Source organism: Lytechinus variegatus, chromosome 10 (assembly GCF_018143015.1).
Source record: "Lytechinus variegatus isolate NC3 chromosome 10, Lvar_3.0, whole genome shotgun sequence".
Taxonomy (NCBI): Eukaryota; Metazoa; Echinodermata; class Echinoidea; order Temnopleuroida; family Toxopneustidae; genus Lytechinus; species Lytechinus variegatus.
The window spans coordinates 29,066,638-29,210,816 of record NC_054749.1 but is presented as its reverse complement, the minus strand read 5'-3'; the positions used below and the strand labels follow the sequence as shown (position 1 = coordinate 29,210,816).

Here is a 144,179-nt window from a genome sequence, read left to right as displayed (position 1 = left end):
AAATGGACAATATAGCTTCTAAATGTCATGCCTGGGTCCCGTCTTACAAAGACTTATGGTTAATCCGTTCAACCTCAACTATATGGAAATCCATCAATGTCATCATTTTTCTATAGGAAATTTGCATGTCTTTTGTAAACAAAGAGAACACTAAATTTTCAAGAAAACAATGAATGTATGAATATATACAGGATATCTAGAAAACATGTTGAACTAACATGCATTTTAGACGTTGAAGTTGCTGGCCTTCCATAGTTGTGGTTGATCGGATCAATCGCAACTCTTTGTAAGACGGGGCCTAGGAGGATTTAGCCAGTATTTGCCGAGGTACATTAATGACAAGCCACATTCTATAATCCTATTTCTTGTTATCAACAATTGCCATTTGTTAACAATACATTTTAAGAACTAATGTCATTCTATTTCTTGTTTTACTCATTTAGCTAGTTTTATTTCAGCAGGATAGCCCCATCAGTAATGGAAATACTGTTTTACATGGGGGCCTACATAACACAAAAACACATAGAATTACATTATTGATACAAAATAAACAGAAGATATTTAAGAGTAAATAAAGTCTATTGCAATCTCAGAGAGTCAAGTCAAACTTATTTTTCAAATCCTAGTGAACAAAATTTTGTAAAACAAATCATTGAATCTACTAAAAGGATGTGTTTGACATAAAATTTGCAATGTTTAGGATCCATAATGAATGATGATAGCAAGTATTGACAACATAATTGACAACACATATCAAGAACTTAATTCTTCATTTCAAGAAATAGATTGCATTAGAAAATGGCTTGTCTTGCAAACACCAGCATACCCTGACTAAATTAACCATCTGTTAACTCCCTTAACTGATAATACAGAAAAGTTCTTTGTGTATTTATACTACATACAAGTTGTTTTTGTACTGCTATTAATATTCAAAATCTTTCATTAAAAGACAACATACAGGTCCCACAAGAAATTATTGTGACATTGTTTCATAATTTCTTTGGAAAAGATTCACAACATGTATACTCAACCAAAATTTCATGAAGCATATCCGCTTTTAGTGTGCTCTAACAAATGCTGTAAAATGAAGACTACACACTTATTCCAACTTATTATTTTCACAAATTACCACATAATTTTCACCATATCTACATAATTTCAGGAACCTTTTGAAGAGTTGGAGCAATATCTTCCACACAGGAATCCTGCAAGCTCCTTTTCATTACAAATAATCAGAGTGCAGGAAAGCTGCAATGGAAAGACACATAGCATCCTAAAGCAGGATGTGGAACAGTTTTTTGACAAGTACATTGTAGCCTTAAATCTATTCATTAAAAAAATGGTTTCCCATTCTACAATTCATTCATTCCTGCTTGTTAATGCTATCAGTTGGTGTTATCAATACAAAATCGTCCAAAAATATAGTTCTATGAAAATTAAGGCCTACATGATGTGTGACAAAATGAGGTATAATGCCAGATTTGAAAATATCTGTGACTACAAAAAGAGTGACAATGATAGCCACATTTATTGCTCTATCTAGATGCTGGTCCATTTCCTGTTTAATGCACTATGAAATCCTAAAGAGAAAGTAGATAAGTCTGTGGTACATGTATTTCATCAATCCTTGTCCAGTATAAGAATCAAGGAACTTAATTGATATCAGACCTTTCACTAGTTTCTAACTCAGCCTCTCTGTTATGGCTATAAACTACATTTAACTAATCGATCAGATAAACAACTGTCTGACTTTACCAGTGGTAATTTGGAGTTGGAATACAAAAGACTTGTTACAGACATTGAGAACATTCAACAAACATGTCAAACATTAAACTTATACACAATGTACAGTTGACTTTATTCATAGCAAATTTGATCTAATTTGAATGGATTCCCTGAAATAAGTGAAATGTTGCTGTTCTTTGATGAAACCTATTATAGAGATTGTGACATCATAGCAAATTGTCAACCTTCCATATTTGGCACATGATATATATCTTTTTTGGAAAGAGCATGAATAGTTTTAATCTTAACCTCTGACACCTGACAAGTAGAATGTATACAGTACATAAAAAGAATGTTCCCCGAATCAGAATTCAGAGCGTCAATTTGTTGCTAAGTTGCACAATCACAAAACAAAGTTGACTGAAATGGCCGGGTATTGGTTGAAGATGGGTGGAAATACCATAAATGCAAAATTATGCACGCTTTTCTAAACAGGGAAGCATCAATCTATCTCTCTAAACTCATGGTAGATCTAGTAATATCCACTCGTACAGAAATACAAACTCTGTGTAGAATGGTGTAGTGGTACCGCTTGTACGCACGCAGGCTGGCTGAAAAAAAAAACCTTCTCTCATAGTGCTGTCATTCTTTGGAATGAGCTGGATAGTGGTACCCGTAGTGCGGTTTCAAGGCATTCCTTCGGTGCATCCTATTGGAGAGCGAGAAACCGCTAAATTGAAGCAACCAACCCTATTTGGCTGGTTCCAGAGTGGAATCAAGCAAGTAAATACAAAATAATTTAATAAGTATATGATCATAGCAAATGTATACTTGCATGTATATATGCATACACACAATATATATGTGAACATTAATGTTCTACATACAATATATTTAGGTATGTCTGCATGTATGTATAATCCCTGCAGGTCGGTTGTTTATTTGTTCATTGTTTGTAACTCTTATATGTTTTTTTTTTACTTGCAGGGTCCCCAAGAAAAACAGAAATTAGTCCACTGACAGGGTTACCCTGGGTAAACAAAACCAAATAAATAAATCAAAATAGATAAAGTGGTTAGTCAAAAGTAAAAAATTGTCCCAACAGCAAAATTTGCCATTTTCACTACTAAGACTGCGATATATTTGCAACACAGCTTCTGTGAGGGGGCCATGGCAAAATGTTGCTGATTACTGTACAGATGGATGTAAGAAACCAGGAATGCCAGCAGAGCCTAGGAAGCATGGTTTTGCCTGCTCAACAATGAAATTCTGAACTAAATGCCTTTTTTACACTCCACAAAAACTTGCATGAACAAGAGCAGGATTAGATACTGCCTCTCTTAACAGTGGCAAGAATACCTACTGCACTGATACATTGAGACAAGTTAAAATCACTGAATGACATCACATGGGTAGACCAATGTATAAGGAGAAAACTAATAGTGTTGCAAGAAACTTGCAATCAATTGAAAGTCAAAATAAATCATAAGTCTGGTCAATAATTGTTTATTAAACACATTAATAATGGTCTGTTTCTTGCAACAAGAAGTACAAATCATTTTTTATAAAATTCTCGTTGATCTTTCAGTTACAAATTAGCGACGGAAATATTGCAAATATTTTCTTGCAACACCTCCTAAGAATGGAAGTACAGCCTGTAAAAAGTATGGTTATCCAAGTTCACTGATGAAATTCTGCAACTGATGATTCTTCAGAAAAAAAAGCATGAGCGGGGAGAGATCCCTTGCACCAATCAGTCAATATGTGTGAGGATCTGTACACGAAGAAGTCAAGGCTCGGCATCAGGTATGGATTACATCATCATTCCAAGACCACAAAATTTAACAAGTCAGACAAGTTTCATCATTGTCTAGGAACCTACAAAGCAATGATGTGTAAGTTGAAAAAGACGAGGGGAAAGGGGTATGTCGAATATAAAGAGGGTAATCAGTAAGAAAGATATGGCCAAAATCATTATGATCTATTTTGCCAAAAGAGGAGGTGAAAATCTGCATGACAAGAAAGGAGATGACGTATTACTGCAAACAGATGACCAAAATGTTCACTACATCACACACCGTGACATGCTTACCAAGATCAGAAGAGAAAACAAGGATGAAGGATAAAGTTGCTACTTGTAGGAGATTCCAGGTGCCCAGTCTAAATATTTCTGGCTTACAAATCAGCATTCCATCCTGCAATGGATGGCTGCGTCCTAAACATACAGTTCCAGCAGAAGGCCAAAGCTGCTGTAACTGTCCACTAGTCATGAACGAAGGAAATCACCGTGGTAGCTGGTTGTGCATAGAATTACACAAGCAACAGTCTTCATGCCGCGACAGTTACTGTCCTGGATCACTCCTGTTTCACTTACCACAATGTCAATACCGTTACTAGTCACAAATCGGAAACATCACTTAATCACTATGCCTCTACAAGAAGATGACAGGAAGAAAGAAAAGTGTGGTAGAATCGCTTGAAACAATTATGCAAGAAAATGTAAAAACATCATCTAATGCTGATAATGGCTATAATTTGGAAGGTTTTAACATTACAAATGGCCAAAAGATACTACTCTTCTGAGGAGGCTTGTGTGTTAATGCCCAATGAATTATCTGCTGAATATGATGAAGATATTAAAAGTCTCACTACAGTCAATGCAGTGATTTTGATGAAACAGACACTGAAGATGAAATATCACCTACACAAAAAACTGAACATCAGTATAGCCAGGTTCCAAAAACAAAAAAATGCTGCTGAGACTTCAATCAACAAGTGACCCATATTCTTCAGAAGGATATTGATGAAATGGTCAAATGGTCAAATGGTCACAAACCTGGGGAATGAATTTCAACCCCCTGAAATGTGAATCAATGCATGTTGCAAGAAAGAAGAAACCAGGTGAAGCTTCATATGATATCCTCGGTGTCACCTTGGATAAATGCAAGCAGACCAAATACCTCAGAGTTGTAATCCACCATGATCTCCAATAGAAGAGCCAAATTCACCTTGCAACAACAAAAGCAATAGGAGTCTTGAGCTTCCTTAAACGAAATTTCCATCATTGCTCAAATTCTGTCAAAGAGAGACTCTAGAGTCTATCTTACCCTTGTTCGACCACACCTGGATTATGCAGTCGCTGCACCCTTACACATCAAAAAATATCTCTTCCCTTGAACGAGTCCACAGACAAGCAGCCCGATTTGTAACAAATACATATGAAAGAGAATCAAGTGTTACCCAACTTCTAAATTCACTCGAATGGAATTCTCTCCAAGAGAGACGCGAAGCACACTGTTTAAGCTGTTTCTCCAAAATGTTACATGGCAAACTGGATATAGATGCCGAGCAAACACTAAACCTAAGCCAAACAGTAACAGGGACATTCCTTCCAGTTTGAGGTACCATCTTCCAGGCTCAATGGAAAAAAACTCTTTCTTTCTTTCCCCGCACAATTGCATTGTGGAATGATCTCCACCCTACCCTGGTATGTCAAACCGACCCAGATAAATTCAAAGCTGCTATTCTAAAAACTCCCTAAATCCACCCTCAACCACCACAACCTCCAGTTAAAATTCCATCAGGAGTATTTTGGAGGAACTACAACCAAGTACCATGGAAATAGAAGATCATGCATAAATTTCAAATTTATTACTTCATTCTACCAATATACTTGATATGTGTAAATAACGCAAGGAGTCACAACTATCCCATATAAAGCAGGGTTCAAAGGGTTATGGGATATGAGAACCTCCGTGAAAAAGCATGTGGTTTCTATAAAAGCTTGCAGATTGATCAAAAGAAGATTAACCCATTGAGCTTGATAGCCAAGCTATCTAAAGTTAGGGTCTATGGAAAATGTCACCTATGCAAAAGTTAATCTTTTAACAACATACACTCTCTTTCCAAAAAACTGGGTGTTATTTTCAAAACAAAATACATATGGGGGCTTAAATATGCATAAGAAATTAAGAACATGTAACAATGTAAAAAGATGTAGAAATTGTTCATTTTAGAATTCCTTCAATTGGCCACTCTGGTGATGAATGAAGTACAAATAAAACAAAAATATCCAAAGCCTTCTGCAAGGTTATACAGACATTGAATCCTGATTTGATATACCGGTACTACACAAGAAAGGCTTCTTATTATTGAAATATATTCTTCACTACTAAAAAAAAACTGGCAGCAGATAAATTTATTATGTAACCTGAGAATATTCCTTGTTCTGTTGATGACTGATTTCACAAATGTTGCTCAGGACCAAGGGACAATCAACTCCCTAGCTCGACACTGGATACTCTTGATCGCCTTCTCCTCTTGCCAACCTTCCTAACCACCTTCTTCCTGCATCCTTTGCCGAACCAGCCTGGCATACTGCCCTCGACTTGAACGTTGCCCTCTGGTGATGGCATAGGAAAATTCTGTCCCTCCATCTCTTTCTCCTCCTCTGTATCTTCATTGTCCTCATGTTTTTCTAAACCATGTTCGGATTCAACATTTTCTGAGAGTGTGCTTGATGCATGTGTGCTCCTAAGGCTGTCTTGTTCAGTCTTGATTACACTGTCTACACTGTGGTTTGAAGTTTCAGAGTCCAATGTTCTAGTCACATCCATAAGGGATTTTGTCACATAGCTGCCCTCTTCATGGGGCTTCAGAGGAGTTGCCATTTTGAAGATCGGATCACTGTCCCTGTAAAGAGAATCACCAGACTTCTATGAGACTAAAGTTTAAGTAGTGAAAGCTACTACAAATTATCCTTCTTTACACACTATAGATGCTGAAATTCCCCGTCCACTTACAATTGGAATATCCAAGCCCATCTGACAAAAAAAAGTGATAGGAAGTTCCAAAATTGAAATTTTTACAGGCAGACTCCAGTGTCCTGAAATCCACAACTCATGGTTACAATGATGGATACTTGAATATTGAAAAAATGAAGACCCAGATTTAGGTATGATTTGGCAGGAAAAACTGTTCAGAAATGCCACAGGTACGGCATAGGATGTTAACACTCTTGATTTGATGCTTGTTTTTATGTGAGTATAAGTACAGACCCCTACAAATATATAATTAATTGTAAAATCAATTGTTACACTAATCAATGGCAAATAAATTCAAAATCAATTGTAAAAACAGATTTTATATGTTTACGTCACAGGGCCCTGGTTTCATAATAAACATACCCAATGATTTTTCAATGATTTTTTTATGCAATCGGTGAAGTCCTTACCTTGTATAAAGAGGTATTGAAAGATCTAGGTGTTTCATGAGTAGTAACATCACATCATCACATCGTCCATGGATCTTTAGGGATGCCTGGCTATCTTTGGGTGTCCACTGAAATGCAGGAAAATGTTGAAAAATGATTAGGCTGTCATGTGTTTTTTGTATGCCTGTATGCCTATGGTAGAGAGCTAATTGCACATTTTTGAGCCATTGTTACAATTAATATTATTAAGAAAAAAGTCATAAAATTTTGGGGTGCTATATTTTTGCATTCAGGAAATATTACGCAAAGCGTTGAGGAGGCCATAATGAACCCCATCAGGGTTAAAACCAACTTGAAATTATGGTTAACTTCAACACGCTTAGGAATGTTTCTGGCCCTCTCACCTGCAAATTGACAATGAATAACTTTGGTCTCTGACTCTTTGGTCTGTCTGTGTTCCAAAGGCACTGGTATCTTCTTAGAACCTGGAAAGACAATAATATACCTCAGGTTAAATAACGAACTAACTGAGCTGCACAAATTTCTGAAAATCATTGACAGAGAAGCATGCTCCCATTCTATTCACTGCAACACTAGAGTGATTGATCAAATAATCTCATTCACTTAATCTATGTATGCCATTGTAGTACAGTAATGACCTGACAATTGAACAACACCTTTATCTCAGGGTGTGTTTATGCTTCCACATTGCGGGACAGAATCAGCGTTTTCAAACCTAGATTCAAAACGCCGATCGTAAACGTGGTATTGGGAGTGCTGTTTATGCTTAACTTTTCAGAGGCGAAATCACGATCTCCAGCTGGCTTCGCGTCGTAATTTTCGTTGAGCAGGAAAGCGAGGTCAAATTGTTCGCGACTTTTTTCGAAAGTTTTTTTCCGAGTGTTGTTATTACGTGGAGATAACATGGGGCAATGGAACTGTATTTGCCGCGGATTTTCATCTCACCGGAAGCATGTACCAACTGACGTCATTTAAACACGTTTGCGATCGTGGTTCTGTATATACTTCCCTAGAAAGCCTGATTCTGGTCAAACAACGTTTACCAACGTACCCTTTTGTGAGTTTACCACTTACCACTTACTTTCATTTAAACAGCGTTTAAATGAAAGTAAGCATGGACGCAACCGTGTTTTGGACTAATCACGTTTGGAAACGCTGATTCTGTGGAAGCATAAACACGGCCTTAATAAATCAAGAGTTGCAACTCAGTCATATGAAGGTTATTAAGTAAAATCAAATGCATATAGTAAATGGTCAGTGAAATGGTCAGTGATTACAGTTCAGATTTTATAGTCGGGACATGCACATCAGAGGAATCATCATCAACTCGTGTGGTAAACCAATGACATTTGTGAAGTTAGGCGATGAAATTGCACTAGCTTGAGGTTTGTGAAGGAGCTCTCTACAAACACTTTATACTTGACACATGACACTAATACCTACAGACTGGTTCCCAAACACAATATAGAATCAGTTCTCTCGGTAGCATCCATCGCACCAGGCCAGTTTGAGGGATTTTCTACCACTCCCTTCTCACCAAAGTGCATTTACCTACAGACTGGATCAGGGCGTCAAATTATTTTTTCTTCCTCAGGAGCAAGTTTTGAAGCTCAAAGTTTCCTCAATCAGCTGGTAAAAAACAACCACTTGTGGTTGATTTTTCATAATCAACATTATTCTCAAATGTCTACATTTTTGCGTATTGTGAAGAAAGATACAACATGAGTTTCATATTCACATGGCTGTACTGTTACAAAGTCACCCCAATAATACTTGATAACTTATGTATAGACTTTCAGTACTCACTTTGGCTTTCTACTGTTACAGGTAGTGCATATAATTGAGCATCTAAATGGATGAAAGATCCATTCCCAATTAGAAACTATTAGTTTAATGATGGAGTTGGGTCGTTTAGACCTAGAGGTACAATACACCTTTCCAGCCTGGACGTTAGGACTTCTTACTGATACAAACTTACAGTATTTATTCTGTACTGCTTTATGCTTAAATAGACCTTGCAATTTTGTACAGTTGTAATCGTACATATTGTGTACTGCTTGCTAATGCTTATCTCTAACATCATACAACTTCTGTGTTGTTACAACTTACAGACTAAGAATACTTATTTTGCACTGGTAGAGTTTACATGGTCCTTAGGAACTTACAGTGCGTGTTATATCATGTAGGCGGTAACTAGCACATCAAAATGAACTATATCACGACAAACGTTTATCGTAGTAAAACTATTCTTATTCTCCTTGTGTACACTCTCAATACAACAATCTTAAGTAAGGGATATAATATCGGATATATATATCAGAATCTCAAGTATCAATTAATAGATAAATAACATTGTTTTGCGCCTATACTCAATTTCCTCACTCAGACCTGTCCTCACCTCACTGGCACTGTGCAAGTGCAAGGTAAAATATGTATAAAAAAATCCAGAATAAGTGTGCTCAGTATTACTGAATTACTCTGCTACGTTTTGCAAGCTAGTCTAGACGTAACTAAATGAATGAAAATATGGCACTTTTTTCTAAGTCTCACTGGCACTGTGCAAGTGCAAGGTAAAATATGTATAAAAAAATCCAGATTAAGTGTGCTCAGTATTACTGAATTACTCTGCTACGTTTTGCAAGCTAGTCTAGATGTAACTAAATGAATGAAAATATGGCACTTTTTTCTAAGTTTTCTCTTTTCTTCTTTTTTCCTCCTCCTCCTCTTCCCCTTTCTTGCCTTCCTCTTTTCTTTCTTTTCCTCTTCCTCTCCTTTTTCCTCTTCTTTTTTTCTTCTCCTTTTTCCCATTTTTATTTTTTCTCATGAAGGCACAATTTCCTCAATTTCTTCTGTTGCTTCCTGGGAGCGGTGCTCCCCGCTCCTGCACAATTTGACATCCTGGACTGGATCCCAAACACAATATAGAATCAGTTTCATCAGTAGCATCCATAGCACTAGACCAGTTTAAGGGTTTGTCTACCACTCCCTTATGACCAAAGTGCATTTACCTTTAGACTGGATCCCAAACACAGTATAGCATCAGCATCCTCAGCAGCATCCATGGCACCAGACCAGTTTAAGGGTTTGTCTACCACTCCCTTCTCCCCAAAGTGAACTATGGTGTCTCTTAGAGGTTCCTTGCACTTGTGGCAGTCCCGACTTGTCTTATGCCTCCGGAGCGATGTCTGTTCTGTAACATCGAACAGTCGCACGTATTGCCTCTCTGGCTCACATTCTGTGCAAACCTACAAATGAAAAGATGGAACATTCTTCTAAGGACTTCAAATTACTTCATAAGCACATAGTTGACAGGAATATCAAATTTGCCTCAGGATGTTAAAGAAAAAAAATTGAAACTAATCAATTCATGAAACAAATGCAATAAGAAATTCATATTTGATGATATATTTGCGTATATAAATATAACAAATGAAATATAAACATTTTCAAATGCTTCCCACTGATTGATAAAAACTAGACATTATGCTTACTTCAATTAATCAAAGAAGTAACTCCCAATCAAATCAAGCATAGCTACGAATGTTGAGCAAGACACAATTTCTTTTTGTAAAATATTATGCCTTAAGATGGTATAATGTTGACTGTGATAATATTTCATAACCCAGGGTACACTATGCTGCATTATTATAGAGTGCTTTGGGGACTTCTGGGGGGCATTTCATCAACATTTTTGTCCGACAAGTTGTCAGATCTGACATCTTTCCTTGATTTTAATTGGCTGAGAAGCACTGTCGGAAAAAATGGGACTTGTCGGATAAAATGTCTGACATGTCCTTTCATGAAATGCTCCCCTGATATAGCAAGTATGTGAGTGCTATGTACACTGTATGATGTAATGCTGGTATAATGATCAAAAGCATACCTCAATGTACATATTACCATGGAGCTCAGATAACCTATCCGGAGGAACCCCACTCCTCAAGTGAAGGCCATCACAGTTCTGGGATACAATGTGCTTCACCTGTAATAGGATTAACACAAAAATAAATCGATGATCAGCATTCACCAATGATATGAATGTTGATTGTTAGGACCGTATTCTAAAGTCAGGTTTAACTTGGGCCATGATTTATCTCTGTGTTAAAATTATGGAAAGCCATAAGTGTCAAAATTTTGTTCACATTATTTATTTCCAATATTAAATGTGTTCATTTGTTATCTTTTAATGATAAATAAAACTGTTTTAGGACTGTTATTTTGACATTTGGTTTCCTTTAATAGTTTAGTTAATATAGTTCAAGCTTTGGTATTTAGTTCAGCTTTGTTTACATTCTTGATGCTTCTGTTGTCATTCATTTACATTTGACTTTCAACCTACTTCTCCTGTCAATCCTTTCCTATTCAGATGTGTTCATTCACTACATTCCCACATCTGATTCTTTTGTTCAACATTCTTATTATGTAATCATCCCACCATCTTATTCATCTCCATCCTCTATCTCTTATTGGTTATTTTTATGAATTAGACTTTTCCACTTTCAGTTGGCTCCTCCATTCTCTTTATTTTCATTGGTTGATTTGGTGTAATTTAAATGCTAGTTTTGTAATGCACTCGTGAGTTTTACTGAGGCAAGGAAGCCCAGCAAATAAAGCAGTGCACTACCAGACTTCATCGAGTTAAGTTCAATTTTGTTCCTGTGTCTTCATACTTAAGTGCCATCTTCTCCCCCCGTTTGCTTCTGTTTGATGTTATAATAGTTCAGGTCTCGTAACATGATTTGGGGCTTTTATGATAAACTGTCTGAAATTTTTTACTACTGGTAAAATGATAGGGGGGGCTTTTATAAGATACCCCTCTGAATTTTTTTACTACTGGTAACATGATAAACGGCTTTTAAAAGATAACCTGAAATTTTTTTTTTTGACAACTGGAAACATGAATTGGGACTTTTATGAGATACCCTTCTAATTTTTTTTTGAACTGGTAACATGATAACAATGGGGTTTTTACCACATACCACTCTGAAATTGTTGACAAATGGACAACTTTGCATTTGGATGCCTTTTTTACTACAGGAATTTAAATCTGAAAGTTTTAATATTGGATTTAAACTTTATCAAATGAAAATTAAAACTGTTGAGAATCTGTTTTGGCACCAAACAACAGGTCATCGGGCATGTGTAAAGTTGTGTGTGACGCTCCCAATTATGCCGAACCCTTGGATAGTCATGAAGTCATTAATCCACTTATTAAAAGAATCGATATGAGAAGAAATACTAATCAAACAAAGTGAACGCATGGATGAATAAATCATTATTGTTCAGTCATATAAGATTGGTATAAAGAGCTTACCATGCCTTCTTCCACAAGTTTGGCTAGAGCCATGTGAGTAAGGGTTGGATCTGCATCCACCAAAGAGCTGTTCCTGACAAACAAAACAAAAATTAAGAAAGCTTTCTCAGTTACAAATTCAACACGTGACACAATAACAATTAAAAAATAATGTTGAATTTCAATGTATATTCCAATGAAAATATCCTGAGGATCACATTCTGCAAACTGTTCAGATGTGTGTGTGCATAATAATGACAACAATCAACACAAACATTATTCCTTAATTGGGCAATGTTGAAAAGCCATATACAATCCCAATCTATGATAATTAGAGCTTGATTCGAATATAAAGACCAGAATTTTACATGAAATACATGGCCTTAATTGGCCTTGGATGTTTTTATGCCCTTTCTTCTCTTCCCCATTTAGTGTAAACAATTTTTTTGGACATGTTTGGCATCACATAACTTAAGCACAGTTTTAAACCACGATTTAGATTATTAGAATTCTGAAAATGACCTGGAAAAAATCATTTGGTGTCAAACTTATATCAAGTCAGATGTTTAGTATTTGGTGTTAATTAGTGTAGTAAATTATATGTATGCAGTGTAAAAACTGATGAGGTGTATCTTATGGTGTCAATTTGCGAAATTTATAAGGTGCTAATTTGTGAAGTGTATGGTGTAAATAGGGAAGTGTGTAATATGGTGTTAATTTGTGAAGTGTATGGTGTAATCAGTGTGTGAAGAGTATTATATGGGGTTCATTTGTATATTGCCTTATATGAAATTGGTGAAGTATATCATATGGTGTTTCAAGTGTGTCAATTTGTGAAGGTGTAATTAGTGAAGAGTATTACATGGGAATGTTTTGTAAAGTGCATCATATTGATGAAGTATATTATATGGTGTTTTCAGTGTAATGTATGGAGTCAATGTATAGTACTATGATGTTTGGTGCAGTTCACAGAGTAAAAATATGAAACAAAATATTGTTGACTTACTGAAGTGAGCTCCCTTTCCCTTGTTGAAGTAATGTCCATACTCCATTTGGTCCTCTGTAGTCGGGGATCGAGGCTGCCTGCCAAGATCACAATAAATTAGACAACAGGTTCAACGGATATGAGAAATTTGCCAAGAAAAGATATAAATGCTACACAAAAACACTACAAAATGAAAAGAGAATGAATATCACTCCTACATGGATAACATGCTTTTCCACATTAATAGAGGAAACTTCTTGAAAACCTACCACCGCACAGAGCTATAGCCCACTCCCTAGACAAAAAAAAAGTTGTCAGTAAGCCACAATGTAACTCACATGGGTGGGCTATACATGTGTGTTTAATAGCCCCTACCTTCTCTGATTTTCAGGAAAACAGCCTGCTTAGAATGTACAACTTGGTTCTGATATATGGTCGATTTTGCCACCTATCTTGCCCACCTCTTGTTGGATATCAAAACTGCTATCATCATTACTCACTGTACTAATTCCAGCTCCTGTGTAGATGACCAGGTTCTCTGCATGCTTTACTGCTTCTGCAAGCTCTGAAACCTTGATTTCTAGTTCTTCAGCAGAATCTTGAACCTTTGTAGAAAAAATATATTAACTATTTCAAAGGGTCTCTTAAAAAAAAAGATCAGAAAGGGAATGCTATATATATCTGAAAATTCAAAATTTGAATCTTCATGCCTAAAATTGGAATGTTACATACTCAAATATAATCATCAACCCTTTACAAATTCTCTATAGAGGCTTTAATCATTACCCATACCAGTCCCTACACCCTAATTCCATCCATGTAGATTTTCAAAAGTCTGCTGTACCTGATGATATAGGTCAAATTGCGTTCTAGGGACTTTGGGTTAAAAAGTTCATCATGACCTACAGCTGTATACCAAGAGTAAAACCAGTAGTTTAAAAATGTAAACCAGACAATGCCATGTGTTGACATTGGGATCTATTTCCGTTATTTAAGTCATTTCAGTATTTCAACCAGGGTTGATCATTAATGTCTCCATACCTCTTGCGATTTCTGACGATTGAGCTCCCTCAGTTGCGCCCTCTTCTCGAGAACCTTGACAACCTTTTTGTTTTGTTTGATGATGCGTTCCTCCTCTGAACTCCTATCAGCCTGGTTCTTCTTCAGGATTGCCCTTACCTGGGATGATAAAAAATTATTTCAATATGAATTTTAAGCTGATTAACCCATTCAGGACAAACTGACCTAATTTGTGAACTGCCTCGATAAGGAGATCAGTGAAAAGCCATTTCTATAATTTCTGCAACCATGTATCCTAGACCTAGTAGCTTTAAAAAGCCATGGAGGGAAAAAACTCATAATAAAAGAACAATATCATGAGCAACTTAGAAGTTTTCTGAATGAAATGGTGTATAAATCAGGGCATACCTTGGCACACATTAGAGCAGCACATTGAACTTTTTAAAATTATATATATACTTCATAGTCCCAGGCATTGCATTGTGTGTGTGATTCTGCTTTTGTTACAGAACAAATTCTGCACATTATTCCCTATAAATTTGAATATTTCTGTCAATATTTGACACCATGAGTTGATTAATTAAAGCACCAATCTTTTATTACTTTACAAGCATGACAAGCTTTCCGATTGTATCAAATTTGTTTGGATTCCTTAAAAATGTCATAAAGACAATAATCTCCCTAAATAAAACAAACCTTCAATCCTTTTTTTACAGAACAAAGTCTGCACATTTTCCCCTGTAAATTGGAATATCTCCATCAATATTTCAAACAATAAGTTGATTTAAACACCATTACTCTTCTTATTTCACAAGCTCTCCAATGCCAATGGTACCAAAATTGTTGGGATTCCTTAGCTCTTCATGCGTTACGTTCGCATTATTGCACATCCGTAGGCGTGTTTCATTCACATTTTTGCACAACCACACATTTCCCATAGACGTACCCTGTCCCATTGTTTTTCGAACAATAGCATGCCCCGGAGCGTGCCTAGCTACAATGTATAGCCTGGCGTTTGTGTATACCGTACATGTGTACCGATCGATTGATCGATCGTGCGTGCGACATTAGTTTAGCGTTCGACGGATTATCGAAGTTTACAAATTACAGAATCGTTGAGTTTTCCTTGAAAATTAGTATAGAGATCAGCGGTAACCCCCCAAAAAATTAATACATCCTGATCACAGCCAGGAAGTTCATTGAAAAAGGAGAGGAGAAATTCAATAAAACCCTCCTCACAAACAATACCATGGCCAGGTTTATTGTTAGGAGTCTGTGACTCATGGCACGAATGTGAATGAGACCCTTTCAATGGAGTACAGTACCTTGACCAGGCAAAAATTTACTCTTTTATTTTCCACTATATATATGGGCTATTTTTATCAGATTATCATGATTTTGGTATCAATACAAAGCTTATGTAATGAACAGTCCAAGTGGATAAATAAAAATCATGCCACTAACACAAGAACCAAAGTAAAAGGGGGGCTAAATTTTGTTGGAAGTATTAGGAGAAAGCATTTAGAAAATGTAATTTACTATACATTTTTCCATAATTTATCCAATAAATTTATATACGATAAGAAAGCCCAGGAAACACTCTACAAGTTTGCTACACAACATTTTCTTTCAAAATGATCAGATAAAAAGTTATGGCACTCTAAATAACAGAGTGTATTATACTGCATAGAGGGGATCACTGCTAAAATAATGCAACACACAGGGGGTTTACAGGTGAACGCATGAAGAGTTAAGATTTCAAGAAGTCTCTCATCTCCCTGACAAAGACACTTCACAACTACAGGGGACGGACTTGGCACTCAAACTGCTTTACATAAGAATCGATGTAAAGCCAAAGTAAAGGGGGATAGTTTTGCACCTTTTTTTGTGTTTACACACAAACAACATTTTAGAGCAACAGGCCTTTTGGCTGTTAAACATGTTTATCATAAAAAAATAACATAAAAAATTTGCACAATTATACATGTAGGCCTCGGCCTAATAAAATGATTTTAAATCATTCAGCGATTTTATCTGTTTTGGTCCAATTATCCAAATTAAAGCTTCCGATACTTTCAATCATATCAAACACAATGTTCTTATGAAATTCATTAAACTCCTACCATAAATACACAAATACATACAGAATACAAATATTTTCATTTTAATTGCCAAATAGATTAGACAATCATCAGCTTTTAATGATCTAACTGTGCATGCACCCATGCATGACCATGACCATATTGATATTCGTATGTGATCGTGAAATATTTTGGGTCACTTGAAAATTGTACTGTATTACTGAATGTGTGTTTTCTGTGGGGTAAATTGAGAAAACAACAAAATTACTTTAGGATGGTTATTTTGTCATTTTTCTATTTTGTTTATTTCCTTTGAATTGTGTTTTCTTCAGGTGTTTTACATTTCTGTTCTGTCTAGACTTTAGTTCATTTGCATTATTTTTCAGCACTGCCCTTGCAGTCTGAACTTAGGTTATTGAGTTTATATTTAGTTGTCATTCATTCATTCTTCTCTGAATGCCTTTCCTCCTATTCTATTTGTCATCTTCATTCCTTCTCTATTATCTCTTCAGATGTTCCACTCATTCCATCCCTCACCTGACTCCTTCTACATGTACTTCCATAATTACATAATCACCAGACATCTTTGTCATCTCATCTCATTCCTTATTGGTTATCTTATGAATTGGGTTCTTACATTTTAGTTCGATCCTTCCATTTTCTTTAGTTTGATTGGTTATTTCTAATTTAAATATTTATGTAAATTATAGGATGATTTGATTTTTACCTGAGGCAAAGCAGCCCAGATATTAAACAGTGCACTACCAGACTTCTTCGGTTTAAGTTCTCTTCATTTTGCGTCCACTTCACTATTTCCCTCTTCAGTTTGATAATTGAGTTTGAATTAGAACTTAGAATATTTTCTACCTCCAAACATAATTTTCTCAACCTTACACTACTTTTCATAAATACTTCTATTTTGAGGCCCGGGGGTCTGCTTTTGACCATTTTTCATCATGTTTGATGTTTTTATTCAATCAAAAATCCCTTTTTGAGCTTTGGACATGTTGGAAGGATGTTACAAAATTTTAATTTAAAGGGGAATCCAGCCTTGGCCATAGAATGTTGTGTTGGGAAGGAGAAAAATGAAATAAACAGAATGGTGAAAGTTTGAAATAAATCAGACAAGCAATAAGAAAGTTATAGCTGCTTTAAAATTGAGATCACTAATACCATGTAGATGTCAAATTGGCAACTGGGTAAGTAATATGACAAGGGGCAAGGACAACTTCCCCATAGGCTATGTACTTTATTATCTGGGATTTGTGGTTTTCTCCTATAACTACCCATTCCCCTGGGGCAGTAATCTAAATATAACTCAGGTAGTAGTTGTTTAATGTCCTCATGAAAGAAAAATATAATACGAAATAAAACTTTTGGGGAAAATGACACTTAAGCCAGAATATGTATTGGAGTACATGGAAGAGTAGTCCTTGCATGACATCACATAAGTGGCCAATATGATACAAGGCCATTCGATAAGACAATCACCCATTTTGTCTCGAGACTCGAATCCGAGACGGAGCTAATGCAGTCTCGCACCGGCCGATTACCAGCACACCTAATCACCAATACTTGTTCCCAAATGTCATGACAAGTCTCTCAGTCACATTTGACGTCATATCCACCACTTTTCAAAATATCGTGATCAGGAATGGCTGTATTTCGGCTTCGATCTCAACGTCGTTGATCGACACGGCGTAGACATCACTTTACAGATCGCTTGGATTCACCGTGCACCGTAATGTTGATATGAACTGAAGTTAGCAACCAAATCATGCGAACATGTGGCGAACAAACTGCCAGCATGCCGCATGCGAATCTATGTTCACATGATTTGGTTGCTAACTTCAGTTCAACATTTCGGTGCACGGTGAATCCTAACCCAGGGAGCGGGCAGGCGGGAGCTCCCCGGGTTAGGTGAATCCAAGTGATCCGCGAAGCGATGTCTACCCCATGTAGATCTACTAGTGCAACGACGTTGAGTTTGTAGCCGAAATACAGCCATTCCCGATCACAATATTTTGAAAAGTGGTGGATATATTGACATCGAAATGTGACTGAGAGACTTGTCATGACATTTGCCAATTGGGAACAAATATTGGTAATGAGGTATGCTGGTAACCGGCCGGTGCGAAACTGCATTAGTGCCTCCGAGACTTGACAAGTGCGAGACCCTACACAGATCTTAACGAATGGGACATGTGTCATTGGGGAAAATTAGCTTTGCATCACTCATATTGACATTCTTTTCTGTTTCACTCCCTTACCTGACTTTCCTTTTCTTTCGCTTTATGTTTTTTGTAAAGGGCGGTTGTATAAGAAGCTTTCCGACATTTTCTTGCTGGTCTATCTATTGCTAAAGACGATTTTCCAGACATTCCTCCTCTCAATTTGACCAGCAACGGCGCGCAACTGAAATTTTCGATTGTTTCAAAATGCGGAGTCAACGGACAACGAGACAAATTACACACGAAAAGTAATCGGGCCTAGGCTAGAGGTAGTGTATGATTGCATGTAAAATCTGAGACCTGTCGCACTATGTCTGCAACCACTAATTTCTTCAAGACGGCTTCTGCTGAGGAATGGACAAAAGTTCTTAAACTCTACAACCATGTCCTGAATCTCAAGGCTTCTAAGATCCAGAAACCTGGTGGGAGCAAGAATTTGCTGGACCTTGACAAGTGGTAAAAAAAACGGGGTCGGGCATTGAGGACTGAATCATCATCGACATCATCATGATTGACTGAGTGACAACACACAAATCAGATATCTGCTGATGATGATTTCCAGTCGGTCATAGCCAGGATCGAGGCTCCTAGAGAGTAAAAATATTTACTAACGTGAACGTAGAGTAAGCATACGTTAGTAAATGATTTTTACTCTCTAGGCCAGGGGCCACGATCCTGGCTCATGTGGCTAGTCAGACATCATCTGTCATGTCAAGGGACATGGCATGATGAATACGACGATTAGATATCAAAGTTAGTGGTTGGAATGGGATCATATAAATCTAATCATACATGAAATAGACTCAATAGTTAGATATATATCAAAGTACAATTTATAATCATGATAATCACTCACCTCTAATAAAAAATTTGAATTAATGACTTACCTTTAGAATCCAATGTCATGTCTCATGAATCAATTGTGTGAAATAGTGTGTGTGATGCCTCGTTCGAACACTAAATTTAGTATCCTTGCTCTCATAATCGATTAAAAGTTACTCTGTATTTATCCTCTGACAAATGTGTGAAAATGTACTATTACTGTATGAGAGCCAAGAAAGAATTTTGGAAGTTGAGCAAAAAAAAAGCCTACCAGCGTGAGGCTGAGGCAGGCCTGATGTCAGCTAAACTCGCATGCATGTGTGAGTGGCCTGATCCACTCATTCAATGAACAAGGTTATGATATAACCTTGTTCTCAGTTATATCTCCATGTGTGGCAAAAGAAGGGTGGCAATGTTTGGCTTATTTTCTCTTTTTATATGGGGCAATTGCCTGATTTTTTTACACTGACAGTTTCCAATACACTTATTATTCATACAACTTGACTCTTTAATATTTAAATTTGATTCTTTAAATCATTTTTTTCTTGATTAAAAACAGAGATCAAAAAATGAACATTTTTTGCCATATTTCCACCAATAGAGGGTGTACACAAAAATATGCCAAAAATTCAAGTTTTTGAGCGCTCTGGTGAATACCAAAATTATTCCTAAGTTACTAATGAAAAATGAATTGCAACTGTATGGAAATTAGTAATTTTGGTCACAAAAGTGATATTTCAATGATTTTTTTAAAGTGTGTAAAGTGTGTGCTCTGTACAACACTGGATCCGCCAGTGGTGATAATCTAACAGTATTGATTATCAAAGGGGAATCCAACCCAAATAAAAAAAACTTTTCCTTAGAAGAGAAAGAAAAGCAGTTAAATTTCAAAATTCAAGTGATATTTTCTTAAATGATGAAATTTTTAATGTGCTACCTTGGTTATATTTCTTTTTTACTGTGGTTATATATTTTTATTACTGCCCCACAGGAATAGGTACTTGGATTAACTTACAAATCCCTGATAATGAAGTGCATGGCCTATGGGAGGTTGTCCCTGCCACTTGTTATAATTTACTTATTCAGTTAATTTGAAATGTACATAGTCTTAGGGATATTGGTTTTAAGCAGTTATAACTTATTACTTGTTCAATTCTTTACAAACTTTTACCAGTTAGTAGGGGAAGGCGGGGTAAGTTGAGCATAGGGGCAAGTTGAGCCACCAGCTCCAGGCCAATAATGAATGACTCAGACATTGTGGTGGTGTCATGTATTGATGACCCATTGCATAACCCCTAACCCCACCATATTGTTTTCAACTTTGAAACAAAAAGTAGTTTTTTAGAGGGAAAAATATGAATTTCAGCCAAAAAAGTAAAAAAGAGTGTGAAATAGATAAGTGCCTTATAAACACACACGTCTTTAAATATAATAAAGACATGATAACAACATTATTAGTCCAGGTATGGATCTTCATTCTTGTCATAGTCTTTTAATGATGGATGCATAATAAATATGTGGATACAAAATTATCGCACTAAGTTCGGACTGGGGTAAGTTGAGCCAAACAGCATGGGGCAAGTTGAGCCATGGTAATTCCTATGGTAATGTATCTTAAAAAACAAACAAACCATAAAAATCGATTGAAATGCTGGCTGAAAGGAGCAAATTTACATGACTGCTCTTTTCCTTTGAAAGGATGTTAGTATTTATAGAGAATTAGCAAGTGAAAAGACTTTAAACAAAAACTTGACATGCTGGTTCTCCCCTCATACATTTTGTACATAGTTTTTGTGGCTCAACTTACCCCAGAAGGTGGCTCAAACTTACCCCATATATGGGGCAAGTTGAGCCATTTGACATTGTTTTTTTCAAAGGTCACGATGACTTTCAGTGTGGGAATAAAGAGTTATATATAGGTGGAAAATATTTCAGAAGAATTAAATTTCAAGGCAAGGTACTTATTTCGACAAGATTATGAATCATATCAATTCTACCATGCAAAAAGCAAAAACTGTCACAACTTACCCCGCCTTCCCCTACTCTTATTATTTTCCCCTCTCTTGCACACTTACATGTATAAGCCCAAGGTAAGAATTTCCCTTTAGTGATAATGATAATTATAATGAATAAAGCTATAGCTAACATCAATGATGATGATATTGATGTTGATAATGGTAACATCAAATTTATAGTAGGAAAATAATTTATGTACAGTGTAGACATTGTAATCATACAATTCTAGGTCTTACAGATTATACTCTGGCATTCTTTTTTAACTGACAATTCTAGGTCTTACATATTATACTCTGGCATTCTTTTTAACTGACAAGTGAGTTATTTTTGTTGTTGTTGTATACACAGGTTTCAAACAGAACTTTCACAGTCGATACAAGGAAGGAAAGAAAGATACATCACACATGGGGAGTTAACAAAGCTTATGAAGTGGAAATTGAGTGTAAGTAAATTCTGTTACATTTACCAGGGATTGGAGACTTAGTGGCCTGTATTCTGAACTCTGGTTTAAATTAAACCCTGGTTTAAAGTTGTGGTTTAACTATGGAGAGCCAATTGGGGGGACAATTCCCTAACAGTACGGTACATATTCCATTTATCAATCATATGACATCCACATTGTTCATGATTGTCTGGGAATGATAACTGAAGTATTTTTATTCATTATGAAAGCAAAAGAAAATAAAATAGTAAACATGAGAAATATACATTATAAACAGAATTTTTTATTTTGGCTTTCCATAATTTTAGCACGGATTACACCGAAGACTAATTTGAACCTGACTTCAGAATATGGGCCATTGGTTGGAAGGCACTTCTTCACTTTGGGTTATAGGATAACTCCCCAGCCCAAGGCAAACTCTCCCAGAAGAACACTTAGCTATGCTATATACTAGGCTGATGACTATTGGGTCCCAATTAGGACAATCCCGTCTAAACTTTGAGGAATTATAGATATTGTTTTCCTTGTTTTGACATATCTTAATTGTTTCTGCTTTCGTGATATGAATTACCAATACATTTGGATTTAGTGTGGCAAATATCAGTTGACGCCTTGTAGTTATTTATATCCAGGGCCTTAGGTACAGAAAGGGACTTGTTCATGGGACCTCAAGTTATGCTGTATGCTTCTTAAGGATTCACATATTAGGAATTATATTGTTGTTTGTGGGTTTGTGTTTCTTTTTGCTGCTTTTGTTGCAATAACTAAAGAACCGCTTTGATATTTAAAGTGCAGTGAATCATTACATTTCAGGTTATCCTTTATAGTAGCATCAAAACATTCTAATCAAACAAAGTACCAGTATTCAAAGCTGAGGGACTAGCTAGAAACACCTATTGCTTGCTCCTCTATTTTGTTTTTAATCAGAATTTTCTGTTATCACTAATATTCTCAATTATCTCTCATTTTACCAGAGAGGAAAGTTCCGACCCAGATTGACTGAAATGGTCCAGACCAATAGCCCTGACCTTGTTGAGAAGTCTAGCCGACAAGCCTTCAAGAAGCTACCCAATGTAGGTGCTGCCATCAAAGAATTGATTGTGCTGAAGGCAGTTGGTCCAGCAACAGCATCAGGTATATTTGAATTTGATCTCTAGTCCCTAGGATACTGTAAGTTACAGTTCAAGGTAGAATTCTTGCTTGATTGGGGGATGGGTCTGCTCAAGGATGAGTGATGTTTGCACCTTTGCTCATCCAAACATTTCAAAATTAGTCCTTATAGGTAGTTTTATCAAAATCATGTTGATTTTATTTTTATTGCTTTTATCATTTTCACAATGTAGAGGGTTCATGATACAAAAAGTACAAGCTGTTGATTTTTATGTTCAGAGTAGAAATGCTTGCCTTTGTTGTGACACCATTTAAAGTTTCAAAGCGTAGATCTTGTCATTCAAGTTGCATTTTAGAGACATGAAGCATCAACCAAGGGTTTACTTGAGTCTATTGTGTTGCAATCGATATAAATGTTGAGCAATTTTACTTGTTCCGATCTAAATGATCTAGCAGCTATAGCAATCATTAACTTATGGAATATTAATTCATTTCAATTCTTTATTTTCTTTTCTTCTTTTTTTTGGCAGCCGTGTTAGCAGCAGGAGCTCCTGAACATGCCCCATTCATGGCAGATGAAAGTATGTTGGCTATTCCAGGCCTGTCCCCACTGGCTTACACAGAAGCTGCTTATAAAAGATATGCAGTAGAGGTTCAAGACTGTGTGAAGAGACTCAAAAAGGAAGGTAGTATAAATGGGAAGGAGATTGTGGGATGGTATTATAGAAGGAGAATAAATTTGAACCTGTGTTGAAATCCCATGTGCATAGGGTTGAAAGTCGAACAGTGGTATAAATGGTGCAGTGGGCTGAGATTTAATGTGGTGCACTATTCTGGACAAAAATTAAGTGGGTGAAGTGAGTGAGCTGAAAATTCATATTTTTTTAAATTTTTTTTTTTACAAATTTTATTACTTACAATGTACTCCCAAGTAAAACATCGCTCTTAATCTAAATTTTGCCATTTCCTTATTTTTCATCTGGAATTTTGTATTCAAGCTTTTCTGACTTGGCTCACTGTACATTTCCTATATTATGCTATCCAATGTCATGTTCACTGCCCATTCAAAATGGAATTATGTAATGTACCAGCAAACAGTATATTCTATCTTCTTTTAGAAATACTTTTTTTTGTAGACTTCTGATTTGTTTATGAACTTGAAAGCACTGCATGTCTTACTGATTGAAGGAACTTTATCCTGTTGTCTTCAATGAAGCCTCACCAATAATTTCAGATTTTTCATTTTAACATTCTTGCTGTCCAGATCCCTCCGGAGAGTGGACCCCGCATAAAGTGGAACTGGCCCTATGGACCCATTACATGGCTTGTAAGCTAGACCCATCTGTACTAGAAACGAAAAATGGACCATCTAACAAGAGGAAGAGCACTGGAGATGGAGATGAAGAAAAACCTAGAAAGAAATGAAAATGATTGATCCCATGGTCCTACTTCAAATCATTCCCACCCAGAGTGTCTAATCATGGTTACAATGCTGCTACAGGGGGAGAACTAAACTGTTACTTGCTTGTGATAAAGCACTTTAACAGTACTTTTTGTACCTCATATCTTAGTACGAACCCCACTCCGCGTGTTTCAGTTGCCTTCTGCATTATTTTCCCATTGTTTTGTAGTACAATAAATAGTAGATGGGAGGAATTAGCAAAGAAATAATGCTGAGTGACGTTCCCATAGAAAGACCTGGGCCCCTTTTCATAAAAGTTGTTACAATTCAAAGCTACTGAAATCCATCAATTTGATTGGCTGATAGTAAACTTGTTGTAGAAAATTGTCTATTTGTTATTGTAACAAATCTTTATAAAATGGGACCCTGGTCCTGGCTTCTGTTATGATGGCTTAAACCATCTGGGCCTGTTAACAGAAAGGTTTACAATTAAACACAAGTATGAAAGAATTACTCTAATTGGTTCCTGGTCAGTGATTTGAATAAATGAACATGATTAGCCAATAGCCATTAAGTAATTGATTGTAAACCTTTATTTACATAGCCCTAGAATCATGATAGTGATGAAACTTACCACAAAAATCAGTCTTTGTAAAAGCATTAGATTTGTTAGGGTTCAAAGTTTATTTATGATCAGAGGATTTTTCATCCTCCAAATTTCTTACCGGTACTTCTTTTCTGTCAGTATTGAGTGCATCAGACAAAGATCAATAATTCAGTATGTTGCCAAATAATGAACATTTGATGTGCCATGTGATTCAACTTTTTCTCTTGTCGGGTCTTTATACTAAAAGTCCTAATGGTCGTTTCGTGATAGATGATCGCATGTGACTCACATGTGATCCTCTATCACAAAACGACCATTAGGACTACGAGTGGGCACATATGACACTTCAGTACTATGAGCTCCATGGAACAAAATTACTATGTATTCAGTGAGCCTTGTTGAAGTTTTAGAAATAATGATGACAGTGTGAACATGTCACAACAGGGAATTGCACCTGTTATATTTTATAAGATCTTATGTATACCAAGCTTCAAATGTACATGTTTGTATTTGCCTTAATTGCTCGGGGGGGGTTTTCACAAGAGATAATAGTTCTTTTGAATATTTTTTCTCACGTTTATAGCAAATTCCAAATATACGAAAAAATTATGCAAAATTTGATCTTCATTTGAAAATGTATTTACTACATGTATTTACTTTGGGTGTGATTTCAAGTCAGTATTATTTTCAGAGAAATTATTTTGCTGCTGTTAAAATGTCTTTCCTAATATGTTTGTCTTCCAATTTGTTCTGAAATACTTTAAGTTGCATTAAAGTGGGAGGAAGAATTTTTAGAGTGGACACTATACCTAGAAACGGTACACAATTTGCTTGTCAAACGCATGTTGATATAGTATTTAAATAATGTGAATATTTCCAATGTTAACACTTTGCACTGTTTTGCCCACAAACAGAACATCTTCTTTTACTCAGTTATCCAGGGGGCCGTTTCATAAAGCTGTTCGTAAGATAAGAGTGACTTTAAGAACGACTGGTGAACCTTTATATGTGCTTAACCATCGCCAATGTATATACCATTTACCACAAGAAAGGATCACCAGTCATTCTTAAAGTCGCTCTTAACTTACGAACAGCTTTATGAAACACCCACCAGGTAATGCCTGGTAAATAAAAAAAAAAAATTATTCATGTGAAATGCTTCTCGTGAAGCAGAACAAATATGTAATATTCAATCATGCCTTAATAAATGATTGTAACATGGTACAAAGAAGAATATATTGATTTTATTCATGCCTAACAAAGTTGATGTATGGGTATCAGGGGCGGATCCAGCTTTTTATAAAGGGGGGGGTTGGGGTGGTATGCGAGGGAGCGTATCGACCGAGTCCGTGCGAGGGGGGAGGGTGTGGGAGGGGGGTGTCCCCCCTCCCACAGTAGGGAAAATTTTTGAAAATCTGTGTGTGAAAATGGCGTTTTCTTGCATCTAAAACAATAATAATAATAAATGAAGTAAATACATAGAAATAGAATAAAATAAAATTACAAGTTTAAAAAAAAGATAAGATTTAAAAAAATGGTCCCCGGATTTTTTTGGGGAAGTTGCACCCCCCCCCCCCTCTAGATCCGCTTCTGGATAATTAGTATCTGAATGTGGTTCTGTTTTGCTCAATTTGTGTTGTAGGAAATTGTTTAATAGTGAAAGAACAAAAATCACAAGGAGAACAAGAGAAAGAGAGAGAGATAGATAGATAATTGCATGATTTACCAATTCTTTTTTATTTGGGGGGTGCTTAAATTTCCATGTGGAGACAGATTATGCTGATTTAATCAATATGCTGGGATATTATTTTGAAATTTTCAGGTCAATTACCAAGCCAATGGCAATAGTTTTTAACTTAAAATTGCCCATATAATGTGTGGATTCTTTAAACTTCAAGAGGAGTTCCAAAAACTTTCCTTCAATGGTATAATATGTAGATAAGATAGAAATCATTTATTTTCTAGCTAATGTATTTAGACCTGGTATCTCTAAATCATTATTTTTCTTTGATTTGCTTTCTTGTGTGTGTGTCCAGCCATGGTCCGGGAAGGTTATCGCTAAAAAATAAGCCATTTGCACGGTCTCGGGTAAAAATTTGCAAGCAAGAAAAAAAAAGCATAACTGTTTAAATTCTTTCTCTTTTATTTCATTCCAACTAAATGCATGTACTGTATGTATTCTGTTGATTTTTTTATAATTGCTCCATTTTTTGTTGTTCCTTTTCAGTCATAGATTCACAATGATCTGATCATGCTAATCCCTCAAAAATTAAAACAGGTATTTTAATAGGCCGATGGTAGATTGCACCAAAACTGGGTAATCATATGGGTTGGCGAATGGGAGGGGCAGAGAGTGCATGGGCGTCAGCGCAGAGGATTATCATTTCATTCATGGTGGGACATCTATTGTTGTGTCCCCCCAACACAAATGATGATCCTTTGCGCAGACTCCCATAAAAGAGTGAATACCTCCCACCCCCCCCAAAAAAAAAAATGTGAAGAACAGTCACAGATACCGTGCTTCTAGCTAGCTCTGTGCAATCATCGACTATCTTCACTCGGAACGTAGTCGTAGCGGTTAATTTGAGAATTTCCAGCGGGTGAGTTTACAGTTTTCGATATTATCAATTTAACAGTGTTGACATTGTCTTTTTTAGCCTGGCTTTAGGCGTGTTCTTGTTTCTTACTGTCTGGCTGATATTTAAGCTGAGCTGACCAACCGTCGTCGCGCTGCCGCGACAGCTCGGCCTCAATCAAGATTCTAGCCAGGCCTTGCTACTGCTAGCGCCCCGGCCAAGCCTGGCGCTCGCAGGCCGGCTCTGCACACCTAATCCCACAGCCTAGCCTTAACTAAGCCTAGGCCTATATACGGCCGGGGCGCGTATTTTTTATTTACACCACTGCTCCGCCAAAATATTGAAAAACCCCACAGAAACGGCTCGCGCAAGAGTCTAACACATTGACCACACACGTTTCGAATCGTCGTGCACTGTGACAGCTTGATTTCGTTCACAATAACTTAGTCAATAAAAAAAAAACCTTTTCTGATTTCAATATAATGTATAGCTTTTTTTAAAGCGTTTAGTTTGTTAGGACAATTGTGTAGGAATCGTATGAACATTTTGTTCGTAGTTATTGCACCTCCAGATCATTCAGATGCATGAAACGATAGGGTTCTTAGCTGCAGCTAGACTATAGATTTCTTTTCTTCGTCTAAAATTTTCACTTCTCTGATCTTCAGCACTCACCTGGCTCTCTCTCCATCTCCCTCTAGGTGATTCTCCTTTCTGTTTTGGGGAGAGAGTGGTCTCCGCATTAAGGCTCTCTTGCCTTTTGCTTAACTCAAAATACCTTTATTTTGTCAAGTTGTCATTAAATGAGGCACATTTTGTCTATGAATTTTGTCTGTATAAGCCTATTTATTGCACTCTAGGCGACACCGTAATACTTACCCGTGTTAAGAAACTGGGACTCCACTCACGCGCATTTGGGCCGCCCTAGCTTAGAACTAAGCTTTCTTTCCGTAAAAAAAAATTATTCTTATGATTAAATAAATATTAATTAATACATGAATACTGTTAAATCGGTACTCACCGGTTCTCTTCTTGAATTTTCTGCCAATTTCCCACGCTGCTGGCTGCAATTCCGCGGTAAATTTCGTCGCCATAGAGAGCTGTTCATGCAACGTTATTTATAAATGGAGCGCCCTTTACGAGAGTTGTTAATGCCGCGGAGAAATCGTTCGGCATTTTGGCCTGTGTTCAAGGCGTAGCTGTTCTATTTTTTTTAATAAAATTATGTGTGAGATCGAAATCTCAGCGAGTAAACACTCTTCCAATATGGAAGAGTGTATACTCGCTGTGATATGATCCCGATAGGGAGGCGCAACACCCCCACCCACATGGGCGCAAACCCCAGGGCCGGGGGACATGTCCCCTCACCCAAAATAGTAGGGGGCACATTATGAAATGTCCCCCTACTATTTTTGGTCATGTCGTTCAAATTCGAAATGTATTTTGGAAGAGACGATCTTACTTTTGGCATGCCCCCTTTTTTTTGCTTGTTTGCTTGTCAAATTTCTTTTGGTCAAGATGACCTTCTTTAGAGGGTGATAAACCTTTTTTTGTTTGTTTTTTGCTTGTCAAATTTTCCAGCCCCTGGTCCCCCTACCTTTGGGGAGAGATTTCCGCCCTTGCAAGTAGACATATACTCTTGATATTGTTTGCGAATCTGCACGGGCGTCGATCGAGGGCTGGGGATGAGGAAAAGCGGTGAGACGAGAAAAAAAATAGAACTTAGAAGGGGAAAGGCGACAGAAAAAAAGTGAACGAAAGAAAAATTAATGGAAAATAAAAGGGAAGAGTAAATAGGGAGAAATGTGATGGGTAAAATAAATTATGGGAAAAGAGGACAGAAAAAAAGTGAACGAAAGAAAAATTAATGGAAAATAAAAGGGAGGAGAAAATAGGAGAAATGTGATGGGTAAACAAAATTATGGGGAAAGATTCTGGACGCACTATTCATGTTTTATCATGAAAAGGATAAGTTATTTATCCGCGAGCAGACACTTTTTGATATTGTGATCTGAAACTGGATAATGATTTAAATAGAGAACAATCTGCGTATCTGAATTAACGTGTGTTTTAGATTTCGACCTAGAATTTGGGTATTCTAAGTAACTTTCTTATCATGAAAATCAATAAAGAGAGCGCAAAGCGCGAGCTAAAAATATATGATATAACAAAGGGTGAATTTAAGCTCTGTAATGCAAACACTTTGTGGGAAAATTGTGAATTGTGATGGATCACAGTTAAAAAAGAGCTGATGTATTTTATTTTTATTACTTTGAGTTTTTACATAGGACCGGAACATGCTATGAGGGCATTATGTCATCATATGAAATTGATGACCATCTTCCTATTTCTCTCGCATGGGAGCGCGAAATGTGTTAATTTTATGGCCTGAAAACTGGACATTTAAAGCACTTTGTAATTATGCATAAGAGGCATTATATATCTATCAATGCGAGCAGAAATCGCGAGTCGAAGTTTTTGATAAACTGTCATCAAATTAGTTTGATTTAGAATTAATATTGGGATATACATAACCGACTAATCCAAATGCTATAGCGTGCGGCGCTAGCTGATACGTTTTAACAATCTGACCTGAATAGGGAACTTTTTGAGAACTTTATGGAATACAGGAAAATAATACGTACCTGAAAATTCAAATTTTGCGAGCGCGCAGCGCAAGCAGAAAATGATAATGTTCAGATGATATCACAGACATTTTTACAGAGCACTTTTTAAAAATCAATTTGTAAATGAAACAAAATAATGAAAGTTCAATTTCCCAGCTGAAATATGTTTTGTATAATGACTTCAAAGTTTGATTTTTCAAGCTCCATATTGAGCAAGATATGCAAATACCCTAAAAGACAATAAGGCGCGAAGCGCGAGCGAAAATTTTTTATCCTAACAAATAGATTTAAAAAAAAATTATTTTCAGAGTCTTCCCCTAATGTTATTTCATTTAATCATGTTCCTCCTCTTATGTTTGCCTTTCTTCTTTTTTCCTCTCTTTTCCCTTCCTTTTCTTTTTTCCTTTCTTTTTTTTTCTTTTTTTGCTCCGCCAATAGGGGGGCCCGGGCCCCTCGGCCCCCTGGATCCGCCTATGTTAGCGGTTGTAGGTATAAATCGCGCTCTAACGCTCTAAAACTGTGTTCTTTATCAAAAAGCTGTCTTTCATATTCATTTTGTTCGCAAAAGAATATAAAGTTAATTTCAATCATTGTATATAGTTATCCTGTTTATGATAAAAATACTTAGAAATTGGGTTAGGTTAGGGTTATCAAATTATCAGGGCAGAAAATATATATTTTTTTTCTCATTTTGCGCGTCGAGCTGGCACTATTTGATCTGTGTTATTATGTTTTTGATGACATTCATTGTATTCACAACAATAATTATTAAACATTGCGCACGCGCCGTGCGCCGCATGAATTATGTAGATCAGGTGAATAACTTACCGCTACACACGAGCAGTTGCTCTATATATTCTATGTAATATAATATATAGAGCAACTGCCCATTTTTAATGGTCCATAATATACCCACTTTCTTCTTTTTTTGGAACGAGTATGAATTTATCTACTGATATACTGAATGTACAATAAAAGTCATTATCATGTATTTCTTGGCATTTCATTTACTTTTTTTACCATAATTATATCACACAGCTGTTCGCATAGGCCTACGCCGTCACAAATAACAAAACAAAATCTCACTTTTTTTCTTTTTTGGTGGGGGATAGATTTTCCATACGCATACGTACAATTTTTCAAATTATTTTTTTCTGCTATTTTCATAATAAACTTTAAATGATTTCGCCTTTGCACTATTATTTTTTTAAAGACAAAATTACATCATCATCATATCATCGTCACCAACTTCATTCTCATCTTTATCACCACTACCACCATCATTATTATCATCATCATCATCATCATCACCGCCACCATCACCACCACTATCATCTTCACCAAGATAAATCCTGCTTTTTTTCCTTCCTATTTTCCTCTTTTTAGAGGGCACACCACCACGCCCCCTTACTGGATATCCGCCTCTAACGTTTGTTGTTGTATATAAGTTGGCGGATGCCTCATGAAATGAAATAATATAAAATAAGGAAAGGGAAACTAATTAGAAAAAGGACTGAGGAGAAGAAAAAAGAAAGCCAAACAAACAAGAAAAAACAATATCAAAATTTTGTTGTAAAGTCTTCTACGTCAGTTTAATAATTATGTTTTCAATGAAATGAGAACATAAAAAAATGAAACAAGTAAGATGGGCTATACATCGTAGCAAAGAAATAGAGGGAAGCTCCGAGACAATAAAAAGGGTGAGAAAAAGAAAAGACTTTGAAATACTCACAACACGAGCATAATAAAAAAATTGGAATAAGCAAGGACAAGTAGCTGAGGGACACCCCCCCCCCCCCTCTCTCTAGTTATTTATGTATCAAACTCGCATACACAAGAATTTCTTACTAATCAAAATATTGCGAGCAAAAAGCACGAGCTGACATTTTTTTAAATATTCAAAACTGATAGAGAGACACATTTTAAACAATTCATGAATCATAATAATTATACAACTAGCTTACCAATCGAATCATTCGATTGCGACAAATGATCTGAGAATTAATGCTTTTAGGAATTCATTAAATTAAAGCAAAGTATCTCAACATTAAAATAATTAAGGCGGGCGCAAGGTATCAGCTACTACACCGATAATTTTTTTTTTGACATTTGAAGTATTTTCGGTAATCATGAAAAAGATCGGATATTTCATGAAAGCTCAAATCCCGAAGAGCGGAATATTTTTATTAATTGACTTTTTAAAAAAATGTTCTAAGCCCCATTTAATATTTGATTATAAGTCGATGCATTAAAAGCTGAAAAAATAAAGTATTTTGTGTTCCTCTATCATAATTGTCTTTCTCTTTAACCCTGGTTCTTTTTTTCTGGGGGAAGCATTTTGGTTAAAAAAAGAGAAAAAAGATAATTGCTGGCTTGTGGACGCCCGGTGTGGACGGTGGTAGGGACACCCCCCCCCCCCCCCCGTAGTTACGCCAATATGGGACCAAATGATCCTAAATGTCCGAGGCGAAACTTGTGCAATCAAACGTTATTTCTGAATAAATTAAAGCTTGCGCTGTTCAACTTCAATCTCTTTCAGCTAAATTTGCGATGAACGCTGCGTTATGAAATATATAATTATCAACATCTGGCGAAAAGAATAACCGACCGATCACCTGACGAGAACGCGTATACGTGATCTGCATATCAGGTCCGATCGAGAGTCAGAAGTGAAGGACAACTGCCAAGAAAATCAGGAAAAAGTCGTCAAAATGTAAGTTCCCCTTCATTTCTTTCAATTTTTTGTTAATTATTGAAGCATTAATGTATCATTAAAGCAAAATTTCAACAAAAGCCTCAAATTTAGCTAGTACTTTTGTTGAAATTACAATAAATTTAGATCCACATAAATCTCTAACCCAATTTTAGCACTGATGTCGCCTATGAGGTCCATACATGTAATGTTTGGACCTCATTGGTACTAGGAGTGATTTATTGATATGCACACCTTGATACTTTTGTTTTTCTCTAGCTATTTATTATTAATATCATTATTACTATTATCATTATTATTGATACTATCATTATATCATCATCATTATTAGGCATATACTATTACTATCATTATTATTATCATCATCATTATTTTTATTTGGCAGTTAAGAACTTCTCTCTATATCTCTCTTTTCTTTCTTTCTTTCTTACTTTTTTTCTGTCTCAATTCTTTTTTAAAAGGAAAGTCTATAGGGCCTACCCCAAAATAATTTTTTTTTTCAACAGGACAAGAAAAATCAGATTGACAGAATGAGTCACTGTGAGGGAAATCGGACAATAAGAATGTAATGAATTTTTAATGAACTTAATATCACTATATAGGCAATTGCCAACTTGCCGACATCATATAGGTGCACGACTATCTATTTTATACTACAAAATTTATCTTTTTCCGAAATTTTGATTTCCTCAAAACTTTTTCCAGCTAGGATATCTAGATAATAGATATTTTTCATGTTTCCTTTATTACAGACTTTATAGTTCTAGGTCCTATTTCAAAACCTTGAAAATATGAATTTATGATTCAATATTTATAATGATTATTGAGTGATTAAAGGTATAAAAATATATTAAAGCTCAATATTTTGAGTTCATTCGATAGTTAAAGAAGGCCTATAACAAAGCAATGAAACTTGATTCGAGTCATGTTTGCAAAAGTGATTTATGAATTTTTGCAGTATAACTTATACATTTGTAAACAAAATAAATGGTTAGTGGTGCATCCATCTCGGACTTCATAAAATTGGCAATTTATCTTGTGATTTCCCCATTTTTTCATAATTTTTATTATGATTAAAATTTCACAAATTTCTTTTCTGAGCCGTCCAATTAACTTTCCTCAAATGTTTTTTTAAAGTTTGTTAATCTGATTTTTCTGCTTGGCATGGGTAGACGGCTCGATCTTCTTTTATTCTCCCTCTTGCTTAAGGACCATTTTTTATTTATTTTTTCTTCACAATATAATGTTTTGTTTCCAAATCAATCAATCTCATCTCACCCTTTCTCTATATTCCTTCAAACTCTCCATGCCCTTCCCCTCTCTTTTCGGGCTCTTTTCATTTTTCTCGGTCATTTATCACAGCTACTACTGAACTTTGTCTAAAAGGTGCACTGCCAAGCGTTGCTGCAAATGTATACTTTGAACGTATTTCAAGTTGGGAAAACCTCAGAACAAGACAATACTAGAAGGCTTATACTGTAGGCAAAACTTACCCGCACACTTTCTCTCAGCACTTGGCTCAACATCAATTCACATAGACGATATCTTTTACATATTCATTTTCAATACAAAATCACTTATCAGCTTTGTAACAAACTCATGTGGTTTTATAACCCTTTTCCGTAATATCAACAATAACCCTAAAAAAATAATGTGGTAACGAGATGACTTCAGGTGGTTTTGGATCGGGTTTGGATATCATTCAACTTCATCATACAATATTCTAACCCGAGAATTCCGAGAGCTTTGCTTGAGCGCACAGATTAGACTTGCCCGCGAGCCGTTTCTTTCGTATTTCTCGGAACTTTGGCGGAGCAGTGGTGTAAATAAAAAATACGCGGCCGGGGCGGGGGACCTGGGCCGGGGCCGATTGCACGAAATGTTCTTTCCAAGGACCGTCTTTCGTGTCGCCCATCTTTTATGATACGCTATAAGCGGGGTGTCTGAAATTTATGATAAAGAATAAGATTCGTAAGCTTGCTTTTAAATCAAATTTTGTACAATTTCATGATATATCACATCATTTAACCTTTTTTTTTGTCTCTGGATTACACTAAGAATATGAATTCAATATTTGTAGTCATCTTGTAAGTTCTATTTTGTTCTCAATAATATTTCCTTACATTTTGTACTAGTGTTGTTATCTAGAAAAAAAATCCTGGTCCGAAACCGTCCCGGCAACTTCAAAATTTCCTTATCGGGATCCCGGCTCGTCCCGAATCCCGAAACATATCTCCACGCACAAATGCAATCCAAAGTGTATACCTACATTTCCAGCCTTAAACCATAAACACTGCGTACTGGCGGTGCACCAGACAGTCAAAGCGTAGAACTATTAACTGTTAGCTCCATGGTCAAATGTGCATGCCACCACCGCAAATTGTAAACATTCACTCAAAACGTGGGGAAAATGATGAGACAGTCAAAGCGTGCCACCACCGCAAACTGTAAACATTAATGACCACTGGCATGACCCGAATTATGTTGAGTCGACCCAGCTGCTGATCTGACAGTCCAATAACACACGTGTCGGTGCCACTGATCTGTGGTCGGTGCGCACGTGGTTGACAGTTATAAGCAAATTGCGTAATGTCTTGTCAGTGCGCCTGTGGCCCTAGCTAGCCCGGAATTTTAACTTTCAGTTTCACTCTCTCTCCCTCTCTCGTAACTCTGAACAGTATGATATCACCAAGGAGATATCTCCTTGATATCACTACTACTGAGAAAAGTGAATACTATCTTATCAGAGAAGCTTATTTGGAAATTTACACAAGATTAGTCCCGGCGGCCGGCACTTCGCATCAAAACAACAAACTCGTTTTTTCTTTAATCATGAATTACTTTCGATCGAGAAAACATTATTTGAAGATACTCAGACTATTCACAGTAAAAAAAAATATTTTGAACAACTATTTAAATATTAAGAAACATTGTTTAAGCCAGTCAATATACAACTGTTTTTAAACTATTAAACCAATAGAATTTTTTTAAAACTTTAAACAGTTTGTTTTTAAATATTTTTTGCAATTTCCAACGATATCATTTAAAACTGTTAATATCATTGATAATTTGTTTGATGCATTTAACAACATATTTTTACAACATATAGGGTATGATATGACTTTCAAAACAATGTTGTTTCAAAGTTTAAACAACGCCACTTTAAACATCGCCAATTCTAACAGCGTTTTGGTACAATTTTATAATTTAAGTCGAAATATATCTAGGAGAAATGATTTGACCATAGAGCTATTAACAGCTCCATGATTTGACCGACTGGTTTGCAATTGTAAACATCAAGTCAACAGATGACAGATGGTCCCCAGTCGTGAACGACCAAGCACTTCCCGTAACCCCCCCCCCCTTCTCTCTCTCCCGGCTCTAACCAGCTGAAACATGATGCGCATTCGTCTACATGTAGTTGTTATTTGCAAACCCTTTCGCAAAAAAATACCCCAACAAATACAATCATCACAAAATTAATGGCGACTTTTTTTAAATGACTAAATTTGCAAATACTCATAGATCATCATCGTCAATTGTTAGTAAATTATTTCATGATAAATTCACTAGTCCATACATATCGTAGCAGATTCAACTCGAAAGTATGGGGTAAATGAATGACTCAGTAAAACGAACTGAGGTGAAAGAGGTCTGCACATGAGACTATACAGTAGACGATTGTTGTCTGCGTAGATCTCTCGGAGCCGTGTGCAAAGCTAGATTGCGTGCATGCTCATATGCGATCGACGAGTACAGATTGCGTAATATTTCGAGGTGCATGTGCACACAGCCAGTTGAAACTAAATTGTTCTCTCGTATTTCGTAAGTACAATTACTAATTAGGGAAATATTACAACATGAATTTGGCCATTATTGATTTTATTTTCCTGCCGGGATACGGTCTAAGTTGATTGATCCCGGAACCGTCTCGGAGCCTCAGACCGCCGGGAATTCATCCCGATCCCGGACCGACTGACAACACTATTTTGTACTAAAAATTGCTCAAACTTTGGGGGTTCGGGTCTTCGCTTGTAAATTTTTCCAAATGACTTTCTATTATAATTCCAAAAACAAAATTGATCGTTCGGACACACAACAACTGGGTATACAGAGTCGAGTACTAATCTAGCTCAGACGGTTATATAATATAGTGAGTGATTGTATTACCGACCGGCCTTGTATTACCGAACGCGCGCATCATATGCGTCAGAAAATAATCAAATACACTCAAACCTTTGCAACTTCCTTCCAAAGGGAACTTAAATAGAAAAATGATGACAAATTATCAAAAACACAATTTCGAAGTCTTTATATCCTCAAAACAATAAAATATGGTCAAAATAGCTCATGAGTGACTTTGTTGTTTTCCCAACTTTTCCCATAGAAAACACACGTTCGGTAATACGATACCTTTTCAAGTGACCAAAATATTTCACTTGCGAAGAGGGGTCCAATTGGAAGCTGATGTCGTAAAAATGAAAAAAAAATCGGCAAAATTTCTGCGTATTTATATTTTGTAGGTATTTGTGTATTTATGGTGAAAGTTTGGTGAATTTTATTGGAATAATGTGTTTGATATGATCAAATTCATGAAAAGTGTTCGGTAATACGATCCACTACCATACGGTTAATGTTGTAAGTTAGAGCAATTACGGGATCGGAGTTCGGTTCGGAAGTTTTGCTCCTAAAATCGGAATCGGTTCGGATATCGGATCGGAAGATATTCAAAAACAAAAAAAATCATAAAAATTTGTATGTGGCCGGCGCGTGGACAAATGCGGCACCCTACACTGATGGCAGAATTTGTTTTGATCTCCGACAAAAGCGGAGGAAGAAGATGATGAGTTGTTTTGATCTCCGACATAATCGGGGAAGGAAAATAAGATAATGACGTTCCAGCGCGCGACACTACCGCCGATCAACGATAGGCATCTCCTCTAAAGCATCGTGGTGATGGCGGAGGTAATCGTAAACTCTTAAAGGTCGCATGACCTCCCAAAAAGGACGCATTATTATCCAGAGTTGTTTACCATGATATTCACCTTCTCTACAACATCGTAGTGATGGCGGAGGTAATCGTAAACTCTTAAGCCCGGCTCACACCTTTGCGTTTTTAGCTGCGTATTGCTGCGATAGCCGAACGCAGCCTAAACGCAGCCTTAAGCAGCACGACGCAGCAAAACATTCGGCAGCCCTCACACTGTTGCGTATGGAGCTCGTTATAGCTCGTACATTTTTTCGAAAAATGACCGCTTACGGTCGCTTTAGGTTGCGTTTTACCTCGCTCTAGCTCGCTTTTGCTCGTAGCAGTACGATGCAATACGAAGTTTGCTCGCCACGTTGCGTGTTTATCTCGTTAGCCACTCGTTTGTTGCTCGCTAACCGCTCGCCCTACCTCGTCTCGCCTCGACTCACTGCTCATTCACTCGCTTTATCTCGACTGCTGCTCGTTCCGCGGCGTAACAGTTCGCTCTGCTGCGTACACGTGTGGTCGTATATTGCAGCGGTGATGATCATTTTGTGGTACTAGTCATAATCTTTGACGAATCTACAGGCAAACATCGCTTTGTGAACTATGACTTCTCTGCAAAGCTCTTCTATACAAAAAATTAAGCTTTTGCTTCAGCTGGAAGAGGAAGAGGCCACTGACGATTATGCGCAAGGGGAATTGCTGCTTGAGTTGCATCGACGAAGTCGTATCCGGCCTCGAAGTTGTTGGATTCGGTCTTGGATCTGCAGGAGGAATGAGCAGGGCCATTTCAACCAGCTGATGAGGGAACTAGAAGCTGAAGACCAAGAAGCATTCGCAAACTATTTGAGAATAAGTCCTGCAATGTTCAGTGAGTTAGAACAAAGACTCCATGGGAGACTGGAGAAGCAGGACACCTTCTTCAGGGAAGCTCTTTCACCTGCACTAAAGCTAGCCGTCACCCTTAGACACTTGGCCACTGGGGACAGTTACAAAACGCTCATGTATAGTTTCAGGGTTGCCGATAACACAATTTCACTCATAGTCCGTGAAGTGTGCTCTGCCATCATCGAGGAGTTCTCAGACGAGCTTGTTAGGTGCCCCACCAGTCCTCAAGAATGGAAAACGGTTGCACAGGGCTTCGAAGATCGGTGGAACGCTCCTCACACCATTGGAGCCTTGGACGGCAAACATATTGCCATCCGATGTCCCGCTGATAGTGGCTCCATCTTTTACAACTACAAGGGCTTTTATTCGCTAGTTATGATGGCCTTAGTTGATGCCCAGTACAGGTTCCTGTGGATCGATGTGGGAGCTGAGGGATCTACGTCAGATGCGCAGCTTTTTAACTCTTGCGAACTAAGGCAACGCCTAGAATCGGACACCCTTGGAGTACCCCCTCCAGAGCCCCTGCCAAATGACGACGAGAACACCCCTTACTACATCGTGGCAGACGAGGCATTCCCGTTGAGAACATGGCTGATGAAGCCATATGCTAGAACAGCTATGGCTAGAGAAGAGAGAGTTTTTTAACTACAGGCTCTCTCGGGCTAGGAGAGTGGTCGAGAACGCTTTCGGAATTCTCGCCAATCGATTCCAGTGCCTGCTTTCCACTCTCCGCCAAACCCCTGCGACTGTCAGATTAATCGTTCAAGCATGTGTATGCCTCCACAACCTGATGAGATCTCGATACCCATCCATTCAAAATCCAGCCCTTGACATGGAGGATGCCGAGCACAACCTAGTGCCCGGTTCATGGAGAGGAGAGCAAACACTGGCTGACATAAGACAACCAACTAGAGGTCGCCCGATCACCCAGGCAGCTCAGGCCCAAAGGAATTACATCAAGGCCTACTACAACAGCCCTGCTGGTTCTGTTCCCTGGCAGGAGTCAAAGATTTGAATGAGTCATGCAAATATATGCTCAGGATTTTACCAATGCAATACCTAAAGACGTGTTTAACTAGCTTGAAGACCCAAACATTACCTTGTTAGTTCTTTCGGTGTTGCATATTTAAGAAAAACAGAGAGATAACAATGGAATAACTTTTTACTCCTGGACAGTGATGCAGCAGTGCAGTATCACGAAATCTGTTCTATTGCTACCGACATCTGGACCAACATATGGAAATTTTGGAAATCTCTAGGACTTGTATTCCACAGAAAAGATAAATTCCCTACCGATGTAATATTTTTTTCAATGCTATGTTAGATATTACGATGGTTTATTTTTTTTAAGATTTAGATTAAAGCCAGAGTATAGTCTTGGTAAACCGTGAAAAAATCATACATTTTATAATTGGGCAATTCAATCGGGCTTTACGATCTCTAACAGATCTCTAAAATGTTTTCTTCAAACCCATCAATTTTGGTAATATTAGCCAAAATTATAAAAACTCGGGATGTCCCTGAGATTTTCAGCATAGCGTTATGTACAGAGCTCCCTCTAGCGGCCATTTTGCTGATAATTTGTCATTTACAGCAATCATTTTATCTGTATTAAATTTTGATCTTATTTCCCGGTGTCCGGAGAGAGAATGCTGCATTTTTTCAAAAGATTGATGAGAACATCTTCAATCATACCGAAACTATACTGGGGCTTTAATTAATTTATTCCATTTCTTTTTCAATTTAAAACATACATATCAGTATAATAATAATAACAACAACAACAACAACAATAATGATAATAACAATAATAATATAATAATAATTATTATTATTATATTAATAATAATAAGAAGAAGAAGACAGAAGAAGAAGAAGAAGTAGTAGTAGTAGTAGTAGTAGTAGAGGAAGAAGAAGAAGAAGAAGAAAAAGAAGAAGAAGAAGAAGAAGAAGAAGTAGTAGTAGTAGTAGTAGTAGTAGTAGTAGAAGAAAAAGAAGAAGAAATGCAAATAAATAGGATGTCATATACAAACAGTCTGGACTGAGCTGTAAAGAATATCTGTCAACGATCTCACAAATAGTTTCTTAAGTACTTATAGCATGGTTGGAGAGGCAGCTCTTGCGTGATTTATATGTTTATACGAGATCGAATATACATGTTCTGTTATCATATTCCTCCTATTGCTTTTTGTGTAACAAGTTTGTTCTTTTGGAAACATAACTGATTGCCGGTTGCACAGTTGGATACGATCATTAGCCTATAATTGAGTTTGATGATAAAAATAAAATCGACATTCCTAAACGGCTATATTTTTATTCAAGAGTCATGCTGTCGTGCCGTTGAAGTGCATTTCATATATTATGCAATAAAGAATGAATGAGAGTATGATGAAGATGAATACGAATAATGTTATGATGATGATGATGATGAGCACAGATGTACTCCGCAAAAAGGGGGGGGGAAGCTTTTTCCGAACAACAATACTTCCCCCATCTTTTGCCTCCACGGAGAGAATCGACGCCAATGTGATAATGATGATGATGAAGGTGGTGGTGGTAGTGATGATAATGATGATGATTATGATACTCATGATTATGTTGAATGGAATTATCACTGGATGAAAGGATGTGAATTATTTTATTTCCCCTTTTCGACCTTTGCTAATGACTTTTTGCTCTTAAATGCTAGCAAACTTTTGCTTGTAGGAATTTGTTTTATTTTTTTTTAATACGGCCTTTTCTTAAAGTTGGGTCATGACGTTAATATCAAACTTTGTCCAGAACAGAAATTGTGATTAATTTGTTTTGAGCCATGGTCTGTGATATTATTCTATATTTAATATTCATTGATTAAGTTTAGAGGGTCCAAACAAACAAACATTCTATCAACAATAAGCCACACACACACACCATCATGATGACATAGGTAAACACTCTATAAAATCAAAGCAAGCAGAAAACACTATAAAATGAATTATTGTTCATCTGAACACGTTTTATTCAGAGCAAGTTTGCTTAAAGAAAACTCTTTTGACATCAAATGTGCATGGTCAACATGCTCAACAGTTAAAAACTACAAGGAAAAAAAACAAACACCAACATTAAAACAACCATTTACCTCGAAATGTGGATCAACTTGATATTCTATATAAGTTGTGCCTAGACCACACAGACGTTGATATGTGTAACTTTTGTAATCAAACTCTTCAAATATAATTATTTATCTGAACACACTTATTCAGAGCAAGTCTGATTTAAGAAAACCCATTTGAGATCATACATGCATAGTCAACATGGTCAACACGCAAGCTTATCATGATAATGACTAAAGTGCAAGAAATTCGACCTTCAAATTGGATCAACATGATATTTTGTATGAGCTTTGTCATAACCAGGGAGATGTAGAAATATGTAATAACATGTGGAATTAAACTCTTCAAACATCATTCATAATATATCCGAAAAACACCCTTTCAGATTTTGTTTAAAAAAACTCAGATCTTTCATCATATACATGCGTTGTCAACATGCTTTCTGTCATATATATCACGTATATAAATATATATATATATATGACACAAAACTACAGCGCAGGTATCCGAGTACCAATTCATAGAATCAATCATTGACCTTCCAATTCGAATCAATATAATTGTTGTATGGATTGTGCCAAGACAACAGAGATGTAGAAATATAACAAAATATCAATTATCATCTATGCTCATCTTCCCAAGTGTCACTTCCTATGAACAAATGCAAAATGATTTATATTTTGGTTTTTCAATTCTTTATTTTCAAACAAGTTGTACAAGAAGTAAAACGAAACATATCATTATTCTGAACATCAACTAAATCACGTTGTTATACAACGTGAGAGAAGCATTGAAAGTCTAAAACTGTGACAAAGGAGTGCAACAAAATGAATGGGAAATCTGTGAAGGACATATTCGTGATCTACCACTAAGAAGTAATAGGTGTCAAAGGATCTTGCATAGGGGTGTTTGCCAGGTGACGGAGCAACGATGATTCGTTGCCCAATACAGGAACGTCCGAAAGACGATCCCAGGAAGCTCCTCCGCTGTTAGAAGGACCACTCGCGGAACGACCCACTTCAGCAGAAGATGTGACAACTGGTTGGAGGTTTGCGTAGCTCCGCCCCCTGTCATGCTGAATGAGTGGAGGTTGCATGGAACTGGCTACAACTTGTTGGGATGGTAGTGGTTGAGAAGCTCTTACGACCTTGGATGTTGCGACGTAGTACATTAGGGTGTCGAATTGCCTGCGCACATATTCTTCCCAGAAGTCCGGGTGAATGAAAGGATGCATACTTCCAAGAAAGTTTGCGAAAGCTGTATGGTGGTTCTCAGCGGCCTTGATCAAATCTTCGACCTGTTTGCGGAGCCCTGCTTCCCTCTCTGCTCTTTGAGCCAACCTTTCTACTAGGTGTTCAATATCTGTAGTTGTCGCTTTTCTCTTCTGTTTACTTTTAATTACAAAAGGTGTGCTTGTTGCAGCTGGCTGTTGCCCCTCTCCTTCATGCTCTTCTAGGTCCATGAATTCCTCAGGCATCTCTTCATCCGAATCTTCTGAGACCTGGTCAGTGTTACTTGATTTCTTCTGTTGGTCGGCATCCGTTTGAGATTTTGGCTTCAGCTGAAAATGTAATAAAATAGATGTTAAAGTTAATGTCAGGGTTAAATAGTATAGGCCTGAAGCTCCGTTTACCAGTCAGTTTTAAAACATAAAGTATGAAGGCAGTTGAGATTAGTTACTTTCCTCAAATAACAGAATTCTGGGTATCAAAATTTGATTACAAGAAATACGAGAAGAATACTCACGCCAAGTTGACGGGATTCATGCCGAACGATGTGTGCCTTGAAGAAGGAGAACGTGCTGATGATCCACTTTTCACGAGTCGTCAACTCTTTTGCTCCTGACCCGGATGCCTTCCTCGTGAGTTTCCCGTAGGCACTCCTCATGGAGTGATACCATGTCTTGTAGTCATTCGGGTCTATGCCCATCTCTAGACATTTGTCATGGATCGCCGCTTGTTTCTTTCTGGTGTCTTTGTACAATTTGCACCCTTTATCATAAAACATGGGATTTGCACAGAGCCATTCCCCGAGTTCTTGTTCTTGCTCGTCAGTAAAGTTTACTGCAGCTTTCTTTGACTTCTTCTTGATTTCTTGCTGAACTTCCACGAGTTCGTCATCCCCGGCATCTTCAGCTATTGCCACTCCTGGTGACTCCGGAGCAGGAATGGGGGACAGGCCTCGGGTTGCTGAAGCCTTTGTCATGGATTTTCTAATTTTCGGCATCTTTCTCTCCCGGCCTACGAACTAACTGAATAATAATTCATGAGTGAGGGTTCTCTGTCTAAGGCAGATATCCGCAGTACTGGTTAGCCAAAGCGAGCAGGAACGAGCTAAAATGAGCAGGAACGAGGTAAAACGAGCGAAAGACGAGCTAGACTCGCAGTTAAGATCCAAGACGAACGCAGTGCACCGAGCTACATCCGTAACGGTCCTTGTTGTTGCGAACAGCGTGCGAGGTATAGCGCAACGAGATACGCGTTTATGCGAGCTAAAGCGAGGTAAGTCGAGGTAAATCGAGCCGGTAACGCAGCTTTAGGCAGTGAAACGCAGCTCAAAGTAGCGCTGCGTTGGCCTGCGTTAAGCTGCTCGCTGTTGCTCGTCCTTGCTCGCATCAGCTGGTTGCCACTCGTCTTTGCTCGTATGGATTTTTCTCTTGCGTTCAGTTGCGGAAGTTTGAAAAAAATTCAAACTAGCGAGCTAGAACGCAATGCCTCTACGTTGGTCTGCGTATTGACCTCGTATTAGCTCGTTTAATCGCGTTGTGTTGCGTTTATCTGCGTTCGGGCAATACGCAGCTGAACGCAAGCTAAAAACGCAAAGGTGTGAGCCGGGCTTAAAAGGTCGCATGACCTCCCAAAAAGGACGCATTATTATCCAGAGTTGTTTACCATGATATTCACCTTCTCTACAACATCGTGAGGTAATATTTTATTGTAATCTCATAAAGGTCGCATGACCTCCCGAAAAACACGCATTATTATCAAGAGTTGTTTACGGTGATATTCACCTTCTCTACAACATCGTAGTGATGGCGGAGGTAATCGTAAACTCTTAAAGGTCGCATGACCTCCCGAAAAAGACGCATTTTTATCCAGATTGGTTAACCATGATATTCACCTTCTCTACAACATTCTGAGGTAATTGTAATCTCATAAAGGTCGCATTACCTCCCGAAAAAGACGCATTATTATCAAGAGTTGTTCACCATGATATTTACCTTCTCTACAACATCGTAGTGATAGCGGAGGTAATCGAAAACTCTTAGAGGACGTATAGTCAGATAGTCGTAAATATTACCGCGCATGTCAGCGTGTTCAACTAAATCTTATTTGCCTCCGCTTAAGATCAAAACATAGCGTCTTTTCGTTGTTTTTCTTCCTCCATTTTTGTCGGAGATCAAAACATATTATCACCAATTATCATCATCATCATTTTGTTCTTCCCCGATTATGTCGGAGATCAAAACAAATCATAATCTTCTTCTCCACCTGCCTTTCCGCTAATATCGGAGATAAAAACAAATCATAATTTTCTTCCCCTTTATCTTTTCCTTCCACCGCTTTTGTCTGAGATGTAAACAAATCACCAGCGCATTTTGACGGCAAACATGTCGCCACGTGTTTTTTTTTTGTCTTGTTATGTTTTGGTTTTTCCGATCCGATTTTTTCCCCACTGGTCAAAAATCGGAGTTCGGAAAAATGTAGAAAAAAGGGGAAAATCGGATCGGATCGGGAATTGGAATAAAAATCGGTTACAGCATTACATACGGTTCTAGGGCTAGGCTGCCCGGTTCTACAATATTGATTTCATTTTTAAACAAGAATTCATTAAAAACACGAAAAATATGAAAAGACAGAAAACTTGCCACGATGTTTACGTTGCCATGACGGGGAAAACTTGCCACGATGTTTAAGTCACCATAAACATAGTGGCAAGTTTTCCCAGTCTTTTCATAATATTTTACTTGTTTTCTAAATGAATTCTTGTTTGAAAATGAAATATCACAGAAATTAAGTTGTGTCCCAGGCATTTACATGATTTAGGGCTAGGCCTAGATCTTTTAGAAGGAAAGTAGAAATCTTAGGACGAAAGTTTCCGTTTTTCCGTGGGACGCAATCCCTGGCTCCGTGGAGAGTAAGCATGCGTTATTAAATGATTTTTACTCTCTAGGAGCCTCCTGGCTAAACTAATGCGAGGACGAGGTGCGCTGCCACTAGCCACTTTCTCTCAAACTCACTGTTAATTAAAGTTAAACTAACTTTACGTTAGAAGATAGATCTGTGCATTGACATTGTTGTAGACTATTGTAGGTCTTTTGATTTTTTTTTCGAATCTCAGACTGGGGCCTGTTATAACAGAAAGATCTAACGTTAGATCTCCATGTAGTAGACCCTGTCTAAAGTTCGAATCTTCTGCCAAAATTTGGAAAATATGCACACAAAAAAGTAGATCTATCTTTTAACGTGACATGGTCTATATATAGATATACTACAATTCAAATAGTCTACATGTAGTTCTACCTAAACTGTCTGCCATGTCAGGCAAATATTAATCCTGTCTAGGTGTAGATTAATATCTGGTTAGATTTTTTTCTACATGATCATTAACAGATTGACAGAAATCTACTTGAGTTACATGTACCACCAGATCCATGGCACAGGAACATGAAGATAATGTAACCAGTCTTGAGAATGCCTCCTTTGCACGACTGGCAGCCGAAAAGGAGCAGGAATGGCGCCATCTTCAGGCCTTGCATGCCCAAAGTCTTGAAGATTGTTTAAGAGAAAAGGACAAGACCTTGAAAGAGCAAAAAGAGAAGTTTCAAATGCTCAAAGAAGATTTCAAATTCAATCTGAAGCTCCTTGCAGACAGGGATCAGGAATTAGATCAGTAAGAACTTAAATATCTTTCTTTTTTTCTGTATGAAATTTCAAATCATAATCTCTTTGTAATTTAATTTCTTTTCTTTTTTCATATGCTACAGGGCATATTATTTGTGATATCGCATTGCAATAAACTAGGCAACATGTCTTTTACATTTTACATGTGTCTAGACTCTGAACAAACATCAAAATTGTCTGTAAGTTTGAGAAATGAAATCATGACTTGATGCTTGACCTTTATGCATTGCCTAATTGCATTCCATTGTACTCAGCAGATGACTAAAACGAAAAGAAACATGTGCTATGAGTCCTGAGAATTATCAAACAGTGCTGTAGTTGATAAAGATGGTGCATTTGTAGCTTGATGTTTCCAAATACATTTCGTGTCAGATACTAGTGTTAATACATGTAGTAGATTTTGGGAGAATGGGAGTATTGGCAACTACTGGTAATATTTTTTTCTTTAACGTTTGTTGAAAAGTAAAAAATTATTAGCATGGACATTAATTGGTCAGCATTTGCTACACTGTATAGCCTCGAATCCTTCATTCTAAAGAGTAGCTAGAGATACATATTCTGACTTCAATCAGAACATTTTCAGATGTAAGTTTATTTAGTGAGATTGGTGTGATACTAGCAATTGTTGTGTGATATGATCCTAATTTTGAAGGCTTGAAGTAATGCAAGAGCAGCTTAGAGCCAGGCTGCAATCCAGAGAGGCCGCAGTCAGTGAGTTGAAGATTCAAATCGATGAGCTAAAGACAAGAAGGAGTCAGGACGAAAGGTCAATGGAGGATCTTCAAAGACACTATCAACAGAGGATAAGGGAAAAACAGGCTGAGGTGGAACAATACAAGATGTTAGTATCAAATGATGATTTTTCAGTCACAGATATCTTGAAAATGTCTGCACATATTTGATTTTTTTCTCTTTCTTGGTTGTTTTTCATGTATTGAACAATATCAAATGAAAACATGAATCAAAGTTTAGTATTTCTAAAAGATCTTTCTTTTTATTCAAGGAATGATTTTCTTGGTATCGCATCGCAATTTGCTCCACTTTTTTGAAAGACTGCTGTGCATAGGTCTTTTGTATAGCATATTTTTACATAGGACTTTACAAAATGCTTTTCAAATTTGTAAAGCAATATTATTCACTGTTAATGTTAGCCTATGCCTTTAATTGAATGCCCTCATGTTTCCAATTGCAACCTTCAACATAGTACAAGCTATCAAGTAATAAAATGTTATTTATGCTCAGTTGTAAAGACGCTGAACTGCAGAAAGAGCGGGATGAGGTGGAGGCACTGAGGCGTGATATGAAGAGGAGGATCAGTGAGGTCGAAGAAGAGCTTGATATTCAGCGCAGGGAGATGTCAGCTGGCTTTGATGATGCTTCCAGGAAGAGAGAGAAGGAGTATAGGACCAAGATAGATGAGCTCAGCTCAACAGTGCTATCACATGAAATGAAGGTAAGAAGGTACCAAACTATATCATGGCATGGCTGATGAAGGCTATCAAAGGTTAAGTCCACCCGAATAAGTTCATGTTATCCTTTTGAAGGAAGAATGATCTTAATAGATAGTAAGGGTCACAATTTCAAGGGATTATGGTCCCTGGTCATATTCATGAAAATATTTCCTTCGTATGATAACAGAAGAAACTTTGAAGGATCAATTTCAAACTTGAGTTATCCGTACAGTATGTGAGTGAGAATGATCTGATTACATTTTGGAGACAGAAGGTCAAAGGACAGAAAGGTTATTATTTCAAAATGTTAGAATTTGGGTGCATAGTACATTCATGATCAGGCAATGACAGTGGCAATGATGTTGACTGTGCAGTCAAGAATCAATCTACTTTGAAAATTGCAATTTAGTTAAGTGTGTTTTCTCTGGCAATCACATTTTGAAGGTGCATTCAATGATCTATTATTTTATATTTGTTCTTTTGTCTTCAGGCCAAACTGTTGAGCAAGGAATTGGAGCTGGTGAGAGGGGCGAGTCAACAGACCTCTACAGAACTCAAGAACAGTGATACCAAGATGGATGACCTGAAAAAGAAACTCAAACAGACAGAATGGGAGCTGAGTGACCTCAGAGGTATCAAGGATGCGAGGTAAATTATTTGTTAAACAATGTTGAAGAGCATCAAAGTGTAGAGACATTTATTTATAAATTAGGCTTGCACCCAGTAAGTTAGATTGCCTGTGTGGTCTGACAATATTGGAACCTGTCATTTACTGCTTACCAAGCTTAGTCTCTACCATTAGGTACTTTACAGGTCCACTTACAAAGAAAATACATCAATAACTCTGATTTTATTTGATACATAAGGATTGCATAGGAAGTTTTATTGATTTGGTTTTTGTCTCACCTGCGAAGCAAAGTGAGACTATAGGCGCCGCTTTTCCGACGACGGCGGCGGCGTCAACATCAAATCTTAACCTGAAGTTAAGTTTTTGAAATGACATCATAACTTAGAAAGTATATGGACCTAGTTCATGAAACTTGGCCATAAGGTTAATCAAGTATTACTGAATATCCAAGTAGAGATTCATGTCACATGACCAAGGTCAAAGGTCATTTAGGGTCAATGAACTTAGACCATGTTGGAGGAATCAACATCGAAATCTTAACCTGTGGTTAAGTTTTTAAAATGTCATCATAACTTAGAAAATATATGGACCTAGTTCATGAAACTTGAACATAAGGTTAATCAAGTATCACTGAACATCCTGCATGAGTTTCACATCACATGACCAAGGTCAAAGGTCATTTAGGGTCAATGAACTTTGGCCGAATTGGGGATATCTGTTGAATTCCCATAATAACTTTGAAAGTTTATGGATCTGATTCATGAAACTTGGACATAATAGTAATCAAGCATCACTCAAAATTTTGTGCAAGTTTCAGGTCTCATGATTAAGGTCAAAGGTCATTTAGGGTCAATGAACTTTGGCCGAATCGGGGGTATCTGTTGAATTACCATCATAACTTTGAAAGTTTATTGGTCTAGTTCATTAAACTTGGACATTAGAGTAATCAGGTATCACTGAACATCCTGTGCACGTTTCAGGTCACATGACCAAGGTCAAAGGTCAATGAACTTTGACCGAATTGGGTGTATCTGTTGAATTACCATCATAACTTTGAAAGTTTATGGATCTGATTCATGAAACTTGTACATAAGAGTAATCAAGTATCACTGAACATCCTGTTCGAGTTTCAGGTCACATGATCAAGGTCAAAGGTCATGTAAGGTCAATGAAATTTGGCCATGTTGGGGTTTTTTGTTGAATAACCATCATATCTCTGTAAGTTTATTGGTCTAGTTCATAAAAAGTGGACATAAGAGTAACCATGTATCACTGAACATCTTGTGCGAGTTAGAGTAGTATTCATAGTCAGCACTGCTGCTACGTTGAACCGCGTGATGCAGGTGAGACGGCCAGAGGCATTCCACTTGTTATTGATATGAAATAGACGTTACAGCGGAATATGAAAGGACCATATTGGAAGTAACTTTACTCTAAAATGGTTCCTACCACCCATTGGGTGTTTCATAAAGCTGTTTGTAAAGTTACACAAAACTTTACGTACGACTGGAACAAGATCTTAGGTGCTAAATCAGCTACATGGAGATATATAGTCTGGCACAGAAAGGGTCACCAGTCATGCCTAAAGTCTTAGAACAGCTTAATGAAACTGCCCCCAGGAATCATTCTTTAAATGTATCAAGCACTAAAAACTCGTATCAGAGGTAAGTGTGGGGGATGTGCCTTTGAATGACTAAAGAGTTGCAGTTTCATACAATTTGGTGTACACTATTAAAAAATTATTTATTATTGCTTGTAATATCATGACAAAACGTTACTTATTATTGCTATGTTGCTTTTTTCATCTTGTCAAAAACACTGCCTAGCTTCTTTTGCCAGGCCCAATTTTACAAATTATGTTAATATCAGTTATTAGTTGAGGTTAGCATTATTTCTATTTAATGTTTCTTTCATTGTACTTTGATTGAAGTTGTGCATTTTTGATGTAATGTTTACTGAATTGTGGAAAACAAAAATGAATTGAATTGATAATGCGTCCCAGTCAATTCAAGTCAAGGATTTTACTTTAATTGTCAATAAATGTATTATTCCTTCTATTCTGTTTGTTTGTTGTTGTTTTTGTGGAGTGCATTTGTTTGGAATTTTCTCATCATGTGGTGAAAAGAACTTCATATAAATACTCCTCACAAACTGTAAACTCAACTGAAAAATCAGTTTAAAATCTATTTACAGAATTACTGAGCTTGAGTCACAATTGCTACATGCAAAGCAAGCAGTAGAGAGGGCCGAGGAGGAATTCAACAGAAAGTAAGTCAACAATTCATCATCGTCATCATGGTAATATATGATAATAATAGTAATAACAATGATAATGATGATGATGGTGGCAGTGGTGATGATGATGGTGGCAGTGGTGATGATGATGAGGAGGAGGAGGATGGTGGTGGTGTTGGTGGTGATGATGATGATGATGATGATGATGATAGTAATATTAATAATAAAAATTATATTGATAATAATAATATTTCTTTAGTATTTATTCCATGAAACATACAAGATTCAAATTCAAGATTCATATGATGGGTCCATGAATACAGGCATACAAAGAAATTTAGAAAATACAATAGAAAATGACACTTTCTGCCTATTTTAATACCCCTTCAAATTCAGAATTATTAGTAAAATTTCTGTGCCTTGTTAATCCCCACCCCACCCATTCTTTACTTTGTACTTAATGTGGATTCAGGTTTCTTCATAAGACTTGATTTAAAATGTTTTGTGGAATTCAAATTTTTAATATCTGATGGGGATATTGTTCCAATATCTACTTGTGTTTGGCCCAAAGCTTTTCAAATAAGCCTTCATTCTACAATGTACTGGTACTTAACAATTTGCATTATCTCTCACTTAATTTATCAACTCATATAAGTGTATGTGTATGATTTCAATTTAAATAGCAACATTAAACTCTGGTGAACTTTCCCACCTGATATAAACCACTAAGATGTCTTTATGCAAAATATTACTGCTGTAGTAACCAAACTTTGTATTTCAAAAAGTTTTTAAAAAGAGAGTGAAAAATCATAGCTGACTTAACTCTGTGTCCAGTTAGATAGTTTGACCTGTGATGTAGAGTAGGGGCGTATTAATTTTTAGATGGAGAATTAGGAGATGGAGAGAATATTGTTTGATCGTTTTGGTCATTTTCTCATAGAAACATAAAAGTGACTTATTGATATGTTATTTTATCCCCTCTATGTCAGACATAAGGAGCTGGACAGATATGCCAGGGAGAAGGAGACTGCCATGCTTGGGATGAAGGAGTCCCAGATGGAGACAGAGAGAAAGCTCCAGGAGGAGATCAGGAGGCTAGAAGGAGCCCTAGAGGCCAAAGAGGTGGAGATGAGGAGGGAGACATGGGAGCATCAGGATGCACTGAAAGATAAAGAGATGCTTATTGAAAAGTGAGTTTAAAAAATCATGTCTGAGGTGGCTAAATTTGCTCAACCTAACCTGTATTTGATCACCTAAATACTTTCATTCCGACACCTAGGGATGTAGTCAAGACTGGTACTGCTGAGTCAGCGAGACCATTGGAGATTTACTTTTCCCCCAAGGCCAATAAAATGAGAACTCATGGTCGGCCTAGACTACGTCCTTGCCAAGAGCTTTCTGCTCACATTCATGTTATCATCATATTCAACCATGGTAACACATTAACCAGCAAAGTTGGCCATTTTGACAGAAAAAAAAATATCTTGCATACTAATTTAACATGTATTTTTCAAGTACTGACTATCATGGCAAGATTCCTTTGTTTATACATGTACAAGTATAAAAGCTTTGTTTAATTCAAGCATTTCAGTATCCATCAATTTGACCATTTCTACCATAAATATTAAGTGAGGTGATTTTTTTTCTATTAAAGTGCCCTATTGTAGATGACATTTATTGATATTGTCATCAGCATTGTTTGAGGTATTTAAGGTCAAGTATAAAGTAGGTTAAATGTTGAATAGCAACAAGATACATATTGAATGTGAACAAGGGGAAAGGCTTCATTATTCCAGATAACTTTTTTTTATTTTACAGACATCAACAAGAGTCCAGAGAGCTAAGAAACCAGCTTGATGGCCAGATATCCAAAGTATCTAAGGACTTGGTATCAAAAGACCTCGTGATTGAGTCTCTGCGAGACCGTGAGGGAAAACTCAGAGCTGAACTAGAATGCCGCAAACAGGACATTGAAAGGTACCTTCATGCAATAAATTTGCATACAAACAAAAACATATGGCCCCGGCCAATAAATTCAAGCAAGAAAATTCAGAAATCCTGCTCGGTACTATTATTTCCATAGCTGTATTTGGTTGATTGAAGTTTCAGAAATATAGTAGCATGTGTACATGGAATATAAAATAAAAGACCTTTAAGTGGTTGATATTCATAGTCTGGTGACGCTTTCTTATGTATTTCTTTATCTTAGCGGTCCACTGGTCTTCGCCAAAAAATTTGTGGGTTGTTACCAGTCAAAAAACAAACAAAATAACTCAGCCCTAACTGCAAATGTGAAGGCACTTGAAAAGTAGTTCTTTGCAGAGAATTAGTGTTTGGATGATATTCTTCTGAATTATATAATTCTGATAATTTGATGGCTTGCAATAGTTATTTCCATATCTCCACCAACTATACTATCTCTCCAAGATACCAGAAGGAGCTTGTCGTGGCTGCAGAGAAGGAGCAAAACATGGAGCGTACAAAGGCACAGCTGGAGCTGGATTGGCAAAGGAGATATGAAGATGCAGAGAGGAACCAGTATGCTAAATCTGAAGATCTGATTGATAAGCTTACAAAGTCTAGAGATCAAGTGAGCATAGTTGTTTTTTTCTTTTTTTGCAGGGGGGTCTTCTTACACGGGCACTCTTAGAAATTCATATTTGTGTCATAAAGATGGAAGGATTCTTGCATATTTTTGAATTTGTAGTTGTTTGCAATTTGAAAGTGATACCTATCTGAAAAAAAAAAACCAACTCGCATTATAAGGATGGGTGAGGAGTAGGGCAGTCAATACGCAATTCCATCCCCCCCCTTCTCTCTCTTTTGTTCTCTGTCTCTTTTTCTTTTGCTCATTATTTTGCTCTCCAACTTGGATATGGAGACTACGGTGCATCTAATATTATGTCCAAACCTTTCTTCTCCCGACTTTATACTCTGCAGGCTGTTGCATTGACCAAGGAACTAGAAAGGGAGTTGCAGCAAAGAGATGACTTGAACAGAGTCTTAGCACGAGACCGGGACCAAGCCGTAGCTACGTTGAGAAAACACAAGCTACAGATCGACAGGGATATGATTCCAGTGAGTTCCAGTAGAAACCTCAGCATCTTTTTAATACCCAAATTCATTTCTAGCCCATTTTAATTGGGCTTTTCCAGGTATAATTTTCCTGCTATTGCATTACAATTCTCTGCATTTTTATGACATGACAGCTACACAAAATTTCTTAGGTGTATCAGGTTTTTGCATAGACATGTACAGAACTTTATGAAGTAAAAGTATTCTCCCACTGGCTCAAGCCCGTAAAACTGTTCATCAAATTTGAGATGTAAAATTGTTACCTGCACTTCATGATTCGAAATTCAGGCAATTGACTACATTCTTCAATTCTACATGAAATAGCCCGAAGTAAAAAGTACTTACAGATTTTGGACAAATTTTCATTTAGAGTCGAGATACTGGAATGGAGAATGCTGAGTTGGAAACTAGCCAGGTTGAAGAGCTTCAGGCCCAGAATGAATCTCTCATTGCAGTGATTAAGGATATGAAGAGAGAGATGGAAGAGATGGAAAGACAGATTGACAGAAGGTACAAAGATGGAATGAAAATCAGAAAGAGGGAAGATGAGCCCATGAGAGGAGAGGTCATGAAGAGTGAACAACAAGCTCCCTTTACTGAAGGTAGAAAATTCTAAGTTAGATTTATTTATTGCTTGATTCTTAATAAGTAGATTATTTTGCCTCGTCATCATCATAATAATAATGATGACAAATATTAAAAATAACAATAATGATAATATTTGCTTCATTCTTGTTAAGTGAATATTTTTTGTGCATCATACTAGAGGGGAGAGGACAAGACATGAGCAATGAGCTCCCCTTACTGAATAATTTTGACTCATCTGTTTGCCTTATTGTTTATCAATAAATAATTTGGTGGTGAATTTTTTTTTATTCTGTGCATCATTAACATAGTTTAGCTGTACAGGATACTTTAGTTTTCCCTTTTATATGAAATACAGTGTTATTATCTACCTATATTTTAAGAATGTGTATGTTTGAATGTTTCTTCTGTAATGTTAGCTAAAAAATAAATTCTGTAAGGCATGCTTATTCATGGGGTTGTAAATGATAAGCTTTAAACAACCTGTTACAGAGCATTAGAAATGTACTTTCTTCATTTCCACTCAGAATATGTCAAGTCCATTGAGAAAGAGTGCAGAGAACTTAAGGTTGAAAAGAGGAGATTGGAGGAAAGACTATCCACCCTGGCACAAACCATTCAAGATGGAGGGATGTCACCATCTGGTCATCTCGGAGGGATTCATATTGATCTTGCTGAAAATGATGCAATCAAAAGCCATATCCAGTCCCTGAATGATACTATTGGTGAGATTTAAATGTATTTTACTGGACTATGGGGAATGTGATTTGCATTTGTATTTGTTGATCCTGAACTCATGTCTGTATCTTTCCGCCATTGTGTATTTGGCTAACAAGGAAAAATAAACAAATTTGTTTAACCTAGCACGAAAGCGCAGGGAAAAATATGGATTTATCAGTAGAGCTAGCTGTAGAAGTATAAGTAGCTGTTATATCCTAGGAAAACTGTAATTTTAAAGAGAGCTGAGGCTCCTAATCACTTGGAATCGAAGAGAAACTCCATGGCTAATGTATGATATTAGCTCACTGTTATCGACCAATCTCTCATAATGAGCATGAAGGAGTGATGTCCCATGAGGGCATGAATGTTGTGGAATGCTTGAATTATATTTGTTTACAGGAATGATAGTATAATCAATGCTAATAACTGAATTCCGTCAAAAGTAGATATGTGGTGTTTATTTATTCTATCTGTAAAAGGTGCCCTGCGAGCAGATAAGGTCACAACGTCGGCTGAGTTGAGGAAATATCAGGCTCGACTGAGTCATTTAGAAACTGAATTGAGCCAGAAACAATATCAGGTAGGTAGCATTACCATCTCTACTAGTAGTTAGAACTGAAAAACTTTGATAGTGGGATTGAAATTATGACTCTTAATTTTTCTGTTTTCATTTTCTACTTTTCTGCTCCTCTTCCCCATCAACAAATTTTTCTTTTCTTTTCTTCAATCTCTTCTTCTCACGCTTTTCTATGTTTCATTAGTTCTTGCCAAGGAAATAAATAACAAGGTGTAGTTTGCTGATGTGGTTTACGGTACACCATGTGGAGTGTTATAGAAACAGTGGATAGAAGAAGATAAAAAGTGGAGATTTGAGAGTAGAGTATTCTTTCTTGAAAATAGTCCTGAAAAGGACTGTAAACCAGAAGGAATGTTGAGTGAGAACAGCTTGAGTAGTAGAGCTGATGAGGAGATGCTGGCTTCAGTCGGCGAGTAGAGATGATGAGTAGTAGAGAGACTCGACGTTTCGGACAGGTTGACTGTCCGTCTTCAGGAAAAGGTGTAGTTTATACTATTTTAGCTCAGAAAAGAATGGGTAATAATGGGTCAGGGGAGTAAATAATGGTAATATTGATGTGCTGTATAGCATTAGAGCCAAGATGAAAGCTACTTTGAGTGGATGTGTCATCTATGTTTATATATGTTGAAATGAATATATGCTTCCACTGCCACAAGGACATTAGTTTTACTGTTAAGTGGTGTATTAGTGTATGTTAGGTTGAAATGTTTGCCCATGTAGTACAGCCAGAGTAGAAATTGGCAAAATGGGGACTCATATTATTAGTCATGCTGAAGTAATTATGCTTCATTTTCACAGCCAAGAGAGAAACAGGCCGAGGTGGATCAGTTAAGGTATGAGCTCTCCACCCAGGCCAGGCGCCATGCTGCCGAGTCTGCTTCCACTGCCCAGAGGATGAGTCAACTAGAACTAGAGTTACTAGAGGCTAGGAGAGAAGCAGATGAGTATTACAAGGGTACCTTACAGACCAACCTGGAGGCAACCACCCTTGGGCAACAGGTGAGGTTACTTTCATTATGGTGTTGGACACTGGTGTTGAAAACTGTAGTTGGTGTTGAGCAGCAGCTAGAACACCCAAAAGCAATCATCTTGCTGGCAGCAGCAGAGTGAGTGACCTAAAGTTTGGTGTTCAATGTTGGTGTTGGTGTTAAGCACCAGTCACAACACCAGAACCAACCTGAAAACAACCACCCATGGGCAGTTTATAATTAGGGTTCTTTACTTTGGGTTACTCCAAATATAGTGTTGAAAACTAGTGTTGGTGCCAGGACACCTGCCACCCAACCTAGAAGCAATCAATTATAATACATGTAATCCCAATTATTTTTACTGGTAGTGGTTGATGTTTTATATCACTCTTTTGCAAAGTTACACATGCCCTCATGGCATGTATTAGGCTAAAAATATAGTGAATGTTTACTTTTTTTGAAGTCGGTATATCAGTATTAGTTCAATGTGTTTATTATTTTTTGTATACTTCCCAGGTTTCTGCTCTGACTATGGATCTTGCTGGTCGAGGTTCAACTAACAGGCATGGTATCCAGGTTAGTTAATAATAATAATACAGAGTATTTCTAAAGCGCCAAATCCACATTGATTATGTGCTCAAGGCGCTACGAAAAGGAAATAAGAGAAAAATTAAATGGAGCAGGAAGGGACAAAGATAAAAGAAGCACAGTCATGACAATGAAAATACTGGAAGGCAATTTTGAACAAATGGGTTTTTAGAGCAATTTTGATATTATCGATATTTGAAATACTATGAATGGAATATGGCAACTGATTTCACAAGGATGATCCCACATGTGCAAATCACCAATCCCCCCATGGTTTCTTGGATTTAGGAACTGTAAGCAATTTTGAATCAGAAGATCTTAAAGTCAAGGAGGATTGTATGGCATCAACAAATTTCGTTATATTCTGGGGCAGATCCATGGATTCAGTGAAAATCTAAAAATAATAACTTAAATACAATACGGTACTCAAAGGGTTAACCAATGCAGTGAGGACAGAACTAACACCAAACTAACACAATAAATTGTATCTCTTGTGTATGGTAGTGAAAAAAAAAACTTTGATTTTTAAGATGTATTTCATCAATCCTTCTACCAGTTGTCCTTGTCTCCTCTCCTCCCATTCTGATCTATTTTTCTCTATAGTGATAGAGTTTGAATTTGTTACCAATTCATTGTTTGAAAAGAAATTTCATAATGGAAGCTTTTATTGGTCATGAAACCATGTCAATATATCAAACACATACTACATATTCTTGACAAAAAATGAATATTGGTTTAATATTCTTGACAGAAAGAAATGAATATTCCATTAAAATAACAACACTTCCATACTTATATGAATTCACTGAATATGATTTTTCCAATTTTTTTTTATAGCTTTACTACACAATTCTGTAGAGTAATAGAAAACTATTTTTTTCCTATTTTTTAGTAAAATCATCTTCTAGTTACATGGATTTAAATGTGCTTGCTTGTGTCGGGGTTACCTGGCCCTACCGACAATAAAATGATTGTTTTTAATGACTTGAAACAAACTTGTTTCCAATCAGTTTCACTTTATGTTCTGTTACCATTTTTTTTATCAGAGTCCATTAGTATCCCAGCTTCAGAGAGAAGTTCATAATTTGAGGTCACAGCTGGCTAGAGTCAGAACTCAACCGGGAGATGATCAAAATGCAGACCGTGATGGGGTAAGTATATTTAGTTGGCTGACTGGCAGGAGGGAAGTCATTGGGGAAGCAGGCCTGTTTTGGAACAAAGGACTCAATTAGCTTAGGTTCGATACAAGGATAATTTATGCCGAGTGTGTTGATTTTTTGCCCAGAGTTTCAAGTTTTGTTCCATGAGATATCAATCAAACAGCTGATCATATTGAAAAGCTCTCAGGTGAAGCCTGTGAGGTGTTACATAATTGGTGCTGGTAATTTCTGAGAGAAGGAAAGGATATTTTAGACTAATTTTAGACGAACTTAAGTTTAGTCAAATTTGTGTTGTCTGATTTTTTTTATCACGTTAGTCCAATGTGCTTGCGTGACTGGATAGAGTACATAATGTGCACGTAAATAAGCCTTTTGCCATTTCCGTACGATTCCATTTCCATCATGATTGGTAAATTTCTGGGCCCATTTTGTCATGGTCGATGGAGAGAACCTACAGCATGGTACATGCATGTGCTGAAACCTTTCTTGCCAGGATGTCAGTGTTCATGTTCAGAGGATAGAGGTTTTTCTCTCGAAAAGACTACCAGACTGGATACAGAGTGGGGGGAGGATCTGTACATACATGGTACATATAAAGCTCAAATAATGTGTGTGGGAGGTATGATGAACAGGGGTAAATCTAATGATTAGGTTTTTTACCAATGTCATTTTCTAGAGCTAAGAATTTACTAGACTGTACAATCAAATTTGCTTATTTGACCATATTTAATCCATAGCCATGTTATTTTTTTTCTATTAAAAGTTTCAACTACCAAACGACCATTATTTATCATTTCACAAATAATCTATCAAAATCATGGGGTATTTTCATAATCAAAAGTATGTAGCTATATGTACTGACTGGGATTTTTTTTTTTTGCCACCAGTTGCAAGCTAAACTCAAGACAGCAGCACGTCATATCAGTCAACTAGCCAAGGAAAAACAGAAACTTATTGAGATGGGTAATCGATTACGATCAGAGCTTGCCCTCTACAGACCTTCACCTCCTAACCAGCAGTCAAAGGGTCAAAGGTCAGTTGCAGGAGAGAGGAGTGTGACAGCAGGGAAGCTGGCAGAGCAGGTCTCTTCTAAGCTCCAAAACTTGGAGAAACTGCAGTATGCTCTCACCAAGCAGGTATAATCATGGCCATTTTTTTTTCTGATAATGATAGCAACATTATACATTGCAGATAAAGTTAAATTGCACATTGTTAGCTAAGTGATAAATTGGCATAAAACTGATTAAAAAGATATTTGTTGCAATCTTTGTTGGTTTTCATACAATACAATTCAACTAATGTAATTGATCTGTGGCCCGTTTCATGAAGATTTACAACTGTTGTAACTTTGCCATTATGGCAACCACCATGGAAACCTTGAATATGATTGGCTGCTGAGTCATGTTACCATGGTAGTTGCCATAATGGCAAAGTTATAAAAGTTGTAACTCTTTATGAACCAGGCCTCAGAACTACACGTATTTGGTTAAATCTAGATGGATTTAGATTATGAATCTCTTTAAACAAGAAAATGAGACAACTATAGGTTATCCTATCTCTTAGGGTGTCGTAGCTAAGGGCATTTTAGGGATCAGACTGAAACAAATGAACAAGAGCAATTTTTTTTCGGTTTGGACTCTTCACATCTGGTTATTAATAATAATAATACATAACATTCATAAGGCGCTTTCTACTGTTGTTTCTAAGCGCACTGTGTTCTGTTTATGGTTTGTACTTGGGTTGAAATAAAAAAAAAAGTGGCAGGGGATAATGAAACAGGTAATACAACAATTGTAATAATCAAAACTCAAAACTGGTGTGCACCTCCAATTGACCGACCCACAATTGACAATTACACACTTGCTCCACATCTGTTACGTACCGAGTTCTTGCATGGTCATTGACCAACAGTGAATTTTGTCCCAGTGTGAACTAGGAATGAACCACATTTCCAATACTTTGCTTGTCTTACTCATTAAGGGGTCAGCATAAGTAACTGCTTCCAAATCAGGCAGGCCCTTTTGGAGGCAGGTATAACAATTGGACAGATGTCCATTTTTAAGAGCCATTGTTAACCAAAAAATGACACAACCAATGACATAGGGGGAATGTTAAAACAGCTTTATGAAACCGGAAATTTTTAGCTAGATTTCCATCTTTGTGAAATACACCCTCCCCCTTCCAATCATTGATATCAAAATATATTTTCTGTTGTAGGAATTGCAGTTTGCCAGAGGGAGTAGTCACAAAGATGAAGTTACAGATGTCATACAGGTGCAGCTAAGCTCATCATCTGACACAACACCAGAGGTCACACCTAGGTTAGCTGAAGACACACAACCTCTTCCAACTAACTATTCACAAAGTAAGATCCTTCAAAAATTATTCAATTAGTTTTGTATCAAGGACATGTGCAGTGCTTAACTACTATTTTGTAGTCTTCATTAGCACTTTCTTTCATGATATTTTATTTTGAAGTGAAATTCCCCCAGTTGTTATTTCAAATGATATTCTTTAGTCTTTTAATTACATGTTTTGGTTTTTTTTTTCATTTTATTTAGAAAATAAAAGGTATAGAAAATGTAGGATTCATTTTGTCTTATTAGAAATAGTCCTTTGTCTCCCAAACCACACTGATCTTTTTTCTAACCCCATCAGGATATTGTGTTCTCAAGTCTCACCTTCTTTACAAGATAGCCATACTTTAGGATGACAAAAAAATTAAAAAAAAACCTTTTTAATATGAAAATGTCTTTCAAATGAATGGGTTCCTTAAGTTTTTGAGATTTATTTTATATTAGCCTTGCTATCTATTCCTCAGATTGGAAAAATATGACAAAGATTCCATAACATAAGAAATTTGTTGAGGTAAAGAATGTTTACAATTTTTCTTTCATAGGTAAAGCCCCAACTCAAATACACATACGAACACAGCACTCACACAGCTCAGATGGGGAGGCACCCAACAGTGATTCATCAGCCAATCAGAGGCACACACCACTGGTGATGTCATCATTAGGGGAGGAGTCTATGCAAGATGTGTGGCGTCTTCTTGACGATGGGGCCAGCCCATTATTCTTCAGATCTCCTTCTCCAATGCGTAAACCAGGTACAGCTCTATCGATACCATATCAATGTGTACATTTACTTCAACAGTACTTCAACAGAAATCTTGTTATCAAATACATTTTATATCTAGGTAATTCCTATCAATAAAGAAAGCCCTTGACAAAATCTTTCTTTGCCATGCAAAAGTGTAATGCCTAAGAAAATTTATGATGTCACCTCTCATCTACTTTAGAAAAAAAATTTAGAATTTATCTCCATTTTACACTGGATTTACATGATATTCTTGAAGTGATTGCTTGTATCTGAAGTGTCTTAATTTGTGTCTAATGGTTCAGAAACACTAATTAAAATAAAATCTTTTTGCATTAACAGACCACTCCCCTATACCAGAGGAGCCTCAACCCACCATTCCATCCAGTCACCAATCCCATCAGCGCCACAGTACAGGAGGCCTAGAGGTTGCTGGACGTAGCACCCACTACCAAGTCAGAGGTTCAAACCCCTCAATCAAACCAGAGTTATCCTCTAAGGCAGCAGGAAAAATACAACCCAAGTTACAGCCTCCCAAGAGAAAAATTAGAAATTATGCACTTAGAGACAGTGATAATGTGAGGTGACAGTAAACATCTCTGGTGACAGGGATGATATCATGTGACTGCAAGGATATCAGGTGACTGTGTAGATGTCAAATATATGTCAGGTGACATTGAGGATATCAGGTGACAGTGGAGATGTTAAATGTGATGTTAGGTGAGAGTTAGGATCTTAGGTGATGGTGGAGATTTCAAATGTGATGTCAGATGACAGTGAAGATTTTAAGGGTTGATGACGATGTGAGGTAACAGTGAAAACTATCAGCTTAATCGTGGAGTTGCTAGGTGTTGCTGATGATATAAGGTGATGATGAAAATTTCAGTTAATGATAAAATCACATGACTTAAGATATCAGGGAAGCATTTCACCTACATTGTTGTCTGACAAGTCAGTTCTGAAAACTTTGCTTGACTTTGATTGGCAGAGAAGCCTAGATGTCTGACTGTTCCAGACTCTGTTGGATCAAACATCCAACAAGTTCTTTCTTGAAACCTGTCCCAGCTGTTAGTGGTGATGTCTGAAGACGGTATTCTGAAAAGGGGGCTAAATTTGTGGTTACTATGGTCTAAAGTTGTGGTTTAACTATGGATAGCCTATAGTATCACAAACATCTAACAGAACAGGTTCAATTTATCAGCTTATGTATATGTTACACATGCATCATTCAGAACTGTCTAGGAATCATAAGTAAGATGGTCTTTTCTTCACCATTAAACCATGAGGAAAGTGGAAATAAAATGACAAATAAAATTTTGATAATTTGGGCTTCCTATAGATTTATCACAGTTTATAGATCATGGACTAAGTTAAACTAGACTTCAGAATATGGGCATGGTGGTTCTTTATGTTGAATGTGCTTGAGGAGTAATAACTGTAGCTGTGGGGTGAGTGAATCTCCTGACCACCAATGAAAAGGTGGTGTTATGGGGTTTGATTTACTGATGGTACTCACCAAGTGGTCAATGTCAAAAAGCTGTTTGATTATTTTATCTTGGAATGCAACTGTTGTGGATGCAATTAGAATGTAAAACAGCTTTTGTCGAATGTACTTAAAACTGAAGCCAATTTCCATTGAATAAATACCAAATCACAAAAATGAGCCTACATTGTTAAGCGAAAGGTTGATTAACATCACCGTACCATGCCCTTGTGTCGTGAATATATGGGCTTTTTAGAATAATGTCACAAATCCTCGGTCACAATACAGCATTTTACTTTTTTGTCAAGCTTTACATATTTGAGATTTTCATATGTTTAGCAATTTATTTCTGAAAATTTCTATAAGTTTGGAGTGACAGAATGTCCTCATTATCAAATTGAAATATCTAAGATCCCCTAAAAATAATAATTTCTCTAATATTACAATTTGTTTCATCTCATACATGTAGTTTTTTGTATGGTCCAGATTCTTAATATTGCATTTTGCCTTGCCTACATTAATTTTGTTAAAATATGCCTATATTTTGAAAAGGCGATCTCAAGACTTTTAGAAAAGAGGGTGTTTGGTCAGCAACAGATTGTAACATGACACTGGTATATTTCATGTATTCTTTATTTCAGCTTGAGTTTACTTGTCAGGTCATATTGGATTACCTCAATTTTCTAGACAGTGGGATTTTTTTTTTTACAGTTACTGCATATTAACATTCCAAATCTTCCAATCAAATATTTGATGAAAAACTAATGTATACATATTGTAGTATTTATTTCATAAATATTTTCTATTTTTCAAAAGAAAAATTAATTATTATTGAATATTTATACGACTTGTCGATTCTGCTTGTATTATGAAGCTTGTTGTCAAATTGAGAGTCAATTCACTGATGCTTTCTACAACACATCAATTCCTTTGAATATGCAAGTCAAATCACAATGGAAAGCCGAGACGTTTTTGTTGAAGGTTGGTGGACCATGACATTAGATTGTCAGAAGATTTCAGACCAGACAAAACAGTGCAAATTTGTCGGTTGTCTAGAGTCCAGGGGAGCGTTTCATCAATACTTTCATCCGACAAGTTGTCAGATCTGACATCTTCCCATGATTTTGATTGGCTGAGAGGTACTGTTCCTATGGTAACTGTCGGATAAAATGGGACTTGGCGGATAAAACGTCCGACAAGTCCTTTCATGAAACGCTCCCGGGACGACATTGCTGTTTTGATTCACCGATTGTCAACAAAGGCTGCTTTGTGATGAAGGGCTTTTGACAAAAGATTTTCCACGTTACAGAAAGCGTGTGCATAGTGACTGTGAAAATGCCTCGTTAGTGCTGATTGCAGGAATGAAATAAAATTTAATAAAAAAATGTAGAATTTTTACATTATTGTAACTGCCTAGTTTTTGCAAATACCATGCATATACACCCTCTCCCATTAACAATTAAGTTTTACCACTTCCCTTCTCCACCTTCCCCTCCCAAATTGATATCATTAGAATCAAAGGATACTCTTCTGGAGTCACTTAATGGGCAAACTTAAATAACCCATTGTACCATAATTCCTTGACTCTCAGTTTAGTTGCTGCTGGTCCTTCAGATAGGAGGTACTAGACATGACTATTATACTGTATTCCTGTAATGATGCATTTATGTCTTTGTCAATCTTGCCTGTCCTCAAATAAAATGGATGAAAGTTCCATCAGACATGGTGCAAAAGAGCTTGGCAATGTTTTTTATATACAGACTAAAGAGGATCTGAAGCAACAACTAAAATTGTGGAGGCAAAGATAATTTTTGGTCACAAGGAGATAAAAGGTGGCACAATTTTCTTCTAAGTTAAAACTTGGTAGTTACATTGGTAGTTACATGTACCGTTACTCAAAATTTTGTAGAAAGCCTTATCACATCATTCAATTTAACCCCTATGAGGTAATATTGATAATCATTATGACATTAAATTGGAGAATTTTTAAACTATGAACTTATAGATAATGAACATTCATTATGCTATTACGGTTCATTTATTAGCAGAAGAGAGGCGATTTGTATCATGTTACTTGGACTCTAAGAAAAATGTTAATGAGCTTGGTACAAGGCTAATCAATTGTTGAACATGTTGTATGCTACCAAAAGTAGATGTGTACTTTATTTTGGATAAGAACCTGAGTATTGAACTTTATGCTCTTTCCCTTCCCACTCTTCCTTTTGCTTTCTTTTCCTCTTTCCTCACCACCCCCCCCCCCCCTTCTCCCTCTATTTTATCTTGTCTTGACCATCTCTTCACTTTTCACACTTGTTCCTTTATCTTCACTCTTTTGAGCACTCCTGGGGGCGTTTCATGAAAGGACTTGTCGGATAAAACGTCCGACAAGTCCCATTTTATCCGACAGTTACCAGAGGAACAGTGCCTCTCAGCCAATCAAAATCATGGAAAGATGTCAGATCTGACAACTTGTCGGATGAAAATATTGATGAAATGCTCTCCTGGGGAGCGATTCATCTTTTACTTTTTCTTTTCTTGTACTTACTGCTTTCTGTATCATCTGTCTCCTCTTTTTCACTTGACCATTTTTTGTGGCCTATCTGTTCTCGCTTTTATGCTTTCTTCTCACCCTTCCTCTTTCTACCCCCCCCCCCCTTCATTCTCTCTCTCAGTCTACCATACTCCCTTTCTTCTTTTTTATTTGACCTGTGTGTATGCACAATGATTTTAATTGTATATGTTGGTTTAATAAGTAGGTTAATCAGAGCCGTTAAAAGGATTTCCGGTGGCGAGGGAGGGTGGGGATCTCCACAATTATTTGCTACCAGAAAATACATAGTGTAGCTTTTACTAGTTGAAATATGTTGATGTTATCACAACAAATGTCAGAATGAAGGTATATTTTGGTCACTTTGAGACTCAGTGAAGGTCCAATAACTCAAATGTCATTGGCCTATCATTTTACCATCACAAACATACCAAGGAATATTTACTGTTATTAATTTTTCATTGATTTTCTAAAAGATTATTAATTACACATATGCCATTACTTGGATTTGGCACCTGTCTGTAATTTTAATATTTTCAATATAATATCTTCCAATAAACCTTGTAAATATTGTTATTTTGTTATCCATTTTTGTCTCACCTGCGAAGCAAAGTGAGACTATAGGCGCCGCTTTTCCGACGGTTTCATGTCACATGACCAAGGTCAAAGGTCATTTAGGGTCAATGAACTTAGACCATGTCGGAGGATTCAACATCAAATCTTAACCTGAGGTTAAGTTTTTGAAATGACCTCATAACTTAGAAAGTATATGGACCTAGTTAATAAAACTTGGCCATAAGGTTAATCAAGTATTACTGAACATCCTATTAGAGTTTCATGTCACATGACCAAGGTCAAAGGTCATTTAGGGTCAATGAACTTAGACCATGTCGGAGGATTCAACATCGAAATCTTAACCTGAGGTTAAGTTTTTGAAATGTCATAACTTAGAAAATATATGGACCTAGTTCATGAAACTTGGACATAAGGTTAATCAAGTATCACTGAACATCCTGCCTGAGTTTCACGTCACATGACCAAGGTCAAAGGTCATTTAGGGTCAATGAACTTTGGCCGAATTGGGGATATCTGTTGAATTCCCATCATAACTTTGAAAGTTTATGGATCTGATTCATGAAACTTAGACATAATAGTAATCAAGCATCACTGAAAATTTTGTGCAAGTTTCAGGTCTGATTAAGGTCAAAGGTCATTTAGGCCAATGAACTTTGGCCGAATCGGGGGTATCTGTTGAATTACCATCATAACTTTGAAAGTTTATTGGTCTAGTTCGTTAAACTTGGACATTAGAGTAATCAAGTATCACTGAACATCCTGTGCACGTTTCAGGTCACATGACCAAGGTCAAAGGTCAATGAACTTTGGCCGAATTGGGTGTATCTGTTGAATTACCATCATAACTTTGAAAGTTTATGGATCTGATTCATGAAACTTGTACATAAGAGTAATCAAGTATCACTGAACATCCTGTTTGAGTTTCAGCTCACATGATCAAGGTCAAAGGTCATTTAGGGTCAATGAACTTTGGCCGAATCGGGGGTATCTGTTGAATTACCATCATAACTTTGAAATTTTATTGGTCTAGTTCATAAAAAGTGGACATAAGAGTAACCATGTATCACTGAACATCTTGTGCGAGTTAGAGTAGTATTCAAAGTCAGCACTGCTGCTAAATTGAACTGCGTGATGCAGGTGAGACGGCCAGAGGCATTCCACTTGTTATAAAATCTTAATAGGTTTTTACCACCCTACTAAATAAAGCAAGAATTGGGTGATATGAGGTTATGAAATCAGATTTGGGGTGTCTATATCTAAATTTTTGGATAGCCACAGATTCATTTCTATGTAGGGATATAGATTACTCTGGGAGGGGTGATTGGGAAAAGGGCAGGTGAAAACTGATTACTAAAAACATTTAATGTGAATACTTATGGCTTTCACCCAGTGAATAAAATATAACTGATCAATCTGTTTAATATGTCAAAAAATCTAGGAACCAGCAGGATTTGAACCTCGATCAGTGCGATCTTATTCAATGGGTGAAAGGCATAACTATTCACAATATAATATAACTTCCCAAGAAGCCTTTAACTTTCCATAAAAATATTGAAAAAATTTGATTTGAAAGCCTGCGGCAGTAATTATCTACAGTAAAATGTAGATGAATGCCTCCCCCTCCCAGCTGCATAAAACTTTGACAAGTGAGATGAACAAATTAAACCTTCACAACCACATCTACGTTTTTTTTTTTCAACTTTTTTTTTATCACTTTTAGTTTCATATTAAAAACAGAAAAAAAATCTTTATTTATATGAATTTCCATTCTTTGCTCACCCCCCTAAAAAAAGCAATGGTAATAATGCAATAAAATGAAACAAAATTTCTTTATGAACGCTCTGTTCCAGAATTTGATGTTGATGCACTGGTCTCAATTTCATCCAATGTCATCCAGTGTTCTTTCTGGCTCATATAAACAATGGTTGCTGCTGACACAGGCTGAGAAATCCACCAAGCTTTTCAAGCAAATCACATTCTGTGCATTTGATATATGCCTACATTCCTGTGCATACATTTTCTTCTAAAAGTGGCCTCCTTCATAGTCAAATGAGTCAATAATATATTCGTTCAAATGTTTTTCCTTTGCTGCTCAATCATCAAAGGAAACCCGTCGTTCATGCTTGGTCGCCGAGTGTGCCTTTTTCACTCTTAATCTCTCTCTGTTTGCAGATTCCACTCTAGAATGATATAAAAGGTAGACACAAGAAAATTCAATTATATTTCAAAAATGAAATTTCTTTCAGTGGAAATCCTACAGAGCATCATTTTGCTTCTAATGTTCCCATTTTATAAGTCATAAACAAGCAAATTTTTATTTTATATTTTGGGGGGCTACTTTTCACAACTTACTGTCTACATGTAAACCTTCAATATTGGATAAGCATTAACATTGAGATGAATGGGGGGTGTCTAGGGCCCCTTTTTCTAGGTTTCCAGGCTCTCATGAGCATTTGGGGCTAAATCGCCCTTAAGAACCTATTCAAGTTTTACCCTGGTCACAAAACAATGATGGAGGGAGCTGAGGAGAAAATTCCTTTTAAAATATGCAGCATTGGCTTTGTGTTTAACTGTAAAATACTGTTATTTTAAAACATAAAAATGATTCTTTTCTTTCATTCAAGATCAGAAAATGAAACATAAGAAACTCTATAAAATTCTTGATTTCAGTGATATACTTCTCTAATTTTTCTGACTGTATTAATACCACTTAATGTGCAGCGGGTGTTTCGTAAAGCTGTTCAAAATTATGACCGAATTTACACAAGACCTGTAACCCTTTCTTGGGTGCTAAATCAGATTATATTTTGATTCCCATAAGCTTAATATCTTTATAGATCAAAATTCTCATTGTAAAGAGGCATATGAGTGAAAGTCAGTAATACCTCGGTCACATTTGCTCTACGGCGCTGTACGGCAAGTCATAAAACAGCCGTTTTATTCATTTTTATTCAAACCACCTATGTATAGCTGGTACAAAAATTGTTAAACGACTGTTTTGACTCGCCGTACAGCCGCCCAGAGTAAATGTGATCGAGGTATAAGTCATCCAAGTTTCAATCCGGTTTAGTCACAAACTAAGAGGGTTGCTGGATTCACCTCAAGAAGTCACCCTCATCTCAACCGCTTGCTCCTTTAATACATTTCCAGATTCAATTCAATATATTTCAAAATTTTAATAGGGTTATAGAAATGCATTCCAATTACGTGAAAACAGAAAACGTGGGGTATTTTATCTAGAACAAAGTAAGGTTACTGTTCATGCATAATTTATTAGATAACTCTGTACAGCTTTATAATTTAATCCCCAGGAGGACTTTCCCTTCTTTACTTTCTTACCTTAATCTTCTTACAGCCTTGTCCTTTTCATTTGGTTCCTTAGGTTTGCGCTCTGCCTCTGCGACCATATCTCTGATCTTTTGAAGACAGTCACTGAAGTTTCTGATCTGTGACCTCGTTCGTTCAGACACCAATACCATCTCCCCTCTGCTATTTATTTTATTCTTTTGCTAAATTGGGACAAAAACGGTGAATATATAGTGCTCTGTATTTACATTGGGAAAATCATGTGCTGGTAGTGAATTGTTATGCTAACAATGTTTTACAACAGAAAAAGCTGTTCTCCTTGAACATTTTTATCTGCATTATTCAGCATCCCCTTCCCATTAAAAAAGGGGGAAAATACACAGTACCCATATATCCTAGAAAAAAAACACTTTAACGACTAAGAAGTTACATTTTCCTCCCAATCAAACATCCTTCAATCCAAATACATTTTTAACTAGAGTCAAAAGGGGCCTAAGCTTTCGATCCTAGTAGAATCTTCGTCAGAGGCACATTTTTAAAGGGGAAGTTCACCCTGACAAAAACTTTATTGTAAAAATAGCAGAAAAAAATAATAAACAAGTGGAATGCCTCTGGCCGTCTCACCTGCATCACGCAGTTCAATATAGCAGCAGTGCTAACTTTGAAAACTACTCTAACTCGCACAAGATGTTCAGTGATACATGGTTACTCTTATGTCCACTTTTTATGAATTAGACCAATAAACTTACAGAGATATGATAGTTATTCAACAAAAAACCCCAACATGGCCAAAGTTCATTGACCTTACATGACCTTTGACCTTGATCATGTGACCTGAAACTCGCACAGGATGTTCAGTGATACTTGATTACTCTTATGTACAAGTTTCATGAATCAGATCCATAAACTTTCAAAGTTATGATGGTAATTCAACAGATATACCCAATTCGGCCAAAGTTCATTGACCTTTGACCTTGGTCATGTGACCTGAAATAAGCTTAGGATGTTCAGCGATACTTGATTACTCTAATGTCCAAGTTTAACGAACTAGACCAATAAACTTTCAAAGTTATGATGGTAATTCAACAGATACCCCCGATTCGGCCAAAGTTCATTGACCCTAAATGACCTTTGACCTTAATCATGAGACCTGAAACTTGCACAAAATGTTCAGTGATGCTTGATTACTATTATGGCCAAGTTTCATGAATCAGATCCATTAACTTTCAAAGTTATGATGGGAATTCAACAGATACCCCCAATTCGGCCAAAGTTCATTGACCCTAAATGACCTTTGACCTTGGTCATGTGATGTGAAACTCATGCAGGATGTTCAGTGATACTTGATTAACCTTATGTCTAAGTTTCATGAACTAGGTCCATATATTTTCTAAGTTATGATGACATTTCAAAAACTTAACCTAAGGTTAAGATTTTGATGTTGATTCCTCCAACATGGTCTAAGTTCATTGACCCTAAATGACCTTTGACCTTGGTCATGTGACATGAAACTCTAATAGGATGTTCAGTAATACTTGATTAACCTTATGGCCAAGTTTCATGAACTAGGTCCATATACTTTTTAAGTTATGATGTCATTTCAAAAACTTAACCTCAGGTTAAGATTTGATGTTGACGCCACCGCCGTCGGAAAAGCGACGCCTATAGTCTCACTCTGCTATGCAGGTGAGACAAAAATATTGCCGAAGGTTTGAGAAAAATTCATCAAATAATTAAAAAGTTATTAGAATTTCAATTATCTGATATGTGACGTCATATGCGAGCAGCATTCCTACATAGCGAATGGTAAAAAATCAATGAAATGTCATTTTCTCAGAAAATTGAAAATGGTTTTCACTGTACCTTTTGTATATCAATAGATAAATTATTTCACACCCGATCATGAATAGAAAACAAAATAAAGCCATCAGGAACCATGCAAAATTTGAAATTCATGCATTTTATATTACATAACACATTGGGCAGCTGCTCATTTATGACATCACAAATCCAAAACTTTGAACTCTAATAACTTTCTTACTCTTTAACGGATTTTCCTCAAAACTTTACCAATATTTTTTACTATTTTTTCTGCTATTTTTGCAACAAAGTTTTCTTCAGGGTGAACTTCCCCTTTAACTAATAACTTCTCTCCTCTTCCCTCCCACCCTTCCCCTTCAAATAGCTCCCCCGCCCAAAACAAATCACATATACACCCTGATCCACACACACACACTGTCCACCCCCCCCCCCCCCCTCCTTACACCTCATCATGGTACATTAGAAGATGAACAATTACCTGAACTTGGAGTTTATCTCTCACATTCTGAGGTAGCCATTCTGCTGTAGCAACATGAAACCTGACATCCACCTTCGTTTCCACTATGTAAAAGGAAATAACTTACATCATTACGTATCCTTCTCATTAACTTGAACTATACAAAATATTTATAGGCTACTATTATATTAGTTTGCATTAGAAGTGAAATCATTTCCAAATCAATTCAATGGTTCTATGATTCAACATTTTATTATAAATTTCAGGGTGCGATTCATAGATTTTGAAATCTGTTTTTTATCTTCACACTGTTAGACCCATATTAACTGTGCAAGTTTCTGTATTTAAAAATAAAAGAAACATTAAACATTATGAATAATTCACTTCAATTAGGATTTTGAATAGGTTTCCTTTTTAAAAAAGCAAAGTGTATCCCAATTCCATGAAATAAATGAAAGAAGCAGTTTAACTTTCATTCGAATCAAAGAATCTCCTAAGATTGGTAATTTTTTATCCTTTTGTAAGATTTCCTGTTTCATATTCTTTTCAATATCTAAATTTTTTTCTAATGAAAATTCAATTTAAAAAAATAACCTTACATTAGATGTGGGCAAGTGTCTTAAATAGTAAACTAGTGATCACAATGCTTCATCTATTGAAAGAAAAATAATAATCATAATTTTCTTTCACATGGCATACTTCTGTCAGCTCAAGCTGGCATATGTTAGAAAACAATGTATTACCTTTATTTACATTTTGACCCCCTGCTCCACCACTTCTGCTGTACTTCACCATCAACTTATCTGAAATGAAAAATAATAATTGAATATTCTTTATTTTTCTCGAGATTGGTAATTGCTGTGCATTCATTTTCAAAATAAAAAAAATGTATTATAAAAATCATGAAAACCCAATCGGAGCATTCATATATTTGACAAGTGTGTGCTTGAATAAAGTATACAATAAAAACATTTTAAATAAAATGCTTACCATCATGATAAACTGATAACGTAGATTCATTCCATTATTTTGATGTTTTGTGTGGATGGAAGAACATTAGATGGCCAAAAATATCAGGGCCCCATTGCAGAAAATATACCATTATGGTAACTTTGTCATCCAATGTTAACTTTAATAGCAACATTCATCAATAGCCAAAAAATATCAAGGATTCCATGCAAGTTACTATTGCATAATGAAGTTACCATAATGGTAACCATTATAAAAAGGGGCACTGATGCAACCATCTAAAAAAAATAAAATAAAATACGATGGCACCTATCTACAAACAAATCACCTAGTGGAAAATTTGAAATGTTGCCTTAATTGGCCTTATACACAAAGTGACTCCCCCCCCCAAAAAAAAAAAAAAATATATATATATATATATATATATATATATACATATATATATATACATATATATATATACATATATATATATATATATATATAATATACATATATAAATAAATATAATAAAATAATAACGATAGTAATAATACGTAAATAAATAAATATATAATACAATAAAACAAACATTATAATAAGTGAATATAATACAATAAAATAGAAATTATAAAAAAATAAGTAAATAAATATTTCAATAATGATAACGAATGAATAAAATAAAATAGTAAATAAAATAATGGATATAATGATAAAAATTATAACAATTATAACAAAACTAGCACAGCCCTAAAAAATACATTCTAACTACATCGAAAAAGAAAAAAAATTATATTCTGTGCACATTTTAAAGCAACATGATCTCTCGATTATATAAGCTTAAATCTCCATGAAAATATCTATGAAATTTGATTTTTTTTAATTTTTATTAAATATTAATCAAATACATTTTAATGAAAATAACAATTGTAATCCTGAATCGACAATGCATTTAATGAATGCATTGGTAACCTCAAAATCAGTTTCCACATCAAACTTAAAAAAAAATTAACTTGCAACTTAAGGACAAGTTGATTTGAATAAAAAGAGGAAAGGCCAACAAGCAGAACACTGAAAATTTCATCAAAATCGGATGTAAAATAAGAAAGTTAATGACATTTTAAAGTTTTGCTTTATTTCACAAACGGTTATATGCACAGCCCAGTCGAGATGTAAATGAGGATACTGATGATGTCACCCGCTCACTATTTCTTTTGTGTTTTATAAGAAACATGAAATATTCTAATTTTCTTCTCTTTGTCCTATGAAAAAAGTTTTATTTCTCAATAAACATGTGGAGCTACCATTGTTTAACATTTTATAGTTCAGTTAAGTTGGTCCTTATCTGTGAAAATTGAAATATAGTATAATTCAAATTATAAAAAAATAAAAGAAATAGTGAGAGACATTATTGATTCTCTCATTTGCATGTGACTACTTTTGAATATAACTATTCTGTGAAAAATAAGCAAAAACAAAAATGTCATAAATTTCACATTTTACATCCAATTTTGATGAAATTTTCAGCATTATGCTTGTCTGATTTTTCTCCATTGATTCATATCAACATTTTGCTGTGGTGCACTAGACCTTTAAACATACATAGCATACATATACATAGCATAAGTATAGCAAAGGAGTGTAGCATTGAAAATGAGGCCAATTTGAGAATAAAAGCTAATTATGTAAGCCTGTTTCAAATAATCCATGTTACCAAATACATGTAAGATAAAGGGGTGTTTAAATAATGACTGAATAACTTTTTAAAATCACTGTAATTTTCATTGAGATCAATATGTTCAAAGAAGCTTCATATGGGTCAAAACTATACTTACCAACTGGAATTTGTCCACTGAACTTTAACCCAGAATTCTGATCTGTTGTCTGAATAGAATGAAACAAATTGTAAACTAGGAATAAATAATAAACACTAAAATTTTATATTTTGGAATTTATAGCGTGGTATCCTAAGCTGAAGTATAAATGTATAGACTCCAATTCAGGGTTTCTTTTCAGCACTGCCCTTGCAGTCTGAACTTAGGTTATTTGAGTTTAATGATATTCAGTTGTCATTCATTCTTCGAAGAATGAATGACAACTGAATATCATTAAACTCAAATAACCTAAGTTCAGACTGCAAGGGCAGTGCTGAAAAGAAATGCAAATGAACATAGACAGAACAGAAATGTACAACAGCTGAAGAATAATGGAAATAAACAAAATAGCAAAATGACAAAATAACCATCCTACACTAGAATCGGGCAGATACGCGTTTGCGCAGACAAGGGGAACTGCGCAGACTTGGGGGAACTACCTGCCATACAATAATACCACTAGTACCAGTCACAATTTTTTGACTACCTAATTACCCGTTTCAACAGAGAACAATATATTTGGTACACTGACTGAATCTAAGTTAGTCATTGTTCTCTCGTGTACTAACAGGTAAAACAGGTATGTGCAGGTAGTCAAAGAATTGTACCCATTTATTGTATCTCTGGACAGGTTTTGTGTCTGGACACTCAATTTTATTTGTAGAAAGTCATTTGCCTTACGGTGATTTGGAAAAATTTTCATGCGAAGTTTCATCAATAATACTAGCAAATATAGATTGATAAAGTGATAGAAAACAAAATAGAAGATGATAACAACCACTGAATTCATATTTTTAGTGTAATCCAAAGACAAAGAAAAAGGCTTCAAATGTATAAAGACAGTGTCAGGACACCCGACCCCATCCTACTGGGTGGTGTACCTCATGTGACTTTCTCGTTGAACTTGAAATTGTGAAGTCTTGCTCGCTGTGTGGATACAGTTTGTTCAAACTGTAATTGCTCTGGAAATGTCCAGCATTCAGGCGATTTGGTGTCACAAAGAGATTCCTCCGATGTCCAAAAAGGCAGAAAGCACGTCTCATCATCATAATCGACATTTGACAGTTGTTAAGAATAGGAAGAATTAGATAATTCAGCTACATACGGCGATACCCATACATGGGACTGTAGTGTAATAATACGATGCGCATGTAAATTATTAGACTGTCGTGCAGCGCACAGCCTTCGAGCTTCAGCTTTGAGCACATCTCTATGGCTTTGAGCTAGCTTTCAGCGCAACACACGCACACAGCAGAAATGTACACGGGCACTCCTGTCTCGTCGGAATACGTGTTTAATATATCATGATATCACTTGGGAAGACATGAAGGTAGCGTGGCCGAGCGGTCTAAGGCGCTGGTTTAAGGCACCAGTCATTTCGATGGCGTGGGTTCGAATCCCACCGCTGCCACATCTTTTAATTTTTTTAAGTAAGTAGTAAAATGAAGATCCAGTAAAATGAAGATCCAGCTGGACTGACGTGAGGGACATTTTTAATTCACTGTAGAAGCATGGGGTCCATGGTAAAAAGCAAACTCAAACGTTTTTGGAGCCGTCTTCGACAAAGTTTTAATGAGGCTGGCTTGAAATTTAGTTATACCAATCAATTTTTCTTCTCATTTTTTACTCTGCTGATAGAGTACGATTCTAGTAAGAAAGGATGTGTTACCCAATTGCAAAAGTTGCAAAACAGAGCTGGAAGAATAATAATTATAAGTTCAATCAAACATAAAATCGTATCGAACTGTAATATTCACCAAATCCTAATCTTTGGAATGTCGTCGACAAAAATGTATAAATTCTTGATTTTCAAAATCATTCATGATCTCAGTGCCCCTTACTTAAAATATTTTTTTTAATACTATTTATCACAACTATTGCAATTCAATTCTTTATCTCCTTATATAAAATCATCTTCTAATTATAACAAGTTCATTAGGACACTTAATGACCAAATCCTGAATACTATTTCCCTTTAAACCAAAGTTCAAAAATATAATTGGGGTGCCAGTGGGTGGAATCAGTTTTTACGTACTGTAGGATAGGGTGGGGTTGCTGTTCTCTCCCCCTTTAACTGATGTTGCTTTTATGTTATACAAAATTGTTAATGAATTTATTTTTGTAATGTGAATTTCATCTTGTTTATTTTTATATAGCTGGACCCCTCGGCAGAACAGTGACTGTCAAATGGCTCAGCTGAGCAGAGCGACCCATCCAATGTTATTTTATCATATGATGTATTATGTTGTAATGTTATTGTTTTTATTTTGGTAAATAAAATAAAATCAGACTTTGCAAAAAATTCATCTGCTTCCTACGTTATACCCAACCAACAAAGCCCCCCCCCCCCTTCATTAATACTTTTTCCAATGAGCCAAATACAAATATAGGCTATATTGTTATCATTTTAAAAATAACATTGATAACGATTTTGAAAAATAAATCACATTACACTGCGTAGGCCTAAGCCTTGTATGCACACTGATGGGAACTGAACTCCGATACAGATCAAGAAAAAGATACGTCCGATCGTAATGTGCTTCGGAACCGCGGAACTGGGGCTGAGGGACCAAAGTCAGGACAAATTAACACGTAAAAATTACAATCTGATTGTGATTTTCTACAATTGTCAGCCCCCCCCCCCCCCGCCGTTCCATACACACACACCTTCAAAACCGTTCCGCCCCTGCAGTGATAGAAAGATAATATTACTTCTTAAATATGTTCTAATTACATTATGTCTAGTCTATACTGTGATATAATTCATGTTCTTGTCCTGAATGGGCATACATCATCACAGTGCATTTTTTTATGAAAGTGTATACATAAATCGATTAAAATCGGTTAAGATTCATCGTCAATATTATTGAAACTCTGATAGTGGACATTATTTATGTCACTTATTTATCAAGAGTTTGTCCAATATTAAGAACAAAATATGTTCTCTTTCGGAGCCCTCGAATATACTCAGCATAAATTATATTAAAAATACACTCCTATAATAACTTGTAAATCTAATACAGATGAAATGATCAGCTGGGTGCAATTTTCTTTTTCAGCCATTTTGATTAATTCAGTTAACACATAGCTCCATTATTTAACAGAAGGAGCAGTTGCACACCCATACCGTTGTTTAGCAATGTAATCATTTCAATTGGTTCGTTTTTATGGTGTACAATGACAATAAAATGTGTAAAAAAAAGTGTGTATGTTTTCAAATTTTATTTCATTCGCTGATATAGTGACATCAACTTTATGACAATATATTATTAATTGAAGAATTATGACTTCATAATACGCACCAAGATAATCAATTATTGAAGTTACCCCCCCCCCCCACACACACACACCCCCATAAGATATACAGATGAACCTTTTTTAATATTAATTTCCAGTTTTTAAATCAATGAGTCCATAATCAAACAATAATGATGATGAACTGAATCTGGTGTGAAATCGTGAAATACAATTAAGTTTAGGTGCCTCCTTTGAACACTATTTGTTTAATCATGACCTCAGTAAATAAACATAAATAAGCGATATATAACTCGCTCAAAGTCTGGTTCTGAGTGGTGGTACACTATGGACCCACTCATGAGATGGGTACATGGACGCGAAGATGAATAATACGAAAACTCTTCGAAATTGTGTGAACATGGTTAATCTTTAACTGGCAATTTGTGTTTGGTTCCCTCTGAAGGGTGACTCCTGGTACGCGGTTTGTCTGTTAATGTTTAAAGCAATCAAAATTTCTGAATCACCTGAACTTTGGACTGTGATGGCATTATTTATCCAAGTGGGGACTCTAGAGTATTTTGGTGGGGGTTGTAGAGGGGGCAACACCTTATATTTTTATCAATTGTTACTCCAAAGGGGTGTCGTAAAATTACATGATTAAAGCCTCTCTCATTAATACTCTTTTTCTCTTTTTTTCATCTTCCATTTTTCCCTTTCCTCTATTCTTTCCTCATTTTTATAAAGTTGATTATCAGGCTCTCCGACGCAGGCCCACGCTCGGGCCCACGCTGCCCCATGCTTTGGTGGCATCCTTGTCTTTGGTTGCTGAAGTAATACTTTTTCAATGTCCCGGACGTCTCGTCGGTTGCAAAATTAATCACAAATTAATGACTTTGGCGTTTCATGGTTAATGTTACGTCAGTCTAGAGTACTGCCTGATCCAAAACAAATTTAAGATTTGTGATGTAAAAATGGCATGAAAACAGAGTTGAAATTGAAGACCTTTTTTTTGCTTGTCAAAATATTCCTCCGAAAAATTTGCCCCCCCCCCCTTCCTTTTGGAAAATCCTTGATCCATTCCTGGTCTAGAGTCACTTATTTGGGATGAAAACTAACATGTTCCAGAGTGCTATATTTGAATAAAGAAGGAATCTTAAGTTTAGTTTTCATTACTGTTTAAACTTTTAAACACCTTTTTTCTACTTTTTAAATAACTTGTTTAAACCTTTATATAATTTGTTTAAAAGTTTAAACGAAAATTTTTGTTCAACAAACATGCTTAAAGGACAAGTTCACCCCAACAAAAAGTTGATTTTAATAAAAAGTGAAAAATCCAACAAGCACATCACTGAAAATGTCATCAAATTCGGATGTAAAATTAGAAAGTTATGACATTTTAAAGCTTCGCCTAATTTTGCAAAATAGTTATATGCACATCTCGGTCAGTATGCAAATGAGGGAACTGATGACATCACTCACTCACTTTTTCTTTTGTATTCTATTACATGAAGTATGAAATATTCTTATTTCCCCCCCCCCCCCTTTGTCATGTGAAAGTGAGTTTTGTTCCACCCTAAACATGTGGAATTAGCAATGTTTAACTTTATGTGGTTCAGTTAAGTTGGTCCTAAATGTCAAATTGATAAAAATCAAAATATATTGTATAAATCAAACAATAAAAAACAAAAGAAACAGTGAGTGATGGACATCATCGACTCTCTCATTTGTATGTTACCGAGTTGTACATTTGACAATTCTGTGAAAAAAGCGAAACTTTAAAATGTCATAACTTTCTTATTTTACATCTGATTTTGATGAAGTTTAAGCATTATGCTTGTTTGATTCTTTATAGATTCAAATCAAAATCTTTATGGGGTGGACTTGATCTTAAACAAACGTGCTTTTTTACCTGTTTACAGCGAATGGTGAAGAATATATGGGTTTTCTATAGATACTACTTAGGGGATCCCTGGGGTAAATAGTGATTTTTTCATCTTATCATAATTATTTCAGATTTGAAGTGTTTTAACTATTTATTGAACATAAAAAGGATTGTTGAAAATAAATTGTTGGTAAATAATGTCTCCAGAAGACAAAAGTTGTAAAATTCAACCAGTATTTATCGGTTAGAAACACTCGCTCTGTGCATACCAGTGTAATGCTTTGTGAAACTTAAAAATGTATGTTTTTATCAATGATGACCTCAGTACTATTATGTTTTTCATTTTTCTATATTCATTTAAATCAACCTTTCATTGTTCGTGCACCAGCTTTACCTTTAAATGTATTATGATGAAGTGACTGGAAATAAGAATGCGAATATATGTTTACCATTAAAAGCGACGGGAGACTGAAAAAGGACATGTGTTGATTAAACGGTTTGAAATATTCATGTAAAACAAACATCCAAAATGGCTTTATAGGGAGAGGTGAAGCTCATGTACATTTATCTGATCATCTCAACACTCATATACCAAACATTCCCCAAACATCATCTTGGGTTAATCATTAATAATATGTATACTTTGCTTTTGCAACTATTCAAACAAATGCCGTTAGAACCATCCAATAGCGTGGCGTCTTCTTCATAAATAATTAGGGCCCTGTACCACTTCGCTTAACAATCCATTGTACCATTGACTTTTACCATCGATTGCACATAAAAACGAATACAACCAGTTTTAAAAACCAGCTCTACTATCAATCTTTAAGTTTTATGTTAAAGGGCCCCGAACTATTCTTCGAGTGATATATTTGCGTGTGCGTCCGTGCAAAATACCAAGGTGTAGCCCGTTTATGAAAAAACCACTTGCTCATAAGGTTCTTTTACCGCCATTTTTTCTCTTCACGCTTGTTTGTTTCTTCTACAATCTTTGGCAGTTATACCTCAGGAAAGCCATTCATCTGCTATCCAGTATACTGGCATCATTTAGTCACCGTAAGGCTGCTACTCTAAATCCCCATTTGGAACATATTTTGGGATAAATTTCAGATTGAGTTGCAATACAAAAAATGGCGCGCAGGAGAGATAGAGATGACAAAATTTCGATCGATGCCAGCGACATCGTCGAACTGTCGAAAGCGACGTCGATCTTCGAGAAGTTCATCCAGTCGACATTCGCTGAGTTCGCTGGAACCATGATCTATACCTTCCTAGCCTGTATGGCAGTAACTACGATGGATGTAACTCTGATTGCATTCGCAGAAGGACTGGGAATTGCCTTCCTCTGCTCAGCATTCTTGAATGTCAGGTAATTCTTTATTTATTTATTTATGTATTTATTTATTTATTCATTCATTTATTTATTTATTCATTCATGCATGTTCACAATGTACAATGTAAAAGAATACACAGACAATAAATATAATATATATAACAATGTCAATAATGAACATACAAAGGTGTTGCAACATAAGCTAAAAGCATGATTGGACGAAGCACCTTTAAACTGGTTTGACATCCAAGAAAACAAAATAAAAATGTGTGAATAAGGAAGAGAGGAAAAAAAGAGAAGAATAAAAAAGTGATAGACTGCCAAGATAAAACAATTAAGTTTCAAGTTGTTATGAATATATGGTAATAGTAATTCAACAAAGTTAAATTCTTAATCTTCAGTTAGAAGAAAAGAAAGAAAGAGTTTGAGCTAAAATTATTATAGTTCTAAGTTTTGGTTAAAAGTTTTCGATATTTATCAAATTTTGAAGTAATTGCTTCGGTGGTTCATCACAAATTACATAAATAAATATATATTATATCTTAACCCCCTAATGTGCAAAGTAGGACACGGGCTTCTTTTATGGCGTTTCTATTAATGACGACTCTTTCCAATTGCTATACGACTGTATCTTATTACGGACATATAATTATGATTATCAAAATGGTGACCTTGCTAGGTCGTGAGATTCATCAAAACAAAACGAAGTTAAAAAAAATCCCCTACTTTCATTTATGCAACTTACGTCACTCAGGCTTACTAAAATCAAATACAGGGTAATAGGTAACAAGCGGCAGCATCTAAATTTCAAAGAGAAAAAAAAACATTTATCAGTTTGTTCTCGTTCCTTATAAAATGACACCTAAAACAACAAAAATGATCAAAGCACAACATAGCATTTTTATTGTGTTAATGATATTTGTATGTGTATTTTCATAATCATGTGAAACAAAGACATGTCAACTACCAGACTGCCTGTCGTGTAAATGTATATATGACAAAAAACATTTAAAATTCCATTTTCATTTTCAACTCCTATTTTATAGTTATTAAACACCGCCAACCTATATGCCAAATATTTATATAGTCCGATGCTACTGCATCTATCAATCAAATTTAAACGACTTAATTTAATAATACAAATTCTGTCTTATTGTTTTTCTTTCCTCAATTTTATTCAATTCCCCTTTTCCTCATCCTTATTTATTATTCTCTTTGATTTATCGTTGAATTTGTAGCCTTTAATGTATTTATGTAGTTCAGGTTATATTTGTTTTTACTGAATTCTGTTTTGATAAAAAGCTCAGTAATGAGTATAAAATGATACATGAGATAAGTTTAGCCTTTCATGTATTAACCAACGACTTATATGGAGGCGGCATTAAGTTACACTTTTAACATGTTTAGTCTAGGATTCTGATTGAAAAGAAGTATGTACTCGCATGTATACAGTGTACGGATGATGATTACTATATGTTATTTTAAGGCGGTTATAAGTCAGCATGTTTGATTAATGCATTTATTTCATGTAGTTCTTTCGAAAATATATTCATAACAATATTCCAAACTGAAATTTACAAAGTTTCGTGTGTGTTTTTTTCAATATAACTGTAGGATTAATATTTGATATATGTTTGGATTATAATTCTCAATCGATAAACTCCTGCTTTCCAATCTCGGAGATGATACTAATTTTGTTGATATTATTAACTAAAAATGTCTTTCAAAAGGATGCATTCCCTGAGTTCTAAAATATACGTAATTGATTAAACGATCGATGTCAAATGTCTTTCAAATTGTACGCATATATAAGGAAATAAAACTGAAATATTGATATCATTAACAAAAATATATTGGGTTATAATCACGTGACGCAGACTGATGATGACTCAACGAACAAAAACGCAGTTCGCTTAGTTTATGACAAATCAAAATGTTTACTTAAACCGTTGGCTTGGTTATTTAGCACTCTTATAAGCCGAAACAATTTAGGACTGGAAAAAAATATTTACAAAAAATACTAACGAAATACAGGTTACTGTTATTAACATAGTTTAGATATATGGAGTGCGTAATGAGCTCTTAATATCGATGGGACCAAACATGGTGTAGAAATGAACAAAATTCTCAAAGTCGTGAGCGAAACGAGCGACCACATTTTTTTATTTATTTGTTTGTTTATTTTAAGACATTTTTACAATATATTTAGAAAATCGGAAAAACATTCTACCCCTTTTTTTTCCTTTCCGTTTGTTTTATTTCCTTTTCTCCTTATTTTTTCCGTTGACTCGTGGAATCTTTTGGGGGGCACGGCCCAACGCTATACGCCAATAGCTGCTCCGTTAGTAATAATAACAGTTTACTCTGTTATTCAAATGAACTTATCTTCTAGTGCCTACATTTCTTCTCCCCTTCTCCATCTACTGTATGTTTCTTTTCTACTCTTAACTTTCTTATTTATATGCAATTAAATATATGATGTCATTACAGTACGTAACTTGTTATTTATTTGTATCTGGCGACCCCAACTCAAGCTCTGCTTTCCGGGTTTTCGCCTCCTTCAAAATTGTGTCGAAATATATACTGTATTCGTTACTATGTCAAATATTATTTTGTATCTGTTTGAAGGAAATAAACGTGATTTTCAATTCAATTCAATAGCAAATTTAGACATACGATAAGTATAGATAGTATTCTAAGTGTTGATGGTAATATATTGCGACGTCAAATAAAGAAATACATTTTTAAACATAGTTCTGATATGTCTACATTATTGCTTACTAACTTTTGAGGGTTTCTTCCCTGTTGTTCTGTAAATTGAAATGATTGTTCTATACAGGTATATGTTTATAGTATAAATGTACATGTTTTTTTCATTGGCTATTTTTATTCTATTTTCATCTGTCGTGAATTTTCATGGGGAAAGACGATTTTACATAGCCACTATATACAGTGCGTATCAAAAAAAAGTTTACACTTTGAAAAAATCCTGTGAAATTATACATTTGTAATATCCTGAAGATTTTTCCACATTTTAACATTGGTACAGATCCATTAATGCAAATGACGATATAACTGTCGAAAAATATTTCCGCTTGAGTGAGCACCACTTAGTTTTGAAAAGTTAGTGAAAAATGATTTGCGCAGATTTTTGAAATAGTTATGCGAATGAAAGTAGACCTTAATCATGAAGAGCACATGGAATTTAGCTAGTAAAACTTATTTGAAGATACCTTCTACCTTGTTTGACTTGTTCCTTGCCCAAAACACTCTGAAGAGTGCATTTCGCCCCACCCCACTCCCCCACACACTGAGGCCATCGTGACGATATTTGCTTTTCACTGAGCTGTGATTTATAAATGGCTTAAGCTTGATTTTCAGTTTGTTAATCATTGCTAAGCTTGGGAAAGTGTGGAGAAACAAGTAATAAATGAAAAATGAAATGTAAACCCACTTTCAATGATAAAAACTTAGTGAAAAAAATCTGGAGATGTCTGATATAAACTTTTGTTCAGATTCAGTTGGCAAAAATAGGGTAAAGGTTGTGCTTACTATGTGTTGAAATTTCAATTTGGGTGGCAAAATTGTACAAAATGCTTGAATGTATCCGTTTTATTTCAATTGACTAAAAGTGCAAGGGAAAAGTATGATAAATCTTTCGTAGGGTAAGTTTGATTTCGCCCTTTCCCCTTGATACAGCATGAAAACAAGCATTTCTGCGCAAACAGATTTCTGCGAGCTTTACAGAAATGGACAGTGCTCACTCAAGTGTAACATTCTGACAAAACTTTTACCTTCATTGGATAGATGAGACCCAAACCCAAGATTATATGTGAAAAATTTACCCACATGTATTTTTTTTTTTAATTCCCAGGGGTTTTTCAAAGTGTAAAGAGATGTAAGTGTAAGTAAGAGATGTAGATATTATAAGATTTGACAATGAACAGTCGCGAACATTTGGTCAATTACAATAATCTCTTTATATTTATCTTCTTTTTTTCTCTCTTTCCATTTTTCTTTCTCTTTCCCTTTCTTTATTTCTTTCCCTCACCCTTTCCCTTACCCTTCCATAATTGTCTTTCCCTTTTTTCTTGCTAATGCACAGTGGAGGTCTCTTCAATCCAGGATTAACATTTGCCATGGCATTGGCTGGAGGAGTCAACGCAATCGCTGCCATCTTGTATTTCATTGTCCAGATCGTCGGAGCTCTGATAGGGGCTGCATTTATCAAGGTAATATTTGGAGTATCAATATCAATAATATTGAGGATCAAATAATAGAGATTTATAATTTGTTCAATGAAATCATTGTTCATTGTTACGACATTACTTAATATGAGATGCAATGAGTGATAATGATGGTGATGACGATGATGATGGTGATAAGGATGGTGGTGATTATGATGATGATGTTGATGATGATCGTAAGGATGGTGATGATGATGATGATGATGATGGTGATATTGATGATAATAAGGATGGTGATGATGATGATGGTGATGATGATGATGATGATGATGATTATAAGGATAATGGCGATGATGATGATGATGATTGATTATGATGATAATGATGATATAAATGATGATGATGATGATAAAGCTGGTGGTGGTGATAATGACGGTGATGGTGATGATGATGATGGTGATGATGATGATGATGGTGGTGGTGATGGTGATGATGATGATGATGATGGAGGGGGGGCGGAGGAGGGTAATGAATTCATTTCTCCCTTTACTTTTTCAATTTCTCTCCTGTAGGCTGTAGTCCTCAATGACTCCTACTACGACATCAAAGGAGGCTGCAACCAGTACCGCGGCCTTGTACCTTACGATAAGTATGACGCCAACCGACAAATCGACATGACCCCTGGTACAGCCGTGGTCATTGAGGCCATCCTCAGTACCATGATCTATCTCGTTTACCTCATGGCTAACCTTGACAAGAAAGCCCGCCAGGTCACCGGCCCTCTCGCCTACGGATTCGCGGTCCTCGTCAGTATCATTTGCGCGTAAGTGCCAATCTTTCAAATTATATATATAACTGCGGGACATAATGATTTACCTCGTTTTTATGCTATGTATGTTATCAATTTCAATCATGAATACAATATGTAGGCCTACAAATTACTTGTAACGATTGACCAAGAGAAATAGCGACAACATCTTATTTGCTAGGGAAATGATAGTTTGTCCCGTCACATAAAAAGGGAACCTTTGGGGCACTTTATCCCCAAGAGTTTCACGACCATTAGGGGGAAAAGGGAAAAGAAGCAGAAGAAAGTGAAAGAACACGAAAAGATGAAATATGATATCATTTTATGAATATTATGTCAATATATATTCTAGATTTAAATTTACATTTTTCTTTTTAAAAGGGTCAAGGTTTCGCTCGATTTAGAACTTCCAAAAGGCTGTGCCTCTCTTTTTTCTCATGCTACATGCTAGGCCTATGTGTTTAGATGATCTATGAGTAGGAAATAGTTAAAGTAGACAGTACAGCAGATATTGCCAAGTTATAATGCATTAAACAATATGTGAAATATTCCCACCCCTGCTTCCATCCCCTCTCTCAATATTGCAGGTATCATTGCACTGGAGCTTCTTTCAACCCAGCCCGTAGCTTTGGACCCGCGGTCATCTCAGGCTTCTGGGCAGAACACTACATCTACTGGGCTGGTCCAGCCATTGGTGGTCTCTTGGCAGGGCTCTTCTACAGGTATGTCCGTATGCAGCGAGTAGGGGGGCGAGGGGCAGTCAGTGCCCCCCCCCCCCTTCAGAAATTTTAAAAACTTACATTTTAACGGAAAATTTTCACAAGATTCACCAAAGGTGTGCACAAAATACTTGATTTCAACTTTTTTAGAAATTGCGTCTTGCCCCCCCCCCCCCACTAAAAAAACATTACTTTCAATTCATTTCGTATATTTCCACAAAAACAGCAAAGTAAATAGAGTTTATACAAATCAAAACCATTATGAAATATACAATTCATATTACATAGCAATATAAGATAACAATAGATTCAAAATAGTATTTTAATAATTATATTAGAAATTCAATACTGCATCATGGAGGAAGGGAAAGCATAGAATTTGGATCAGGTCCCCTATGGCATTAAATTAATCGTATAATTGTTGTTGTTAAGCCACATCATACTATTCGATTCTTCGTAACAGCTTTATAGGACAGTGCGGGACAAAGGTTGTTTTTTTTAGTGGTAAGATGTGACGATAAGTTAACAAAATAATAATGTACAATATTGATCTAATTTTCTATCCCTCATCTTTTTTCTTTTTTTAGGTTGATTCTCGGAGATAGGAAGAAGCGTTTCATCCTCAAACATTAAGTCAAGACAACTACCATATAGGTCAACATGTTCTCACTCTAGACTACGTAACAATGAAAGAGGGTTATCACAAACTTCACATCCTTGTTGCCTAACCATAAATAACAAAAGTTTCCCTGGTTAATGAAAAATAACTTCTATCCCGATATATCACAAAAATATGAAATACACTCTAAACTAGATTATATAGGGATGAACTACTTACTCTATACTGTTAAAACAAAGTCGCACGTGAAACTATTGATATTTTCATGCTTAAGAGATAGACATTCAAGATATTTACATTTCGAGAAAATATCGGAAGTCTATACAACCTTCTGTAAATTTTAGATATGTTGAATACAAACATTAAATCTGGTAAAGAGAAATATTGTATTATTTCTGTACGATTTATCAAATAGCAACACACACAATGAAAAAAATAGTGTACATAGTAGTGAAGTACTTTAAAAGCAAAATTACATAAGCAGATAAGTCAGCACCAAGTATAATCTTTCTGGCACATTCTTTAAAATATTTCTTTGACCTGTTAAATAAAGGTGAGTAGTTGTATAATTTTAAGTGCTTTGCTACTTCGATATCTTCTTTTCTGTATATATTGCCAATCTTAGCTTTTGTTTTGTTCATTTTTTAATCACTGCTTCAGTTTTAAGAATGAATCGTTGAATTAAGCGTTGTTATTGCACTCTTGTAGTTTAGACTTATTTAATTATTTAGCAAGGTTAAGAGTAAGCTTGTACGAAACAGATCATGACACAATTATCAAATAAATTCAAGTAGAAATTATGATAAAACATAGTTTGTCTTTCATGTTCAATTGCTAACAGTCATTTCATTTTAGATTTAAATGTGTAAACAAAACCAAATGGAAGCCATGCACTGTTGTAGGAATACATGGAATTAGACCAAGTACGAGTTGAGGTGGGTTTTTTTTGTAAAACAATATTTTGAATATCAGTTAAGTGCAATTAATTCACGATATGTAAATAATTACACAAAACATGATTTGAATTGATCAATAATCAAATTACGAATAAAGTCACCTTTGTAAAAAAAAATCTGATTTATACTGGTAATAAACTTGCCACCTAGTTTATAAACATTGTCTGTGTTCACTTCATTTATTTTCTGGAAATATAGCTATTCCTCGACCATTCTTACTATTTATTCTATATAGAACAATAAAGACGCCTAAATGTTTCATTTCATCAATACTGCAAGCGAATCTCAAGTTCACCATCAAAATGTTATTCTTATTGTGGTTTTGATGTCGATGCTGTTAATTGCTTCCACTTTTATTTTTCTTGGTATCTGCGTTATTATTATACCGTTCCTGTTCAAGTTGTATGTTTTTGTATTTCATGAAATTTGTTTTTCGAAAAAAAAATGCGGTCATAAGGATTTTACTGCGAATATACTCAATCATGCTCTAAGTCGCTTATATTTTTTCGTAAGGATAGGTATAACTTTCTTTTTGCACGTACTCTCTTCTTTCGGTCTATATCTCCTCTGTGGCAGTACGAGTTGTCTTAACATGGCGATGAGATTACGTTTCCCTAATCTGTTTGTTGGCAGTTCAATCCTATCATCTTTCTTGAACCACTTGACCGATGGCGCACTCGTGAACGACACTTTCTTCCGTGGTCGTCTCTTGACGAGATCGTTTTGCACTGACGACAACTGTCTGACGGTTTCCTGTCGTAGTGATATCGGAATTGACAAGCCGACATCGCCAAGTGTATTTGGTAAATCTAAAGAAAACGGCAAGGTCAACATCTGTATCGGATCGATGTTGGAATTGTTATTCGTACTATCTAGTCGAACGTTACATGTCTGATAGAACGACTGGATGACTTCGCTTGCGTGGTCAACCAGATGGGTGCGATATTCATCAAGCCGAATTCGATCAAACTTGTTTCGATGCGTCGATACTCCGTCGTCGCAATCTTCCACGATTTCGTCCGCCATGTCAACATCAGACGAAGATAACTCACTCTTTGGAATACTGTCACCATTGTCTCGGTCAGCGCCCTTATCAAAATCTATTCCATTCTGCAAAGAATTGTCATCGGTGGTACTTCGGAGTGAAAGCTTCTGAAAGCGCGTTGTCAGATTTTCTGGTAGAGTGGAATTTGAACTGCTAACCGGATCATAAACGCCATTGCCATGATTTAAACTTGCAGAGAGTAACGATGTAAAGGACGCTATCTCTTGTTCACGGCAAAGTTCTTTTTCGCTTTCGGTTGTTTGGCTATTGCCTGTCAATGCGTGCGATGCATTCATGTCTTTAGAAGATGTGTTTTTCTTTGTCGTTCCCGAATCAATATCCGTTTCTGGAAATAATGATTAACAGATATATCTTGTCATTCCATTTGATGAACTGTATGTTATTGAGTGGTGCAGTTGGAGTGGTGTGTTTGCTTATACGATTTGGCTATTTTTCTCACGTATAAATCGATGAGAATTTAATGAGATTTTACTATTAAAAGCTAAAAGGAAAGGGAAACCGATCTAAATCAGTGGAGGGACTTGAAAAGTTTTCAGGAAAGCTGTGCATGCAGGGCTTTATAGACATCACTATATCAGTAATAAATCAACATTATCGAGATATCCACAGATAAAAATCCACACAATTTATTTGGGTTAATTCAATCACAAAAGAAATGAATGAAGAATGTTTAATTTATATTTGGCCATATTTCAATTGAGAACATGGAAATAAATTATCAAAATTCATATAAAATTTGGACATTTAGGTCATAACTTTTAAACCTCAAATCCAATTTATCCAAAACGTGGATGAATTCTTCTTCTCTCCTCCTCCTCTTCTTTTTTTTTCTTCTTCTTTTGACCAACCTAATGGGTTGGTTAAAACATTAACTTACATTCGTTTGACATGCAACTCTTTTAAAACCAACAATAATGGTATAATATTTTCTGAAAGAGTGTCTTCATCGTACTCTTCTATTTATGGCTTGTTCAAGTTTTAAACCAATGTTAATGTATATTTTTTGACAAAATTTGCTCTGAAGAAAAGTACGCTGTATGGATATGTTTTACTATATCACTATTATTTGAAAAACCAGTACTGGACTAATAAACATGATAAGGTTAAAGCTTTTAAAACAGTCCAAAAATCGATAGGTTATTATTATTTCTAATGTGAGAATTTAAACTTACTTTATCTGCCAACTGGTTTTATTTTGTTCCTCTCTTTTGTTACATTTCTCATCCCTTTTAAAAACTCGATTATAAGAACAAGTGGTTTAGACATTGCATCTCGTCAACGCTCTTCTAGCTCGGTGGCATTCAGTATAGCGTTGTGTTGTGTGTTGTTTAGCGCCTAGCTACATCTTGGCCTTTCACTGTCAAGGCGCATTTTGCGGTTTCTGATTGGTGCAAAGTTTGAGCGCTAGGGGTGACGTAACAATGAAATCACACTATTGTGCGAAGTAGTTCCAGACGGCGTTGTGTGATTGGCCCAAATGCTTTAAAGCTAGGCGTGACGTAACAAAGGGATTTCGCAAAATCAAACAATGTAAGGATTTGTGCCTTTTTTTCTTTCTTTTTTTTTTTGGTGAAGATTGAACATGTGCATTATTATGAAATCAGATTTCTTTCGGATTGAGCAAAAAAACAATTGTATTTGGTTTCATTTTTAAACAGGGTTCTGTATTATTTTTATTGAATTGCCCACTTGTTTTTATTCCTTTTTAGACTGATTTCAGTAGTTCCTGCTGATACGGATTGGCAGATGAAACAAGTACATGATAAAGGAAACCTAATATCTGCTGCGAAAGGAAGAGGTTGCAGGAGTTGGAGAGGGGGGAGAGATATGAACAGAGAAGGGGGATCGAATGTAAAGGGGGATAAGAGAAATAAAGAAAAAATACTAAGAATTAAAAATTAATCAAAGGACAAAAGAAGTGGCACATCTTATGCAAGCCTGCTGTCGGATTCTTTTTTCAAATAAACTTTATAATTAGACTTGAATAGGAATCTCAGAGGTTTTGTATTGCGTTCTTTATTCGGTAATAACGATTTGATACACATTTTCATTAGCGATCACAAATGCTAAAGTAAACTGTTGTTATAAATTCAACTTAAAGGTCAAGTCCACCTCAGAAAAATTTTGATTTGAATCAATAGAGAAAAATCAGACAAGCACATGCTGAAAATTTCATCAAAATCGGATGTAAAATAAGAAAGTTATGACATTTCAAAGTTTCGCTTATTTTCAACAAAATAGTTATATGAACGAGCCAGTTACATCCAAATGAGAGAGTCGATGATGTCACTCACTCACTATTTCTTTTGTTTTTTATTGTTTGAATTATACAATATTTCAGTTTTTACGAATTTGACGATTAGGACCTCCTTGCCTGAAGCACAAAATGTTAAAATAATGGAATTCCACGTGTTCAGGGAGGAATGAAACTTCATTTCACATGACAATGACGAGAAAATAAAAACATTTCATATAATAAAATACAAAAGAAATAGTGAGTGAGTGATGTCATCAACTCTCTCATTTGGATGTAACTGGCTCGTTCATATAACTATTTTGTTGAACATAAGCGAAACTTTAAACTGCTATAACTTTCTTATTTTACATCCGATTTTGATGAAATTTTCAGTGTTATGCTTGTTGAATTTTTCTCTTTTTATTCAAATCAAGTTTTTGTTGGGGTGGACTTGTCCTTTAAGTATTTGAAATTAAAACCAACAAAAATAATATCATTCATTCCCATTCCTTTCTCATTTTATTCATTTGCATTATCGCACGTAATCACAATTTCAACTCTAAAGCGATGTGGGTAGTACCGGGGGTAGTATCTAATTTCAAAATTTCCATTATTCCAGCATTGTCGTAATTTGATAGTATGAATGCAGATCTTTGCCGACACACTGATCAGGGCACTGGCATGACTGGGGCGCACATAATGTAGTGTCGAGTGTGTTAGGGATGCAAACCTGCCCCCGGCCATCAAGGCGTGCACTATTTGAGATGCTTACATTATTCACCTTTGAAAAAGCACACACTATGAAAGCATTCTATTTGAGTTTGGTAAAATTAATGCATTCTTTTCTACACTCTAAAAATGAAGTGCAAATTTAGATTTTCCTCATTATCTTTCAAATTGCACCTTGCCTCCTTCTGAGCACAACATAATGTCATGGGAAAATGTAATTGACACCACATCTGCCAAGGTCAGGAGGAGATAATGTGAAATATGTAAAATAAAGGGGAAAATATGAAAATTTGTGTACAAAACAAAGTTGTCCACAGAATCAGCCATTTTGAAGCACGTTTGCAAATATGAGGATCCCCATAGAAAGTACAAGACTTGTTAAACGTCCATAAATTGCTTATTTCATAACACATTTTGATGAAACTCTCTTTAAATTGTTCCTCTCATTTTAATCTTTTCAATAAGATTGCTTCTCTTCTTGGGTTTTGGTTTCCTTTAATGTCCTTGTATAGTGACTGCACTTTGAGTGCTGATTTTCTAGTTCAAATTTGAATGACTAAATCAGCACTCAAAGTGCAGTTACTATACAAGGACATTTAGTGTTAAATTAGCACTTCATTCTTACAGTGTATATCTATACACTTTTCAATCTCATTAGAAATAATTTTTCTCATAGAGAAAGCCTTCTTAATATTTTATAATAATATCTCTGTGCTATATAATTTTTATTGCAGAAAATACCGAGAAAGAATATGAACAGTGAAGCCGAGTCAGTTACAAATTGCAATAAAAAATAACACCATCCAATCCGTCAAAATCAAACTTCATCATTCACAACATCCAGGACGTTGATTAGATAAAATATTTGGGATATGTCAAAGTGCGAACTGTGTACTGATATGAGAATTCTGATTTGCAATATTGTAATGCACATGATTCTCTCAGAAAAAAAGAATATTGCAATGGTAACAAGGATAAAAAATAATATTAACAATAATAATAATAATAATGATAACGGTGAATGATTATGATGATGTGATGGTGGTGGTATGGTGGTGGTGGTGGCGGTGATGATGATGATGATGATGATGATTATGATGATGACGACGATGACGATCATGATGATGATGATGATGACGTCGACGATTAATGATTACAATCTATAATAAATCATTACATTAATCAAGGGGTCATGTACATTGGGTGATTTCAAGGCCAGTGTTGGCCTTGGTGTTGGTGTTGAAATTTGGATTGCTTCCCCTGGCTCCAAAACTTCAGAGTTTGCAAAAATGATCCACTTCACATTATTAACACCTCAACAACTAGTGACTTACTTTTCAGGACCATCTTCATTTTATGTTTGGTGTTATAATCGTGTAAAAATTGACCTAACACCAACACCAAAAGGTCAACACCGTACTTGAAATCACCCATTGGTAATTATACTTACTTTCAGAGTGGAGCTTGATAAATTACGTTTACATGGTTTAGATAGCGATATTCCTGATAGCGCTCCATGGTGATCCCGGGCCTCGGAGTATACATACACACCATAATCAAACAACATATTTCTATTCGATACATATTTTCAAAGGATTTCCATGATTCAACAAACCGCTGACAAAAAAGGAAAAAAATATCAATACATTACATGTTTTATCCAACTCATCTTTGAGCTGAAATGCAGATTTTGTAATGAATATGTGTTTATACGTTGTTGTTTGTAAGTTACGAGCTGTTTGAAAGTTACGAGCGACTTTACGAACGATCGACTGATTATCTTTTCTTAGAAACTAAATCAACGTGAACACCAATGGAAATCAGGGGCCTGTTGCATAAAAGAAAAACTCAGATTTTTTTTTGCCAAGAGTTTTTTATGTGTAAGTGGCGTGACATAAATTTATTTGCCATATTTTTTATGTCAAAATTTTTATGCAACCTGGTACGCATCATTTAGTTTTACCACAAGAAAAGGGATCAACAGTCGTTCGTGAAGGAACTCGTATACTTACGGACAGCTTGGTGAAAACACCCATCCAACTGGTGCTGTATATGTTCTATTCTACATGAAGTTATTATCATAGTCGAGATGAAGTTATTGGTATATTCATGATTTTAGAAACGTGATCTTTAAATCGAGCTTACATCATAAGCCTTATAAGAATCACTTCACCTTCGACCTAAGAATATCGCTTGTGACTATCGAATGGACGATCTCTCAAGAATTTCATGAGTGTGTTCAACATGACATAGAAATCTGGGGTTCGATTCCTGACACAGCACTCCTATCCTTGTGCAAGGCATTTTACTTTGAATAAAGGATGACACGCGGGCTTAAGCGGTTCTAACTTGTCACAGAAGACACGGTGACAAAATAGCTATTGCACTGCAACCGGAGGAGTCACAATCGTACGGCGATGTTTGTTAGTAAATGTCAGCTTGCTGTACTCTATCTATTTGATCTCTTCATTCATAATTTTTACTGTTTAATGAGAATCGTGCACCACATTCGGAGGAAAAACAGTGTCCCGTGCCTCTAAGTTACTCAGAAAATAGAAGAAAAATAATTTCTAGTGCAATATCTAAACAATCTAGGCTTACTTCTTCACAAGAAAAGTCTGCTCTTATGGCTATTTATTTTCATTCTGTTTAGAGTTTAAATGCTGTTGCGATGTAGAAAACACCTGCATACGATCACCCTCATGTAATCGGGTTTATACTTTGCAAAGTGATCAGGTATTTCCCGCCAATTCGAGTCCAGACGATCACGTGTCTGCCGTCAGCGCGTCCCGTGTTTGGGATGTCGAAAAAGGAATAGCGACCCAGCTCGTAAATTCTCTGTCCCGGTGCTGTGATTTCACGAATCTCCATCGCTGTGCTTTCAACCCTGTGATGACTGGGATCCTTTGAAAAGCCACAGAGAAGCTCGAGTAAAGCTGTAAGAAACAAAATTGTTTAACAAAATGTTAATTGTTTGCATTGCTATGTATACGAAAAATTGTAAGAGAAATTACATAAACATTCATCCAGTTAGTTTTTTTTCTCTCGCTCTCTCTCTCTAAGGAGTTAATTGCATAATAAGAATATTCCAGAATGTCTTGATTAAGATTTGGTATGTAGGCATAAGGCAGGGCAGTGATTCTTGGCAGACAATAGGGCCTTATATATGGAAAGGGACAGTAGGATTAGCTATGTTGTTTACATTGTTAATTTCACTGAGGTCATTTAAGAGTCTTCTAGAATTATGATTGCTATAGGAGGAGAATGTTCTTTAATAAAGACAATACCAGCTTTCAGAATAGTGGAAATTTATATATAAGCTGGCAGTTTCATCATCATCATCATCATATCAGATCCAGAGTCTCACATCAGATTTTTTTTGTCAGAGCATAGTTTTTTTCCAACTGGAATACAACATTTATCTTCCGTGAAATTATTTGCATATCATCAATGATCTATTTGCAGTTATTTTGAGAGAGTAATTCTCAGTTCTCATCGAGATCATCAACCATTTTTAATGGACGCTTTTCAACCCATGGATTGCTGAAATCGACTGTTTATCATCATCAACCCATTGCAGTGACTCTTATTATATTGTTTCAACATTGATCAACTTCATCGTCGCAGCATTGTGGACTTTAAAGTTAAGGAACCTTTGCCAGCCAACTCGGATATGTATATGTATATATATATATATTATATATTCATTCATTTCTTTACAATATATATATATTATATATATATATATATATATTATATATTCATTCATTTCTTTACAATATATATATATATATATATATCATTTGGAATAAGTCAGAACTAAATCTTCAAGATATGTAAGATGTATTATTTTGTTTTGGTTTATTCTGTGTAAATAATTAACAAGTGGAATGCCTCTGGCCGTCTCACCTGCATCACGCAGTTCAATATAGCAGCAGTACTGACTTTGAAAACTACTCTAATTCGCACAAGATGTTCAGTGATACATGGTTACTCTTACGTCCACTTTTTATGAACTAGACCAATAAACTTACAGAGATATGATGGTTATTTAACAAAAAAAAACAACATGGCCAAAGTTCATTGGCCTTACATGACCTTTGACCTTGATCATGTGACTTGAAACTCGCACAGGATGTTCAATGATACTTGATTACTCTTATGTCCAAGATTCATGAATCAGATCCATAAACTTTCAAAGTTATGATGGTAATTCAACAGTTACACCCGATTCGGCCAAAGTTCATTGACCTTTGACCTTGGTCATGTGACCTGAAATGCGCACAGGATGTTCAGTGATGCTTGATTACTATTATGTCCAAGTTTCATGAATCAGATCCATAAACTTTCAAAGTTATGATGGGAATTCAACAGATACCCCCAAACTAGACCAATAAACTTACAGAGATATGATGGTTATTTAACAAAAAAACCAACATGGCCAAAGTTCATTGGCCTTACATGACCTTTGACCTTGATCATGTGACTTGAAACTCGCACAGGATGTTCAATGATACTTGATTACTCTAATGTCCAAGTTTAACGAACTAGACCAATAAATTTTCAAAGTTATGATGGTAATTCAACAGATACTCCCAAATCGGCCAAAGTTCATTGACCCTTAATGACCTTTGACCTTAATCATGAGACCTGAAACTTGCACAAAATGTTCAGTGATGCTTGATTACTATTATGTCCATGTTTCATGAATCAGATCCATAAACTTTCAAAGTTATGATGGGAATTCAACAGATACCCCCAATTCGGCCAAAGTTCATTGACCCTAAATGACCTTTGACCTTGGTCATGTGACATAAAACTCACGCAGGATGTTTAGTGATAATTGATTAACCTTATGTCCAAGTTTCATGAACTAGGTCCATATATTTTCTAAGTTATGATGACATTTCAAAAACTTAACCTCAGGTTAAGATTTCGATGTTGATTCCTCCAACATGGTCTAAGTTCATTGACCCTAAATGACCTTTGACCTTGGTCATGTGACATGAAACTGTAATAGGATGTTCAGTAATACTTGATTAACCTTATGGCCAAGTTTCATGAACTAGGTCCATATACTTTCTAAGTTATGATGTCATTTCAAAAACTTAACCTCAGGTTAAGATTTGATGTTGACGCCGCCGCCACCGTCGCCGTCGCCGTCGGAAAAGCGGCGCCTATAGTCTCACTCTGCTTCGCAGGTGAGACAAAAAGTAAAAAAAAATAATTTAATTAAAATTTTCTTTGATGTTTATTCGGTATTCAATATCGTAACAGCATCGAATCGTATTTCTAATCATAGTTCATATTTTTTTATAAAGACGTCATCAATTTCAAGCTTAACCGCACACGATTCTTGTCTCTCGCGTTCACAAAATAGGCATATATAGTTCACACCTAACGCTGTTTTCTGTATTATATTAAAAATTTGCTAGTCATTTCAAAAAGAATTCTATGAAGTGTCCCTCTATTTTCAAATTTGAGTAGATTTTATTCGATGTGATTTTAATCCTATATCTATCTCCATCGCTCTTTTCGTTTACTCCGTCCTCCCATTCCTCATCACTCTATCTCTATTTTTTCTGTCCATATTTTTTTCCTGATAGCTTCCTTCATTTTCTCTATGCTTTTAAAAGGTTATCATTATTCATAACTTGAGACTGCTTATTAAGCTTGCGATTATCGTTTTCATAGTTAACATGACGGTGACCTTTCCACTCTGGTAATCCCCAAAAGGTCGAATGGTAATGAGTTTCTAAGAGTAATCCAACAAAGGAAAACAAGAGTGGTGCATTAAAAACTAAGACGTCATTTTCAGCGATGAATGATATACAGCTGAATATGAAAACTGCGCTATAGGCCTACAAAGTTATGTTTATTAAAATGTTAAAACATGACGACTTCCAGTTAAGTATCACTTTTATTTAGGGAAAGAATAAGAGGTCAAATTTTAAAATACAGATAACCACCAACTGACCACGTACAATCGTGAGTAATGATTTAAGGTTACTCAGAAAACTATTGCATGATTTAACTCACCTTTCCTTCCCCTGATGACGTCACGCCCTTCCATCATGACGCAACAATCCTCGGCATAGATGCAATCGACCACCTTCTCGAGCTGCCGGGTGTTATAGAGTTCGTCGTACATAGAATGGGCTTGAATGATCGCCTCCGTGATCGAGACGTCAAGTTCATCGTTTCCCGTGGTCGCTGATGACGCGCTGCATGCCATCGTGAATCTGGTCGGCCAATCTCTGAGAAAAATAATATTTGATTTCAAAACAAGAAAAAAAAATTTACACTGGAAAGAATATTAAGCACAATATGGCATTAGCTGAAATTGAAAGATATCAGCTTAACATTCCTAACTTATTGAGCCTTGATTTCATTTGAATTTGTAATTATTGCTCAGAATTTTACATCAATTCAGCAGTTTAGCACTTTGAAACTTCATTCAAAACTCCGAAAAATTACGAAATTCCGTGCACCACAAACGATGTGAATCGTTTTATCAGTTTTCTTTTTTTTTAATCGTAGAACTTTTTGGGGGTATGGCCCCAAGCCCCCCCCCCTTCCCCACCTTTTGTGCTAGTGACGAACGGTGGCCTGTCATGTTTTGATATTTTAATGTACCTAGAACTGAACATATTAACATTCTAAGGCCTTTTAGAATTGTTACGATGATATATACGTTTCTGTAAATTAATCGTGCGCAAAAGGGCGACCTGATTTTTTTCATACACTCTAAAAAATAAAGTGCAAATTTAGCTCTTAAAGAGCGTGTATAGTGACTGCACTTCGGAGTGCTGATTTGTCTAGTTCAATTTTGATCTAGACAAATCAGCACTCCGAAGTGCAGTCACTATACACTCTCTTTAAGAGCTAAATTAGCACTTCATTTTTTAGAGTGTATAGTTATCTAAAAAGGGAGACATTTCTTAAGGACTGCTTTGCAGGATTTTATGAAAAGGGTACATATCTTGTTAATTAAACACCAAAATGGGGGCAATATTACATGAATAAAAATCGATGGAGCTCATGTAAGCATGGGTGTATAGTCTCTTGAAGTTGGGACAAGGGGCCCGAGGGGATATATGTATATCGGGTATGTGTCGCTGAGAAAAAAATTTTATGACAGAACATGAAACATTCGCCCCCTTTCCATCACAGAGAATCTTAGGCATGGGTCATATTTTCACGGAATATACGAGTCTTGGCCATTTAAAATATTAAAGAATCGAAATCTTTAGACATGGGTCCGTTTTCACCCCCAAAATCCTATTGGTGTCTATTACAGCTAAACCAAATAGATGTGGGTATGACTTGAAGTTTTCAGCCCCACATCTTCGTCCGACCATAATCTTAATACCCCTTCAGCATATCTTCCCTATATCATAGATTGACAGAATGGGATGACCCCTTCTCATAATGCGGAAATATGTAAATAAATAGGATAAACAAGAGATAAAATCACTATGACGAATTCATTGATATACCCAACCACTGTAACCCGCAAAAGGTCATCAAAATTGGTTTAATAATTATTTTGCTTTGTTAAGTTGGTTAGTAACTACCATCACCACGGTGGTCATTTGTGGTTACAGATATCAAACATAGAATTAGTCATCATGTGAATAGTTAATTTTAAAATGTTCAAGTAGTAATCAAAATATTTTGATGAAGGACGAAACTCTTAATGCTGTATTCTTGCAATCTTCTTGCAAGTTCACATTTTTATTTAATGTTGGTATATAATACATGCATACAGGACCCTTGGAGCGATTTTTAGTTGGGGTGTTGAGGTGAATTTGACAAACAGAAAATAAAGTTTTCCTTAAAAATGTGGTTCATTTTCAGTATACATTTCTGCATTTCTGACAATTGTCATATCTATCACATTTCCAGGGGGTGCAATCTATAGAAGATAATACACGCAGCACCGGGGGTGCTGTCTGTGGAAAAAAAAAGCACGCAGCACCCCAAGGATTTTTTTTTTTGGGGGGGGGGTGCTTCAGCACCCCAGCATATCCCCGCTTTCCAGGGTCATGCATGCATAATCATCCCGGAAACTATTTCATGTGATATGAATATATTTCAATCATAACTCTACTAAAGAGGAGTGCATGAGGAGAATTTACCTCAGTGAAGCCTCTCATTGAAATTTCATGAGAATTATTAAAATAGTATTTAGTACAATTAAACCAACTGCAAGGAATCAGTCGTTTAATTATAGACACATGGTGTTGCTAGAAAATCTTCGCAGTGAACTATTTAGATTTAGATTCTATATTTTAAAGGATATGTTTTATTAGTTGAATGGAGATAAGCATGGATCTATCTAAATGTATCTTGAAACATTAAAAACTGTTTTGTATGCATTTTGCAGCTGTAGACGCCAGACTCTTGAACTATGCGTCATTGTTTAGACAACCTTCATAAACGAATAGTTAATCACTCACAATTCCAGCTGAAGTTCGACATTTTCATTTTCAGTTTCTCACCCGCCAAAAAAGAATAGTTTCCTTGTGCACTGGAGCATAATGAAAAACAAACGAATGGGTGAATCATAATTGATTCAACGATCAACAAATACGAAGTTTATAGTTATGGAATATTTGCTATATTGTAAAATAAGAGAAAAAATATGAATATTATAAAGCATACTTACTGATTCTAAGTTCTTATCCCAAAGTATCGGGGAGGGCTTAGAATGCTGGAATTGAGTAAAGGTTGAAATTGATGCCTCGGCGAAAGTGGACTTGATTCACAAAATTGATCCTTACAAATTGTCGGCGAGTAATGCCAGGAAGAGCAAGCATTTTCATTACCCCCAATACAGATTCGAGAATGTCATCACGCTCATCTTAGTTCTAACCCTCTCCTTCCTAAACACATCCCACGACACTGCAGGTGATTTGAATGTCAGATGAAGATAATATAGCAAGGTGGAGACATAACGGTCGACGATGCTAAGCTGAGATCTCTAAAAACGCACCTAAAAATCATTATGCGACTCCAATTATTGTCTGCTAGAGTGTCGTCTGCCCATAGTTTTAATTCCACACACTTGATGCGTCGTCCCCCTCGGCGAGAAAGCGCCACATCACACACACATACGGTAGGCAACTGGATAATATGCACGGAACTCTAGGCGAGGTGGCAGAGCGAGGACGCTCCAGTTTTGAGGGGTGCACGAATCTCCAACCGCAACGATCCCGACGATATATATGATTATATTATTATATGATTGTTATGATAAATTATGATTATCACAAGCTTAACTTCAGAGAAGTTTTTTCAAAATTTAGGGATGAGCTTAAAGGAACATGATTCATGCATGAGTTATAACTTCTTATATACTGTACTTAACAAGCCACATGATCAGGAGGAATGGCGCCACGGTACACTAAGATCGGCATTTGTTAGCCGGGGGTGTTACTGGCGCCATTTCTGCAAAACCTTTCCAATTATAACAAGCAGACGGCTTTGCAACATTTATTTTACCGGGAGTTCTGGAGCCAACTTTTATTAACTCCGACGTTTATCTCACTGTCTTTCAATCTTATTGCTGCAGTTATTATGATTATCAAAATAAAACCCATCAAGACATGAATTCACCTTCTTTTGTATTTGCATGGGAAGCCAAGACCATTTTGGTATAGAGCAATGGTCTCAAAATTCGACACCCGGGTTCGAAACGCAGTTGATGCGTATTTTTTTTTATAATCCAACATCTCATAAGGGCAATCATAATGAAGGGGGCGTTATCAACCCCCCCCCCCCCCGTTTTCCTGCAGATTCCCATATACATTTCAATAAGTTTGACAAGCTTCAGTCCCATGATGTCTTGCGGTGATGTTTTCTTTAATGTCATTCTGAAGTAAGCATGCCTCCCTGAGCCTTTTAAAAGATCGCAGCTTTGTTTTGTCTCCAGTATTTCTGAAATCTGATCGGCTGTAATCGTGTTTACCTATTATAATAATCTAAGCAAATACTAATTAACCCTTTGTAGGGGTTCACCTTGTCCCGAAAAATTCTATCGAAAAAAGGGTCAATAATTTGTTCTTAGGAATCGGACAAAAAGGGGGTAATTAACTAAAAAAAAACATTTTAAATAACTTCCAATCAAAACTATAAGTTCTTATATTAGAAACGTGTTATCTATGTTATATTTTGATTCTTTATCCGAGGGAAATGGCTATACAAACAGGGGGAAACCATTTCTGATACAATGAATTACACAGTAAATGGAAGAGTTGTCCTCATCAATTCCAAAATCTACTAACTGAATTATTCAATTTGAGAGTGACATTCCGATCTTATTTTACCAAGATTTGGTGCTGTTAAACCTATAGATTGTTCATAAATTTTATTCTCTTTTTGCTTGCTTTGAGATTGAAAACAACATCTGAATATATATCTGACATTTCATATGCAATTTATTTATAAGCAAGATTCATATTCTTCTTTACTCTGTTTAAAAACCGCAAAAATATACTTTCACGACCTACCGGCAAATGATTTTTTTTATTTATTAATCCATGAGTCCTATGTCAAGTTGTAATAATTTTCTCTAGACATAATTATTGACCTCTACACAAGCCAATTACAAACATTTTCTTCAAATTCATCGGAGCTCTATATAGGTTGTGCTAGCTCTCACCCCTCATTACCCCCAACATGAAAAGAGCTTCGCCAGCCTACGTCACATTGATGACAATGATAACACCTCCAGCAAACACAGAGTTATGGATTTTGTTTCAGAGAGAGAAAGAGAGAGAGAAAGGGAGAGAGAGAGAGAGAGATGGGGTGATGAGTCATAACTAATGCAAACTCTTTTTATCGATAGAAAAAAAATTAAATACACGGTGTACCAATGCGGAAATAACAGCTGTTGAATTCTAGTGCAAGCCATAAAAAAGGAGAAATATATCAATTACGATTTGGGGGGAATGGATTTCAATGATAAAACATTCAATCATTCTTTGTAACTAGTAACAAAAAAAATCATATTTGAGATATTATGTAATTTGCACAGCGTTTTTACCAGTTCGTTTATTGTATTTCGTTTTTATTGTAAGAAAAAAGGATAGGCCTATACATCGTACAAAATGATGAATAATGACTGGGGGACGAAAGTAGTGAACAAGATTTGATAATGTATTATCATAATATTTTCCTTTTTTCAATGGGTTGAGTGCAAAATAAAGGTCGGAGACCTATGACAACTTTGACTTTTTTGTCATTTCCATTCATTTTCCTTTTTCCAGACAGAATTATCAGCTCACCTTTTATCGAGCCACTTTATAATATCGATATGAATTATGCACACATTGCAGGCTGAGTCATTATACCCGAACATGATGTCGTTGTGATTACCGATGATAATCATATATAATGCGTGATATATAGTTACACGAGAATACGTTAAATATTGACCCATCCTTTTGTAATAATTCTGGAATGCGCTCTATTATCTAATTCTCTTTTTCATGTATGAGAAAGGGGATGTTCACTTGATATATAACATGTCGCTCCAACGTCAAAATAGTTTTTTGCGTTTTATAGATTTCACTAACATCATAACTATATCGCTTCAATAGGAAATATACATCATGTACTACTCAAACACACTTTGCCCCCATTATGAATGCTTAATCATTATCATGATTTCGAATGATTTATGATACCCCATGTAACCTCCCTTTGCCAGAATGATTCGAAATACTTTACACCCTCCCTTCATTTTCCCAAGTTGCCACATTCTTTTTCTTATTCATTTTGTCCTTCTTTTTAAGTTTATTCCTCTTCTTATCTTCTCCTTCTTCTTTTTCTATATCAATCTTCTTTCTCTCCTTCTTTCCTTTCCTTATTTCTGCTTCTTCGTCGTCCTAATATTCTATGAATTCCTATCTTTACTTCCCCCTCCTCGGCCATGTCGGCCTGTTTTTATCCTTTTATTTATTTTTTAAGTTTACTTTCTCCCGCTTTTAACTTACTTTATTTCACGTTCTCTGTTTCCAGTAATTTCTGGTTATTTTCCCTTTTTTTTAATTCGAACTCTAACATGTCTAACAATTCATAAATTATCATGCTCCAATTTTCTTCAATACTTTGTTTCTAAACAATAGCGGTTAAAAATAAAATATAAAATGAAAACGATTTTTACGGTTTTCATGCAATCATCCCCGTCGTCTGCCTTACTCTTTAGTTTGATTTACAAATCAAGTGTGAACGCCCCCCTAGCTGACTGTATACATGAGCATACAGTAAAGGACTATGTCACCTGTTTGATTCCAGCATACTACACACTAGATGTCTAATGACATGTGCACGTCTAAAGTGGTTTGATATGCATCTCTTTTTTTCTTGCATCCCTCGAAGGGCTGTTTGCTCATCGTGGTTCTCTCCTCTCGGTTGGTTCAACATCTCCAGACCCGTTTTCAACCATTCCTAAGTGAAGTGGGATGCTCCCTAGGAAATCATTCATTAACTTTATAATCTGAAGAATAATCATCAGGTATATCCATAATCTACTTTAATCCATGATCAGTTAAATGTGATCGGTTTCTAACTAGTTAATGCGCTCCTATAATGGCAAGTTTAGTGTCAACATGATTTTGGACTTTTCTTAGTATCCTATACCATTCGAATTTCCTGTATCTGCAAATTGATATGGTTACGACCTAATCTCGTGTCCTAATTTCGCCTTGGAGACAACACTAACTGCTTTCGGCTTGACATTGATGTTTCAACATGGCTGCCACTCCGTCGTCGACTAGGACTGCGGTTCGCGGGTTCGTGCTCGAAAGGCGACGTCTGCAAATGACCCTCTTCAACTTCGAGGATTTGGCGGGAATCGGAAGCAAACTCTACTCACCCAATGCTCACATGATGTACCCGGGGTGTAGCCCCATGGAGGAGAAATCACCAGGTCAGTGGATAGCTAGCTAGGTGCTTCTTAGCATCCTCTAAATCTCAATGCATTTCCTTCTTTAGTTTTGCCCTTGCATCATCCCTTCTCACTGTGACTCTGGTCTCTATTTCTCCTTTTCTTTTTCTCTTTCTCTCTCTCCACCCACCCCCACCCTCTCTCTCTTTCTCATCCCCTCTCGCATACCCCTTAATTTCCTTATATGCCTTCCTCTTCATGAATTATAATAATTCTCCTTATTTCTTTCTTTCTTTCTTTTCTTCTTCTTCTTCTTCTTCTTCTTTTTCTTGTTAAATTGTTAAATTTATTGCTTGTTCATGAATTGTTTAATGTCTTCCGCTTTATGTATTACTTATTGATTGTTTTGTTTATTGTTTAGCTCACAAACACTTGACATATTAAGAGCATCAATGTCTGTATATTTTTATTTGTATTATTTATTATATGTAATGTAAATAAAGTTTTACTTTGAAAATTAAAAAAAAAAGTCTTCTTTTTCTTCTTCTTCATCTTCATCTTCTTTCATCTTCTTTCTTCTTCTTCCTTCTTCTTCTTCTTCTTCTTCTTCTCCTCCTTCTTCTTCTTCTTCTTCTTCTCCTCCGTCTTCTTCTTCGTTTCGTAGTAGAGTAGTAGAAGAAGAAGTAGTAGTAGTATTGATGTTACTATTATCCCCTTTCATGCCTTCATTAGGCTCCACCCTTATAGCATATAGGGATGAATTGTATAATGTAGACCATGGGCACATCAAGCAATGTCGTTTTTGTTTACACCTCTCATACCTCATAAAAACTATAATTCGCAATAATCTTAAAAGAAAGAATAAGTAAGAAAACATCCCTGTCAAGAAGTAGAATTCCATCCAAAGGAGGTTAAACGTTTGCCAATTTGAAAGAATCTAAGCCATCCTATCGATTTACTTCTAAATTTAGAAATCGCAGAAGGTTAAGGGATAAAAAGCATGGTCTGCTAACCGATTCTATAAATGCACTTGCCATTTGAAAATCCTGGCTGCTATAGAACATCATATAGAAAATGTGAAAGGTCGCACACACGTCGAATCGCCTAAATACAATATATGCAACAGATACTCATGTGAGAGATGAGCATTTTGTATCTTTGGGGATTTCACGCTTCAGCCCCGTAGCACAAAAGATATAATCAATAATTTTGTACAATTAATCGTAACTGTATGTATATGGAAAACTTCTTTTGCGAAAAGTTACAATTATTGTAAATATTATGTGTACCTATTTATGATGCATCCCGCCCTGGACGGTTCAAGGTAACATATATGGTACGTCGGAGCATGCATAGAATGTCGTTTTGAAAATTTGATCCATTTTCTTTTAATCCTTCAAACCAATTAACCGACTTCTTGATGCCAAGAGATATGTTTTTCATGTCTACAAAAAATATAAGTTTGTGTTGTTATCAAATGACGACTTTCCGGATAAAGCATTTAATTATTAATACCAAGAGAGGGCTTCTACTGCTCAGTGGAAAAAATACAAGGCGTGAAACCCTTTAAGATACGCCAGGGCGGATCCATCATTAATTTCGTTTTGAAGAGGGGGTGGGGAGAAAAACTAATAATGTGTATGTTCATATATATCATTATATGAACAAGAAATGTACTTTCTTTTTATTTTTTAAAATATAAATCTTCAAATTGGGGTGCTGATCAATATTGACTAAGGTATTATAAACATTCTCAATGGAAACACAAGCAATATATAGCCTATATAATCCAACGACTCTGGAGAGTAATACATTTTAACTTGTCTTTTGTGTTTTGTACTTGTCCATTACATATTTGACATTCATGTACATTTTTAAACGTTTTTTTTATTACATTTATATTTAACTTGTCTTTTGTGTTTTGTACATTACACCAGAGGCTGTTTTTCGCTGGTTCCGGAAACTTGGCGGGACAGAACTGGGAATCAGCGTGCAGGAAGTTGGAGATGACATGGACAGCGAACGGCTCTTCGAATGGAGCTATGTCAGACTGACCAAAGCCGGTGGTCAGGTGATAAAGGAAGGAAAGTTAGCAGCAGTGTGGAAGAAAAATGGATCCAATTTTGTTATCGACGTAGAGAGCTTCACCCACAACGCTTAAAGATCTTCTCTCTTACTAGTTTCAAATTTAGTAATCAAATTCAAATTTTAATGCGTTTATTAACTTCACTTTGGATTGATCCTAAGTGAGAGTTTTTGTGCGAGTCGTATATAGAATGGTTTTACGAACCAGGATTTTAATACCGGGTTTTAATACTTTTGTTTAAATATATCGACCGGCCGTTTTATCTAAAATCTACCTGTCAATCGAAGCAGAACGAGAAGTTGGTAATAATTGGCGTATATTCACGCTTTGCATACCGTATGAAAAATGTGTGCATCTGAAAGTGAGTGAAGAAATATTCGGTATAAAAACTATTAAAAAGGGCAAAAAGATGAAAAGCACTTGTAACAGTGATAGCGCCATGGGGCAAGAGGTGACCCCTTGGAATTTATTGAAAAAAATGAAAAGACAGAAAAGGGGCGGAAAATAAAAAAAAGATGGAAGAAAAAAAAGAAAAAAGAAGTTATGCGTCGTGTAATAGCCCCTATTTTATTCGATGAATAAGTGAAGTCGCCTATTTCACCTTGCCCTAGCTGAAAAAAAAGATCGCCACCCTCTACCATGGCCTTCCAAGTGGTAGAGTAAAGGTCATTTTGGAAAAAAAAATAGATTCTGATAGTATGCCTTTTTACTATAAAAGTGTCAATATATGCCAACGACGTTTCAATACATTCAATTCATGAGTATTTATCATGTTTATTGGATTATCAGACTAACCAGTTATCCCCCTGAAAATGATGGACAAGGTCAGTTAGTACAGATCCTTCCTACCAGAAAATATTAACAGGGACATGGGAAGAGAGTGTGCTGGTATTGAAAAATATATTATGACAAGAAAAAAAGATGGCCTCTGAAAAAAAAAATGAAGATGAATTTGGTCAAAAAAGAATGTGATAAGAAAAAAAAAATGGTAATCAATCCAAACTGAAGGTGATTTTTGTCAAAGTTATACTTTTTAGCATACCGACCTGATTTCCAGGGGTGCTACCTATGGTGTATAACATAGGCATAAGCAGCACCCCATTAGGGGAGGGGTTGCTTCAGCATTCCCACTTCCCCCACTTAATAGGAAGACTGGGAGTTAATGTTGCCGTGCAATATTCTCTCGAATTAGAAAAAAATGAAATCTACACGACCTGGTTAAAGAATCATTCAGTGTATTTTATGATTGCATAAGAAAATATGTGATATTTGAATAATTCTCCCATTTCCGTTCACCGTTTTAAGCCTCGCTTCTTCCTTATGTATTTTTATATCTTTATTTAAACTTCTTTTTTTTTTGGGGGGGGGTGCTTCTTTCCTTTGTCCCTTAAGTGAAAATAATATTTGAAATGCGGAATATAATTAAAAATGATAAGAAATTGATTTCAAAGCTCATTGTATTGTTTTCTTTTTCCTTCACTCTACCCAACTACATGTACTCTTCTTTTCATCTTTATTTACTTCCTGCTCTCTTCTCCCTCTCTCTCCCTTTTTGTCCCTGTCTGTCTCCTCTCACTGGATATACCCACCAAAATGATTCATTAAACAGTACAAAGTAAACCAAACATTTTCATTGTTTATTTGTCATTTTTAATGTTCAGTGATAGTATAACAGAACAAATCATTACACACACGGCTTTTTAGTAGTTCATAAACATTTACAACAGATATCACATTTTCCATTTTGAACCAAAATAATATGGCTATAACGAGACATACAATAATCCAACAGTCATATAGATAATATATAAATACATTCTTCTCTATATTTTGTTTAAAACACAAAAACAACCAACATCTTTGATAATAATCTTGTATCAAATATCTATTCTTCTCTACTAAGTTTATTTCAAGTTCATAGGAGACATTTAGGAGACAAATTACATGATTTCTAGCATACATGTATATTTATAAACATTGGGTCTGCTTTCCATTTAGGTCTGACCATAGACCAGGGGCCTGTTTCACAAAGGACAAATGTGATAACGTTGCCATTTTAGCAACTACCATGGTAACAAAGTTCAGCAGCCAATCACAATCAAAGTTACCATAGTTGCAACTCTTTGTGAAACAGGCTAGTTATTTAAAGAGAAAAATATCCTTCGCAAATAACAAAATAGGTTATTCTTTTAATATTTGAGTTTTGGTTACTCCTCCCCAAAGTGGCTGTCATTATTTAATTGATGCATTATGCGATTTCACATGAATTACTTTTTGAAGGGGTCGAGTTCCAGAACAAAATAAAACTAACAGCATATTTTTGCTTTTCAACATAAAGCCACTTCTCAAAGGAAAAAATATTATATTAAGAGACTCAGGGTAAGATCTTTTACACTTTCTGATATGAAAATAAAACAAGACCATTACCAAGAGAGGATACTAAACACTCTAAAACAAAGTCATACATTCATTTAACATAAATGGAAGAATACAGGTGTAACAGTTAAGCACTTTTGTAAAATTAAATCAGAAGATATTCCAAAATAATTCACATTATTGGACCTTTACCGAACCTCTAGACGGGCTTAAATGCCAACAAGTTTGATGCCAACATCAAGCTTGAATAAAGAAAGGTGTGACAATATAGCATCAAGTGCTCTTGAAGTAGTGATAGATGCAAATCTTTTCATGAATGTAAAGCGCAATAGATATGCATTTAAACTAAAATGTGTAAACCGAATATTTTCCATTTGATAGACTAGTCTATGGTCAAACAATATACAGACTCCTTTTTACAGAAAAGCAGACCCACGAGAATACTGATCAATGCGAGTTATATCTCTTAAAAACATTATTTTATAAAAATACCTTCATCCCTTCTGATTGTGTGTCTACCCATTGTAAGGTGCCTTACCATGAGTCAATGCAGCGTCTTTCACAGAGGAATCATGCAAGGTCTCTTAATCACTAATCCTCACAGTCATGATAGACAAAATGAGGATGAATGCAGAAGAGTCACTGTAAAAAGATGTTATAATCTTTACAGTGGGAATCATAGAAGACCTTTGTAGCAGCTCTCACAAAGTCCCATTTTGTTTATTATGAATGCGAGGATACGTGATAAAAAGCGCTTGCAGGATACCTCTGTGAAAGATGCTTCGCTGACTTTCGGGAAGATACCCAAGTGACAAACTCTACAAGACGTTCATTATGAAGTTGCTTTTTTGTGCCGTTCAAAATATGTTGCAATAATAAACGTATGAGAGACACAACACATCCTGTCTGGTCAAGGCAAGCAAATTTAGGATTAACCGATGAACGATGAAGAAAAAAAGGGACATCATTTTAATGTAACACTTCTACTTCAGTCTCTTAAATCCAGATAAGTTTGAAACAATTAATCTGGGGTAAAAACACAACTCAGATTTAAGATGATTTAAATTCTGATTCATCATAGTCGATTACAATGTAGCATTAATCCAGTAAATCTGACATAGCTTCCAGGATCAGATATCAACCGTTCTTGATTTATTCCTATGTCCAGTTGATAAATCGTAATTCTTGATTGTAAAATACTCTATGTTTTAAGATATCCAAACAGAAAATTGATCATAATAAATCATATTTTGTATTAAAAAATAAGAGAAGTATCAGAACAAGAGCCAATATTTCATGGATAATGAAACAAGCAAGAGTGAAATCAATGCACATTCAAGTGCAAATTAAAAAGGTAACTTTCAAAACATATCCAAAAAATGAATAAATCTGTGGCTTAGGAGATATTTGATCAAACTATCCACTTCAATAATGTAACACATGCCCAGCCTTCCAAAACACAAATGTGCTCCATTCATCATCACCATAAGAAAACTGAAAACAACCCAATTTTCAAAGTACCATGTTGGGTATGGTGTGAGTGTGTATGTGCGGGGGGGGGGGTCAAGATATCAATTTTACAAATTCACCGTCTTTCCCCAGCACGTAAAGACAGTATAGTACATTTGTGATTGAACAAATACGGGGGAAGGCATGATATTTTTACATTTCATAATTTATGCTTTTGATGAACAAAAAAAAACTTATGTCATTTCCAAAGCATGGGAAAACACAATTCTAAGCAATAAATATCCATTCAAATTGCATGATTCCATGCATTTTCAAGCACAAATATACATTTAAAAAGCTAGTGGCCTCACTTCTCCATGTCTCTTTGTATTAGTTTGGCATCGGAGTCCACAAACACTATTAAACACTCACACATGTAAATTCTATTTTTGCACTCCTATTCCTTAATTACCTGTGAAATTCATGATTCTCTTCTAAAAATATCAAATTCTCACATTTTTCTATCTCCACTGAACCAGTCTTATATTTTCTATGTACGATTTCAAGCTAACACTGTTCACTTTAAACAAAGAAAGTCCACTGGCAACTTACATTTAAGTAATACCATGCTACCAAACATATTATTAGTATTTTTACAATCTGAAAATTCATTTTCAGCAACAAGAAATACCAGTTCATTGGTAGCCAGTGACTTTGTAATACATTATAAATGCATTAGTAATGAAATTTCACACTATCTCAATAAATTTCCGCAGAATATTTATAAATTTTGCTATTTTATCAATACTGATATTGCAATAAATGGGTTTCTATTGTTGCAGGTGACAATACTCAATGACAGATTTTGGTATCCTTAATATTAGCTATATGGGTTATTCTAAAGGAGAAAAATACTTAGGAAGCTAATATCCAATGCATGACTAACTATACAATCCTATCTGAAGTAGGGAAAACTTTTCAAAAGTAGATCATCAGTAAGCCACTTACTCCTAAGCTGGCAATACTTTGTGGATAGTACTGTTTATATTCTTATTTAGATGTTACAAAGCTTCAAAACTATTGCATATACATAGTTTTGACATCAAGGGTTTGATTTTTTAAAAAGGATTGATATGCAACTTTCAAAAAATCAAATGCATCTACTGAATGGGCACTTCTGATTAGTTTGATTTTTAGAATTGTGTTTGATAGAAACTCTTTCTGCAATGGGCCTCATATCATCTACAGGTAAATTGCCAATTTGTCTACTGCCAACTTGTTCACCCATCACATCGTCTTCATTCATTTAGTTTAATGCCATTCAGTTCATCAACATTTCGTCTAACAACTATTTGGTCCAATAATCACTCTAATCACCAGTTCACCTACGACCACTTCATATCATAACCATTTACAGTAGTCTTATACTCACTTTGGTTTCATTTTCATTTCGCCAAATTAGCATTTAGTCCAATTAGACCAAATGGTATATGGACTAAATGGCTATTGGACCAACTGGTTATTAGACGGAATGGAGAGTGGACGAAATGGCAATTAGACCATGTGGATAGAGGACGAATTGGTGGTAGACTACATGACAGAAGACAGGTTGGTAATTGGATAAATTGGCATTAGACTGACTGAAAATAAACCATCATCTAATACCTACTATCTAGACTTCATTTGAATAGAAACAGCTGAAACTAGTCAGGAGTGCACATTATGACATAATTTTCCTGAGTGTTTGCAAAGAGCACTCGCGGTATTGGCTTTGGTTAATTGTCACTTTCCTTAAAAAACCCAAATCACTTTGGCAATATGACATGTCTCATGTCAACATGAAAAAGAGAGCAGATTTCACATGTTGCTACAGAAAACCATAAGAATTCAGAGACATGTCTTGTGAAATTATACGATAGCATCTTTTGCAAATTGAGACTAAGTATGAAAAGTACCAACGCATCACACATGCTACAGTTTTTCTGATTTTACAGCATCAAACATGGTTTCAGAAAGAAACCTTTCTATACAGCATAAAACAGTATATATCCTGAATCTACATGTATGGTGATGCAAAGTTTGGTTCTTGTGGGAATGATGATGATGATGATTATTATATCGGTGATGATGATGATGGTGGTGGCAATTCAAGTTTATATCATTATTGTGATGACTACAAATACTGAAACTTACACTACCTAATCCTTTCATCTCGCTTGAAATAGAAAAACCTGGCAGATATACATATATTTCACACTTGATAGCAGCAAAACTCCCTTTAGAACATTTACAAACTTGGCATACACTGTATGCCGCTTATCATAATTGCAATTAATTCACAATGATTGCCAAAAAATTATTCATTTTAAATAAAGTTTGCTAAAATTCACAAAGCAACAAAACATGTGCACAATCAAATATTACAGTGATTCATTTTGCATACCTTGACTTCATGTTTCCTTTGCACAAAAACCTTTTAAGATCTTTCCTCGAGTTTTACTAAAGCCTCACACTACTATATTATGACAAATCTTGAGCAACATTTATGTAGAGCGTTGTGGCCCAGTGGATTAGTCTCCAGACTTTGAAACAGAGGGTCGTAGGTTTGAATCCCAGCCATGGGGTTATTTCCTTCGGCAAGAAATTTATCCACATTGTGCTGCACTCGACCCAGGTGAGGTGAATGGGTACCTGGCAGGAATTTATTCCTTGAAATGCGTGTGCGCTGTAATCTTAGTAATTACAGCTGCCAAGCTACAGCTGGGGTAATAATATCCAAGTCCTTTGGAAGTGCATAGAGACATTATTCATAATTGTGATATGCGCTATACAAGAACTGTATATTATTATCATTATTACAAATTAGCAGGACACGAGGCATCAGAATAAAAGTTGAAGATGCAGAGTATTTTTGGCACAAACAACATTGTGGATGGATGAAATTGTCAAAAGCAAACTTTTACTGCACAATTTGAACAAATCATCATTTGAGAGTTGATGCATATAATGCAAAAAAAAGTAAGATGTCTTTCAATGTTTAAACACTGCAGAAATTTCTGTTGAGCTTTTTCATGACATACTTGAAGGAGGCGTACTCAATTACAAGTTTTTTTTTTGTTCATTGTGCCCATACAATGGTGTATGGAACATACAGACAGTCATACAAACAAACAGTGAGAGAGAAAGACTCACACACATACATACACACACGTACATATGCACAGAAAACAATCAATATGCAGCTAAAATTTAGAAGCACAAGTTCTGGCAAATAAATATCAATTACTGTCAAGTCTTATTCAAAAGAAGTCAGTTGATAGCAAGATGACAGGAATCTTGCAAAATGACTTTATTTTATAAAGGAATATCAAACTTGGGCAAGCAATTTGAAAAATAGACAACTGCTCAGACCCTAAATCAAACCGGTAATGGCTTTCCTGTTTTAACATTTACTATATCCCTAATTAGATTTGATAAATAATTTCTGACATCAAAAGCAGCTTCAGACTTAAAGATAAATTAATGTTGCTGCAATGAACACTGATTTTATGAGAAAGTCTATTAAACCAAAGTAAATTGTCACTTTATCACCATGGATCTAGATCTGTACTCTTACCTAGACTGAACTCCGTATAATCATGAAATCTAAGCTGAAAATGATCAAAGTGAAGATTGCCAACACAGAAAAGCACATGTGGGAAAGTGTTTTATTATTGACTGGAAAAAAATCTGACATTTGACTGAAATGCCAAGCTTGTGTTGCTAATTTCTTAGCAATTACCTTCCAGAATCCTTTGGTACATATTTCTTTATTTGTACACACAGACATTTACGCATAAAGACATCTTTAACTTGCAAATAGCTTTATAAAAACACCCCCAGTGCCTGGTTGAGAACTTCATAAGATACAATCGGCAGACAATACGCAAGAGGATACCAGCTTTGTGACTGTCTTTCATCATGTAGTTTTCAGACAGGTTTCCTCTAGTGAAGATCGATTATGTCTGTGGAATTCACTTACAAGACAGTTATTTATCAAATGCTCTACTCAAGGTCATTTTGAAATCATAATTAGCCATTCCATTTTAAATCAATCAACCATTTTGCATGTCTGACCCCCATTTTTTCCATCATTATTACACTTTTTGAACTACTTAGGCCAAGAAAACTTGAGAGCATTGAACCATTTTATATGAAGTACAAATGATTTCATGAAGGTCCTGCATGTGGGGTTGAATGTACATGTACATGTACATACTTTATGGAATTTCCCTAATAATCATCTTCTACATTTTGCATGCATATGGTTTTCAATGTATCGGGATGATTTATGCTATTTGGTAACAGATACATCATTTCCTGGTCATCAGATCCTGGCTTAACCAAATGCATTGTCCACACTTTCTCTACTCCCTGGGGGAGCATTCCAGCAAGAGCAACCAAGCTCAAATTATTCAGCATATAACATTGGCTTTGCATCCAACTGGGCACCCATTTTATTGGCAGTTTACAGATCAAGTTCTTGCTTATACAAACTCCTTTTGGCAAAATTACATTTAATCTGGATGATAGTGGGAGTTAAAGAACAGGACCAAAAGGCTTAATACTGTAACCCTTGTCACTGGCAACACGAGGCTATGTTCACTTTATACAGCAAACCACCAAAAATGTTTTGATTTTTAGGGAGGGAAATAAATGAAACTTTGGATGTAATATCCCAAACACAATAAAAAAAGCACAAAAAGAACAATAGCAATGTTCTCACAGAGCCCTTTGTTCTCATCAGCACTGAACTGTGAAGCAGTCCCATTACAAGTCCCATTTAAATGCTATGTGAACGCTCCCAAGATCAGAAGACTCCTTTCAAAACAGTCCCACGCATAGAGAGTCCTGTGGTGAAACACATGAAGAATAGCACTATCAAAGAGCATGATGTTTGGCTGTTTTGAGTTTTCTCCTGATATACAGTGAAAGTCTATTAAATCAACAGCATGGCTCAACTCTGTCCACTCATCGCAAGGAGGATCTCTGAGACATAGGTTGCGATGTCGATGTTGGCGTGCTCATATTCTTTGATGAATTTGTACTCCTATAAAAAAAGTGTAAAACAGGGAAATATGGGCATGAAACACTGACCCTACATGTCTTTAACTGAAGAGGTAAGATTATAAATGAGGGCTTTGTGTACATGATAAAGTCAAATACTCCATTTAACAAATAGGATTTAGGGAACATTATGGTATATAAACAGTTATGGGTCTAAGATATGAGTGAATAAATTGACGCTCCTTTGCAACACCTCATGGCAACTAATACGCAATGCAATTTCATTGCGACATAATAGCTTCATGCGCACAATCATTTACTAACCAATGATAATCTTGTGGGTGGAGCAAAATATTCATTTCATCCAATATGGAAAAAATTCGATGGTTTTTAATAGGCACACATGTTAAATATCAGTTTTAATATTTTGTCTCTTTGAAACAACCTCGCAAGACGTCAAAAAATATCTGCGGCTCTGAGACCCTACATCTAAATATAATGATAAACATGTGTCAGGAAATAATCTAGGCTCTGATTTTGTTTGAGAAGTGAAAAGTGAGATTCTAGCTAACTTTTTGAATTACTAAACCATACCTTTTCAACCTTAGTTTTTGGTACATATACTGTATGGGTGCTTATCTCCACATTTTCACCACACAGGATGTTTGCAATAGCAAAGATTTGCTGTTGGGACATAGGCACCAATTACTAAATGTGTCAACATTTTTTGCACATTGTTGAATTTGAGGCCGATCGGCAATCCATGAAAAAAAACACCCACAAAAATAACAGCTTATACAGTATACAAACGCAAGCATGACTGGTAACCTTTTTATTTTTATTTACATCCAATTCAGTATATATCTGATCTTTGAAATAAAAATTTTCGTTTTAAACTAACATCTGAATGGAAAGAAACTTCAAGGTTCTTTCAAAGTTTTCTTAGGGTTACAGATAATACACCCTCCTGATTTCAAAACAACATATTAGAGTTTCTCATTTAGCATGAAGGGAGGGTCATCAGTTGTGCGTTTACTTACTTATAGTTTGAAAATAGCCTTGGGCCACATAAAAGAGAACTTAGCAAGTTATTGTAGGAAAACCTTTTATTAAAGATTGATTGCAATGGTAACAATGTGCAATCAATCATATGAATTAAAATGAATCGCTATGTTTTTTTTACAATCCACAATGATTCAAGACCCTCAAGTTTCCACATAAATGTTATAATCTATGGTAGCATAGCTTGCCAATATCAATATTACACTCTAACATTGGCATGCTGATTCTTTTTTTGTCTATACTTATGTTTTTATTTTGGCCAAAACTATAAATTCAATCTATCAAAGTCTTTGATAACCAAAGAATGACTTTCAAATACTCACTAATAAATTCTTGTACTTTGGCCTGTACTTCTCATCCTTTGTGAGACTGTAAAAAAATATACAATGGACACAAATTATATTCTCATCATTTATTATTATTAAAATGGGTCCTTTCATGCACAAAAAGATATTTTCTAGGGCTGAAAATATGTTACAGAAGAAGAAATTCTTGTATAAATATAATAAAAGTCATATTCATTTTTCATCTTATATAAGCAAAATATCATGCCATACATGATTATTATTGCAATGAGACCAAACTGAAATGACACTGCAAATTTACATCATTCTACAATATTATACAATAAGCCATAAAGAAGAACAAGAACACTATTACTGCACCCCCTGCACTTTTTTAACACAGCTAAAACTCCCTTCTACACTTCTACAAACTACATCTAATACAGAGTTGAACTGGGGGAACCCCCTAAATATTACCCGTACAATACCAGAGTGCAATACCCTACCACTTTTGTGGGCATGGTATACTGGTATACTGGTAGTTTAGGACAAGTCAGGAAGAAGGGAAAATTAGATTGCAGTGTATTTGCTGAATCAAAAGTGTTATCATACAACAAAGGCAATGTGGTTTTGACTTTTTTACAATTTGTGCTGTCGTTTGATACTAAAATGAATGTCCACATGTACAAATAAACATAAATATCTTTTGCCCTTGTTTGTTATATTTTCAATAATATTTCAAGTGTTACCTGTAAGTAAAAATAAATCTTGTAGATCATAATAAATGAAATACATCCAAAATGAAAAAGAAATGAATACAAAATACATGTAGTGCAAACAATTAAAATGCATTTTTTTATCTTTTTTTTGGGGGGGGGCCTCCAAAATAGCCCAGTCATTTTTATAGATTAAAGATCCAATCTGAGCACCAAGCAGAAATTTCTTAGTGTTATGAAGCAGTTTAATAATTTGATTTTGTTTTCTACATTGTGGTATATTTCTGTTATTATTGCTGTATTATGTTTCTGATATTGATGCTGTGATTGTTACTGATGATGAATTACTTTTCTTCTTCAAATGCATTCCACATCTAAACTTAATTGCATTGTGAAAGTACATGGAACTTGAAGGTTGCTTATTCTTTTAATATGACAAACATTCTCCATTCCTCTATAAGAAATTTTGTACCAAGTGCTACACATTGAAGAAAGTACCAAATGAAATTGCTCACCATTTATTGACAAAGGAAATAAAGTCTTCCGAGTAGCAGTGCTTGTCACTGTTTTTCAACCTTGGTGGGTCACCTTTGACAACCTGAGAGAGCTGCTCAAAAACACTGTTCCATTTAGGATAGGGGAATTCCCCTGTTGATACCTCATACTGAATAGGAGTAAACACGAATACGATTTAATTCAAAAGCAAATGGCTGTCTACACACCGTTGTAAATTATAAAGGGAAAGTCTTTTATGCATTTAAGTTATCCATTGATATAAAATAAAGATAATTATTGTCAACCTGAAAATTTGATAAACAATAGAATTGCATTCCTTGCTCTTCTATCATTTTGTCTAGGGCCTGTAACACAAAGCTTGGATATTGTAGAGCATTTTTTCAATGATTGATTGCATTGACTTCAATGTACAATCAATCGTGAAAATTGAATGTACGATTAATCGCTAACCTTTGTGACTCGGGTCTCCCCATATTAGTAGCACTCTTATTATTTTCAAACTTGTGAAGTTCAGTAATTTTTAAGGCCCACTGATTTTCTTCCATTATTTTAGACTGTAAAATCATTGCAAACAACTAATTTGTTATGGGGCTATCAATAGGCTTCACAATAGGTCCCTTTCAGTTTCACATACATGCATGTAGCATTTACACCATTTTTAGGGTCCCAAATCAAGCATTTCTGAGTTTTTAATCATTGAAAATGCATTGCTCTAGTTTTATTGTATTACATCTTTCCACTGATGCAAACTTATTTGGGACTCCAATAGCGTTTAAAACCACAAACAAAAAAAAATCACATAAAATATTGATATCCATGGTCTTGTCATTTCAGGAGGGGAAGGGGGCTGGTGTGATTTTTTTCTATGAAGAGGTAAGCATGAATACAAGTATACTTAAGCTTCAATGCGACTGCTGAATAAATATTCAGCAGTTATATCTCCTGTGCAAGATCTCACCAACATGGTCATGTTACATACTGGAAACAACTTGGAATATACATACATGTATGGTTTTAAGTCATGATAATCTCTACGTGAAACACCCCCTCCCCAGAACGCAGTAGTAAAATTGTTTGTAAATCTATCTTTTTACATACCATTGTGATTCCTAGACTCCATACATCTGATCTGATATCATAACCCGGTCTTGATTGGAAGGGATCTATCCTCTCAGGCTGTATAATGAAATGAGGAATTTAAGATACAAATAGAAAATCACTTGACAGCTCCGTTTACATTCTCTTGGGAACAGGGTTGGCGATTTTTTTGATTTTTTTAAAAAAATCAAAAAAATCGGATTTATTTGATTTAAATCAGATTTTTTTGATTTAAATCAGATTTTTTTGATTTTTTTGATTTTTTAAAAGTTCCTTCGAAAAAAAAGGGTAATTATCCCCCCCCCCCCCCTTACTCTTACAATGACATCAATATTGATGTTATACATTTCACCCCTAATATTGTTAACCACACATTTTGTAATTAAAATCCAGTAAAAATGGGCAATTAATAATAATTTGAGGAATCATGTATCTGAACTTAATTCTATCATACGTAGGCCTATGAAGGAATATTCCATACGGAATTCCCAGTGAGTAGAGAAAATTCCCCTCTGGGATTTTTCATTCAAATATTTAAAAAATCCAAGAGAAAAAATCCCTTATCAAAACTGCCAACAAACCCTTTGCCAATTACTAGTATTCATGTATATTGTAAGAGAAATAATTCAAATCAATTATTTTTTTCAATTAGTCACAGCTTTACAATAGTCAAAGAGAGACTACAACTGTATATGTTTAGGATCTTTTTGATAAAAAGCTCTTCTCTTGCTACAGATATAGATGCAAAACTCTCAGTTTTGGAGAACAATATAGGAGATAGCTTAGTCAAAGGGTGACTATACTACATTATGTTACTGTGATTTTTTTACATTAATCTACAATTTTCATTCCCATATTCTCTACAAAAAAAATCTGTTTGATCCATGAAGTATGAAAAAGAATCTACTTACTTTTAACTTAAAGGATAAAAACTGCAAAACTGCTTAAATTACAACATATGTATTACAAAAAGAAGTATTTTATTTTAAATGAGACACAGCTTACAACTGCCAATGATTGTAACTGAAGTACCTGCATCTTAACATTAAAATGCAGTGTTAAATGTTTATTCTGAGTTTTGCAAATTGTTGTTATAGAGCTCTTTCCATTATTACATGCAGATATACAAAACTTCCATTATTTGTAGCACTGAACATAAAATGGGCTGCAGTGACTTAAAAGGTTTATAAGAGAAAGCTTATGACTGTACTACATTATGTTAATGTGATTTTTATAATTATGTTATTTAAAACATCAAATGTATGATAAATGTAACAATACGAAATAAGAGGCATGTTAAATATGTTGATTACATGCAGACATTTTTTTATATTTTACATGACAGAAGTAGTTATGTGTAGGCGAAGGATCAAAACTGGAAAACTGCCAACAAACCTTTTCTCATTGACTTTTATATATTATATATTTTTTTTTACAAACTGCTCTCTGAAAAGTTGGATTATGTGAAAACTTTATGTTAAGAAAGAAATTGACTAATAATAACTGACAAAGAATGTAAAATTTCAGAAGAAAAACTCGACATAATTTACAAAAAATGAGTACCTATTGACAACATACATCTGTAGTTTTTAAGGAATTACCTGATTTTATTAATTTGATTTTAATTTGTTTTAAGTAGATATGAAGACTTTGTTGATCTTTTATTGATATAAAGTTAATTCAAAGTTTTTCAGTTGACTTGAAGAATTAAAACTGCATTGAACAAATACTTTGTCCATGATTTGTACATGTTTCAATGGAAGTGATTTAAATCAATGATTTTTTTAAAAAAATCATGGTGATTTAAATCGCGATTTAAATCACGATTTAAATCAACATGATTTAAATCCGCCAACCCTGCTTGGGAATAAGTAAAACATCACAGCAAAGTCTTTTTCCTATTTGAACTTATCATACAAAGTATAAACCCCAACCTACTTCAGGTTAAGATGCGGTTCAGACCCGGGGTGGCACTCAGTATATAATGCATGATTGGTATGTGCCGCGGAGAGGACCCCAAAGTTTTACACTCAATTTCCGTTCCAAATCATAGCATTTTAATCTTATTAAGAAAATGAAAAAGAAATCGGTTCCAAAGCAAAGCATTTTTTTCTTATCCAGAAAAAAAGATGGAAGACAACTGTTCCAAAGCTTTGCAAATTTTTTATTACGCTATTCCAGCCGCATTGATCCGCTACAATGAACTGCATTTTTGGTGAAAAGCGTCCCACAGAGCGCTGTCCGACCATAGCTTCTGCATGAGCGCACCCGTTCCTTAGGAATGCATATGCACTCACACGCAGGCGAACCGTTCAAGGACCACAGTTTTCACATTTTGTAGTTCTGAAGCCCGTTCCAAAGACCCTCCTTTTTACAATGAACCCGTTCCAAAGCCCCCGTTTTTTTTCTTGCTTCCAGCACATACGTACCCCTTTTGTGGCCGAGTGCCCCCCCTCCCGCTGGTTCAGATGTACCCAAGGTGAGTTTCTGATTCACAAGTAAAATACAAACAGACAGACTATAATGTCTAGTGAGGGTTTCATCAAGCTGTTCGAAAATACAAGAGACTTTACGAATAACTGGTGATCCTTTCGTACGGTTAATGATATATTGTACACCCTTTTTTTATTAGGTGTTGATTTACATGTAGTTCCTATGAAAGGGTCACCAATCACTTGTAACTTACAAACAGCTTTACAAGACACTGGTATGCTAAAGTCATTAGTGAGAATATCCTCCTCTTCTTTTGAGCCTGATTACTGCTTTAATGCTAGAAAGGATTCTCCCATGGGAAATATCTTACGCTAAATTTAACCTTGAATCATACGTACATTAACTCATGCCAATCAATATGTATGACCCTAAAATTTACAACAGAGACTTTTCCCACATCAACGCGGAATGAATCCTACAACGCGCCTATTACTTTGAAAATGCAAGTCAAATCACAATGTCTTTGTCGAGGATTGGTGAATCGAAACAGCAGTTTCATCCGTGACTCTCGACAGACGACATATTTGCAATTTTTCGTCAGCTCTGAAACACATTTCCAATTCACTGACGCATGACAAAGTCTTCATTGTGTTTTGACTTGCATTTTCAGAGGAATTCATCGCGTTGTAAGATTCATTCCGCGTCACTGTGGGTAAAGTCCCCATTGATACAATTCAACCACCACACTGGCAAGACTATCATGCCTCCATCCAATCGAATCAGCACCATATACTCACAGCCATGTATGGTTTACAGCCAGCATCCATCGTTCTTGCTATTGAGTCGACCAGCTGACCGCTGATTCCGAAGTCACACAATTTAATGTTGCCTCCTCTGTCTAAGAGGATATTTGATGGTTTCACATCTGTATCAAACAAAACCAAAAGAAGCCTATCGGTAATTAGACATGAAATGGAAATTAATATCATTGTTGACAAGCGTAATGAGCATTGCAATGCAAATAATTACTCAAAAAGTGATGGATGGATATTACCATTTGTATTTACCAATCATCACTGAAAGAAACTCTTGAATGCATTTCTTCTGTCTTGAATTTGTTTTGTCTTATAATGACAATCATTGTACTTATCATGTCACACCTCCATTATGAGAAGTCTCAAAGTACTAACACCCTGACTTTGGCAGTAAAGATATTACATATTCTCTTCAAAGGAAAGAATACTTTCCCAGTAGTTTATCAGTTAAAGAAATATTTCTAAAATGTTACTTACCTCTGTGAATGATTTTAAGGGTTTCCTTGAGGTAATTTAGAGCTTTCACAGTCTGCGAGAAGAAAATAATCCAAAGGGTCCATAAAGATTTTACTATGATATTGATATTAAACATTCCATGGAAACCTTGATTTTGAATGGCTGCTGAGTGTTATTATCATGTTAGTTTAAAACATTAACAACAAAGCAACCATCATTGAAAATTCTTTAAAGAAAGGGGTTCCTATTTTAAAAAGATATGTATGTACCTCTGGTCCACGCAAACATGGTATAACAAGTACAAGACTAATTAATTCTAATACTTTTAATCTATACAAAAAATATTTACATATACGCTGCACACTGATAAAAGTCATTTAAAATAAAAATTGGATGAAATTTTGTATAACCTGTCTGATCCTACATATCTGATTAGTACACATCAGTAATAACTAAATTACCCGCACACACTTACCGCATACGCAACCTTTCCCATGATGTTTTCTGGTATAAATGTGTTTTGGACTTCATGCACAAACTTGTAGAATTTATCAAGAGAAGAATCCATAAGCTCCATGCAAATCCAGCAATCTCCCTGAAAAAGACAAATATAAAACAGTCATCATCATCATCATCACCATCATCATCATCAATATTTTTATTTCCATGACTACTTGAAAATGGAAGAAGATCTGAGAGAATCACAAAAGAAATGATTTTACTGAGCTAAGATTTCTATGATAGACCTAAAAAAAAAATCAGCAGTCTATAATAATGGTTATTTATGAAAAATGCTCTGTGAATGTGTCTAAAAGTTGTGATTGAATTTCAAAGATTCATATTTTGACAAGTAGGATGAGTTCCTTTTCAGAGACAATTTTGTAGTTATTTTTTAGCCACTCATTACAGAGGAGCTTCCCTGGTGAATATGGTTGTTATATGTACCTGGTAGTTAAGCGGTCATATATTGAACACAGTGTTATTTCAGAATTACACTTGATGAACTATAGGAAACATGACATTAGCTCCTGAAACTATTGCTCCTTTGTAAATTTGAAGATATAATGTGAGGATTAGAGTTGAGGTATTAGGGTTTTGGTTCAGAATCATGCGAGGATTATGATTAAGTAGAAGTTCAAGTTTATGTTTGGTTTAACATGTGGATTTCATCAGGAGCAATTGTCGCAGGAGGAAATATCATGGGACCAGTGATAATCGGTCAAAAATGCTTACAAACATAAGTCTATGCAGCTACACGTATATAATGTAATATTTTTGTTTTAATTAAAGGGATGGTCCGGGCTAAAAGTATTTACAGCTTAATAAATAAGAGTAGAATTCACTGAGGAAAATACCAAAAATTTCATCAAAATCGGATAACAAATAAAAAAGTTATTGAATTTTAAGGTTTAGCAATATTTTGTGAAAACAGTTGTCATGAATATTCATAAGGTGGGCTGATGATGTCACATCCCCACTTGTTTGTTTGAACATGTATTTTATTATATGAAATTAGGATTATTCATTTTTTTTCCTCCAAGAACTAGAAAAATTGGATTGACAACTGATTTTAATGCATTAAATATTTATTGCTGCAACTCATTTCATTATAAGGAGACATATTATTCACACAAGTATGAAATAATGAAAAGATTATGATTTTATGTAATAACACAAGAAAATGGAAAGTGGGGATGTGACATCATCAGCCTATCTAATGAATATTCATGACTGTTTTCATGAAATATTGCTAAACTTTAAACTTCAATAACTTTTTTATTTGTTATCTGATTTTGATGGCATTTTGCTCAGTGAATTACACTCTATGTATTAAGATCTAAATATTTTCAGCCCGGACCATCCCTTTAAAAGACCCCAATCTTTAGGGAAAGGTTGCATACCTCCTTGAAGAGAGCACCAAAGAATTTAATGATGTAGACACAATTAGCACTTCTCTTTACAACATCAAGATCCATGAGGAGCTGTTTCTGGTCCTTCTCATCTACTGTTGAACGTATCCTCTGACATATGAGAACGGAAACATAGTTTGTAAGAATAGGCATGAACAGACATAAAGGGAACAAGGCATGTCATGAACGTATCCTCTGACATATGAGAACGGAAACATAGTTTGTAAGAATAGGCATGAACAGACATAAAGGGAACAAGGCATGTCATGAATGTATAATCTGACATATTTGATAGACAAGATTGTGAGAATAGGACTCAAAGAACCATTCGAGCCTTCAGGATTTTACAAATCCAATAATTTCTTTGAATACTGAAAATTTTACATCATCCATGTGTCAAGTAATGCCATGGTTTCAGTAGCATAAAAAGGCAGCTCTAACTTAAAGAAGAAATATCACCCTGACTACATGTAGATAAAGTTAATTTGAATGCAAGCAGAAAAATATTGGTGTGATGAAAAGTGATGAAAGTACATGTATAAGAGAACTATTCAATTGAAAGTTTTTCATTTATGACATCAAATGCAAGCAGCTTCCCAAAATATATCCTGCCAAATAAATTACTTTTTTTAATGGATCATAATGAATACAAATTACTTGATGTATCTGATAATGTATCTACCCCACAAATACAATCACAATCAATTTTTTTAAAAGAAAACTTACATTTAAAAACTTTGACCAAACCTCCACCAATACTTTCCTCAATTAATGTTTCTGTTTTTATAAAAACTAACTCATCTTCGGGGATTACTTCCCCTTTATACTGAAACAAGTTATTAAGAATATGAGGGTCTGGGATAAAAGTAATTGCCAAAATGGGAATGCACTCAGATTTGTCCATTTTATTACAACAATATGCAGGGTTAGTTACAAGCAACATTTTTTTGCAGGCAAAATTTGTATTCCTCAAAAGATGATCTCATAATTAACAAAAAAATTATCACATGCCTCAAGTTATCTTGTCTTTTTAAAGTATCCACAACAAAATTAATCCTTAACACAATTATATGTGTTACTTTAAAGAACAGTATGTTTGCTCTCATATGTCAAGAGAACCACAAATAATGGTTTCAGTTTCATTATTGGTCTTTGAAAGTCAGTGTGCATGCACACTTGAGGCTAAACAACTACAGAGTACACTCTACACACTGAACGTTCAAAAAGGGAGATTCTACGTGTGAAAACCCAAGCCCGCTTCAAATAAAACTTAAATCTTTAAATTAACTTCAGAAATTTTTAAAGTGTTTTACATCATAAGTCCATATTAATATGTAATACTTGATAAATTTTTAAAACAAAATTTCATGACTCTTGGAATGCCTCTCAGAAATAATCACAAAAAAGAGGATACATGTACATGTATGTGGTTTACAAAAGGTGAAAACTGATATAGAAACATGTTGGTGACACACCCCAAGCCCCGCCCACATCCTAATCAACTTCTTATCACTATATCCATTCCTTACCTTGACAGCCATAATACTTTGACTCTGTTTATGCCACATCTTGTTCACTGAACCAAAAGCACCCCTTCCAATCTCTCCCATGTCATCCAAGTCTTCTGATGTGAACTCATACGTCTGTAGAATAGGAGAAACAGTGAAAGAATAAAAGCCCTCTTCACATGCAAAAAATGATCTGCCAAAATAAAACCTGCTTGTAATGAATGGCAAGAGGTAATTCGCAAAGGGCTGATAAAAAGGGGAATTCAAATCATTGTGTGGGGGGAAATGTAGAGGAAGGATTGACACAACACAATCACTTACTTTTTGTCAATTTATGTAAATTTATTTCAAATTGAAATATTCATTTTTATTTCATATATCAGTTCTTCTAACAAAAGTTGCTGATGAAATACATTGTTTGCATGGAGCTGATCTGAAAGGCTGAAAATATCAGACTTTTCAAACATCCATATCAATTTTTATATCACTACCAACAGTGACGTACCTACATGTAGGATTTCCAAAGGGGGGGGGGCAAATTCGTCCGCCAAAAAATTTGACAAGCAAAAAAAAAAAAGGTCTTCAACAACCACAAATAAAGGATTTCGTACCACAAAAAAATTGACAAGCAAAAAAAAAAAAAATGTCTACAAGTTCAAAGGAGCTGGCCACTTGTGGCTGGTCAGGGATCAGTTGTGACTCGTGGGTACGCTAATGACTACCAAACCCTGTCTCTATCCTCCTAATATATACACAGTAGGTTTCATGTACGTGTAGATATAAAGCAAGAGGGTAAATTCATGTCATCCCACTTTTCAAGAAGGTGGGATGACAACAGTTCACACAACCCCCTTTACTACTTGAATTTTTATGCCAGTGATATACATGTACATGTATCAAATGTGCTATTAGTTTTGATTTGTAAGTACCGGTACATGTGTCATGTAGCACTGGTAATTTACACACACATTACACTGTAAAAGGTACAAAATGTCACAGTTGTAATTTTGAAAGAGGAAGTAGTTGACTCGCTGAATTTCCCATTATTCCTGATGACTACAGCATTTGTGTACATGTATGTTTTTCAACGATCATTCTTCAAATACCAATACAAAATTTCCATTTATTGGTATAAAAAAATGTATCATAAATGTAGTCCTTAGAATAGTTTCTTTAATTCATCAGAGAAAAATACATTCTCTCTACCAATTCACCCTATCCTCCAAATGAATGTTACCAATCTTGATGAAAATTTTTATACTTGGTCTGTGTTGACCCAATAAAATAAATTATGCAAAACAAATATAAAATCTTGATTACAATATGAGAAGTTATCAAAAGGTAATGTTTACCCTCACAAAAAGTCCAGTCAACTAGAGAAAAATCAAACAAGCATACGTGTAGCACTGAAAGCTTCATGAAAATCAAATGTAAAATTGAAAAAAAAATGTTAATTTTGTTTTGATTAAATGCTTATTCATAGCAAAACAGTAATACACATGTATCCACATCATGGCTAAGCAAATAAAGGGAGCCGATAATGCCACGATCATCATTTGTACATGTGTTCATTACATACATATGTTGCCTATCATTATATCAATTTTCTTCCAATTGTGTAAAGCTTGGTTTGATATTCCTCATTGAAAATCCCAAATCATCAGTTTTCTGTTAATTGGGCTTCCTTTAGAGCTATATAAAAATCTAAATATTTGAATTTTACATGTATATGTATGATACTACATGTAAATTATTATGAGTGTGTTATCATCTTCTCCTCTATTTGCATACAGCCCAGGGTGAGCACTTCACTGTTTTTTTGTGTGAAAATATTAAAGGAACCTACATGTAACACTTTCTTTAACATCCAATTTTGATGAAATTTTCTGTTTTAATAATGCTGAGTATTGTTTTTAATATATGTAATATTCTATAAAACCTGTTGATGGGGTGGACTTGGCCTTACAATTAATTGCTGATTTCTTCCAAGTTCAATAATTCAATACTTTATTTTGCCAACCTTGAGGATTTTGAACTTTGCCATTATGATATGGTATTAACTGTACCATGGTAACAGGGCTTCACAGCCAATCAAAATCAAGGTTTACATGTACATGGTACACTTTGTATAATGACAGAATTACTGTGTATCTCTTCATGAAAGGTCACCAAGGGCTATCAGTTTCAACATTTAAATACAAGCAGGATAGATCCATTATCTCAATGGAAGAGATGTTGTCTTCTAAATCATCCCTTATCCCTATGAATCATCCCTTTAAAACGGTATACCCCAACAAATACCCAAAATGCAACAGCCATCCAACACATTAAACCTGATAGAAAATTGCCATTCGCCCCTCGGCAAAATGAGTTCCCTGTAATATTTATCAACCTCCACCCACAATTAGTTAGAGCAGAATGCATGGGCATCAATGCATGGCTGGATGCAAGTGAGCACACACATTTCTCTACACGCATATACATGGACACACGCTGGCTGGCAATAGAATACTCATTTTTTTCTGCTTGGCGTGATGGACGCAAGAAGCATTCCGTGATCGGCAATGACCAAAGGAATGGGGCGAGATGAATGTACACTGTGCACATTCGGGAGGGGGGGTGGGATGACCTCAGGATGTGCCTGAGGTGACCCTGTCCCAAATACTAGATAGATAGATGGCCGGTGGGCCCCCAAAGCAATGAATGAATAAGTAGATGGTTAATGCATTGATCATCCAGATGTTTGGTCACACTGCTTTGGTATGAATGATTCATCATGTCCCTCTACTATACATTTGACATGCATTTACACTGGGATTGGGGAGAAGGGAGGGGGAGGGGGGGGGATAGTGGCGGAGGAAACAAGATAAAATTAAGAGAGAAGAAAAATGGAAACACCGACAACAAACAAGGAAAATAATTAATAATATTAGAGAAATAAAATTAATGTACATGTACTGTACATGACTGTACTTAGGAATAATTGCAGGGCTACTGTGTTTGTATCTCTACATGTACTCAAACACCGAAATGTAGTGGAAACTAGAGAAACAGAAAAAAATATCAAAAGTTTGAGGTGATTTCTCCATGGAAACAAAATATCTTGCGACACATTTTAATACTATGTTTTACCACCACATATTGGTTGATTCAGTACATGTCTTCTTGGATAAATTGATTTACCATTCCACTCCACACCATATGCAATGAATATTTAATTGGAAATTTGGATTTGATACCTAAACTGGAATAATAGATATGCCATCTTGAATATTCTCTATGGAAAATGTCATCTGTGAGAACCTAAGCATAAATCTCCTAGAGATGAGTAATGCTGTTCATAATTTGTTGATAGGCTTCCTATCAATTGTTATTTTAACTTCACATACATTTCCCATAAACTACTGTAACTGTAAAGTGTACATTACATTTGGTTATCATTAACATGTAAAATTACAGGGCCTTGGGATGTTTCATTAAGAGATCTGAGAAATTTGAATTAAACCTATTTTAAGTTTTGATGAATCTCCTAAAAATTGAATGTCGCTATTTCCATCCATTAGTAGATGAGTATATATTCAAAAGTTAAAACAGGCTAAGAATGTATGATAAAAGGGTAAGAAATAATGATGAATTAGTTGATAGAAATAGGGATTTTGAATGGAAAATTATTTCAATTTGTGTCTTCATCGAATTTTGCAAACCTGAACAAACATGAATTGAACACTGCATGCCACTTTCCACAAACTGGCTTCCTATTAAACTGTACATGTACATGTATAATCACTGTTGAATTTACTGAGTACTTTGAATTCAATTTGAATAGTTTCAGGTGCTTCCTTGTGATCCATAGAAGCTTGTGATTAAGGTCAAGAGGGGAAGTTAAAGCATGGACCTACCATGGTTAAAGGGAAGAAAAGGGAATGATGGAGAGATGGGAGATACAGGGAAGGTGAAAGAGAACAGGAAAGAGGGGAACTGAGGGTGAAAATTATGACAAGTTATCCTGCATGCAACTTCATTATTTGAGTTGATTAAAAATGGAAATAAGGAAGGAAAAACATGCAATTGCGAACAGAGAAAAAGAACAAAAGTTTGGAACCTGTGAAAAACCAGTAGATGGAGCAGGGTAATATTATTAACAAATCTGAAGCTTACAGATCTGATTACAAACACTGTACAGTATTGGCATGACTAGCTGCAAACTCTGCTTTTTAATAATCACAACTTACCTCATCAGGAGATATGCTTAACTTTCCAATTGATTCCATGCTTCTTGATCTCATTGAGTTTCTGTAAAATGGGAACATTAGAAATACTTTTTTCTTTTAAAATACTTACATTGTAGAACAATGATGCATGATGCAAATGTCTAATAAATTCATGTCTTTATCAAAAATCAAATACTGTCATATGTGGAGATGTCATCCACTTTCTTTTTTTATGAATAATAATACAGAAAACCTAACTACTTCTGGAGAGCAGCAGGGACATATTAATGTAAATCTCTAGATGAATACATTCACAATCATATGCACATCTGATCAAGTAAAAAAAAAACTCACTTGCATTTACATGAAAATCAATTAAATAAATGCAAATGGAAACAAAAATAACTTCAAAGTAAACTGTTCCCTTTCTTTTGATCTGTCAATCATTTGTGGAGTGTTTCATGAAAGGACTTGTCAGATGTTTTATGTGAAAGTATGTTTTATCCAACAGTTTGTACCAAAGCAAATCAAAATCAAGGAATGCTGTCGATCAGCTCTGACAAATTGACAGATGAAAAATGCTGATGAAATGCTTCCCAGGGGCCTGTAACACAAAGCTTAATAGCAATCATCGTACAACATTTTTTTTATGATTGACTGCGTTGATAATTAATTGTAAAATATCAAGTGTACGATATATTGCTAACTTTTGTGTTGTGAGACCACTTCCCAACTTTGCTCACATGCATCAGGGTTCCAAGCTTTCCAAGAAAACAAAATTCCCTGAATTTTCCCTGAATAAGTTAAAAAAATTCCCTGATAATTATTTACACCATATCCAGTTTCGCATGTTTTCGAAGTTGTGCAGTGAATTACAGGTATTTTCAGTATGATCTAGGTCATGTGACAGTGCTAGTGACTGTGCTACAGCTACCAGTACTTGTACTGCGGTCAAAGAGGCTACACTAAAAAAACACACCATAACCAGTCATTCAATAGATCTTATGATTTGCAACAAAATATAACAGAGTCTGACTGACTACTGTGCTTTCGACTTTTGGGCAGATCAAAATTCCCTGCTTTTCCCTCATTTGAGGCATTTTGTCCGGAGTTGAGGAATTTTCTAAAATCAAATTCCCTGAATGTTACCTGACTGGAAAAAAGCTAAATAATTTATTCATGTACTGAAGTTACATTTCACTTTCATTGCTAAAATTTACATTCCAAATAATAACAACAGCAGCAACAGGAACAACTACAATAATAACAATAATAAAACAAGTGGAATGCCTCTGGCCGTCTCACCTGCATCACGTGGTTCAATATAGCAGCAGTGCTGACTTTGAATACTACTCTAACTCGCACAAGATGTTCAGTGATACATGGTTACTCTTATGTCCACTTTTTATGAACTAGACCAATAAACTTAAAGAGATATGATGGTTATTCAACGAAAAACCCCAACATGGCCAAAGTTCATTGACCTTACATGACCTTTGACCTTGATCATGTGACCTGAAACTCGAACAGGATGTTCAGTGATACTTGATTACTCTTATGTACAAGTTTCATGAATCAGATCCATAAACTTTCAAAGTTATGATGGTAATTCAACAGATACACCCAATTCGGCCAAAGTTCATTGACCTTTGACCTTGGTCATGTGACCTGAAACGCGCACAGGATGTTCAGTGATACTTGATTACTATAATGTCCAAGTTTAATGAACTAGACCAATAAACTTTCAAAGTTATGATGGTAATTCAACAGATACCCCTGATTCGGCCAAAGTTCATTGACCCTAAATGACCTTTGACCTTAATCATGAGACCTGAAACTTGCACAAAATTTTCAGTGATGCTTGATTACTATTATGTCCAAGTTTCATGAATCAGATCCATAAACTTTCAAAGTTATAATGGGAATTCAACAGATATCCCCAATTCGGCCAAAGTTCATTGACCCTAAATGACCTTTGACCTTGGTCATGTGACGTGAAACTCCTGCAGGATGTTCAGTGATACTTGATTAACCTTATGTCCAAGTTTCATGAACTAGGTCCATATATTTTCTAAGTTATGATGACATTTCAAAAACTTAACCTCAGGTTAAGATTTCGATGTTGATTCCTCCAACATGGTCTAAGTTCATTGACCCTAAATTAGGCCCGTTTCGGGTACACGGGTACACGTGTACACGCACGGTCAAGTCAGTGCACGTGTACTAAATTCCATCACCGTGTACACGGTAGCATCTGCATGAACAAGCTCACAGCCTCACATTAAATCTTAGTTCTCAGACACTGCACATGTTTTAATTACTAATATGTCAACATATTTCAATTAATCCAGAGTGAGTTCATTTCCAAAATCGCCAATTTAATCCACATTCTTTCTGGAGACTCACGTTTTTGTACCACGAAATCGGCACGAAATGGGTCTGCTCCGGTCTCAAAAGCTCGAAAGCGTTGCTCAATCACACTCAGAGTCAATTTGAGAATCACCAATTGCGATAGCGATCATCGCCACAACGTACGTGTTATACGCTCGCACACAAGCCTACAAACAAACGCTCTTCAAATTGGCAACATAATAATGAAAATTAATCGATAACTTCAGTTACACTTATTCTGCAGCGATCTGTGCATGCATGTACGGTACAGTATACAAAATGCGCATCCACCGAGCGTCGGCGATAGCTAGGGCCCTGCACTGATTTTCTTTTGCATTCTTTATTAATTTAATGCGCTGCTAAGCCGAGTAAACTTTTAATTTGCACCAATTTTTGTGGATTGATACTTCAAACTTCTCAGGTAAGCTTTAAAACTGTGACTTAGGCTATATAGACCCCTTTTTATGACATATTGATGCGGGTCCGTGTCGACATGAAAACAGAACTCGCTCTCACAGTGTTTACAACGTGTACACGTGTACATGACCGAAAAACACGCCGTGTACACGTGCATCAAAAATGGACTTTCAAAACGGGCCTACCCTAAATGACCTTTGACCTTGGTCATGTGACATGAAACTCTAATAGGGTGTTCAGTAATACTTGATTAACCTTATGGCCAAGTTTCATGAACTAGGTCCATATACTTTCTAAGTTATGACGTCATTTCAAAAACTTAACCTCAGGTTAAGATTTGATGTTGACGCCGCCGCCGTCGGAAAAGCGGCGCCTATAGTCTCACTTTGCTTCGCAGGTGAGACAAAAACAACAACAAAAATATTATTATAATAATAACTTACAACTGTTCCCTCTCCTGACTGGGTCCATTGTTAAATTCTGTTTGGTTCTCTACAAGGTTTGGTGTACTAGTATGTATCTTTAACTTCAGAGAAAGACGGCCCCTCCCTGATTCAGCAGCTGGAAAAACAAATTATATAAAAAAGAAATTGTTTAGCCAAATAAATAACAAGCATACATGTAATGTACACACCATTATGACTTGAATACATACAAAAAGGGGGTTATACATGTATGCTTTGGACAGCCCCCACCCCCCCCCCCCAAAAAAAAAAAAATAAATAAATAAAATTAAATTAAAAATAGAATAAAAAATAAAATAAAATAATGGTAAAAAAAATTCTATGACATTTGCTATCTTGACCTAGGCCTATTACATGCATAGTTTTCAGCTTTTACATGTATATGTAAGTATGTAGCATACATGTAGTTTGTGATCTTTCTTTTTTTCAGCTGGCCTGGGCTTGGTATTTTTAAATGTAAAAGATCAGATTCATTAGAAAAACACACTGGAGTAAAAAAAAATAGCAAAGAATGTAAAACTTGTGCAAGTTCTGAGGGATTAGAGTCTGTCTTTGTGTATTTAATAATAAAGAGCATACAGCATAGTCTTTATTCAGTGTGTCATTTTTTTAATGGAATTTCTATGATTGCATATACAGGTGTAGGCCTGCTATACGATGTGCAAGTTAAGTCCTGTTTAAAATGATCTACTTGGGAATCCGGCATTACCTTTTGTACAGTAGGTACATGTATTTTTATACATATCGTAATGTACAGTGTCTTCAAAATAAAAGAAATAGTTCATGGTTTATACATTGTAGTTAACATTCATTGCAATACATTGCATTTTCATATGTAGGCCTACTCATCTTGAGAAATGAGAATCTTGTCTATTTATAGTGATTGAGAGTTGATACATACAATTATGAATACTGTACATTATAAAGCTCAAAACATACAGGACTCATTCATTACCCTTTCTTCCACAGAACAGACCAGTAGTTACATGTATGTGTAGACCCTACATGTACATACCTCTTGGCCTACATCTAATTAAACATGTACATGCAGTAAAAGCAACATTTAAATATGACAGCATCAACAAACAATATCATTTTATTTGATCACTGGTTAATACAACTACCTTCATAATACACCTTGATAGTCCTGTGTACATGGTCATGACATTGGTGGCCTAATTAAAATCAATCTTTACACAAATTTGACTACTGTAGACTATACATGTACAAGGGCTGTGTATTTCACCTACACTGATGTGGCAATGTGAATGAGAGTAGTGCATACATACATGTACAGTAGGCCCTATCTGCCCATGTCCTTGCAATTATTAGGGGTGTGCATACATGTAAATGTCGGAATGCAAAAAAATATAGGAAAATTTGATGTTAATGTCTACATGTTACCTGTACATGCATATATCATCCATGTACCAGTATGTAATTCATGTGACTTTCTTATTGAGTTGGGAATCCCCCTTTTCCCCAGTATGAAAAAAAAATAAATCGGCTTTATATTGAGAAATGGACATACATGTATGGAGGCCGGAAAAGAGATGTGCATGTACATGTAGGGCCTATAATTGTGAAACAAATTAAATCCATACTGTACTTTATATGAGCCTACATGTACATGTAATGTATATGTCATGAAGGTACTACCAGCAACATAATTACAACCTTGCTTTATCAATGTTGGATAACACACACAGATGCAGACTTTTACAATTCATTTCCAAAGTCCCTATTAAACTCCCTGACTGACATCCGTGATTCATGAAAACCATTGACCCCAATTTGTGACTCACTTTCCTGCATTTTGCTGAGAGAAGGTCGCACTGCTCAAATTTCAATCTGTTGTTCAGATTCAATCTACAGTCACACACTTGCAATGTTCAGTGCGCAGTCTTAATTTGTCATACCATGGAACTAACTCTATGGTCATACCATTTAATAACTCTTTTAAAAAAAGGTCTATTTGTCCATGTACACACATGTGAATTGCTGAAATTGTAGACCTGTTGTGCACTGTGCATTGTTCAATGAAAATGGCAGATTTGAAAAATATAATGACTGAAATTGTAGGCCTTCACAGAAAATTTAAATCAGTAGGCCTACATGTATGTACAGTACATACAGTGTACATTGTGTACTAAAAAGTACAATGACCTGTAGTCTGTAAATTTGATTAGGCTTTTATAAGAGTTGCTAAGTTTTGGTTATTAAAATGTACAATGAGGACCTGTCGTACATGTACTGTACATGTGCATGCAATGGTATATATTTTTTTTCAAGTACGATGACCTGTAATATACATGTACATGCAGACATGGACACAGCTTTCATGTAGGCCTAAAATAACATGTACATGTAGGCCTTCACTTTTTTTTTTTTTTTTTTGGGGGGGGTGAAAGTACAATGACCTGTTAGTGTTGCATAGAAGTAAATACTACATGTACTGTACATGTAGACCTCCATGTACATGTAATAGGCCTACAGTACATGTACATAGGGCCTACTTGTATAGTGTTGGAAAATGGGGTTTCAACTTCCAAGGTTTTAAAGAATTTCTTTTAAGTAAATGTATGCTGTGCATGAAAGTACAGTACTGTACATTTGCTTCATTCTTCAGTTGAATGTTCAGAATATCAGCTACTTGTACCAAGGTTAGTGATATATTTTTTTATTGGCCTGACTGAGAAAGAAGAGAAAATATACAAATTGGGGGACCTATATTAACAATGTACATGTCCATGGAATAACGGAGGTAGACCTGTACATGTACATGTAGAAACAACTTTTACATGTATGTAGGCCTACATGTACCATACATTTTATAAGAAAACAAAATTCATGAGTTGAATGAATGAATCTTGAAATGGAATCTAAGAAAAGGTTAGGCCTACAAGATACAAGATTGAAAATAGAATTAATATGTGTACATACACTGTACTATATCACATGGAAAATACCACTAGGTAACAATTATTTTGGATTCAAAATTTAAAATGAAACATAGATTCAAGGTTTTACTTTAAAAAATATTAATTATGGATAACTGCCATTTACATGTGGGAAAATGATTGAGTAAAAGATATCAATAATTGATGCATAATAATATTCAACAAAATTGTTTTTTAATTAAAAAAAAACAATGAGTTTGATAGGGTGGGGCGGGGTAATAAAATAACCTTTTTTCATTTCAATCACCTTCCTTCCTTTCAAATGTCAACTGGTAACCCAGGGAACTCCCGCCGCATAGCGGGCGGGAGCCCAGGACCTTACGTGTAAAGGCATACCGGTACTCACCTGACAAGCGTGAAGTATGGTCAAAATAATTCTCTGAATAAATAGTTAAAACAGAAATCAAGCACTTACCACTATTATATGGATGAAGGTCTAACGAGTGGCAGTTTCCTGACATCTGGGCACAAACTGGAACCTCAAAAAACCGAAAAGTTCTCTCCTTCTACCCCAGTCTCGATTGGCCATTTTGTTACGATTCATAACAAAAATGGCCGATCGAGACAGGGGTAGGAGAGAACTTTTCGTTTTTTGAGGTTCCAGTTTGTGCCCAGATGTCAGGAAACTGCCACTCGTTAGACATTCATCCATATAATCGTGGTAAGTGCTTGATTTCTGTTAACTATTTAATTGGAGAATTATTTTGACCATACTTCACGCTTGTCAGGTGAGTATGCCAAATTGCACGTAAGGTCCTGGGCTCCCGCTCGCATAGCGGGCGGGAGTTTCCTGGGTTAGTCAACTGGTTGACTCCCATGGGCTCCCACATGGAACATGTACTGCTTTTGAAATCAAAGTTTCTAGGAAGTATAATAGCACTCAATAATTAATTCAAATTGATGAAGCCTTGGTATATGTGCATGCACCATTGCACCAGCAATTATCACAATCCAGAAGAGCTGCTATCCCTTGGTATGTAAAGGGTTAATCTAACTACAGTATATATTACACATCACACTGGAGATTCTACAGGTGAGCGAACTACATGTAGGATTTATACCATGATGAGAGTTAGTCTACAACTGTAGACCCACATCTGCAGTGTGTGTACCTCAGCTGATTCAACGAGTCACCCTTTCAGGCTGGTTTGCTTCGCAAACCAGTAGCAGATCCCACCTCACGAGCCATTCAGAGTCTGCATAGCAGACTCGTATGAGAGTGGATACAGGTGTATGTGTGCACAATACATCCCAGAGAATAGTCATCATACCCAGGGCAAATCTAAGAATTTATGAGTCATCAGAACTGTGAGACTGAGGTCAAGGGATTTTATAGAACTTTTACTCAGAAAAAGATGCTGGGTATTTCAAGAGTGCACTGGGTTCTGTCAATCAATAAAGCATTTTTTTCAAAATGATTAATAAAAATCCCTTGATATAATTACAATAGGAAAGAAATATTCAAAACTAAAAAAAACAGTAATACTGTTTTATGTTCCCTATGTACAAATGCATATTTAAAAGTAAAAAACAAAATAAATAGGCCAGCATTTAATGGGCAAGTCCACAAAAACATGCATGTTACATGTACAGTACATACACATGTACTGTACATACACATGTAGGCCTACTGTATACATGTACATGTAGGACAATCAGAGACCTTTTTTAACCTTCATAAAATCTATAAGGTACTAATGAATACATTTTTGTTCTCGTCCACATTTGTCACATCTACATGTACATGTAGATACCCAGAGAAGAATTTGATGACCTGTGAACTTCGATGTCATATTATGTACATGTATGTACATGTACTGTTACAATTGTATACATGTAAATATACAGTACATGTATGTTGCAGTTTGGTGTGAGGAAAGGTACATTCACTATGGCAATCTTCTGTAACATTTAAGGTCATACATACTACATGTACATATAAGAGTTGCTAGTTTGTATTTTTTGTACCTGGTAAGCCTTGAATGAAGTTAAAGAGGGCAAGTTTTGTATTTTTTTTACCTGGTACAATGTACATGTAAGCCTTGAATGAAGTCAAAGAGGACAAGTTTTGTATGGGACAGTAACATACATTGTACAGGTGTATGGGACATTTTGTCTCCCAAAGAGAACACACATTTATTCCATAATTTGAAAACTTAAAATAACTTTAAATATCAAAATGATGCAACATCTTCTTTGTTTTTTAATGTTCTATTGAAACATATTTGATACGACTGATATTAAGAAAATGACCACTGGACCACTTCAACTACATGTATTTGTTCATTAATGTTTTCATGGAATTATAAATTTCTGAAATATTTCCATTATTTTTAAATTTGTTCGATTTTATTGATTTTCACATTTTTTTTGCTTAAATTCTTTGTATTGATAAATAAACAAATTAAAACTCCAGAGAATGTGAATACATGTAAATCACTTTTTGGAGCATTCTTGAAATTGTTTTTCCTCTCTTTGTACACAAATTTGATATTCATTTTCCCATTGGCAGCATAGGAAATACATGACAGCCCAAATCGCCCTGAAAATAATACATACATTATAAATGCATGCTTTGGGTTGACTTTTCTTTCTAGAGTCGCCAAAGATCTGTTCTGTCACAAATCACATTTAAGATTACCGGTATGTACATGTATAGAATCAATTTTAAACTACGACAGAATATTTTCTTTTACTGCATAATTTATTTTTACCTTTAAAATACAGTGCATATCAAAAAACGCTTACACTTTGAAAACACCCTGGGAATTAAAAAATATAGAACATGGGGGTAATTTTTTCACATAATCTTGGGTTTGGGTCTCATCTATTCAATGAAAGTAAACGTTTTGACAGAATGTTACAGGTGTTTGCCACCCAAATTGAAATTTCAACACGTAGTAAGCACAACTTTAACCCTTTTTGTGCCAGCTGGATCTGAGGACATACATGTACATGTAACTGAATCTGAACAAAAGTTTGTATCAGACATCTCCAGCATTTTTTCAATATAAAGTTCTTATCATTAAAGTGGGTTTACATTTCATTTTTCATTTTAATACCCGTTTCTCTACACTTTTCCCAAGATTGACAATGATTAATAAAATGAAATCAAGCCTAAGCCATTTCATTTAAATCACAGCTCAGTGTATTAAAAGCAAATATCGTCACAATGGCCTTAGTGTGGGGGAGTGGGTGGGGCACAATGCATTCTTCAAAGTGTTTTGGGCAAGGAAACAAGTTTTAAAAAGTAAAAGATATCTCAAATCAATTTTACTAGCTAAATTCCACATGTTCTTCATGATTAAGGTATATTTTTATTTGCATAACTTGTATGCATTTCAAAGTTCTGCGCAAATCATTTTTCACTAACTTTTCCAAAGTCAGAGAGCTCACTCAAGCAGAAATATTTTTCGACAGTTACATGTACAGTACATGTATATCGTCATTTGCTTTAATAAATGGATCTGTACCAAACTTAAATTGTGGAAAAATCTTCAGGATATTACAAATATATAATTCTACAGGATTTTTCTATAAAGTGTAAACTGTTGAGTAGCCCTTATTTGAGAAAAAATAGCCTCTTAAGTTCTAAAATTGCCCAAATGTGGAAAAAAGGACCTAAAAAAATCTAACTTTATTTCTACCCTGCCCATTGGCATTGTGTACAAATATTTGTTCAATATCACAATGTCCCATAGCTCTACATGTATGCATGTACATAATAAGTTTTAAATTTCAATATACACTTTTGAAACTTTTTATGAAATTATATTTCCATATTTGTACTCAATAAATTACAACTTCCAAGAGATGCAACAATAAAAGTGAACACTTTGGGGAAATAACTTTTGAAAAATGTTCTAAAATTATTACATAACAGGGGATTTCATCCTTTGACATTGTATAATTTTCATATTCACTTTTAATAGATACCAGGTAACACCATTTTTTCAAAAAAAATGCTGGGGGAGAGGGTTCACGTGAATCACATCCCATCTTTGATAAAGACTCACTAGTTATGGTTTAATTTTTTATGGACACATAATGCTCAGTTTACCAATTATGCAAATGACATGTCAGTTTCTCAAATTACATCTACTACAGCAGAAACTTGCATACATGTACCATCAAAGTTTTCTTAATTTTAAAAAGAAAAATTCGGGTTTCTTATCCCACCAAAGATTACAAATTAAAAAAAAGAAAGAAATTTGTCTTCTAGGGGAACCTTTTTAATTTTCTATTAACCCAAATGAAATCCTACAGGTGTGTTAAGAACTGTTAAGACTTCAGAATGAATTATTGTAAGCCTACATGTACCTACATAATGTATCTTCCTCTGATCCTCTCTGCAATTCTCATAATCCCACATTTTTTTAGTATACGAATGCACTCATAAACTGTAAAAAAAAAACCAGAGATCACATGCTCCATTGTATCATGTACATGTACCACACCCGACACCAATAGCATAGATCTACATGTACATCTGTACTTAGTAGATCACAATTTGTCAATTTTCTTTTCAAAATAGCATACAATGTACATAAGTAGGAAATACTAAAATTTAATACGCAATCATAAATAATTATACTACTAATTATTCATAATCACGTAATAAATTTTGATATTTGTGAAATAATAATTTTCATCTATAAATTGTTCTTCAAAACGGCATCGCTATGCAGATGTACGTCATAACGGAGCGGTTCAAGGGTCAGGTCTATTGTCTTTGCTTTGTTGACAAACGGATCGAGGGATCTACATGTACAGGAGATCGGTCGGTAAGAAACGTCTCATTTTTACCATTTATAGTGAAATAATTTTTATTCCTCTACGCATTAGGCGCAGAAAGGTTCATAGATGAATAAAATTCACCCCTACAAAGTACAAACCGATTTCACCCTCTATGGATTTTCTATTCTAGGGATATCCATCCGGGTGTATACGTCTCGCTGCAGCTTCTATGGAAAGTGTCAAGGCTCCATGTCTGTAGAAGTATATGTCAAAATATTTTTAAAATATCAGAAATGGAGTCCTCAACGCCAGGCTAGGTCAAACATATTTAGGGTAGCCTGGGCCTATGTTTTTCCCCAAAGCTTTTTTTTTTAAAGACTAGCCAAATTTGTTTTAATAATAATAGGGTAGGGTACCGTATTTTTCCCAAAGCTTTTTCCCAGAGATCATATTTTGGCGACAACTTGTTTAGAGGCCAAAATGTGTAAAAAAATAAAAAGCCCACAAATTTTTTTTTTAAGGGGTACTTTTGTACACAGAGAAGAACTCTCATTTCATGTCAGTTCCTCTGCTGTTCAGAGGTTGGCACTGAACTGTTTCAAGCCCTGCAACTTTCATGATTTTCAACTTCAGTTAAGTTCAATTCAAGACAACACCAACACTCACACTGCGCACTGTCAATCATTGTGTAGATCAAATACTTCTCCATTTTTTTATCAACAAGTACAAGTTAAGTTCTGAATTATAGTGACAAGTGAAAATGACAGTTGACACTCAGTACCGTAGTAGACTATCCAAACTAATTTTAAGTTAATAGGCCTAAACTGATTCAAAATAAATTGCCTCTGGAGTTTATGAACTAAACAGTGAGTGCAGTAATTCTATTCCATTTCCAGTAAGACAGTAGTAGCACTAAAAAGGGATATTCGTCAGAATGACTCACTCACCATCTCTATTTGCCAGCGCCATAATTTTATCGGTTGTCAACCTGCTGTCACTTGTCTTGGTGCGAAAGAATTTCTGGCTCTGCAGCTACGTTCCGGTTCCCCGATTACTCATCGGCTGCGAGATGACACACACACGGACAGGCACCCGATCCACAATCGCCGAATGCCCGCTGAACTTAGATGCAGATAGCCCGGCTGCTGATGTGCTGGATTGATCGCACAGAAACAAAGTTCTAAGGTTTAGAGATGAATAAATAGAATCTTCAAATTGCAAGGTTATATTCCAATTATCCTGTCGCAAAATATGGTATTCATATCTGTAAAACACAGCAGAAATTATAAATGAAAACCTCAGATGAGGTCTTTGGGAAGCAAAGTCGTCATCGTCATCTTCGAACTGCTTAGGGCAGCAGGAGAGGGCGCTCGACGAAAATCATCGAGGAGACATTCATTCCAAATAAAGGGACTCTCTTCTCTTTCCTCTGACATTTCTATTTCTCCATTTCGGTGAAAATATTATGTATCTGATCTCCTCTGATATTTCAATATTAGGATCCCCATACCTGCACGTCTCACTGCTCATCTTCCACCAAGTTATGATTTCTTTTTCCCGTTTCAGTTCCCCTTCCCCAGCTCTCCTCTGAATGGTTTATTTCCAATTCGTCCAATTGCCAACTCATCTATCATTTTTTCTACCATCAGTTCGTCCATTATCCACAGGGTCTAACTGCCAAATCATCCACTCACCATTTTATCTAATAACCATGTGGTCCAATAGCCATTTAGTCCAAATAC

The 144,179-nt window shown here is 35.6% G+C and overlaps 9 protein-coding genes and 1 non-coding gene across 10 annotated transcripts; 6 read left to right on the top strand and 4 right to left on the bottom strand.

Annotated features, from left to right (window-relative positions):
* Positions 1-4,540: 4,540 nt before the first annotated feature.
* Positions 4,541-18,771, bottom strand: LOC121422449 (NAD-dependent protein deacetylase sirtuin-7-like). Its single transcript, XM_041617507.1, has 10 exons — positions 18,608-18,771; positions 14,278-14,415; positions 13,737-13,841; positions 13,258-13,334; positions 12,273-12,345; positions 10,842-10,940; positions 9,967-10,203; positions 7,342-7,422; positions 6,959-7,065; positions 4,541-6,417 (listed from the first exon to the last, which is right to left on the bottom strand). Exons 1-10 carry the CDS (start codon positions 18,716-18,718, stop codon positions 6,000-6,002), a joined length of 1,446 nt encoding a protein of 481 aa, XP_041473441.1. The 5' UTR covers positions 18,719-18,771; the 3' UTR covers positions 4,541-5,999.
* A 58-nt stretch (positions 18,772-18,829) lies between these two features.
* On the top strand, positions 18,830-25,292 carry LOC121423137. The gene is made up of 5 exons (XM_041618436.1): positions 18,830-19,024; positions 21,755-21,848; positions 22,823-22,982; positions 23,489-23,644; positions 24,223-25,292. Exons 1-5 carry the CDS (start codon positions 18,879-18,881, stop codon positions 24,381-24,383), a joined length of 717 nt encoding a protein of 238 aa, XP_041474370.1. The 5' UTR covers positions 18,830-18,878; the 3' UTR covers positions 24,384-25,292.
* Positions 25,293-27,537: 2,245 nt separating this feature from the next.
* LOC121422367 (coiled-coil domain-containing protein 57-like) lies at positions 27,538-62,903 on the top strand. Its single transcript, XM_041617365.1, has 20 exons — positions 27,538-27,567; positions 46,446-46,725; positions 47,389-47,577; positions 47,979-48,189; positions 48,678-48,835; positions 51,009-51,083; positions 52,040-52,240; positions 52,869-53,027; positions 53,478-53,640; positions 53,991-54,128; positions 54,496-54,727; positions 55,238-55,435; positions 55,910-56,010; positions 56,806-57,006; positions 57,492-57,551; positions 58,610-58,714; positions 59,611-59,859; positions 60,941-61,088; positions 61,623-61,832; positions 62,165-62,903. Exons 2-20 carry the CDS (start codon positions 46,487-46,489, stop codon positions 62,407-62,409), a joined length of 3,282 nt encoding a protein of 1,093 aa, XP_041473299.1. The 5' UTR covers positions 27,538-27,567; positions 46,446-46,486; the 3' UTR covers positions 62,410-62,903.
* LOC121422368 (protein ALP1-like) lies at positions 37,973-40,339 on the top strand. The gene has a single exon (XM_041617366.1). The coding sequence runs from the start codon at positions 38,459-38,461 to the stop codon at positions 39,383-39,385; it is 927 nt and encodes a 308-aa protein (XP_041473300.1). The 5' UTR covers positions 37,973-38,458; the 3' UTR covers positions 39,386-40,339.
* Positions 62,904-68,193: 5,290 nt separating the features above from the next.
* Positions 68,194-76,033, bottom strand: LOC121422672 (peptidyl-tRNA hydrolase ICT1, mitochondrial-like). The gene is made up of 6 exons (XM_041617834.1): positions 75,717-76,033; positions 74,797-74,845; positions 72,757-72,816; positions 72,035-72,117; positions 69,769-69,938; positions 68,194-68,609 (listed from the first exon to the last, which is right to left on the bottom strand). The coding sequence occupies exons 1-6, from the start codon at positions 75,891-75,893 to the stop codon at positions 68,522-68,524; spliced, it is 627 nt and encodes a 208-aa protein (XP_041473768.1). The 5' UTR covers positions 75,894-76,033; the 3' UTR covers positions 68,194-68,521.
* A 131-nt stretch (positions 76,034-76,164) lies between these two features.
* TRNAL-AAG lies at positions 76,165-76,246 on the top strand. Its single transcript has one exon. It is a non-coding gene; the product is annotated as a tRNA-Leu (tRNA).
* A 4,601-nt stretch (positions 76,247-80,847) lies between these two features.
* LOC121422986 (aquaporin-8-like) lies at positions 80,848-88,048 on the top strand. Its single transcript, XM_041618251.1, has 5 exons — positions 80,848-81,323; positions 85,393-85,519; positions 86,047-86,297; positions 86,870-87,004; positions 87,589-88,048. The coding sequence occupies exons 1-5, from the start codon at positions 81,085-81,087 to the stop codon at positions 87,632-87,634; spliced, it is 798 nt and encodes a 265-aa protein (XP_041474185.1). The 5' UTR covers positions 80,848-81,084; the 3' UTR covers positions 87,635-88,048.
* A 5,635-nt stretch (positions 88,049-93,683) lies between these two features.
* Positions 93,684-101,707, bottom strand: LOC121423371. The gene is made up of 3 exons (XM_041618732.1): positions 101,279-101,707; positions 98,647-98,862; positions 93,684-95,543 (listed from the first exon to the last, which is right to left on the bottom strand). The coding sequence occupies exons 2-3, from the start codon at positions 98,840-98,842 to the stop codon at positions 95,308-95,310; spliced, it is 432 nt and encodes a 143-aa protein (XP_041474666.1). The 5' UTR covers positions 98,843-98,862; positions 101,279-101,707; the 3' UTR covers positions 93,684-95,307.
* Positions 101,708-104,908: 3,201 nt separating this feature from the next.
* Positions 104,909-109,037, top strand: LOC121422459. Its single transcript, XM_041617525.1, has 2 exons — positions 104,909-105,544; positions 107,440-109,037. The coding sequence occupies exons 1-2, from the start codon at positions 105,367-105,369 to the stop codon at positions 107,661-107,663; spliced, it is 402 nt and encodes a 133-aa protein (XP_041473459.1). The 5' UTR covers positions 104,909-105,366; the 3' UTR covers positions 107,664-109,037.
* A 6,681-nt stretch (positions 109,038-115,718) lies between these two features.
* On the bottom strand, positions 115,719-143,810 carry LOC121422509 (dual specificity mitogen-activated protein kinase kinase 4-like). The gene is made up of 12 exons (XM_041617630.1): positions 143,385-143,810; positions 134,720-134,837; positions 131,490-131,550; positions 127,279-127,392; positions 125,741-125,860; positions 124,315-124,434; positions 123,861-123,912; positions 123,366-123,493; positions 120,136-120,213; positions 119,037-119,185; positions 117,845-117,890; positions 115,719-116,502 (listed from the first exon to the last, which is right to left on the bottom strand). The coding sequence occupies exons 1-12, from the start codon at positions 143,404-143,406 to the stop codon at positions 116,410-116,412; spliced, it is 1,101 nt and encodes a 366-aa protein (XP_041473564.1). The 5' UTR covers positions 143,407-143,810; the 3' UTR covers positions 115,719-116,409.
* Positions 143,811-144,179: the final 369 nt, after the last annotated feature.

Coding starts and splice junctions, on each gene's coding strand:
- LOC121423137 (XM_041618436.1), top strand. CDS start 18,879: ATGTCTGCAACCACTAATTTCTTCAAGACGGCTTCTGCTGAGGAATGG. Junction 21,849..22,822: donor TTATGAAGTGGAAATTGAGT/GTAAGTAAATTC, acceptor TCATTTTACCAG/AGAGGAAAGTTCCGACCCAG. Junction 22,983..23,488: donor TGGTCCAGCAACAGCATCAG/GTATATTTGAAT, acceptor TTTTTTTGGCAG/CCGTGTTAGCAGCAGGAGCT.
- LOC121422449 (XM_041617507.1), bottom strand. CDS start 18,718: ATGTCTGGAAAATCGTCTTTAGCAATAGATAGACCAGCAAGAAAATGT. Junction 14,416..18,607: donor CGAAAGAAAAGGAAAGTCAG/GTAAGGGAGTGA, acceptor TTATCATCCCAG/GTAAGGGCAATCCTGAAGAA. Junction 10,941..12,272: donor AACTTGTGGAAGAAGGCATG/GTAAGCTCTTTA, acceptor ATCCTATTACAG/GTGAAGCACATTGTATCCCA.
- LOC121422672 (XM_041617834.1), bottom strand. CDS start 75,893: ATGTCGATTATGATGATGAGACGTGCTTTCTGCCTTTTTGGACATCGG. Junction 72,118..72,756: donor GGGTCAAAATGTAAATAAAG/GTAATACATTGT, acceptor CCTTTTACATAG/TGGAAACGAAGGTGGATGTC. Junction 69,939..72,034: donor GAGATAAACTCCAAGTTCAG/GTAATTGTTCAT, acceptor GTCCCAATTTAG/CAAAAGAATAAAATAAATAG.
- LOC121422368 (XM_041617366.1), top strand. CDS start 38,459: ATGACTTCTCTGCAAAGCTCTTCTATACAAAAAATTAAGCTTTTGCTT.
- LOC121422986 (XM_041618251.1), top strand. CDS start 81,085: ATGGCGCGCAGGAGAGATAGAGATGACAAAATTTCGATCGATGCCAGC. Junction 85,520..86,046: donor TAGGGGCTGCATTTATCAAG/GTAATATTTGGA, acceptor TCTCTCCTGTAG/GCTGTAGTCCTCAATGACTC. Junction 86,298..86,869: donor CTCGTCAGTATCATTTGCGC/GTAAGTGCCAAT, acceptor TCAATATTGCAG/GTATCATTGCACTGGAGCTT.
- LOC121423371 (XM_041618732.1), bottom strand. CDS start 98,842: ATGGCATGCAGCGCGTCATCAGCGACCACGGGAAACGATGAACTTGAC. Junction 95,544..98,646: donor CGTCATCAGGGGAAGGAAAG/GTGAGTTAAATC, acceptor TGTTTCTTACAG/CTTTACTCGAGCTTCTCTGT.
- LOC121422367 (XM_041617365.1), top strand. CDS start 46,487: ATGGCACAGGAACATGAAGATAATGTAACCAGTCTTGAGAATGCCTCC. Junction 47,578..47,978: donor GAGGTGGAACAATACAAGAT/GTTAGTATCAAA, acceptor ATTTATGCTCAG/TTGTAAAGACGCTGAACTGC. Junction 54,728..55,237: donor ACAAGCTCCCTTTACTGAAG/GTAGAAAATTCT, acceptor ATTTCCACTCAG/AATATGTCAAGTCCATTGAG.
- LOC121422509 (XM_041617630.1), bottom strand. CDS start 143,406: ATGGCGCTGGCAAATAGAGATG. Junction 127,393..131,489: donor TAAGCATATCTCCTGATGAG/GTAAGTTGTGAT, acceptor CCTATTCTACAG/ACGTATGAGTTCACATCAGA. Junction 123,913..124,314: donor TGGGAAAGGTTGCGTATGCG/GTAAGTGTGTGC, acceptor TTCTTCTCGCAG/ACTGTGAAAGCTCTAAATTA.
- LOC121422459 (XM_041617525.1), top strand. CDS start 105,367: ATGGCTGCCACTCCGTCGTCGACTAGGACTGCGGTTCGCGGGTTCGTG. Junction 105,545..107,439: donor CATGGAGGAGAAATCACCAG/GTCAGTGGATAG, acceptor ACATTACACCAG/AGGCTGTTTTTCGCTGGTTC.